Raw genomic sequence first — 144,179 nt, 5'->3', positions numbered from 1 at the left:
CCCAGCATAATGGATTTGGCAGAACACAAAATGCTTTTGCCAAACTCTTTTTTCCTCATTATTTAAAGCCACATGTTCTATGAAAGGGATTTAATGCATATGTTGCAAATGTTTTTTAAAATATATTTTACTAGTAGAGATTACTGAGCTAAGGTAACCAAGCCCGTTATAACACAAGCCATGGGATTGTTTTAATTAATCAGTCACTTTCCTAAGGTATGATGGAATGGAATGTACCTACAGAGGAAATGGATTTTAGTTAAACCAGGAGGAATTGAGGTTGAATATATTTATCACCAGTGAGATTTATTAAACCTTGTAATATATGGAGGGCTTAGGAATGTAGCATAGGTTGACTAGACAAATAAAAATTCAGAGTTGGAAGGGGATTTTGGCAAGTTGCAACCTCATTTGGCCTCAGTTTCTGCTTCTGTAAAATTTAAGGGTTGGTGTATGTTGTCAAATCCCAATCTATTCATATTAAGGAACACTTTTATGATTCACTCACTCACCATGGGCCCTGTATTCCAAAACTTTTGCTAACCAAACTGCATCTAATGACTAATAAATCCTTTCTCAGATTTTTATTAATGAAACACATTAATCACCGCCTCTGATCAGTGTAAGACACCGGGTGAATATACTGTTGGCCAAAGCCAAAGAAATTTGATATTTTAGTTAACCTGTGCAGGTTGACTGTGGTTAAATTTATTATTTCCATCAGGCATTTTAAAACATAAGCAGTGCCAATTATATGAGAATAATTGTTTCCAGAAAAGGGTCATTTAAAGTGAGCTCATGTAAAATAGTGGTCACCACTTGAAAGCTCAAATTTTAAATTATGAAAATAATTTTATTTTCCATTATACTTACAGCTAAGGGTATATCTGTACCTAAAAGTGCCATAGAACAATAGTGAGAACAACCCAATGTTGTCTTGTTTTATTCTGGTGTGATTGTTTCCACAAATCTTCACCTTGCATTTAACTTTCTCAGCAAGTTCACAGAGGAGAGTCACTTGGGCTTTGGGGATAGGGCTTGAAATAGTCAAGTCTCAAAGATCTCCTTAATCCTTTGATACTCAAGTCTTTCTTTTATGTAGGACCATCAGCCTTGCCCAGGATCTTTGACTTCAATTTACAGTTGATTTTTGTGCTGTGTTTTCATTATGTGGCCGAAAGATTACAAGCATCAGGTGACTGTCAGAACAAAGATGTTGAAGCCAAAGGCAAGGCTGGATCTGGTGCTAACCTGGAAATACAGTGGAGCTTTTTTTGGTAAGTGGCCAGTTTATGAGTGATTTTTTTTTTTCTTCCATGTTACAATTGCTTTTTTTCCTCAGTAGCATTGTAATCTGGTATCCTTTGTGGGGCGGGGTTACTGGAGAAACTCCTTTAAGGAAAATAGTTCATTGTCTGTTATCCACTGAAAAAGCATTATTAACCTGGCTGGCCCAGGAACTCCAGGTTGGGAACCAATAGGTCTTTATTAGAGTCCTTCTGTCTCTAATATTCTATCCATTTGGTCACACATTCTTTTTTTTCTGATGTGGATATTGACAGCCTGAAGAGTTGTTATTTGCTGGAGGTCACGTGGCCAATTATCGGCTAAAGCAGGTCTAGAATCTGGATCCTTGATGTTTTTTATTTTTGGATACTTTTATATTTTGTAGTTGCATCTGTTTATGATTTTATTAATCCAATTCATGCTTTGTCTTTAAGCTTCAAGATATAATAATTTGATTAAATAGAAATGCTACATATTAAAAACAACAACTACTTCCTCAGGAAAACTAATGGGTTACCTTTTAAAAAGATACTATATCTTGTTAATTCTAATAAAATATTTTTAGTCTGGAGATCCAGATTAAACAGAAACTTCAGACACTGGCACTCTGAACAGCACAAGTTAATACCAACCAGCAAGGGAATTTCATTTGTTAAATGTTGGGAAGACTTGGTGGCAGGTGGCCTCAGTCACAAGAAGGCCCTGTACATTGAACTGTCAAGATGGGTTCCTGGGGTGTGGGGGAGGGAGACAGTCTTCAGGCTCTCACACTGGAGCCAGGGGAGAAGAGATAAGTTTGAGTATTCAAATTTGGAGCAAACTGTAGTATTACTGGTCTTCAAACATTTTAACTTACACAATTTGGATTCATCTTAGATTAAATTATGGGACATACTCTCTGTAAATTGATTTATTCTATTTTATAATTAGAGAGACAGAGAAATCACCAATAATATGTAAAAAACAAGGCTAATCTGTAGCTTTGCATCAGTAGAATCTATATACACATATATATGCATAACCACAAATTTCTTTAAATGTGTGAAGAGAATAAGTACCAAATGTTAAAAAGGTGGAGTTCAAGTTGGCAGAGAAAGTCTAGAGTTAATTTGATTAGGAGTTAAGAAATGAGTATATCACAATAATCTAGAAAGATTTCACAAAATGTAACCCCTTCCTTAATAGTCCGATGGGAGAAAGCAGTGGCTCTCAACACTAGACCCAACAGCACCAGCATTACCTGGGAACTAGTTAGAAATGAAGACTCTCAGGCCTCACTCTAGACTTACTGTATCAAAAACTCTGGCTGGGTCCAAAAATGTCTGTTTTTATAAACCCTCCACACTAAATTTTGTGAACGCTGGAATACATGGAGACTGAAAAATCTCCCCATCTGATTCTAATTCTGACAGATATTCACATTCATCACACCAAAAGTTTAAGAACCACTGCATAGCTGAAATTAGACTCTAAAGAAAAACAAAATAAGTTTTGGAAGAAAAAAATTATCAAGAAGGGAGGGAAGAGTTTTACATTATTTATTTATTTCTGAACAAAATAAATCAAATATGAATTCAAATCCACATAGGCCTTCCTTAAAAGAAACCAAAATGGTTTAGAAATCAAGCATTGTTCCCTGAAGGGCTTTTATGTCTCTATAGTTCTACTTTCTGAGTTAAGTAAAAGTATTTTTCTTTCTGTCTTTCCTACTAGCAAGCTCCAATGTAGTTTCCGTGTCTTGGGCATCTTTTTATTTTTGATGCTGTACTAATGTAAGCGTTGATAAATGCTTTTCAAATTAACTTATTAATTAAGCCAAGTGCTTGTTACTTTGGAATAATTAGTCACTAAATTAATAAAGAGATGGTAGAACTAACATTTTAATTTCCTTGTACAATTTAAAAAGTAATTTTATGAAGCCACAAAAGGAATTATGTTTTTCAGCAGGCACATTCTTTTGAAATAAGTATGAAAAATAAAGTGTGGTGATTAAAGCAATACGATGATATCAGATTTCTGTGTTTAAAATGACAGTTGAAATTAGCTGTTTTCCAAGTATATGTTATTGTAATTCGTAGCAGAATTTATTAATACCTCCATGATGTGACATAAGGAAAAAATATATTTCACCTTCAATCTAGTGGTGAGACAAACTGAAAATATTTACTCTAATTAAAAGGATATTTTATTGGTGAATGTGAATGGTTGTTTTAAAGGCTAGGAGAATGAGGGTTCTGGGAGGAAAAAAACAACTTTAGACTCACTTGAGTCACTGGGCTAGAATCCTGGAGAAATGCTAAGCTCACAGCCTTCCAGGGAGCAAAGATTGACATTCCCATGCGTGGGTTCTTAGAAGTGCACAGCTGATGGCCAGATGGTGACAGTTTGGGAAGAAGCAGGGCTGTCAGCACTAGGAACATTCAGGTTGCATACAGATGTTCTGTGTGGGCTGGGGCACAGGGAAGCCTTGCCTTAACCATGAGAGAACCTTAGTGAAGGAATTACTTAGGTGCAATTCACCTGAATAATGGAGAAAAACAAAAAAATGTTTCATTCCATGTAAGGTATTAGTGACTATAAAATACAGCAAAACATGCCTGAGATCTTTGAGTTCATACTCCTTGAAATTCTAGTAAAATCTAATAAGGAAAATGGTGCTTTACTTAGCTCTAGAATATAGCAAAGTACCTTGGGAATCTTACAGGTTAAAAAAGAACAGATCTAAATGCGGTGTTCCCAGCTTCCCTGGATTCCAGCCTACAACACCACCGGCTGATGGGCTCTTGAAGCCCCAGGTAGTGATATAATCTCTATGAGAGACAGGTACACTTGGTGCAGTGCTAATTTTCAGAGTCAACAGTATCCCTCTACTTGGTGCTACATAGTTAATTTTGCTGTTGTGCTTAAACCTTGCTCTTTTCACAGAGGCTGAAAAATTCTACTATTAAAGTGGAAGTGAGTGTACTGAAGAAAGGAGGGGAGATGGGAGAGAGAAAGGGTGGTGAGAGCCAGCAGGAGAGGGTAGTGGTAAGTGAATCATAGAAATATAAAGCTAGAGGGAACCAACAGCTGGAAGAAAATCTGAGGAAAATCCCTATTCATTCTGGCTTGTCTTCAGTCAAAGCCTCCTTTGAATAATGCTCTCTTCAAATGGTTATATTAGTAGAAATCTGCAGGCCTAAAGTGGTCATCAATTACATGATGATGTGTAAGTGTAGATGTCAACTTTAGCTGAATTGCCTGGCAGAACAGTGTCTTGGGCTGTCCAGACTATGCTGAGGACCATGACTACATGTATTGAGTTTCAAAAAGGAGGGTGGCTTTCAGTTTTCCTTGAGGTAGCGTCGGGGTTCTACCGTGCGAAATTCTATGGCCATTGGCAAAATGACTTCATTCTTCTACAGGGCCCGGTGTGAAAGTGCACGTGTCTCTCTCTCTCTCTTTCCCTCTCTCTGATTCACGGAAATATGAGATTGGGCAGATTGTTGGGTATACTCTCTGGCTAGGAATCCCCCTGCTACTTTGTTTTGTTGTTGTTGTTGTTTTTTTTTTTGGAGACAGAGTCTCACTCTGTTGCCCTGGCTAGAGTGCTGTGGTGTCAGCCTAGCTCACAGCAACCTCAAACTCCTGGGCTCAAGCAATCCTCCTGCCTCAGCCTCCCAAGTAGCTGGGATTACAGGCATGTGCCACTATGCCCAGCTAATTTTTTCTATATATTTTTAGTTGTCCAGATAATTTCTTTCTATTTTTTAGTGGAGACAGGGTCTCGCTCTTGCTTAGGCTGGTCTCGAACTTCTGACCTAGAGTGATCCTCCTGCCTTGGCCTCCCAGAGTGCTAGGATTACAGGTGTGAGCCACCACGCCCGGCCCCCCTTGCTACTTTGTGACATGCCTGAGGATGGAGAGAAGAAGTGAGAAAAACAATGTGTCTGTGTGTCCCTTGTTTTGGGGCACAACCTATAGGTGAAAAATCTTTGATCTATAATTGTGTTGACTCCTAGCCATGCATAAATAAGAAAGAAAGGTGGAAGAGTACTACTACAGGTGAGAAAACTGAGGCCAAGTAGCTGTTTTCTGACCGACTTCAGGAGGAAAAGCAAAGGCTTCTAATTTACTGTGTATAATGTAATATTTTCAATGATTCAGCATTCCCAGGACTTGGGAAGTTTGGAAGGTGTATAGGGATTTCATTTTAGCTGTCCACTCACCTTACTTTTGATCCAGAACCAGTGTACAACTAGTTTTCAGTATTCTCATCCTTGGAGGCAGGAATGGGGCTATTACCACCCAACCCACAGAAACTGAGAGTAGGGGAAAGGTAATGAAGGCATTCTTATCTAAAGACGGGAGATCAGGTGCTAAGCAAACAGCAAGACACTGCAGATGTTGGATGATTTCCTTTAATGCAGTTTTGGATCTAAAAGCCTTAATAATTATACTTTTTACTTTTGTATGTTTAAACTTTTCAAAACTCTTTCCCATATATTAGCTAACTTAAACCTCACTCTTAGCACTATTTGAAGGGGCTGTATTGGGTACTGATTACAAGCACAGATGCTATAGCCAGTGTTCAAAGCTTGTTGAGAGTATGTTCTTTGGTGAATTTCACCTATCTGTGCCACAGTTTCCTCATCTGTAAAATGAGAATAATATAATATTAACAACCTCTTTATAGGTTGGTTGTGAGCACTGTATATGTTAACACACATAAAATACATAATAATACACATAATGGTACCTATGTCATAATACACTATCAAAAAGTGTTAGCTATTATAAGCAACCTGAGGCTCTGAGAGGTTAAATCATTTAGAGAGGGTAAATTTTGTCAAAATTCTACAGTCACAAGACCAATAAGTGATGGAGTCAGGAATTGAATTCTAGTTTAATTTTGTCGACTTTAGAATTTATTTGCAGCAGTAGAACACTGTATGCATATCTAAATACATACACACCTATGTATATCTATTTACCTACCTATCTAGAGAGAGAATCTGAGAGAGAAGAGAGGCCCATTGCATTTGTATAAATTTATAATACATTGCATGGTGTTGTAATTACATATGAATATTTTTGTCTGTGATCTAATGATTGCTTTTTGGGGACAGTGACTCTGTAATTTGCTGTTGTTGTTAGAACCAGGTATATAAAATCCCTGCCCATACTATATATATGGATTTTGTGGCAAGAAAGAATAGAAGAACAATTGAATGAATGAATGAATGAATGAATGAACATGCATGGTTAGCTGTTAAGGAAACAATCTAAATCTCACAAATTAAAACAAATAGTTTGGAGAGATAAGTGTAATAATTAACCCCACACCATGTCACCATGCTACTATAATAGAAAAGTATTTGATGCAAGAAATTTCTACTATAAACATAACTTCCAGAGGCCTAAGAGCACTTACTCTTGGAAAATGATAATTAAAGAGACTAAAATGATTAGGCGTCTTATAGCTTTGGAATTCAATGTTTCTTCAGTGTAAACTACCCCACCCCCATAGTTTTAAAGGGCTAGGCTTCCTTTTCTCTGATAAGATTTTCCTTCTTACCTGAAATCTTCACTGGCAGAATGAAGAGTTGTGAAAGGTATGTATGCTCTAGTAATCATATAACTTTTGCATCCTGATTTCTGACTCCCCGATTATCCACATCCCTTGTTTCTGCCGGCTAACAGACAATAAAGGCTTTTATGACTCTACCCTACTGCCCGGTATCAAATAAAACCACTGTTTCCTATTATTCTATGACTGGCTACTGGATGAGCTAATCACTAGAAGCAAAAAAAGATTTGAGCTGTATGCAAATGAACAATCTAAAAATAAAAGTCTGCATGCACCCTACAGAATTCCCTAAGCCATTCATCCTTTTAATTTGAGTTTTCTTAAAATTATACCCTAACCTAAACGACATTTCAATACCAAAGAGATGGCATGAAGCCCTGCAGCATCTCACTTATTATGTGTGATGTTTTACTATGACCTGTAGATCTACTGGATTTCTCCTAATTTTAGGTTTCCAAATTAATTTTATTAGTTGTTCCCCTAAAATAATAATAACTAAATTTCTGCAACAATCTGCCTCAGGATACATAATCCATTTCTCTCCCCTTCCCTCCTCCTGCCCTGACAACTCTAGGCTTAATTTTTGCCATTTGCTTCAGTACTTAACACTTGAAAAAGTCAGATTTTAAATTATTATTAGGACCTTCATTTTCACTAGCATATTTAAAAAGCTTAGACTACAGCATACATTTCCAAGACTTATGATAACGATTATGTGAGCCTGCTTTTTAATATTAAATTTAAAAAGCTGAATGAAAATTTACAGCCAACAGTCTGGAGTACCAGCTATTTATTATACTTACAACTCTAGCATTGACCTATTGAAGATGTTAGGATTTCCTCTGCTTTACAATCACAATTCCATCTCCTTTTCCTATTGCTAATTATTATTTAGGAGGCTGCTTGAATTAGTCTTAATGGTAAAATCTCAGAATAAAAAATTAGGAGACATAAATTTAATTTCTGGTCTTATTGTTGATTCATGTTTAAAGCAACAAAGCCACTCATATTCATTAAGAGAAAATGGACATTTAGCAAGTATAATATTGGGTGGTAATATTATCCTCACACAGTGCTTCAGGGTCCGGTGTTTTATTATTAAAGCTTAATTTATTTGTATTTCTTTCTCTTTTGGAGAGCAAAAGAAAGTAATGCATTAAGACCTAATATTAATAACACACTATGACTTAATATCCAATATACTATATTACTGGGCTGTTAGCTATATGACAGCAATGTTTACATATGTGTGTATAGAGGGGATGATGGTTAGAGGTATAAGTGAGTCAGACAAGGTGAGAAGGCAAAAAAGCAGAAAGGGACACTGAGCACAAATTGCTCTTTTTCGATTTCTTAAACTATGAAATAGGAGAAAAGCCTTGAATCTATAAAGTTATTTGAAGACACATCAGCTAATGGTTGGTAGTGTGCTTAGAAAAGAATGCTAGACGAATAGGCCAGGCACAGTGGCCCACGCCTCTAATCCTAGCACTCTGGGAGGCCAAGGTGGGAGGATCGCTTGAGGTCAGGAGTTTGAGACCAGCTTGAGCAAGAGCGACACCATGTCTCTACTAAAAATAGAAAAATTAACTGGGCATCATGGCATGTGCCTGAAGCAAGAGGATCCCTTAAGTCCAGGAGTTTGAGGTTGCAGTGAGCTATGATGATGCCACTGCACTCTACCTAGGGTGATAGAGCAAAACTCTGTCTTGCAAAAAAAAAGAAAAAGAAAAGTTAGACAAATAAATGGTATCATTCATCTAACTGAGAACATCAGACATCCCCTCAGTGGTATGGTATTCTTAACCTTTCATATCTGACAGTGAATAAAGCTGTTAGGAAATACACACGTGCACGCGCGTGCACACACACACACACACACACCACACAATTCCGTTATGTAATACCTTCTAAGTTACCAAGTAACCATGGCAGTAAACATAGTTTTTTTAAAAAAAACAACCCAGAAGTCGTTTCTCCTCCTTAGGTTTTATGCTTTTGATAAAGTGCTACTCTATTTTTTGGTTCTTCCAGTACAATTTGTAGAAGACAATCACAGGTTGAAATTTTAAATCCACTTAGCTTTCTTTCCTCTGAATAATCCTATTTGACAGGCTCCCTTCCACCCTTTTTTCTTATCAGTAAGAACAGCTTCAGTTTGGTCTGAGCAAAAAGTAGATTAATTGTATAGTTCTAGGAACACAACGGCTGTGTTTTGAGAGGTAAAGGAAGGGAATTTTAAAAATGAATTTGTTTTAATCAGGAATAAATAGACTTGAGAACACCTCTGAGCTGTAAGGTATAGTCACCTATCAATATTGAATTAGTAGACTATTACATTTTATGACTTCATTTGTAGTTGGAAATACAGAGAGAGATTGTTTAAATCTTTTGGTCAGGATCTCAGAAGTTTTCCCAGAATTCTATTTTGCTTTATCTTTTGGGAAGCTACAAGAACAGTAAATATTTATCATTTTGAAAAGCTGTCCTTTTTAATGAAGTATTTAATTTAGAACTGATAAATATTTTTAAATTTTACACAGTTGTGCTATGTTCATTCTAAACAGATACCATAGAAAACTATTTCTCAGAGGAAAGATTTCGTCCATTTCAAGAGGAAAGTTACAAAATAATTTTGAGATGAATTAGTTGATTACAAGAGGTGTGTACATTTTTACTATTTCCTCCAAAAAGCTCCAATCAAGTTCATCCAGCATTTCAGGGAGCTAGGAAGAGGCATGCATCACTTCTAGGAAAAAAAACTGTTATGGCATCTAGAGGTTAAGTGGCCTGCCAGATTTACTAACTCAAGCAGTGGGATTGAGGATAAAGCTATAGGTTTCCTGCCTTCCAGATGGCAGCAGAGTGGGATGAGACCTACGCATCAGGTGTTTCCAAACAGAAGGAGGGTAGAAGCAATCCTTCCAGAGCACATCTCTTCCTTCCACAGTGTGGCAGAAGCTTGGAAAACTGGTCTGTGTCCAAGAATGTACAGGAAGGTTTTCTGAATTAAAAAATGACTCTCTGTGGGAAGTTGCCTGTGATTTGTATCAGGTGCTGCTATCTGCAAAGCTTTAGTGGTCAGGCAACAGGACAGGTGGAGAAACGATATCCCCTTTTTGCTGCTCTTCCCCTCTTTGAGGATTGAATGCTAACACACTTGAACCTCCCACCAAACTCCTTTCCTTTTAGGATACTGGTGCTCTATATGTGTTGTGATAGAGTTGATCACAAATGCTCAGAAAAAGTCACTTTCCCATAGGCAGTGCTGAAGAGGCAGGGGAAAGTGAGCTCCATTTCACAACACAGTGATCCACTCTCTAAGGCCCAGTGAAGCCCAAGGGTCAATTGAGGGTGGTCTCCCTGAAGCTTGTGGTAAACAACCACCTGGAGCAAATGTTTGTTCAGCAAGAGAAAGACAATAGAGGAGGGTGGGGAGGGACGGGGCATGCCAATTATGTAGGTAATCCCGTTTTCCCACTTTACAAATTGCATGTCTAAATGGAATTACAATGATTAGAATCTGTTTGACCACACTATGGTTTCCAAAGATTATAGAGATAATTTTTGAGATGTGAGATGTCTCCCCAGGGTTTGGGGGAAAATACAATTCTGGTTATGCAATTTTCATTCAGTGACTTCCTCTTACTCACATTGTAAGACATTGTCTATAGGAGGATGCCATCCCGAGAAAGTTTAAAAAATTAAAATTTAAAAATGTATAAAAATTAAAATTCAGCTTTAAAAAGTCCATCTTTCTCCTTCTTGATGTATTTTTCTAATCACCTCTATGCCCTTCACCATCCCCACCCCTCACCCCTTGCACACTCCAACACTCTCCACACCAAATTATTCGCAGTGTCCCAATACCTCCTGGCCCCCTTATCCATATCTTCCCAGGAAGTGAGAGGTTCCTGGGGTTACCTTCCCTAATCCCTCCTGTCTGTCTGAAAATATCAACCAGTTCATCTTTCAAGATTCAGCTCAAGCTTTACCTCCTGTACAAAGCCTAAGCTGCTACTACCCCATCCCTAGTAATTAAATTGACCATTTTGCTTTTATACCCCCTTACAGCCCTCTAGATTATTATAAGTCTGCCTTACCTGGCTAGACTATAAACCCCCTGGGGTGGAACCTGTATCTTATCTTTCAGTCTCCTGAAACTAACAGTGTCCTAACATTTAAATATATTTACCGAATGAATAATGATCAATGTTCTCCACTCTGTTCTATTTATCTTCTGACAAAACAACTCACAATTGCAGTTTTTTAAGCAGTGAGGAATTTGGAAGAATGGAATGAAAAGATTCTAAAAACCCTAAGTCAAACTTATTTAAGTCCTGGCTGTGCTGAATATTAACTCTCGGGAGACAATTTATCAATTTATTCCTTTTTTTTTTTTTTTTGTTACTTCAATTCCCAGTTCAGTATAATCCAGGAAAAAAAAGTTTTTTTTTTTTGAGATAGAGCCTCACTCTTTCACCCTGGGTAGGGTGCAATGTTGTCATCATAGCTCACTGCAACCTCAAACTCCTGGGCTCAAGTGATCCTCCTGCCTCAGCCTCCTGAGTAGCTGGGACTACAGGTGCATGACACTGTGCCTGGCTAATTTTTCTATTTTTAATAGAGATGGGGTCTTGCTCTCACTCAGGCTGGTCTCCAACTCTTGAGCTCAAGCAGTCCTTCCGCCTTGGCCTCCCAGAGTGCTAGGACTATAGGCTTGAGCCACTGTGCCTGGCCTAAGAAAATTTTTAAACAATACTGATATCTAGGTAAACATCCTAGAGATTCTAATTAAATTGGCCTAGAGTAGGGCCTGGCTTTGGGAACTTTAAACACATCAGATGATTTTAATATGCAACCAAAGTTGAGAACCACTGCTTTAAGTGAGACCCACTGCTTTAAGAATCGGGGCTTACATATCCTTTGTATATTGAAAACTACCAACTTTACAGGTCCAACTGTAACCTAATGCCTTACCTCTAGACTCCAAAACATAAATGTCTCATCAAGAATGTCTAACAGGCATCTCTAGTTTAAAATCTTCAAAAGCAAGTTTATCCCGGGCACCAAGTAAACTCCACCCTTTCAGTGGTCCCCACCAAAATCCTTAGTAGTCATTTGCATCTGAGGAGATAGAAGAGCAAATTGAATGGTGGAGGAGGAAGTCAGATAAAGTAGGTTGAGAAGTAAATAAGAGATAAGGAAGCAGAGACTTTCTCTGCAAAAGAGGGAACATAGGAAGCCAGCTATAAGTGAAATTAAAATAAAGAGACTTGTTTACAGGTTGTTTTATGACTTTGGAGATTGACTTTGTTTAAAAGGTAATGAGAAGGACCCAGTAAAGAAGTACATTGAGCTTATTGCCTACTTTCTCTGAGTCTTCATTTCATCATATGTTGCTCAAGAGCACATAGGTGATATGGCTTACGAGACAAGATAGATGAATTGGAGGGATATTTAGAAGATAAACTTAAGAATTTGTATTTGGACGTGGGCTGAGATAAGGGGAGGAATCAAGAATGGCACTGAGAGTTGCTGGTTCATGGGAGGCTGAGGGTGCCCTTCACTGAGCTAGAGAAGAGGAGAGAAGGAAGAGGAGATTTCAGGGAGCAAAAGAGAAGCTCAGTTTTACACGTGGTATATTGTAGGTGGTATTTATTATTCAACATTACAAATCTTTACTGAAGCATTTAATCCCTGCTAAAGGCTACAGGGATATATTGCTAATGAATAAATCCTAGTTCTTTTCTCCAAGAAGCTTGCAAAGTTTTAATAAGTACACGAAAATAACCATAATAAAAGAAGAGTAAGGCAAGTGCCATAACAATTATGCAAAGATCTAAAGGTGTTCAAAAAAGCATGAGATTCTTTTCATGTTCGGGAGGTTACTGGAGGTTAAGATTCAGGAAAGACTTCAAGGAGAAGGTGATGTTTGAGATTAGTCCTGAAAAACTGATGACATTTCTATAAGCAGTAGGGTTAGGGAGAATATGCCCAGTAGAAAAACTGTGTCCACAGGAACTGTGATGGAGCTAGGAATGTTTACAAGACTAACACTGTATATTCAAGGTAATGTGGGGTATATATGCCCTGGTGATGAAAAGTAAATCTAGAAAGACAGGCTGAACTCTGGAGTTGGGCAGGCCTGGATTGGGACACAATTTCATCACTTGCTAAATATCAACATAGGGAAAGTTATTTAATCTCTCTCAGCCGGTTTTCTCATTTCTATTAATAAAATTGGCCTAATCATACATTTCCTTGGAATGTTTTGTGATATGTGGTTTATAATGATTGTTTAATAAATGGTAGGTATCATTATTTTGCAGAAGCCTTGAATTCCAGGATGAAGAATTTATATTTTTTTAGTCAGTTTATGGAAGGTTTTGCACAAGGTAATTATGTTGGAATACTCTGCCGGGAATATATAGGATGGAGGAAGGAGGGAGAGAGAGGAGGCAAGAAGACAAATTAGAGGTTATTTTGCAGTCAAGTAGTAGGCAATAACTAGTCCTCAGGCTGATGCTATTTGATGGCCGATCAATAAGTTCTATTTCTGAGTTTTCAGAATATAGAAATCTTTTTTATTTTCTTCTGTTTTCATCCTACTGTTCTACCACTGGCTTTTTCTGCCAGTGAGAAAAAGGAAAATTAATGAAACTTCAATCAACCAACATTACCATTAAAAAAAAAAAAAAGAAGGGACTTAAATATTTCTGATTATTTATTTTATTTTATTTTTTATTTTTGAGACAGAGTCTCACTCTGTTGCCCGGGCTAGAGTGCCATGATGTCACTAGCTCACAGCAACCTCAAATGCCTGGGCTCAAGCAATCCTCCTGCCTCAGCCTCCTGAGTAGCTGGGACTATAGGCATGTACCACCAAGCCTGGCTAATTTTTTTTTCTATATATTTTTAGTTGTCCAGCTAATTTCTTTATATTTTTTTTTTAGTAGAGACGGGGTGTGGCTCTTGCTCAGGCTGGTCTCGAACTCCTGAGCTCAAAGGGTCCACCCACCTCGGCCTCCCATTGTGCTAGGATTACAGGCGTGACCCACCTCGCCTGGCCCTAAATTTCTTTTAAAATGAAAGACCTTATTTTCCATATAATGAAAAGTTCAAGGTAGGACATAATCTCTGATTAATATGTGAAAGTAAGTATCTTTGAAAGATTTAGATGAAGCAGGCTGAAATTAACCGCTTGAATTTAATCTTTTATGTAGAGTGTTTATAAGGTCCCTTTGTTCAAACAATACAGTTGAGTCACTATAGCATTCTAGGAATTTCTACATATATAATTATTTATTTATTTATTATTAACCAGGGAGACACAGCCTCTGGTGTAAAACGAAGGTGCATTCCCTATCAGTTACTTTTTAAAAGGCAGTAACAGGGCAAAGCTCATTCAGAGTCAGGAAACTTGCCACTAACCAGCCACATGGGACCTTGGACAAGTCAGTTAACACTCCTGAACCTCAGATTCCACATCTGTAATTGTCAGAGGTAACTTATTCCCTGTCTCATGCTCAGGCTGTCGTGAGGATCAAATGAGGTATCAGATATAAAAATGCTTATGTTTCATAAGCCACAAATGCAAAGGATTATTATTTAGACAAATCTACATCCACATAAATAAGGTACAATCATCACAGCTGTATTTGAAACTCTCCCATGTATTAATACTTTGTTTTCTCTCCTGTCCTCCAGAGGCCTGCATGTTTTGTCCTTTTTTTCAGTTGGCAAGCATTTTATACCCATTTGTAGAACACAGTTAACCTCCCATTTTTGGTGATATTTCCAAAGTGTAATTTTCAGCTAGTAGTAATTTTGTCACTCTGAATTTCTGTTTGCCCTCCTTTATGTTTTGGGATAAGTATGGGGGGGGTTGGTCTCAGATTTAAATTATTTTACTAAGGACAATTTTGTGGAAGGAAAAGTTATTTTTCACTCATTTAATAAAACAACTTTTTTTGGTACAGCAAACTCTCTCATTAAGGGCTGTGCTACAGACTCCAGAGATGATTTAAGAGACTGAGTCAGCATGTTTGTCTTGTGATGCATTGGAAGATGTGTTAGTTCCCCTAGAGAAAGAAGAGAAATTGAAAATAAAATCTTATTGCCCCCTCCTTTTTTAAAATTTTTTATTATTGCCGACAAAATGAAGCAGTTTTTTTCTGAAATATAGATGCATGGATGAGAAAGTGTGTATAATTACTAAATAAGGGAAGGACTTGCATAATTAAATTGAAATTCAATGCATTTTATGGAAAGGAAAACCATTCCAACTAAGTTTCTGGCAGATAATAATGAAGAAAAAAATTGAAAACATTTGAGGCTCCAAAGTCACACTTCTGTTGATACATATGGCGTTAATGGATTTTGTGCTCCTTTGCCTCCTGGTAAGCAGATGGTTTATATTTGTGCTTAAACTAGAGGTTAGATGGCTTGGTGGAAGAAAAAGCAATGACTTTTCATCTCAAGTTTAGTTTTGGGCCTAATGATTTGTGGATTTAGCTCTGCCAAAGGATGAAGACAACAAACTTTTCACACACGTATTGTCATGCTTAATACTCTTTAAGATACTCGATGACGATGACTGGTCTTGGTAAATAAATCACAGCTGATCTTCAGAGTGATTTTGATTTTTTTCACAGAAGCCAAGAGGGGTTCAACAGATTTTATAACAGTTACTTCTCTGATCTAGAGCAAAAAGTTAAACCAGGGAGCTGATATCTGTCATTGGATTGCCTGCTCAAGTATAAGAAATCCAAATGATAATAACACATTAAAAATATACACTAGCTTTTGATAGGTTAACTAGAAAGTTATATTCCTGTAAATAATTATGCTGCTGTGGAACTACAGTAAAGAACTCCCCTCCTCATGTCCCACATCCCACCCCCACATTTTATTAGGAAAATACTGGACCTATTCCAAATCCTAACAATTTAAAACTGTATGTTCTATACAGTGATTACATATTTTTTTAGTTAGCCGAGCATCATGGCATGATCCTGTAGTCCCAGCTACTCAGGAAGCTGAGGGCCGAGGATCACTTGAGCCCAGGAGTTTGAGGTTGCAGTGAGCTATGATGTAATTTTGGGAGGGCCTTGTGACTGGAGGTCACGTGACTGGAGGGTAAAGAGGGCTTCTGGAGTTTTGGGGATGTTCTGTTTCTTGGTCTCAGGCTGATACATGGTGATGGGATGTTCACTTTGTGAATGTTCACCAGCTTATACGCTTTGTGAATGGAAATAGTGTTTCTAATTGATAAATGTGGCAAGCACACTCATAAATGAAATTTAAACAAATGTGATACTTGGGAAACAAATGCAGCCACAGGACTGCTTCTCAGAAGTAGCTTGTTTAGAAAATGATGAAAGAATATTGCAAACCTCTCGGTATAAGATTCCTGGCTGGAAACTGCGCATGAAAGTCAAGAAGGAGGAGTTGATGATTTCCTTTTGGTAGGGTGGAGATGCTAGGAGCAAAATAAGGGAAGGGGATGGGCTAGAACTATGAGAATTAGATCAATAAACATATTCTCACCTGGGCTCCCTGAGCCCCTGGATGCCACACCTCTGTTAACACTAACCATAATTGTTGTGAGCTAATTCTATAAGAAAGAACTCTTACCTTCTTTACAGTTTGGTGTGCATTAAAAAAAACCCCACAAACAAAAAACCACTCTGGAGAGAATGTTTGTAAGTAATTAAATACACTAATTGATTAATGTTATTTCGCTCAAGAGATGATTGGATGGAAAACTGTGACATGTTAACAGAAAAAAAAAATAGCATGTGCAGTGCAATTTATTTATTTTTTGTATATGAAAAATAGCTATATAAATGTACATCAGAAAGACTACAATGTGACAGCAAAATCTCCCAAACAGTGATTTTATGTGGAGGGGATATAGATGATTTTCATTTTCTTCTTATTTATCTGTATTTTCAAACAATCATGTGTTACTTTTAGAATAAGAAAAAGTTCTTAAAAAAGACTGTGGGAAGAAAACATTTAAGTTATGGAAACATGGGGTAATAATTATTACTTATACTGTAAATCTATAGACTTCAGGGAATAGAAAGTGATTGAAATATAGTCATAAAGAACGTAGTATTTATATTTCCTTTCAGACCTTGGCGAGTAAATATTTTAGAAGTAAAGTATTTAGCTAAGTCAGGTTGTATTTACTGAATGAATCCTGTATCATGATGTCTGTTATCATTTAAGAAGAGTTATTAACTGTTGAGTAACACACTAAACAAAATCCAGTGCATACGACTTTCATATTTATATAAAAATAAACTTAGCTTTACAAATTAACAACTTATCCTTGTCTTTCTGAAATAATTCAAGATTTGAACTGAGTACTATTACCATTAATAGCTATTCCATGTTCTGACTAGAAACCATCAGAATCCATAAGGAGTAAGGGAAATTATAATATGTAGTGATGTAGAAGACACTGGGAAACAGGCACTCACATGCTACATATATTTTCACCACTCTAAAGGCAACCTGGTAATACTCATCAAAAGCCTTAACATTGTGAGTGTCTTTACAACCAGCATTTCCATTTCTAGGAACTTACCCTACATAATATACAAGAAGGTGAACACAACAATAAGGATGTTCATAGCATAGTTTCTGACAATGAGAAAATAGAAATAGCTTAAATGTCCTGTAGAAGAGGATCATTTGCTTTCAGCCTTGATTAAATTATAGTAATCATTCAATAGTGTACTATGCAGTCATTAATAAGAATTTGTGGCCCAGTGCAGTGGCTCATGCCTGTAATCCTAGCACTCTGGGAAGCTGAGGCAGGAGGATCCCTTGAGCTCAGGAGTTTGAGGTTGCAGTGAGCTATTGCACTCTAGCTTGGGAGACAGAGTGAGACCCCGTCTCAAAAAAAAAATTAGAAAAAAGAATTTGTGCATGAATGAACCTAATAAACACAGTGTTGAACAAAAGAAGCCAGACACAAAAGAATATATGCTATAATATAAGTCATTTGTATGGAGTTCAAAACCAGGCAAAAGACCAGCCTGAGCAAGAGTGAGACCCTGTCTCTACTAAAAATCGAAAAATTAGTTGAGCGTCATGGCATGATCCTGTAGTCCCAGCTACTAGGGAAGCTGAGGGCCGAGGATCATTGAGCCCAGGAGTTTGAGGTTGCAGTGAGCTACGATGTAATTTTGGGAGGGCCTCATGACTGGAGGTGGAGGGTAAAGAGGGGTTCTGGAGTTTTGGGGATGTTCTGTTTCTTGGTCTCAGGCTGATACATGGTGATGGGATGTTCACTTTGTGAATGTTCATCAAGCTGTTCACTAGTAACTGCTTACTTTTCTATATGTCTGCTATACTTCAATAACATTTACCAGAAGATTGTAAGGCATATTAATAACCTAGAAAGGTGTTTAGCATATATTGCTAAAGTAAAAAACATAAAACAGTATAATCCTATTTTCTGACTTAAAGTATTTTGTAGAAAAATAAATGGAGGAGGCATGTTCACAAAATGGCATTGGTAGACATCTCTGAGTGATGGGATAATAGGTGATTTTTATTTTAATATTTTTAAAAAATATTACAATAAATATATACATTACTTTTTAAAGAGAAAAATCATTATAATATTATTGTGATAATAAAATAGACAGTAGAGTCAATTAAAATATGCTAATAGTGAGGAACTAGAGAAATAGCTGGCTAAAATCAAGATTAAACAACCTGACATTTTACAAAGTCCTTGGTTCAAAATAGAATACTTTTTATTCTAGAGGTACATGACATGTGGCTTCAAAATGAAGGAAGAATGTGAAAATTCTAAAGCAAGTGTATACTGACTGATCGCACCGCACTAGTTCACTAGTGATATGAAGCAGTCTGGACCTCAATTGTCCTATCTGTAGAATGGGCTTAATAATACCTTGTCTGCATCCTCCCAGAGGAAATTTGAGGATAAAGATGTAATGATATGGGAATAGCTTTGAAGTTTTCAAAGACCCTGGTTCAAAGTATTATTACAAGGACAGTTTATGAGAAAAATATGGGATTGCAAGCTACTTGAAAATTTTGTGAGTTTTGTGAAACTATACTTTACCATTAGGAAGCACCTATACATTAAGAAGATTTTAGGATAAGACTGCTTATTTTTCTAACCTTTGTAAAAGAACATTTTTATCAAGAAAAAATGAACAGAAAATAACCTTCTATTATCAGTTCGAGAAAAATGGAACAATTTTACAGCTCTAAATTATTTTTAAAAATTGGATGATAGCACTAATTCTATAATTCTTGTGATCAGCTGAATGTTTCCAACTGGAAAGAGAAAGATGAGTCCTTGACTTCAGAGAACTCATTTGCTTCAGCTGGTGTTGCAATTACGCCTATCTTCTTATTATCAACTGTCTTTAATTTGAGACTTACAGTCTTCAGAATTAGATAAATGCTAAAGAGCTGATAGTTAAAAGTCTTAAACCTAGAACTTTTACTTTCTACTCCCCACCCCCACTCCACCTACATTCTCTAGTTTTGTTTTTTTTTTTCCCCCTTAGGGGCATGATATTGACATATATTTAATATTTTACAATGAATTCTATTTTGAACTACTACATTTACTTTGTCCTATAGTGTATCTGAGGATTGTATGTCCAAAATTTAACTTACTAGTTAGTTTCATATAAAAGTTTTGATGCACTAGAGGCTCCCTGCCCCCTAATATGTTCAGTTTGATTATCTACATCTTATTTAAATAGAACTGTGTAAAGGGAGGCCTACCAAAAGAATTAATCAACTGCTATGACTTTGCAAACTATTTGTGAACAGGATTGCTGTCTTGACTCTGAGATGAGAGTAGAAATGGTGATTGTTTTCCTGACAAAAATATACATAGATAATAGTTATAAATTTTCAATAGTAAACTAATTCCAGAAAGATATAAATATAATAGAAAGGCTTTGGGAAAGTCATTTAAGTGCTCTGAGCCTCAGTTTTCTCTTCTGTAAAGTAGGAATAACAGCATGGTTGTAAGGATGAATGAATTAATTCACATCAATTGTTTACAACAATGCCCAATACTTAGTAAGTACTCAATAAAATGTTAGCTACTACTGTTATTTTTATAAGTGTAAATGTCATTCTACTTTCAGAAGAAATTAACTGCAGAATGCCAAAGTCAATACAAACAGACAAAGTAAGATTGAACAGTTTAATAGAAACATTTTCGTGAAAATGGATATTGTTGCCTTATCCAAAGTACTACCATTTACCAAGTAATTCAAATAATAAATTGCATCATCTCTTAATCATCATGTTTGGAAAACACTCAACCTGGCTAAATTTATGATATATTGTATCTTACTGGAATTTGGCTTACCTATTATAAAAACAAACTAACACACACACACACACACACACACACACACACACTTTTCTTTGTCTTAGGCCTTTATTCACAATACTGCATTTTTAAATTTACAGACATATATATGTCACATTTAAAACAGCAAAGTTGTGGAAAGATTACCATGTAAGGTATATAGGCATTTATTGAGTTGGCCTCTGATATAAAGAACTCTTCTTTCGTCTGGGAGACATACAGCAGGGGACAATGTTCCCAGGGCAGAGAAGTGTAAAAATCATTTTTTTCTAGGTCAGTATAATTCTGTAATAAGGTCCTTGTTACCAAAACAATGCAGAGGTACATTTCAATTTGTACACCAAAAAAGAAAACAAAAGGAAGGGAAGAAGCCCTTTTTTATAGGTTATCTGAGTTATTTCTCACAGTAATATTGAAATGTATTACATGGATATGTAATTTTATAAATGAGAAACTGGGTCTCCTAGTCTGTAGAGGCAGGTAAGGGGAAGACACCATTCTGGGAACTCAGGGTGTCACTAAAAGTCTTGAAATCATAATCAGGGCTTTTAGAATGCAAGGTGACTGGTGCTTAGAACAGTTTCACATTTCACAGGCAATGAAGAGCTCTTCCTCCATCCCTCGCTCCCTCCCTCCCTTCCTTCCTCCCTCCTTTCCTTCCCTCTTTCTTTCTTTCTTTCTCTTAAACAGATAATATATAAAACTTTTTTTTTTTTAATGTTTTTATTTTTTGAGAGAGAGTCTCGCTGTGTTGCCCAGGCTAGAGTGAGTGCATGGCATCAGCCTAGCTCACAGCAACCTCAAACTCCTGGGCTTAAGCGATCCTACTGCCTCAGCCTCCCGAGTAGCTGGGACTACAGGCATGCACCACCATGCCCGGCTAATTTTTTCTACATATATTTTTAGCTGTCCAGATAATTTCTTTCTATTTTTAGTAGAGACGGGGGTCTCGCTCTTGCTCAGGCTGGTCTCGAACTCCTGAGCTCAAATGATCCGCCCGCCTCTGCCTCCCAGAGTGCTAGGATTACAGGCGTGAGCCACCACACCCGGCCTATGTAAAACTTTAAAACCTGATACTCAGAGGTCCCTGCCAGCATATCATACATAAGTTGATGCCACAAGTTGATCTTCAGGCGTAACTTCATTGACATTCAATTCTAGAAAGGCATTGTACAATTCTGAGTTTGAAGACCAAGGATAAACAACTTGGCCTAGGCTTATTCTAATTTGGCACTTGGAGACCATGTTAATGGCTCCAAGTCTTGGCTTTCTCTTTTCCTGAATGGGCACTGAAATGTTTGTGCCTATCCCAGTGGGAGTGGAGAAGGAACAAAGGAATCTGTAACTGGTTGTGATCAGTTAGTTGTAAGCACCGCTGCGCTTGGACCAGCCGAGACGCAAATAATTAGATGGAGATGAAAACACTCTGAATTAGAAAGTACTGCACAAATATTAATTTTTGTTGTTAAATTTTGCAATCTGGAATTCTTAGTAAGTAATCCCAGTTAATTTCCTAAACAGGCACCTTGAAAAGATCCTACCATATAGACCTTTGGTACATCAGATATTACACAATTTTAGTTATCTCTATTTATCAAACAGTATACATTGGATAAAAACACCACATGACTGTTTTACTCCTACAGTGTAATTACCAAGCAAATATGTATTCAGCCTGTCAGAAGCCTAATAAGAGAGTCTTAGCCTTAGTTATACACTAAAAGTAATGGTAGTAACTATAAAACACTGACAGATTGGATGGCAATCCCTATACAGTCTCAATTTGCAATTTTGTTTTTGGCAGAACTCATTGTTTTTATGACCAACAATATATTGCAGTCCAAGGAAAAAATGGAACCGTCATGAGCTATTTTCAAAGGCTGCTCCCCAAAATGCACACTGTAATCACTAAACTAGACAGAACAATTCCTTCCTGATGTGACATGGTGGGGGTTATTGTTTATATTGTTGCTATGTTCATTTTAAAGACAGTGAATATGTATAATACTTCATCTTCCAAAAGGTACCAGCATGAAAGCTGCATGTTTGTATGAAGCCAAAAGTTTGCCTTCAAAAGAAATAATGGAAAATGCCTAAAAGAAATTCAATTTCAGGGAGTGGTCCAAGTGTCAAATGTTTAACAAAGGTGCAGTTGGGATTCATAAAAATGGGTTGGTAAAACACTGATGTAAAACAACTGAAGATAAAATCATGGAGATCTTTATTTTAATTGAACTATGGAAATGTACAAATTTACTCTTCTACATTTTAATCATATAAGCGGGCCTGGGCGCAGTGGCTCACGCCTGTAATCCTGGCACTCTGGGAGGCCGAGGCAGGAGGATCGCTTGAGGTCAGGAGTTTGAGACCAGCCTGAGCAAGAGCGAGACCCCATCTCTACTAAAATTAGAAAAAAACTTAGCTAGTCAACTAAAGATAGAAACAAAAAATTAGCCAGGCGTGGTGGCTCGAGCCTGTAGTCCCAGCTATTCGGGAGGCTGAGGCAGGAGGATCACTTGAGCCCAGGAATTTGCAGTTGCTGTGAGCTAGGCTGATGCCACGGCACTCATTCTAGCCCAGGCAACAAAGTGAAACTCTGTCTCTAAAAAGAAAAAAAAAAAAAAAATTATATAAGCCGTTGGTTCATGAGTTATTTTAAAAATAAAACATTACTCGTTTTATTTTTATTTTCTGTTTTTCTGGTAAGTTTGCAATGATATTCAAAGGTTAGTGAAGAAAAGACCTATAAATTGAAGTAATTTCTACACAAAGATACCCATTCTCTTGTTTTGCTTCCACTGATTTTTGGATCTCCAGTTAGACTGAGAAAATTTAGAATACTACTATTCAGAAGCATTTCCATGAAAAATTCACAGACTCATAGAAACATCTCAGAGATAAAATTTACTTCATTTTGAGGAAAAAAAAGTTAGTCTGATTGACTTTTTTTTTTTTTTTTTTTTGAGACAGAGTCTTGCTCTGTTGCCCTGGCTAGAGTGCCGTGGCATTAGCCTAGCTCACTGCATCCTCAAACTCCTAGGCTCAAGCAATCCTTCTGCCTCAGCCTCCCTAGCAGCTGGGATTACAGGCGTGCACCACAACACGTGGCTAATTTTTACTATTTTTAGTAGAGACAGGGTCTCGCTCTTGCTCAGTCTGGTCTTGAACTCCTGACCTCAAGCAATCCTCCCTCCTCAGCCTCCCAGAGTGCTAGAATTACAGGCATGAGCCATCACACCCAGCCAACATTCTTATTTAAAAGTATAGAATATGAAAAGCAAAAAGAATTTTAAAGTCCTATGAAAAAGTTAGTTTCATATAAAACTTAAAGACAGTACAGAAAGTGAGATATATTTTCTTTTGTAACTAACACCTTTAAATAATCTCAACTTCAAATGAGGCATGTTGTATCTTACTTTTTTCCCACTTAGTATTAACAAATCTGAAGTAGCCCTGTTATCTAGTTACTCTTTACCAAAACACCTGGTTTTATTTTCTTCGTGGCACTTATTAATATCTGAAATGATCTCTGTGATATCTTTACTTGTTCATTAGCAATTGACTTTAGCCATATTCACAAATAGATCCCTAGCACTTAAACTGGTTGTAGGGTCTCAAAAATATTATAATATTAAAATTATAATTAAAAAAAAACATTAGTGGGGATTCTGTTTAGAGCTCTGTTCTCCAAGAGTTTCATAGATTCCATTCTTAGCCATTTTTTGTTTGTTTTAAACTTCTGTCTTTCGTTCTTTTGCTGTCTCTCTCTACTTGGGAAGGAGATGAAATATTTTGCTTTGTCATAAATGGAAAATGAAATGTGTTCCCTGATCTGAAAATTTAATATAAGGCCACAGAAGCATGGGCTTTTATTTACAGGTTTTATAGTCTATGAAAAGATACATATTGACACATTGTCTCTAGAAAATAAACAGTACCCAACCCTGTATTTAGCCAAGCCACAGAGGAAAAAAGTTTGATTTCTTCTTCATAAATTTGAATTATACCTGCAATTTAATTACAGGTATAATTAAATATATATTTTATAAAACAATATTGTAAACTCACTGCCATCTTTTGAAAGACAGTCCAGTAGAGTGACTAAAAACAGGCTCTGGAGCCAGGCTGCCGGAGTTTGACCCTGGCTTTTCTATTTAAAATAGCTAGATAACTTTGGGGAAGTTATACTACCTCTTTGTGCTTAAATTTCCTCATCTGTAAAATAGGAATAATGATAGAATCTTGTTTTTAGTGTTGTGAAAAATAAGTCAATAAATACATTGCAAGTCTTTGGAACAATATGTGGCATATAGAAGGTGCTCAGTAAAAGTTCTCCATTATTATTTATTTCAAGATAAAAATGTTCAAAGTGATATCATTAGTATAAAATTACCTACCCTAACAAATACCAAATTGTCTTTTTAAAGAGACTTCAGACTAAAGGTAGTAGGAATGTGCTATTAACACACTTTACATATTCAGAACTCTGGGCCTGTGGGCCCAAGTCTCATAGACTGATACAGAATCCGTTCACTCATTCAGTCACTTAAATAACGAATTTTTATTGGGCAACAGACTATAGCATTTTTAACTTTCTGTAGATGTTAGCAAAAAGTAATAGCATCTTCCAAAATCAAGTCAAAAGGGAAGAATTTGAACACCAAGCCAGACTTTGATTAATTTCCTTCTCCAGCTATATGCTACTACCTTCCTAGAAAAGCCTGATCAAACAGAAAATTTCCCATCTACCTGTCAAGTTTCCATATCAATGTATCATGATCCTTCTAAGAAAAGAATCCAACATTGAACTCTGGTGTAATCTGAAAATACTGACGTGAAACCTGAATCATTTCTTATTCAACAAAAGCTTATTAAGTGACTCCTTAATGTGCTAGTTTAGTGCCAGGCTTGGTTCTGGAACTGAAAAACAAAAACTACAGACCCTCCCTACTGCTTTTAAACTGCTTAGAATCCATTCAAATATTCATAGAGATGAGCAGAAGGTACACATTAGGGAAAACCAATCCAGCTCTGGGCAACATAGGGGATTTTGATTTCAGACTAACAGAGATGTGAAGTTAGCCTACCTGGCAGAGGGGTGGAAGGGAAAAGTGATGCAAGCAGAGGGAGGAATACATGCAAAAGCCCAAAGGCCAGGTACAGCAAGACAAGTTTGGGAAAGTAGCTAAGTACTGGCTCAAGTAGAGGCTCCAGACTTTCATTATGCAAATAAACCTCCTGAGGAGGTAAGGAAAAAAAAATACTAGAACCTTCTTTTGATATCCTCCCACTTACCTCCACAGAGTCTAATGTAATTAGTAAAGGGGTGTTGTCCATGTATTCGTACTGATGTTGCCTGACTTACAATGGGGCCACATCCTGATAAACCCATCATAAATCCAAAGTGTCATAAGTCAAAAATGCACTAGGTACCCCAATAAAAACATCCTAAAATCAAAAAATCTGAAGCTGAATCAATCCTAAATACAGATGCTCCTCGATTTATGATGGGATTATGTCCTGACAAACCCCTCATAAAGTTGAAAAATCACAAGTCTAAACACTGTAAGTTGGGGGTGGGGTCTGTATTTTTAAAAACTTCCTAGGTGATGCTAACCTGCAGGGCAGTGATAAAAATTGAGGCTAGAACCAAGCGGAGACTTTGGCCTGAATGCAGCGATGGGGTGGCCTTGAAGGGTTTTACGTGTAGGTGAGATATAGTTGAGGTTCACTTTGGACTGGAGAGACCACTTAGGAGGCTAATGGAATAATCTGGACTACTGCCTATAGCTTTCCTGGTTGTTTCTTATACCTGGTTAATTCTAGTAACTTCCTTTCAAAAAAATACATTAGCTAAAAACAAAAACAAAAAACGCATTAGCTACCTTTAGGTGCTAACCCTTCAGGGGAAGTTGCTGAACTATAAACTTTTACAAACCACAAGGGTAATCATTCAAATTGGGGTTTTCCTCCCTAGATGGATTTCAGCAATTTGTGGCCATCTTAAAATGGTACACAAAACTTTTATTTGTGCTTGTATATTTTTCCAGAGTGAAGGTCCACAGTATTTATCAGATGACCCCCAAAAGTCAACAGCACTATATGAGTAAGAAGCAGACAGTGCTTCACTGTGGATGAAATGGGTATATTGAGAAACTTGCTTATTTTGAATATAGTTCTAATATAATGTGTGGGTATTTTTTTAAAAAACTGTCCCTTAACTTGATTTCTCCAGTGGTTTCTAATCCTGACAAATCATCACAATCACCTAAGGATATTTAAAAGGGACTTGGTTTCAAATCTCACCCCAGAATTATCGAATTAGGAGCTATAAGAGAGGACCAAAGTTATTTAACTGCAGGTCAGGTTTGAGAACCACTGAGATATTCCTTTACCTATAAATGTTTAGAGTAAAACTATTTACTTAGAGGCTCTATTAACTTGCTTTTATTATTTAAATCTTCATTATTTATGCAGAAAAACTGAACCTGGTGCTTTCTTTTAAAATAGTATTATACAACATCATTAATTTGACAGCTCTCCAAGTGTGAAAGCGTCTTCATAATCCAGTCTGTAATTCCAGAGAACTTTCTGAGTTGGGAGTTTGGTTTTTTTCTTCTCTGTTTTGTTCCCCTTTTTCTCTACCAAGAATTGCCATTCAATCCTCTTCTAATAGTGCTGTTTCTACTTAAGATTTCTGGGCCAAGGTGAAAATCATTCTAAATTGCCTTATCTCAGCACTTAAATGGATACAGTTTTTTAAAAAAGAAGCTTCCTGGTTTGAGGAAATTATTTTCACTCTTATATGAATCTGGCCCTCCTATGAATAGCCTTCTTATTTTCCTCTCCTTATGTTATCTGCTCCACATCTGGTATCCAATATGAAGCAGAAACAGCGTGTTATCAACCACACGAAGAAAGAAACATAAGGCTCTTAGAAATCTTGGATCTCATTTATTGTGCTATTGAAGGCATACTCTGGAGTATCTGAAAAGCTTTAGATGATTAAAAATGAAATATAAGAATGTGTTGTCCTAGACAATTATGAAAAAAGACAGGAAACCCTTTGTATATTGCTGGGCTGCAGCTATCTCCAAGGACAGCTTGAAATAGCAGCAGGAACATTATAATATTCAGAAGGACTGATTATGTAGGATTGATACAGTATTTGGTATTATTTCTTGGTTCTAACAGATTTAATAATGTAAATTTGACATAGTCAAGTATTCTGAACAACAGAAACACAATTGCTGTTTTAATGAAAATCTTCGAAAGGAAAAAAATTTTAAATAAGTTTCACCAAAATAATCCATGCCAATTAAATCTAATTTTTAAAAAATGTTTTTTCCAGGATTGGGGCTAGAATTCTCTAACAAGTTTTACTTTACACCTACCTCTTTCTCCTTGTTTGTACTTTTTTCTCTTGCTTCCTCTTGTGTTTCTCTTTTTCATATTTCTACATCCTGTGGTTGTCCTCTCTGTCAGAAATCTCAGCTTCTTCCTCCGAACTGTGCACCCATAGCATCTCAGAGCTTGGCAGGGACTCAGAAGTGAAAATGTTGTGTGCTCCTTCAGTAAGGATGTCCAAGAAAAAGCAGTGACCAGGAATTTGAAGCGTGTATAGTTAGCTTGTGCAGTCTCGGATCTCTTACTGTCCATGGACTTCCTATTGTCATTCTCTTGTATTATTGGGGTTGCCTTCTCATTTTAAAAGTTTTTTTTCCCTGCATTTAATGTATAGTTTCTTATTGCTATGGTAGTTAACAAAGTATCAGACCCTTTTAGGTACAGTCTTTGTTATCAACCTAGAATACTATCAGGTAAAGAAAGTCTACCTGCTTTTCTGAACATACTTAGGAGTTTTTTTTTTTTATTTTTTTGAGACAGAGTCTCACTCTGTTGCCCAGGCTAAAGTGCCATGGCATCAGCCTAGCTCACAGCAACCTCAAACTCCTGGGCTCAAGCAATCCTACTGCCTCAGCCTCCCAAGTAGCTGGGACTACAGGCATGCGCCACCATGCCCGGCTAATTTTTTTCTATACATTTTTAGTTGTCCAGATAATTTCTTTCTATTTTTTTTAGTAGAGATGGGGTCTCGCTTTTGCTCAGGCTGGTCGTGAACTCCTGAGCTCAAATGATCCGCCTGCCTCGGCCTCCCAGAGTGCTAGGATTACAGGCGTGAGCCACCATGCCTGGCCATACTTAGAAGTTTAAACAAAATAAAACAATGAAAGTAAGATTCTTATGCACAGGAAGAATTTACTGATGGAAACTGAAAATATTGGAGCTAAATAAAAGAAAAATGTAGTGCAGAAGGCTGACAATTTCTTTTTTTTCTAAATTTTTATATTTATGTCTTCCTACTTACTGTACAACCAGGGATAATGATATATCTTCTTCTTCTTCTTCTTCTTTTTTTTTTTTTTTTTTAGAAACAGGGTCTTGCTCTGTCACCCAGGCTGGAGTCCAGGTGCAGTCACAGCTCACTGCAGCCTCCAACTCCTGAGCTCAGGCAATACTCCTTGCCTCAGCCTCCCGAGTAGCTAGGACTACAGGTGCATGCCACCACACCCAGCTAATTTTTTTTTTTTTTTTTAGAAATGGGGCCCTGCTATGTTTCCCAGGCTAGTCTTGAATTCCTGGCCTCAAGTGATCCTCCCATCTTGGCCTCCCAAAATACTGGGATTACATGTGTTAGCCACTGAGGCTAGCAGCAACAATCTTTTAATTTGCCTGAAAAAATGTATCCTAAATCCCAAGCATACTTCACATCTTATGCCCTATTGTTCCTTTCCCTGTGTTTAGGACAGCACTGTAGGAAGAAGAAAACAGTTTAAGGACTGCCCATTGCAAAAAGGCTTTTCTCTAAAGCAGAGGTTCCTGAAGGGTTTGTTTTATCCTCCTTTCGCTGGGCACTTGACAATATCTCTAGACATTTTTAGTAGTCAGAACTGGAGAGGTGCTGCTGGTATCTAGTGGGTCGAGGCTAGAGATGCTGCTAAACATCTTAGTAGTATGAGAACCCCCTCTTCTCCTCCCTTTGTCATCTGCTGTTAAACAGAGTTATCTCACCAAAATGTCAGGAGTGCTGAGGTTGTAAAACCCTGCTGTAGACATCGGCTGTGCCCTGTTTCGTGACTTGCTGAGTCCCTGTGCGGCAATAGGGAAATGTGTCCAAGAGGCCTGATGCTGACTCACAGATGACAATTATGCTACCTTTGGGAAAACTAGCTATGCTTGTTAGACTTGATGGGTGTTTCTGTGTCTGTCAGACACTTGGTTTGTGATGGAAAGTGGGATGCAGTCGCTGAAGCAGAGGCTGGGCTGAAGCACAATCTATTTAAAGAACCCTAGACTGTGAGTCAGCAGCCCCAGCTCTGCCTTAGCCGGCTGCGGGGTTTGAGCAAGTCGCCTCACCACTCTAGACCTCAGTTCACGTCTCTGTCAGGTAAGGGTCTGAATGGGCTCCTGTTCCAAAATTGTATTAACCAAATGAAAAAATTACCTCACAGTTAAACAGAACTTTTATCATAGTTTAGAGTGGACATCTTCTTGATCTGTAATTCTCTAAAATTTTTCTTGTCAAAAACAAGAATCATCTTCAAATATCTGCACTCAAGATTGATTGTCTTGCATGGAAAATAGAATGTCTGTTGGTGTTTAAATGTTGCCCCTCTGCAATGTGCTTCTTAGAAATATCTAGTTAGTCTAGTCACACGCTTTACCACTGACTGTGAAGAGCTGTCCGTGTTTTCCTACCAGGCACACACCAACATGGCTGAGGGCTAAAGCCCCCCGCAAAGGCAGTCAGGCCGAGTCAGGATCATGGAGAGCCATTGGGAATTGTGGCCTTTTAAGTCATGACCTCAGTCCTTGTCCTACACCACTCCCTTCTCTGAAAATTCCCTTGACAGATGGAGAATCAGTCTGACTCATCATTACCCAGAAGTTTGTTAGAGGACATGAGGAAAAGAAAAGGAAACAGGATTAAATAGTTGCTGAATGCTGAGTACATACTATGTGCTTTACAAATGTTGTCTGATTTAATCATTGCAAATACCCAGTTAAGTGGGTAATATTAACATCCCTTTACTGATGAGAAATGAAAGACCAGGAAAGTTGAGTTATTCATAAGTGATAGGAAACCTGAATGATGGTGGCTTAAATATTAATATAAAATGGATTTATTGGGTCATGTAACTGAGAAGTCCAGAGGTAGACACAGAAGTAGAGGTTGGTCCAAGACCTTAAGGAATATCACCATTGTTCCAATTTCTCTCTATTTCTTTTTTGTGTTTTCTGAAGTGTTGGGTTTATCTTTAGACCACATGGTACCTCCCAGAAGCTCTAGGCCCTCCCCCTCAGGAACTCATACCTCACTGCTTTTGAGTAGACTGTGGTTCTCACATAAGCTCTGGGATTCACTCTCTCTCTCACTGGCTCTTTTTGAGTGACATGCTTATCCCTGAACTGATCTGTCTGTGTTGAGGAGGGTGAGTTGGTGCTGGGGAATGTTAATCAAGTGGGGCCCATTCCAGGTGCTGTGGGGCCAAAGGTGCCAATTAGAAGTGGATTGAATTCATCGGGGTGCCATTAGCAAGAAAAATTTGAAGGACTAGAAAGATGTCGACTAGATGTAGGTTAGGAAATGACCAACAGCCTGGAGTTTCTAGTACAAAAGTATATTTTAAATAAATTGAGAATAAACTTTATATTCAAACATCAAATAAACAGAAAGATGATTGCCGGATTCTGAGGTATTGATTCTTAATTCCCATTCAAGTTCCAGAAACTCTAGAGATTTTAGATTAATAATTTAGAGTTTATTATTTAGTGATATTTTGAATTTGGTCTAGATGAAGAATGGAGACTAAACAATAGTTTCTCTAAGTATGTTTTTGTCACTGCTTGTTATTCCTGGGCATGTTTTCCTCATTGATTGGTGGAAGTCCTCATGAAAACATAACCAGGGAAGACTGGTTCCCCACATCCAACCCTTCTGATCACCTTGAAACGAGATAGTAAGAAAGAGTCTAAAAGATCTTGGAATGGATAATGGTATTTTTCCCTTCAATATCTCACTGATTTCCAAAAATTACTCTATTTGTGTTCAGCTATGAAATATTTCTTCATGATTAGTAATATGACAATTTTTAAAGCAATTTGAGTCAATTACATGTGATTTTAAAATAATGAAGCTAAAACTTTAAGAAGGAGGACTACATTATTATGTATGAAGAGTTTTTTTATATAATATAAAATATAAACATCTTTATTAAGAGAATTCACATGGGCTGAAAGATATTGCCTGAGCAGCAATTTACCACTTAAAAATAAAAGCTATGGAATGTGGACATTAAATGTATTTGTCCTCAAGAACTAAAAGGAACTCAATACAATTTAACATGAAATGGTAGGATTTATATTAGTTGGATATTCTGGCATTTTTCTGTAGAGATCGATATCAGGTGAGAGTAAAAACAGGCTTCTGATCTATCACATAATTACCAATATACCAAATTATTCACCATCAGCAGCCTATCTGGATGGAAAATGTATCCCCTTTTTGAAAAATTACTTGTTTTTTTGGCCAGGTGCAGTGGCTCACGCCTGTAATCCTAGCACTCTGGGAGGCAGAGGTGGGCAGATCGTTTGAGCTGAGGAGTTTGAGACCAGCCTGAGCAAGAGCTAGACCTTGTCTCTACCAAAAAAAAAAAAGAAAAAAAAGAAGAATAAAGAAATTAGCTAGACAACTAAAAATATATAGGAAAAAAAATTAGCCAGGCATGATGGTGCATGCCTGTAGTCCCAGCTACTTAGGAGGCTGAGGCAGGAGGATCGCTTGAGCCCAGGAGTTGGAGGTTGCTGTGAGCTAGGCTGACGCCATGGCACTCTAGCTTGGGCAACAGAGTAAGACTCTGTCTCAAAAAAATAAAATAAAATAAATAAAAAATTACTTCTTTTGCTAGTCAAAAGCCTAAGTTTTAACAAAATATGGCTTGTGAAGAAATTGGCACAAAAATTTCAGATCTTAATTTTGATTTATCTCATGCTACATTTAGACCACAAAGGTAGAAATAATTAAAATCAAAACAAAGCAAAGCAACTTCTTTATAATGTTACCTTTTAAAATAGAAAACAGACCACAGCACTAAAAGAATGAATCCTCTTTGTCAATCTATTTAGGAACATCCTTGCCTGTGGGCTGGAGTCATACCCAGCCTCTTACAGCTCAGTCTAATCTTGGGCAGTCTGGTACAATTCAGGAGGTCACACGTTGAGTGACCAAGACATCTAGAAGAATGACCTCAGTAGTGGAAGGCCTCAGAATGGGCCATGTAAGGAATGGCCACCGCTGACAGGGGACACAACCAGCGGATCTGGATTTGTTGAAGGAACATGGATGTTTAACCTAGAAATGATAAGACTTCATTTCTTTTCCCAAATATCCCAAAAGTTAACTTGACATGGAGAACTCAGTTTCTATTTTGTAGCACCTTAAGGAAAACTGGAAGGAGTGGATGATGGCTACAGGACTATGGGCTTTGGGTCACTGTTAGGAAGACTTTTCAAACAATGAGAAGGCAGCTCAAGAGAGTGGTTCAACATACAAATTACAGAGTAAGAAAACTGTGGGTTTAAATACCTGCTCCCCCAAGTACTAATTGTGTAATCTTGGCAAGATGTTTAACCACTCAGCCTCAATTTCCCTGTCTGATAAGTAGGGAAAATAATATCTAACTTGCAGTGTTATTATAATGATCAAATGAGTCAATGTATGCTAAGTGTTAAGTGTAGCAACTGGCATTTACAAGGACTCAGCAAATGGTGGCTCAATAGTTGTTTCGTAAATCGCTATCATACTGTCGTTATTATTTGTCAGAAGTATCCAATGATAAAAATTCCTGGCTTTGAAAATAGTAATTTTAGCCATCACCTGACATATTCAAGTAGCTTTTTAAGGTGTAAAGAGTATGGGCTGGAAGTCATCTGGTCTGGATTTAAATGTTAGTGCTAAGTCTTACAAGCTGTATTATAGTGAATTAAATATTTGATTTGTATGAGTTTCAGTTTTCTTATCTTAAATTAGGATAATATCTTTCAAAAAAACAAAAATCAGTTTGTTTTTTCCTAAGTAACAAATAGCATGATAAATAAAACAAGAATAAAATTTCTTGAGGATGTGCCCAGACCCAGGTACTATTCTAAGAGCTTTATATGCATTAACTTAATGACCTTATGATGATAACACTAGGAGGTAGGTATTACTATTAAACCCATTTACAAATAAGGAAACTGAGGCTAATAAAAAATATTTTTATGCCAAGGTCATGTAACAGAGGGAATAGCTTGAAAAAGAGAAAAATGTTTTATGAGTTGTCTTTTTAACTGCCACCCTGCCCCCAACACTCTTTTTGGGAATTAAAACATATATCCCTGCCTGAGGCCGGTGACCACGAGAGATAGGGCAGTGTTCTTTGTTTTTTTGTACCACAGGAGGTGGCTCAATGGAACTATCTGGGCAGAACTCATGAGATTGTCTTTGTTGGAGATGGGGTCGATCAGAACCATCAGCTGTAGTTAAACAACAATACCCTGAAGCTGAAAACCTTCCCTTTAAAGCTCTGTACTTCTGATTATAGTAGGATGTTGGTACTTTAAAAGGCAAAAGATTTATTACATCTGAAGAGAAACCAGAGTATATGGATGTTGGTACTTGAAGATGGGAATCTACCAGCCTCCTCATTTGCCAGCAAATTAATAAACCTCCCTTTCCTTCTCCTCAAACTACTTGTCCTCATTATTCTGATGTGGTCTTGGGGACAGTCACGTAGTTCGTCAAGGACAGAGTGGGATCACAAGCATAAGAGCTGTGGCTCCCGGAAACCCGCTCCGGAGCTTTCCCAGCACAGTGCTTGACACTGAACACACATTTGCTCATCCCTCCCCCCCAGGCACTGGAAGACCACTTACCCAAGATATGGTGACAATTAAACGAAGATTCAAACTTGCCATGGGTGGTCATTTAAGAGTCCAGAATTGCTTTTCTCAAATGCCAATCCCTGAATGAGGGTCAGATTACCTCCTGTTAAATGAAAGATTGCTTTGAAAAGTACAGATTTCTGGGCCCACCTTTGGAATTTAAGAGTTACTAATCTGGGATGATTATACGTATATGTAACACATGTATACATACATATCTATGCAAGCTTTCTCTTTGTCACCTCTACCCTATGTTGCTGCCACTCAACTTAAGGAACAGAGCTTAGAAATTTGTAACTCCCCAGGGATCCTGTTGGATAGGTAGGGTTGATAACCAATGCTATATATTACTCTGTATGTCTTCCAATTAGGAGTTTCTACAATTTTAGGGAATTTTCTAAATAAAAATAGGCCCTTGATTGACCTTAAGTTTTCCAGTTTATAGTTATAGAGACATCCTGCCTCTAATTGATTAGGGAAAGAGACAGAAGATCAGTGGAATCTATTGTTGCATTTGCTTTTTAGAAAAGCTTCAGACACCCTTTCTACAGAGTGTGTCTTAATTAACCATTGCAGTCACCTCCCTAGTCAACTAATATCTTCTCTAATAAATGGAAGAGGGAGATGAAGAAACTAAGTGAGTAAGTTCAAAACCTGAGTGCAAGCCAATCTCTCAGCCTCTAGGAGATACAATAGATAATGTAAATAAATAAAAAGGAAGAAAACTGTCAGGTATATTGAGTTTGTCAAATAAACGGGCGTGGAAGCTCTACCTCCACCGCAGACATGAGAGGCTATGCTGTGGAGAAGGAGCAGGCAGAGCAACATCTAGGTCCAAGGGAGATTTTGTCTGTGAGAAACATCCTTAATTACAGTCCATATACAATAGGAAAAGGATGAACTTTCAACTCAGGATGTAATCCTTAGGAAAGAAAAACAGCTCCTTAGGAAAATGGATCAAAGACACTGATTCAAGTTCTGTAAAGCCAGGTACCATAAAGAGCTCTGTGCCCAAAGTTGAGTGGCAGTGACATAAAGTGTGTTGACACAGAGAAAGGTTACCTATCTATGTATGTGTATGTGTTATGTGTGTGTACGCACATTTAAATACACATGTACTCTCTCTCACACACATATTTATAAATACACATATTTCAAGGTTATACCTACCGAAATAATTATAATAAATCAACAGTCCATTATTCCTTGACTGATTATATGGACAGAGTGGTTTTCCTAAGTTTTGGTACAGAATATGGAGGGTGAAATAGGTTTCATAATTATTAAATTAGAATTTGACTCATAGCCAAAATAATTTCCAGTGTCTTCCCCTCTCCCCTCCCCACCCTTTTTCCAAAACAGAGCTTGGGAAATGACAAATTCTTTTTCATGAGAGTAAACAGCATATTTTGGTTCCTTAGATTTTATCATGGTGTAAACACCTAGAGGAGATATGAACGTTGTGAAACTCCAAAATAGCTGGAAGGCAGAAGTACAATGGAGAATTTTTCAGGATGTACTTTGATAGCAAGTTGTGGAGAATGTTGAGCAGGGAGTGCAAAAATGACATTTGGTAACTAATTCTCAAGAAAAGGGAATGAGTCAAGTGTTTGGAAAGAAGCAGAGCAGAGTATGTATGAGAGTAAGAAAAGGGCAAGATAAATAACTGTTGCTGTATAAGATAAAGGAAGAGAAAACTGACGTATTGTGAAGGAAAAGCCTTTTACAAAATTGTAGTGAACTTTAAAAGACTATTTTAAAAATGTACTGCGAGTGCCAAGTGATAATGAAAAATATCTGTGCATCTTGGGCCAAATAACAGATAAATAAAATAGAAATTTAACAGAGAACAGAGACCTTGGACCTATTATGCTATGAAGAGTGGCTGTTTTATCTGTACTTTTTCTCCAGTCAATAGGAGGGAAATAGATTCTTTGGTGCCATCTAGTGCTTACGTGGAGAAAGGCAACTAAAAGAGTGAATTTTCTTAAGAGTTTTGGTATTTCCTACGCAGGAAAAATTAGTATAATGAAACTGTTGAATTTCAGGGGGATAAGGCAGTAGTTTGAAACTTAGTAAGGAAACCAGTATTCATTAGTATAAAAAAAGTGACTTGGAGAAGGCAGAGACTTTTGTCTCAGTTTTGGCTTAATCTCCAGCATCTATAATGGTAACTAGTATATTACATAAACTTTATGTGAAGCAGTTTGAAACAAAATGAATAAATGGAGAAAAAAATTACAGGATTTCAGAGATTATATAGACTTTGTTCTACATATATATTGCATCTACCTACATTTTTAAAAGGATGACACAACTTTTACAAATCATTTTAAATAACAAATTTAGAGTTATTATACTAAAGCATTGTCATTGCTGTAGATTCCTCAAAATCATGTTAGGGGTTCTTTGCAGAGTTTGAAACAGAATATGAGAAAATCTAGGAGTTTCTCATCCTGGGTGCAAAGAAATGTAAGGAAGAAATACCTCCTTTCTTATCTCTTGACATTGGTTTCATGTGATGCCTGAAAATGTGATGCCTGGAACTGCTGCAGTTATCTTGTGACTAGGAGGTGAATGAATTCACCCACCAAGGATGACAATGAGAACAGATGGAGAGATGGGCATTTATGACATTGTTGAGACATTAAATTAACCAACCAGAGGCTGTCCTACCTTGAACTTTTTATTATATGGAAAATAAAGTCTTTAATTTTAAAAGTAATTTAGAGATAATTTTTTCTGTTACTTGCAACTTAAATCATCTTAACTTAAACATGTAAGTGGAATATAAAAATAAATAATCAGAAATATTAGTTTAAACATTCTTGAAAAAGAGAATTAATATGAAAATTAGCATTTTTGTAAAAAAAGGAAATAAGAGACATAATCTTGCATTTTATGAAATCAACACATGGCATATTGAAGAAAAGTCTAACAAAACATATTTGGAGAACTTTAATTTGAGACAAGGAGGTGCTAAATATCATAGAAAGAACAATAAAAATGGTAAGAAAATTGAAGCTTTGCTTACCATTTCATGGGTGCTATAATATAACAGACTCTTAAAAACTAAGCTATAATAACTTTCTCAAATGCTCTTTCATACAATAAAAAAAAACGTGAGCCAAACTTCAGCACATAGGATCTATGTTGTACTTAGCTTGCTGACTACTAAAAGTGGTTCTCATGTGTTTTCATACATTGGTATAAGATGCTAATTTAAATGCACTATGTTTGACCTGCCTCAAGGTAGGGTAGTTCCTGCCAAAGGTGAATTTTCCATACTGAGTTGCAAATTACAATTACAAAGTATGTTTCCCCCATAAAATATAGGATTCTACTTTTTATCACTCTACCTTAACTTTCTGGAAACCAAATCAGAGTAAGTAAAAAAATAAACTCCAAATTGAAGTGAAAATTTAAAATGAAGATAGTTTATTTTTAAAAATTCAAAGAAAACATGAAAATAATGAAAACATTTCAAAGTTAATTGGGGTATAGATTTGGGTATGTATAAAATCATTTGGATTATACCACACACGTGCACGCACACACAAAACCAAACCAAATAAACAGAAATGACAGCTTCTTTCAGGATAAGATTTTGATCACTATCATTTCCTTTAAAATGATTTTTTGATAGAAGATTTAAAAAGTAACCATTTTATTCTTTTTTTCACCTTGCTTTGATGGTAGGGAGGAGTTCATCAACTGATAACATCATCAGTCATCTTGCCACCTTTTATAGCTTCCATTGCATCATTAGAGCTATCGTATTTCCCATTCAATCAACTTTCAGTAAAATTGAACTTCTCCATGCCTTGGGTTCATTATGAAAGTATGCTTTACGTTTTGGTATAACTTTGGAGAGGAAAAAGCTCTGTTACTTTCCTATCATTCCAAAACTATAGTTATTTCTGCCACTATTTCACTGTGATCAATAATGTAATAAATTTCAAGCCTGAAAGGATTTATGTGTAAACTGTCTTTGTATCAAAGCTAACAGATGTTCCCAGAATCTTTTTCTTATGTGGACATTGTCGTAGTGTGATAATAAAACATGCAGGGTTTTTCACTAACCTCTTTTTACCTCTTTACAATTATGTCATAAATAATAAATCAAACAATAATTTTTATTATACTTTTACAGCATTCCTGTGAGATAGATGTATTATCATTCCCATGCTACTGATAGAGAAACTGAGGTTTGAGTTGATGAATAATTTATCAAAGGTCACATAACTATCAGATGGTAGATTGGGATTTGAACCAAGACTGACTGAACATAACAAACTCTGGCAAATAAGCGAATAATTTAATCTATTACTCTGGTGATACAACAGTTATTTTAATTTGCTTGTTAAAAATTATGTCAGAAAGGATCACTTACACATTACTGGTGGGAACGTAAATGGTACAGACAACTCTGACAAACAATTTGGCAATTTCTTATAAAACTAAACTTGCAGTTCCCATATGGCCAGACAACTGCACCCAGAGAAACAAAACTTGTGTTTATGCAAAAGCCTACACTCAGATGTTCATAGTGGCTTTATTTATAATAGCCCCAAATTGGAAAAAACCCAGATGTGCTTCAGCAGATGAATGGTTAAACAAATTGTGATACAATCATACCACGGAAAACTATTCAGCAATGAAAACAAATGAACTGTTTATACACACAGCAACTCAAGGAGATCTCAAAGGAGTTATGCTGAGTGGGAGAAAACATTCCCAAAAGGATAGATTCTGCTTTCAGTTGTATTACATTTTCAAAATGAGAAAAATTACAGAAATGGAGAACAGATTAGTGGATATCAAGGGTTAGGGATGGTGTGACTGGACAGGAAGGCAGTAGATGTGGTTATAAAAGGGCAATCCCAGGGACTCCTGTGGTAATAGAATTGTTCTGTGTTATTATTGTAGTGGAAGATACACAAACTTACACATGTGATAAATAACATAGAACTGAATACACACATGCAACTACTTATAGTAAAACTGAGGACATCTGGATAAAATCCAGGGATTGCATCAGTGTCAATATCCTTTTGGTGATATCGTAATATATTTTTGCAAGATGTTATCATTGGAGGAAAACTGCATAAAGGGTACATGGGTTCTCTCTGTATTATTTCTTACATCTGCATGCAAATCTATAAGTATCTCAAAATAAAAAGTTTAATTAAAATTATTGTAGATAATCCTGGTATCCTGGTTAATCATAATTAGAATTATTTTTCCACACATCTAGGAAAAGTAAACTAAAATTTCTATACATACTTTAGCCACAAAGTGAAATATAAAAATAGTTTCATTCACCGAAAAAAGTGATTCACCATCCATTGGTGCATTGTTTTTGTTGTTAGTAGTACACCTGTTAACAAGTGACTCAGAAATACTGTGTCTTTGTGCTATATGGATGTGCATTATACAGTGTGTTTTGAAGTGTGAAAAGAAATCCCTTAACAGTATAGCTTTCCTCCTGCTCTAATTCATTATCTGAGCCTCTGCGTGTATGGTCTGGTTTTCATCTTCTTTATATGGCTCTTTTCAAAGACATTGATTTTTAAAATATGCCCTTATTTGTCAAAGCCCATTGATTTTTAAAATATACCCAATGCAAGACATTTTCTTTTATTTTCTTTTTTAAAAAAAGGCAACATAGTTTGCTCCACCTGTGATTTAAACAGCGTGGAGGAGAAGTATCTCTGAAAAAAAAAATAGGTTTGAAACTCTGATTTCTTCAAATGCAGCACTAATGAATCAAGGCATAACTTATACAGCTTCTGGTTTGGGCTGTCATTTTCTTCACTTGCTCTCTCTCCAAATCCCCCCATCTTTTTCTCCCCAGCCATTTTTGTTCAACCTGTCCCAGCCGTTGGTGTTGATATAATACACACAAAGCAAGATCTGCCTTTATGGTTACCATGGAGACACTGCTTATTTTAAAAAAACAGTCTCTTCTGAAAAGAATGATCACGTTATGCATTCACCCAGGTCTGTAGGCAAGTTTTCAATGTTCTGAACTTACACATTTAATAAAGAAGTGGTGCTGCCAAATTAACCTCTGACATTTCCTGTCCACTCCAGTGACCTTGCAATGTTTCCCAAGACACACACTATTTCTTCCAAAGTTGTGACCACATCCTTCTGGCCAGAGAGATCTAAATATAATAAATGGAATAGCTAATAATTCTCCCTTCTCTATATTACCCTTTCCCAATTTAAAAATCTGTAGCAATTATTTATATTGTTCTCTGCTCTTTCCTTTATTCAAACTTATGGCTGGATGTACTTTGTAAATCTGTCAAATACTTGCACTTGTAGTTGGCATGATCCAGTTGAGAAACTTATTACACATTGTCTTATACTGTGCATTGTGTCATGTATGTTAGCATTGTCATTTCAACTAGACTGAATGAATCAAAGGAATCATTACACTGTTCTGTGCTAATTTTGTATCTCTCTCTTCCTTCCCTCTTTCTTGTCCCACTAACTCAGGGATGAACAGAAAATCAGTCAGTTAACAAACGTTTGTAAACTCCTACTGTACTGTGCACTCAGTACATTCTAAGAGCTGGAGATACAGCAGGGAATAAGAAAAGTCTCTGGATTTTAATTATTTAATATATTTGAAGAAAAGTTAATTTAGTTCATATATAGATAATCTTCTACTTTTTGATTAAAAACAAGTGCCCCCAAAACTGTTGTGTTGATATTATTCATCATTGAGACCCTTTTCTTCTTATATTCCTAATACACAAAATGGCAGTTATAAAGAGAAAAGTAAAAAATATATAATATTGTTCAAAAACAGTGTCAATGACCTGCTGCATTCTGTGTCCAGAAGCTGGGAGAGGTGGAGATAAGTTTAGCTCCTACGCTTCAGGGAGAACAGGGGATCAGAACCCAGACTACTGCTTGAGATAAAGGCCTAGAAAAGGGGCTCCCCAGACTGTTAAAAGAAGAAAAAAAAGCTTTGACTAACAACTGAAGTTAAAGCTTGTATAGAGTTCCTTAATTAGGACGAGGGGGAAAGAAAAAATGCCCTGCGGCAACCTATCCACTGATGCAGTGCCTGGACCTGCATTCGTCCCCAGTATCATCCCTGGGTCAGCTCAAAGTCATCTGTACATGACCTGGTTCTGGATTGGGATTCCCAGTGGTCCAGGTGATGCAGCACTGGGAGAGAGAAGTATAAAGAAAGAGCATTAAAACAACAAACAAAGAACATGGAAGGAAAAAATTCCCTTCAAAATGAGCTTGAAAATCAAAATCCCAAAATATGTCAGAAATATTATACCTGAAAAGATAACCAAGAAAATTAAAGATTGGGAAATATAATCACTGATGAAATGAAAATAATAGAACTATCTAAAAAAAATGTGTTCAAGATTTTAACCAGATTTTCCAAAGACATAAAGAATAACAACTTTAAGAATATAAAACATATTAATAAAAACAAAAGCACTAGCATATGAAAAAGAATTATGTAAAAACTTTGGAAATAAAAATATTATTGTAGAAAAATAACTTAATAAACAGGATTAACTCAAGATTAAATGCCGTTGAACAGAAAATTCAAAAATATTAGGAAAAAGGTACTGAGAAATACACAGAGTCTGACACAAGGAGATAAGAGATTGAAGAATCTGTATGAAATAGCAGTCAAGAGACATGGATATGCTATAGAGAGGCTCTAAAATTTCCTTACTATGAATTTTTGAAAAAGAGATTATAATAGCTGAGAAGTAATAGTTAAAGATCTAATGGTTTAAAATTATGCAGAATAGGAAAGAATAAAATTTAATATTGAAATACCCCACTTAATACACAGCAGGATATATTTAAAAATAAACTTATTGCTTATTCCAGTGAGAAGATTCCCCTGAATAAGCTTTTGTCTATTGCAAAAAATGTAAATTTCAAAGGTATAGATGAAATAGCCAGTGAATTGTCTACTTATAGAATTTAATTTATTGCTTTAGTCATATACATATTTAATTACATATTATCTAAATATAGTAATCTAGACAGACTGCTTTTTTCCCCAACCACACTGAAAAAAATTATTCAGCTTCTTCAAATGTATCTTTGACATCAGTGTCTTTGTCATCATCAGAGCTATTTTTAAATCATCATAGCAGCATCACTTGTATCTCAGCAAGACAAAGCATTTTGTGATTGTATAGATGATGTTAACACTGGAGGTTCTTATTCACATATACAAGTACAGTTTTATTTTTATTTCTCCTCTAGGTTTATATTCCTTATCCTCATAATGAAATAACCATTATTACTTTTTAAGGTGATCTTTTGTTACAGTGGCCTCTAATACTTGCAAATGTGATATGAAAATCCAGGAATAAATGCTGAACTCTTATATGGAAATTAAACAACCTGCTGCTGAATGATCTTTCGGTCAAAGACAAAATCAAAACATTTTTTGAATTGAATGATAATGATAACACAAGTTACCAAAATCTCTGGGATACAGAAAAAGCAGTGCTAACAGGAAAGTTTATAGCACTAATTACCTACATCGAAAAGATAGAAAATCACAAATTAACAACCTAATGTCACATCTCAAGGTAGTAAAAAAACAAGAACAAATCAAACCCAGAGCTAGCAGAAAGCAAGAAATAACAAAGATCAAAGCAGAACCAAACAAAATCAAAACAAAATAAATACAAAGGATAACTGAAATAAAAAGTTTGTTCTTTGAAAAGATAAACAAAATTGATAGATCACTAGCTAGATTAACTAAAAAGAATTTATTTATTTAGATAGAGTCTTGCTCTGTTGCCTGGGCTAGAATGCTGTGGCGTCAGCTTAGCTCACAGCAACCTTAAACTCCCGAGCTTAAGTGGTCCTCCTGCCTCAGCCTCCCAAATAGCTGGGACTACAGAAGCTTGCCACCACACCCAGCTAATTTTTTCTATTTTTAGTAGAGACGGCGTCTCACTCTTACTTAGGCTGGTCTCGAATTCCTTAGCTCAAGTGATCCTCCCACCTCCCAGAGTGCTAAGAATACAGGTATAAGCCACTGCACTGACTAGAAAATTTTAAAAGAAGAGGGAGGATTCAAACAAGCTCAATCAGAAATAAAAAAGGAGACATTACAACTGAAACTACAGAAATACAAAAGATCATTCAAGACTACTATGAACACCTCTATGCTCACAAACTAGAAAATCTAGAAGAAATGAATAAATTTTTGGAAGCATATAACCTCCCAATCTTGAATCAGGAAGGAATAGAAACCTTGAAGAGATTAATAGCAAGTAGCAAGATTGAATCAGTAATAAAAAATCTCCCAAGAAATACAAGCCCAGGACCAGATGGATTCATGGCTAAATGCTATGAAATCTACAAAGAAGAACTGGCATCTATGCTACTGAAACTATTCCATAACATGGAGAAGGAGGGAGTCCTCTATAACTCATTTTACAAAGCTAGTATCACCCTGATACCAAAGCCAGCAAAGGACACAACAAAAAAAGAAAACTACAGACCAATATCCCTGGTGAAACATAGATGCAAAATTCTCAACAAAATACCAGCAAATTGAATCCAAAATTACATCAAAAAGATAATTCACCACAATCAAGTGTGTTGCTTCCTAGGGATGCAAGAATAGTTCACGGCCGGGCGCGGTGGCTCACGCCTATAATCCTAGCACTCCGGGAGGCCAAGGCGGGTGGATCGCTCGAGGTCAGGAGTTCAAGACCAGCCTGAGCAAGAGTGAGACCCCGTCTCTACCACAAAAAAAAAAAAAAAAAAGAAAGAAAGAAATGATTTGGACAGCTAAAAATCTATATAGAAAAAATTAGCTGGGCATGGTGGCACATGCCTGTAGTCCCAGCTACTTGGGAGGCTGAGGCAGTAGGATCGCTTAAGCCCAGGAGTTTGAGGTTTGCTGTGAGCTAGGCTGACGCCACGGCACTCACTCTAGCCCGGGCAACAAAGCAAGACTCTGTCTCAATAAAAAAAAAAAAAAAAAAAAAAAAAGAATAGTTCAATATATGCAAATCAATAAATGTGATTTACTGCATGAACAGAAGTAAAAACAAAGACCATATGATCATCTCAATAAATGCAGAAAAAGCATTCGATGAAATCCAGCATCACTTCATGATAAAAATTTTCAACAACCTAGGCATAGAAGGAACATACCTCAAAATAATAAAAACCATACATGACAAACTCACAGCCGACATCATACTGAATGGGAAAAAGTTGAAAGCATTCCCCTTAAGAACTGGAACAAAACAAGGATGCCCACTTTCACCACTTCTGTTTAACATAATACTGGGAGACCTAGCCAGAGAAATCAGGCAAGAGAAAGAAAGGACACCTAAACCAGAAAAGAGGAAGTCAAACTATCCCTGTTTGCTGTTAATATTATACAATCTTATATTTAGAAAACCCTACACATGCTTACAAAAGACTCCTAGAATTGATAAATGAATTTAGTAAAGTCTCAGTTTACAAAATCAATGTATACAGATCCATAGCATTTCTATATATTAATAACACCCAAGCTGAGAATCAAATCAAGAACTCAATCCCATTTATTAATATAATAGCTGTGAAAAAAAATACCTAGGAAAATACTCAACCAAAGAAGTGAAAGATCTCTGCAAGTAAAACTACAAAACACTGATGAAAGAAATTGTATATGTCACAAACAAATAAAAATCTCATGCTTACGGATCGAAAGAATCAATATTATTAAAATGTTCACACTACCCAAAGTAATTTACAGATTCAATGCAATTCCCATCAAAATAACATCATTTTTCACAGAATTAGAAAATACAATCCTAAATTACATATGGAATCAAAAGAGAGCCCAAATAGCCAAAGCAATCCTAAGCAAAAACACAAACTGAAGTCATCCTATTACCTGTCATTTATAATTATACTACAAGGCTACAGTAACCAAAGCAGCATGATGCTGGTATAAAAGTAGACACATAGATCAATGGAATGGAATAGAAAACCCAGAAATAAAACCATATACATACAATCAACTGATTTTCAACAAAGCAGACAAAAGCATACACTGAGGAAAGAACATCCTATTGAATACATAGTGCTAGGAACATTGGACAGCCACATGCAGAAAAATGAAACTGGATCCCTATCTTTCACCATATACAAAAATTAACTCAAGAGGATTAAAGACTTAAATGTAAGACCTGAAACCACAAAAATTACAGAAGAAAACCTAGGAAAACTCTTCTGTACATTAGTCTAAACAAAGAATTTATGACTTAAGACCCTAAAAGAAAATACAGCAAAAACAAAAATAAATTTATGGGGTCGGGGGCAGTGACTCACACCTGTAATCCTAGCACTCTGGGAGGCTGAAGTTGGACATCATTATCCTAAGTGAAGTATCTCAAGAATGGAAAAACAACTACCATAATATGTTCTCACATGTAAGTGGGAGCTAAGTAATGGATATTCATTGTCAGTTCCAGCCTCTTCATGGACTGTTGTCCTGGTTCTTTGGCTCCTTGCTTGGAAAATTCACAAGCAGGGCTGGTATGACGGAGTGACCACAGACAGGAAGCAATTCCAAACAGCTTTAATTGCAGAAAAGAAGGGAGCTATACAAAGCAAGAGTGCGTTCCAGAGAGGAATGGGCCAGTCTCCATGAGTGGAGAAAGACGTTAAAGACACCCAGGTGGTTTCCTTTTATTGGCCTGGTCCAGGGGAAGACTTACAGGAGGTGTGGGATGTGGCCAGATGATTGATATACATGATTGACAGGTGTTCTTATAACAAAGTTACAGCTCCACAGGTGTACATGCCTCCAAACCTCAAGTTCTTGCTCTTTGTGGTTGTTCGCTGCATTTTCCTGCAGTCCCTTCCCTGGCTTCTCCACCCCTAGGAAACACCCTCCTGGCTTGTATCTGCCACCAGCAGATTTGGTCCCTGCCTAACATTCATGGTCACGCAGAGTGTTAGAATGGACGTTGGAGATCAGAAGGAAGAGGTGAGTAAGGGATGAAAAATTATCTATTGGGTACAATGTACACTATTTGGGTGATGAATACACTAAAAGCCAAGATCACCACTATGCAATTCATCCATGTAACAAAAAACCATTTGTATCCCCTATATCTATTGAGATAAAATTTAGAGATAACATACAATCAATGTAGAAAATACTGAAATTATTAATTTTCTTTGGCTTAATTTATACTAACTTTAACAGATGATTTTTGTAAGCACCAAAATTAGCATTAATAGTAGAACAAAAGATTGTGGGGTACTTTCTGGCTAACGTTATCCTAGGCAGTATTTTATGGCTTATGCAAGTGATCCATAACCTGAGAGTTTCAAGTATATGTAACTATTTTTTTCTAGGAATTTGGGAAAAAATTCAGCTTATATTTAGATTATATTAGGCTTCTGTAGTAAGAGGGCTTTTATTAACCTCTTACTGCATATCAGGTGTTGGTCCTGGGTATGTCTCAGTGAACAAGACACATAATGGTCCCACTCCAGGAATCCCAACTCAAGGTGTCTACATCCTAGCTGGGTGATATAGACAATAAGCAAATAAAGAAGAAAATATCAGGTAGTGGTGAATGATATATAGAACAATAAAAATAGTTCAAGAAATTGGATGAAGGAATCTAGAGAGTTTCCAAGGAAACTGAGTATCAGACAGAAGGGTCTGTGAGACTGGGCCTCATTCACAGACCAACCCAAGTCTAGAATTGCCATACCCTGAGACTAATTCCAGTAGTTTATCTTTATCTTATTCACTTTTTTGTTTAAACAATTTTTGACCACACATAGAAACTATGATGTAGAAAGACATTACAAATGCAAAAGAAGTAGGTAGGAGAAGAAAATCACAGAACATCAAAAGTAAAACAAAAAACTGTCTGACTTACAGATAGGAAGAAAGGCATAATTATTCATACATGGATAGGCGTGAGTCTTAGTCACCGTTTAGAATGTTTAGACTCCTTCAAACTCGTGCAGTGGGGATATGTGCATATGTGTATAGACATGTTTGCTTGCCTGCTTTCCCCTCTCTCTCCAGCTCTCTCTCTCCTCTCTCCCTCTCTTTTTCTTTTTTTCTCTCTCCTTCCTTCCTTTCTTAATTTCTATATTTTCTAAATAAGCATGTATTGCTTACACAATCTGGAACAAAACTCATATACTTTAAGTTTGAACCATTAGCTTTCACTCAATATTTCAGACATTTTTTCCCCTACCATTTGAAATGATCGAAGGAATAATTTTAAACCTTAAATCTGAAACTTCTTCTTTTTTTTTCTTAGAGACAGAGTCTTGCTCTTTTGCCCTGACTAGAGTGCCGTGGCATCAGCCTAGCTCACAGCAACCTCAAACTCCTGGGCTTAAGCAATCCTTCTGCCTCAGCCTCCCAAGTAGCTGGGACTACAGGCATGCACCACCATGCCCTGCTAATTTTTTCTATATATTTTTAGCTGTCCCCATAATTTCTTTCTGTTTTTTAGTAGAGATGGGGTGTCGCTCTTGCTCAAGCTGGTCTGGAACTCCTGACCTCGAGTGATCCTCCCGGCTCGGCCTCCAAGAGTGCTAGTATTACAGGTGTGAGCCACCATGCCCGGCCCTGAAACTTCTTATATACACATTCTAATAGGTATGTTGCTTTGTTGATTTTATCTCAATTAATATGTAAAATATGAGAATATATTGAATATAACTTTAAAATACTGATTTTAAATGGCCTAATAGTTTTCTGAGAGGAAGTTTTATCTATGTGCGAAATTCATAAGAAGGTAAAGTATATTCTACTCATTGCTCATTACTTTCAATTGAGTGAAACCCTGAACATTTACCACCTGGAAAGAATACTCACTCTTTCCCAGAACTTATTTAATGTAGAATACATATATTATCCTCCTAACTTTATTGCCTTTGAGCATCTGAAAGAATTCAGTTAAAAATACTGTTAGATAATAGCTTCATAATCATCCCAGATAAAAATCTTTGCTTTATTTCCCTGTGCTTCCATTATCTTGTTTTAGATAATAGAGACACTCATAGTAATTTCTGTTCATTATGGGGTCAGAGTGTTTTTGTTTTTGCAAATTTTCTGACTTAACTGATATCAATTCGTTAGTTTCTCAATTTCTCCCTTACAGTCAAATCACATTAAGTCTTAGAATTGTCTTTTTTCTCCCTACACTATGATCCTGAAAAGACACACCTATATCCCTTAACTCTAGTTGCATTTGTCTTGGTTCCAAGTAGACTTTTTTATACATTTACATTTAAAAATTTCTCACAACACTTCTGACAAAATTTTATTTTGCAATCAAATACATTTTCTAAAAGAATATAAAATTAAAAAGATGAAATAAAAATTTGCCAAGTTTTTTTCAGTTCTCAAAGTACATAATTCAGTAAAAATAATCTTTTTAGCTCTTTAAAAAAATATTTTTAAGGCTGGTCTATCAGACTGCATCAACATCAAACAACTGGTAGATTTTCTTAATTGCTTTTGAAAAGTATAAGCATTACATCATCCAAGTATGCCAAGAAGGATGCATTATACAGAGATTTTATGGAAAAATGTCTAAAGATCAGCTTCAGTCATGCCAAGTTTTGAAGGCATTTCTGTAGTGCACACACACACACACACACACACACTCACTCCTGTTGTGTACTGCTTGGAGCATGTCCAAGCAGCTGCTGGGGTGGGTGGAATAAGACAGCTGAAGTGGCCTTTTTGTCTTACTGAACAGTTGGTGGTGGAAGAAGACATGTTGGCAATGATGCAGGTAAGGAATCCAGTTTCTCCTGCCAGCCTTTCTCCTGAAAATAGTGGCAATAACACCAACTATGTCCCTCTTGAACTTTGTGAAAATGGCAAATACAAGGGGAGAACCCACAAAGCTTGGACCAGGTCTAAGCTAATGTAAAATTTAAGGTGGCAATTACTATGAGGTGCTGATCCTGCACTTGCATAACCTTGAGAGTGAGTGCCATCTTAAGTTTTGTGCCTTGGTTATCTGACCCTAGTCCCCCATGACTTCCCTCTGCACTTTTCAATGTCCCTATATTATAAGCCACCTATGAACAGGTATAAATCAAGTGACAAGAAAATCCAATTGAGGTAGCAAGTGTAGTGATCTTCCATTTGGTGCATCTGGGAGATATTTGATAAGGGACTTAGTACAGATAGAGTTGAGAGTTCTGAATATTAGAAGTCTTCTAGGTTAATTAACCTAGCATGCTTTAAAATACATTTTATTTGCACACGAGCTTGTCCCCATGAACAAAAGAGAAATGTCTAACCTGATGAAACTGTATATTCTACCTCTTATTTGTTCTTTGTCCTGGATTTATGTCCTCAACTTATCCCAAAGAGGCTACTTTTTTATGTAATTAACTTAATCACTAGTTGAAGAGAATTCTCTCTATCTGCAACTACTCAGAGATTATGTTCTAAGTAATGTATATGTTTATAGTTACTTGTGTTCAGAATCACATGAAGATTAATGAAGTTTTCTCTGCTCCTAGTAATCTTAAAAAAAAAATACTTACCTTTGCTATTTATTCTCCTGAAATGATGTCTCTATGTTTGTGCAGTATTCCAGGATCCTCCCTGTGAATGTCTTATTTTGCTCTGGATTTTGGCAGAACAACTTCCAGATTATTTGTAACCTGAGCAACTCCTCCACTGCATAAAAATAATTATACTCCCTCTTCCTTCCTGCTTTGGACTACAGAAAGCCCTTGCTACTTGCCCTTTAATTGGGTTCTTAGCATTTAGCCATTTCATGTTCATTATTACGTAAACTTTCCATTCTGTATGCACCTCTTCTTGGTCAAAAATAAAAGATGGAAGAATCTTTTCTCTCACTTATGTTTCTGACCATGGGATTCTAAATCCTGTTCAATGTCCTTAGAGCTAAGTTAGCTCCCAACCTATGGATTAATTATTTATTTAGACGACAAACTTGTTCCTGTCTCCCTTTTCCCCCTTGTGCACTTGCATTGCCGGCCCTGATTCAGAACCTCTCAGGTAGGGGCCACAACCTCAAATGCTTTGAGTCCAGTCAGAATGTATAAATTAATAAAGCTGAAAGGTGAAAGAGGGTAGACCCATGGTAAACTGGGAGTGTGGATCCTCCCTAGAGGTTTTGCATGAACCCCAAGTTCAAATCCAGATAGATAAGGGAGCAAACATAATTCATAGATATAAAATAAAAATGCTGTATAAATAGTGCATGCATACATGTTTGTATGTACGCATGTGTGTTTTGACTGTTCTACTTGGAAGGAGGCTTTGTTTATGTGAAAGTATTATACTTTACAAAATTTTCATGTATAACATAAATCTCTCAATAAAAGCAAGTAAAAATGAAAATTTGGGGCCAGAAAGAAACATTTTGCAGTTGATCTAGACGTCCATGCTGGAGGTAAGCTAAATATAAGCTAGCAGCGTTCCCAGGGAGAGAGAAGCGGCAGAACTCCCAATTTCTAGGAGAAACAAAATGCTAAAAATAAACTTCCAGCAGTAAGCCTGGGAGGAGGATTTAACAGCAGTGTAAGAGTCTTGCTCCCGTTTTCAGGGGAGATTAATGAGCAAACATCTTCTCCCGCTATTAATGGTTGTAGCATTTCAAACTGGAAAAAAATTCCAGAGTAAACAAAAGCAACACTGAGGTAGTACTAAGACCAAATAAACCGATGATTCTGCTGTACCTGTACCTTTCCACATTAATTCTTAAATAAGTTTATCAGAATCAATTGGAATCTTAAACTATGAAAACAAACACCATAAAAGGATTGTTGAAAGCCCCATACATTTCATTTATTTTAAAAAGTAAAATTCAAATCTGAAGTGTCTTGAAATCAATCTTCTAAATGAAAATAAAATCAGTCCTTCATTCTATTATTTCCCAATATGATATTTTCTGGTATTATTTATAAAAATACTAGGTAGTATACAAACTTAAATGAACAATGACCAAAAGTATAATTTCAGATATTTATATCAATATAGCAAAAAGATATGATTGACTGAATATCAACCACAATTAAATTATCTTTAGGGCTTTGTCTGAATATATATTCTTCAATTAAAATTGTACCTACCTTTAACATGGACATAGGAAGAAAAATAGAAAACGATGCAGAAGAATTTGTTGTATAGTGCCATATATCTTTGTAAAACAAACAAACATAGTTGTTCTCACGATGGTGCTTGAAAAACAACTCTTTTTCCCAAAGGTGATTTAATTCTTGGTAAATAATTGAAATGGTCTGGAGCCACCTTGTGGTAGTCACTTGTAATTAGCTGTAATTTTTAAAGCAATGATCTAACTATATTTAAGAATAAATAAAAGGTGTTTTATAGCTGTGAAATTATCTAATTTCTTCCAGAAAGTTAACTTTCCAAGTACAAACAACATATTTATGTGGCAGAAGTGCTAAACAAAAATATATTTGTAATGGAAAGTAATGATAGTGATAATAATTTATTCAGGGCTTCCTGTGTGCCAGGCACTGGGCTGTAAGTCTTGGGTGCATTCACTTACCGGATGTGGATGGGGGGGTACTCCTGAGGAAACTGAGATTGAATAATTCAATTTATTCCTCAAGGCCACACAGATTTAGTAAGGAGTTGGGTGGCATTTGAATGTCACATCTAAATCCAGAACCTTAGTCACTACTATACTTTTAAAAATGCTTACTATATACCAGGCATCATGTTAAGTACTTTATATTTGTTATCTAGTCATGATAACACTCTTATGAGATAAATGTTATTACATCGATTATACAAATGCAAATATACAGAATGAATATACAACCTGCACAAAGTTACTCAGCTACAACTGACAAAGCTGGGATTTGAACTTAGGAATACCCCACACACGCCCAGAAAGGGTCCGGAGAGAAGGAGGGAGATATTAAGAGAGTTTGTTGAATCTGAGGCTCAAGAGTCCATCTGATGGGGTCTAGGAAGAATTTGTTTTCTTTAAGACTGGCAAATCTGTTTGATATGGCTTTAAACTAATTATGAGGGAAGACTGAGAAAAAAACTCCATATATATATAAATCTGGTTATTATGGAGGGTACTCTAAGTCTTAGCTTCACTTATACACACACACACACACACACACACACACACACACACACACACACACCCTGTGGGTCTTAGTGAATATTTTGCTTTAGCTAGAATATGCGCTCTTCTTACCTCAATTAATTCTATTCCTTTCTGAGAATCAACCTAGACATTAGTTTACTGAGAAGCTTCCCTGGCCTCCGTCCTTAATCCAAGTGCCTCCTGTGGCTTCCACAACACCCTGCATGCTGCCTTTCCTAGTACGTGGCACACTTCATTGTGATTGTACTTTCCAAGCTCCAAGGGTCTCCATGCTGGTTCCTCTGTCAGTGGACCTCTAGCATTCAATAAATCTTGTCGTCAAATGAATTAAGATCCCCACAGAAATCACAATCTAGGTCATGAAAATAAAAGCAATAAGTACCATAGGTGCAAGGTAGAAGTCTGAATAGGGTAAAGTGGATGTACAAAAGGGGCCAGAGGCAATTTTATCTGGGGAAGAAGAGGGTTAAAAAGGTTTTTCTCCAAGAGGTGATATTTGATTCACGGAGGGGCAGATGGAAAGGACAGATGGATCATCCTAAGGAATGAGATATGGCCCTCAAATATTAATGTACAGGAAAATAAATCTCCTGGGGAATTTGTGAAAATGCAGATTCCTGGGCCAAATGCCCAGGCATTAAATTTCAGTAGAACCCTGGAGTCAACATTTCCAAGAAGCTTCTCTGCTGCTTCCAGTGCAGATGGTTTTCATGTCACGTTTTAAAGAAACTGGAAGGCATGAGAAAGCATGGTGTGTTTGAGGCCAGGCAAGAAGTTTGCTGGGGCTGTAGATTTGTGATTCAGGGGAAGAGTGTTGAAAGGTATGGCTTGGGAGTCAGTTGAGACCATATACTGAAGAGCACTGTGGGTCATGCCAAGGAATTTAAATTTTATTCTCTAGTACTATGGAACTGTTAATGATTTATAAGTGGGAAAGTGCTATGATCAGATATTATTTGGTTTCACTACAGAGTATGGAATTCATGAGAGGCTGAAGATGGTGTGCCCACAAAACCTCTCCCCCACGCATTGCCTCAATGGACATGAGCGAGGTTTTTCAACTTTTTCCAAGTTCCCAGACCTATTCTTGCCTCCATAAATTTTCTATGACAATCTCTTCAGCTTGTGTTTTCATTTCAGTGATAATTTTGATGAATGTAATCTTTCCTCAATTCATTTCATGGACTGCTTTATAACCAATACTACTACAAGATTCTAGTGGCTCTTCTCATTCGTGCTTCTCTCTGCACCTTGCCTGGTGGACCAGCAAGGCCTGATGGGCCCCAGTTCCAAGCTGTATAAATTTAAATCCCAATTGTCACTAACTAGCTGTGAGACTTTTGGCAAATCATATTCCTCTTGTGCCTCAGTTTCCTCTTCTATAAAATGGGAAAATAGAAGTGCCTAACCTTTAGGGGTGTTGTATTAGATGTGTCAACACTGCAAATGTAAAGTGTTGGAACAGTGCATGATACAGAGTAAGAACTATATAGGTGCTTTTTTAAATTTCAATAGATTTAGGGGGTACAAGTATTTTTTGCTTTAACTCTTTTTATTGTTGCTTTATGTTAGAAGCCTCTCCTAAGCTGTGGAGCTTTGTTTTACTGCCATAGTTGCACTTACCTCAGCAACTGCTTGACATAGCCACCAGCCACTTCCAAAATATGAGAAATATGTTGTACTGGCCTCCTGACATGGGTTTACTTGAGAAATTACTTTATTACTACATCCCTGCTATAGGAGGAAGCCTTAAAGTCATACCAGACTTTGTAGCTTGGATTCACAGGAGAAAGCGTGTATGTTTCCATTTTGATCTTCCTTAAATGACTAATTCCCCAGTGTCAATGCTCTAAGCTGCAAAGAGCAGGGAGCTTGTTAGGGAACCAAATTTTATTAATTTTATTTTTTCTTTCCTATATCTGAAGATTCCACATGACCATAAGTATCCTTTATTGCCTCTCCTACTGTATCTGGGAATGGTGGATGTTTGTAGGAATAAGGCGTTTGGGAATCTGGGACTTAGTGAGGCTGAGCATGTCAGGGTTTAAGTATCATGGACCCGAGACTCCTTCCTAAAAGCATTCCTTATCTCTCATGCCCACTCTGTCTAGCCCAACCCCTTAATGGTCATGGGCTAATTAGAAGGGAACAGAAGCAGATGTGTTATGTGTAACTCTTATACCAATATGGAAGGATAAGAAAAAGTTATCATCATTAGCAAGTCACATACACACATAAAACCCTGGAAAATGTTCTACTAGTGTGTCACTTCAGGATCAAGAGATATGTAATAACTCATCCAGAGTTCTCCTGTTGGCAAAGAGTCAAGACTGGCTTCATTCTATTCAGCTTGCCCTGGGCACAGGGAGTTAGCTCTGGATTCCTAGAGCGTCCCTCATGGACTTCTCTATACCTTCAGGTCAGCAAGCATCTCTTCTAGACTCTTAACCTCAGGATTTCTTTGCTTTTCTTCACACTCATCTGCCTCCTCTCAGACCTTGGTTTCATTAACTAATTCCCCCCATATCCAGAGTTGTATCTCCTGATTCTGCTGGTAGGGCAGGGCTCACGGGGGCCATACCTGCAGAGCTGCTTGTTTTCTTGCCTCTGTGTATGGGTCAGTGGTCCAGGGTGGAGTACACCCTCTTCACACAAGCAATGCTCATTTCCAGTCACCTTTATAAACGGGCTGAAATCTTCTCCAATCTACCACCAAACACTGGGTTCCCATCACAATTCTCTTATGACTTTATACAATGCCAACATTCTATAGCAAGACCTGGTGGCTGGTTTACAGATCTTCATCCCATGTGCATAGTCCATCACTGTTTTCCTGCCTCAAGGCATTATGCCAACAGCATACAACAGCAAGAGGGGAAAACCACTCTATTTTTTTCAACTTAGTTTTATATGAAGCAATGAGGCTTTTTTTGCCCCATTGTAAACAAAACAAAGAAGAGCAGCTGAGGCTCTCATCTCAATGTCAAGAAATAGGAGTGAGAAAGGGGTTATTGACTGAGAGGTCTAGGAAATCTGTCTGCTCTTTTAGCTGCACTGTCTTTTCATCTCTAGGAGTAGAGTTCCTAGCAAATTCTACTAAATCTCTTTGATATAAGGTTTCCCTAGGAATGATAGGATATTTTGTTCCCTAACTGAAACACAGTTCAGAGAAACTAGGTCCCAAGATTCTTCCCTTGATGGGAATGGGCTCAAGCTGGGAACCCCAGGTGCCCTGGTCCACGTGGAACAGACTTTGAAGTAGCACCTTGAAGCATCACCACACACAGGCTGTTTAGGTCCAGGCTACCTGGTTCTATTCTAAATCTAGAGGTTTGCTGGTTTTTATCAACTTCTGTCAGGCCACCACTACAGGAAAGTTTTCCCCCTGAACATCCTAATTATAGATATATAAGGTGGAAAGGTTGAGGGTAGCAATTTGGGAAATTCCCACTCCTTAAATATGACCATAAACCTACCGACTTCTCCTTAGCAGCTTAAGGTATCCTGTCTTGACTTTGAATCACACTGCTTGTTCAATGTGTAATAGTTTACGTAGCTCCTGTTTTTCTACATTTATTTTCTACTACCGTGATAGGTCATGTGAAACACAAATATATTGCCAATGATAAAAAAATCTATTGTAGGCTTTTGAATCATTATGTTCTTTGAAAGAGCCATCCCTCTAAAATGTTCTATAAAGTTTAGTGTTCTGGAAATCCCATTCATTGCTATTTTTCTTCTGTCCAGCCCTTGCCCCTTTTTTTGGAAGCAAGAAAAAAAAAAAAAAACACCTTCTTCTAGCCAGCAGCATTTGGTTTTATTTTTTCTTCCACCCTCCACATGATTCAGTTGAGGTGAATCAGCCACCACCTTGCTTCCATTCTTCATTCTGGCTGATGGAGACCACCTGCCATAGGACCTGCTCTGGGAGCCTGTAATGGATAAGAGCAGCAAATGCTTGGAAGAGACTTAGAGGACACTAATTCATATCACTGCTCCAGTTGGGTACTCGGGTGATGAACTGACCCCCACATCAGTGTCCACAACCTCTCTCCTCCACAGCCTCCTCCAGAAATTCTAGATGTATGATGCACTGCACCTGCAGGTGCCCTCAGTAATTGAGACCAAGGGTCCTGAGCTCTCAGGCTGAAGGAGGGCACATGGCCAGATGCTTTTCAGAGACTTGAAGAATGTGGTCCTCCTGGCATGGGTCCCCATCTATCTGTACTCACATCTCTGCCAGTGGAACCAACATCTTCAGAGGAGGTGGCCTCTGGAGGACCCTGGAGGTGTCAAGCAGGGCTGAGCTTAACAACAAACAAGGCTGTGCTGGCCCAGGCCTATGGCCCAGAGGACTTTTTGCCTCTGGCATTCAGTCAGTGCATTTTGTCCTACAATAAAAATATTAATAGCTTACACGTTTATTGCTTATCCTGCCCCAGGTCCTATTCTAAGTTCTTCACATACATAAACTCAATCTTCTTACAAAAGGTCACACTCAAGGATCCAGAAGGCCACATGTGGCCCCAAGGTTAAACCTAGTCCTTAGCACATTCAGCTGTGTTTGGCCACTAGAATAGAACATCCATTACCTCCGATCTGTGTGGTGATGCAATTCAGATAAAGCAAAGTAACTTATTGAAAACAGCTCTGCAATCCCAGACAGTAACTTTTCAAAATATGTCTACAGTATGTATCTCTTATACTTCACTGCTAAAAAAAATCTGTGTCCTTTCCCATCCTTGGATGATATTACAAAAGCCCTCTTCTATTGCTTTAGAACTCCTTAAAGCCCTTCATTCAATTCACATAAGGACATGACAATATACTCCAGGAAGTCATCTGTCTCATATAGGTAGCAGGCTAGATGCCATTTTAAACTCATCTGGTATTCTCCATCTATGGAAATATTTAGCATTTGGCTGAATAAAGGTAGTGATACATTTCAGAAATGAAACATCCATTTCCTTCCTCTAATCGGGTAGCCTATAGCTTACTTACAACACATCACATCTGTTCTATCCCCCTTTGTCCTTACCAACATGAGCTGCTTCTTTGTGTGCTTTTTCATGCATTCATCTTAGATTTGTGGATTTCTACACATGCAGATATATTCCTCTTGGTCAACAATACTTATTTGTCTCTGTTTCTTTCTTTTTTTTTTTTTTGAGTTGTCTCTCTCTTTTGAAAGAGACTATTCCATCATTGTATCAGTTAGGATGCTTTTGATACCAACTAACAGAAAATCTAACTCAAACTAGGTTAAGCAATAAAAATGATATATTGTTTCATATAAAATAAAATTAAGAATTAGCCTGAGCCCTAGATAAGGCTTGATCCAGTGGTTCAGGAATGTAACCCGCAATTTGGCTACTTCTTTATCCTAACGTGTTACAAATGCTCTCGACTGTTTCCAGTGGCCATATTCATAACTGGTAGTACGACAGAAACCCTCTGGGCATTTATGGTAAAAGGAAAGAAGTTATTTCCCCAAAAGCCTCAAGACACATTTTCCTGTGTCACAATGTCCAACTAGGTCACACGTCCGTCTTTAGGCAATCAGTTTTGGCTGGTAGATGGTATATGCTGGTTTGCTTTGTCAAAAGACAAAATTACCACACATTTAGTTTAAAGATCTAATTGGCTGTTTTTGCAATTCTAGAATCAGGCAACACCTCATTCTGTAAAATAGAATAAGTGTCCTGATGAACTGAGCAGAGAGGGTTGCCATTGTAGGAGGAAAAGGGTTGAAGAAAACAGAAACAGAACAAAAAGCAGATTGGTTATTTCAAAGTTATTTTCCTCATAGGGTGAAAACAGAAGGATTTTCCTTGTCATGTGCAGGCAAACTGGGCCACTTCTGATTGGTTGTTGTAAATCTCCTGTTTTTGGAAAACTGGCCCGTTTCAGGGTTCAGTTTCATTACATTGAACTTAGCGCTAGTGACTCCATTCTGGTTTGGGCTAGTCTTGTTGAGGCCTAGTGCAAGAACTCAGCCCCCAAAATGGCCTCCCATAAACTGTTTAACAGCTTAAATTAATCAGGGCCCACATCTGCAGATGGGGATAGGATCAGCTTTTTCCAGCCACAAAGGCTCTATTGAGGAAGGTACTTTTACCAGGGGGAAGGAAGGCTTGGATTCATCATACTATCCTACAATTACCACATTTCCATCATAAATCTAATCCCACTAATACTCAAGGAAGCCTGTGATGTATTATTTATCAAATTTTGGTAGCTCCTTTTCCAGTTGCACTTTGCATATTTCCTGTGTTCTTTGCATTGCTATGCACAGATATCTGAGGCCTTACATACTCTTACTGGATCCTTTCCCAACTATTTTCTTATGTGAATGACTGGGTCCTGAACCAAGTGCTTAATGTGTTTGCACATTAGAATTTTACAAAAGCCCTAGGTGCCATCAGCTTCTCTTTGCAGAAGAGGAAAACAAAGGTTAACCAATTTTCCCAGTGTTGTACAATTAATAAGTAATGAACCCAGAATTTAAACTGAAGCAGTTTCTCCCTAAAACTTGCAGTGTTAAGAACCATGTCTTCTCAGTTATCATCTTTCCAATGAGCCAAGGATTACCAAAAGTGCTACGACATTAACATGTACTATTTTAGTTATACTTAAAAAAAAAAAAAAACAAGAGAATAAGGAAATTATAACTTATTTTTTGGGACTAGTCATTTGTTGTCAGGAAATGACAAAGTACAAATGGAACTCTTTTTTATTCATACATTGCTTTTCATCTTTTCTGTCAAGGAGGGTGATCTTTGGCCTGAAAATGTAGCTCACGTGCTGGAAACAGGGAATCGATTTTGAAAATGGGTGAAGACATTATGGGAGAACACCTAGCCACTTCCATGAGCTTATGCCCTCTTGCCCAGACAAATTCAGTGTTGAGAACTGAGAGGAACTGTGACTGATTTAGTCTGCTGAAACAAAGACAGTGATCTATGACAATGGGAATTACTCCTGCAGGCTAGGGACTGGCAAATGCAGTTAAAAAAGAAAGTAGTTCCAAAAATAAATAAGTAAGTATACCAAAGGCCAAAGAACTGAAAAGGTTGCTGTTGATTGTGGGCAAGCTTCAAAACAAGCTCCAAAGTTTACCAAAGCATATTTATTAGTACTTAGAAAAAGAAGCAGGACTTTCAAGTAAAAATGGCAAGGTAGATGCTTATTTTCACTTCTTTCTTAAAATTTAAAACATCACAACAAAGCATATAAAATGCGTAAACCTGAGTACATATAGTAGCAAATTAGAAGGGTCCACATTTTTGTAGCTAAAAAGGCAACACATATGTGGTTACTGATCTATAAGTTTGTAGAAAGTGAAACCTAAGCCTGTAATAAAGCAGGGCAGTCAACGAGAAGTTTGTCCATCATAAACCTGTAGAGTCTTGGGAAGAGGGAGCCGGGTGGAGGGTAGTTACCATGCATAAAGCAAGGATAGGTACAAGTTATGAGGACGTGTTTTCCCTGCTTGGATCATATAATCTGGTATCCAATCATATAGCGCCCTAACCTCTACCATGCATGAGATTGGAGTATTCTTCTGTGGTCAAAATGACCTATGCAAGAGAAAAGCCCACTGATATTGACAATCAGAGGTTTCAAAATAAAACAGCTGGCTTGCTGGCTAATCATCTTATAGAAAATTAAATAGAAAGTCTGCTAGTTGAACAGGTGCTTCACCTCCGATTCAAACACTGATCTTCCAAATAGTTTTTTTTTTTGTCAGAGAAATAATCAAACTCTTGTAATTTTATTTCAACATATCATACCATTAAAATGACATAGGTCATCTTTGCGCCATAGGGATTATTAGTAGTTTGTGAGCTTTTTTTTTATATTTATTTTTATTTATGTATTTATTTATTTATTTTTTTATTAGTGCCTATCTTTTCAGCCAAACCAAGCTCCCATGTGATGTCCTTTCTGGGGTCACTCCCCCTAGATGGAATGCCTTTACCTTTCTTGACTTTTTGGTGGACTCTTCTTCATCCTTCAGGACTCAGCTCAAATGCCAACTCTCTCCTGGTTTCTTTTGTTGTCATTTTTACAAAAAGGTAGCATTCTACCTTTTTTGTTGTTGTTGTTGGTTTGTTTATTGTTATAATAATATATCTTGGATATATTTCCCTGTAGTATGTAGAGTGTCTTCATTTTTTTTTCAAGCTACCTATAATTCCACTGTGTGGATATACATAATTTATTTAATTAATTCCCTATTGACTGATACTTGTGTATACTCTCGTTTTTACAAACCGAGCCATAATGAATACCTTTGCAAGTATGTGATTTTACAAATATTCAAGTATTTCTTTAGAAATACTTAGAAGTTATACTTTAGAAGTATAACTTTCCAGAAATGGTAGGATGTGTAAAAAACATATATTTGTAATTTTAAAAGTTAATGCCAAATAAATTTCCGTAGAAGAGGTTCTAATTTCTAATCTCATTAGCAATGGATGAAAGTGCCTATGTACTCAGATCCTTACCAACATAGAATCTTACCAAACTATGGAACTTTTGACGAACTATGAATAGTTTCCTGCTTATGAGACTTATACTTTTCTTATCAAGTTTATTCCTAGGTATTTTATTATTTTTGTTGCTATTTAAGTAGGATTTTTCCTTTCATTACATCCTTTAAGTGGTAATTGTTTATATATTCTTGGGATTTCCAAGAATTCAATCATATCATCAATAAATAGTGATAATTTCCTCTCCTCTCCAATCTCTACACCTGTAATTTTTTTTCCTTGTCTAATTGCATTGAGTAGAACTTCCAGAAAAATGGAGAATAATAGAATAATAGTGGTGATTGAGAACAATCTAACTTGAGTGGGAAGACTTGGGGTGATGTCCCTTTAAGAGTGGTGATAGATTTAAGAGTGAAGATAGATTTATTTTATCTGTTCATATTTATTCCCATCTACTCATATTATCCTATTAATATTCCATTATCTTTTTCATCAAGAATGAATGTGAAATTTTGTAAAAATGTCTTTTTAATGACTGGAGATATTTATATGACTTTTGTCCTTAGATCTAATAATGTGAAGAATTATATTAATAAATTTCATAATATTAAAATATTTCTATGATAAACTTCTTTTAGAGACTATTTTTCTTTGATTAGGTGGTAGATTCTAATTTGTAACATTTTATTTCAGATTTTTACATTAGTATTCATTAGTGGGATGAATTTGTAGTCCTTCCCTCTCTCCTGCCCTCTCTCTTTTCCTCCATTCCATTCTTCCTTCCTTGTTTGCTTTTAAAATCTTTTTCTAGGTTTGATTTCAATTTTGCTTTCTCAAAAATAATTGTAAAGTTTCCCTTTTTTTCTAGGCAACATCATGAATTTATCCACTCTTTAAAATTTTGGTGAAACCACTAAGACTTGTGGTTTTGGGAGAAGACTTAGTTGGTTTTTTTTTTAACTTTATTTATTTCTGAAATCATTTTTACTTTCTGAAATTTACTGATATTTTTTGAAGCCAATATGTAGTCAATTTTCCTGAAAGCTTCATGAACATTGAAAAGGAAAATGTATTCTCTATTTTCAGCAGGGTTCAAATATAATATTTATATCTACCTTATAATTATGTTGTTTAGATCTTCTATGTATTTGTTTGTCTATTTGATCTCTCATGCACTGAGAGAGTAGAATTGAAGTCTCCTACAAGTATTTATGTTTCTCCTGTATTTTCTATGCTTTTTGTATACAGTGATACCATGTTATTTGGTTCATATTGATTTTTAAATTTTAAAATTCAAGAATTTTTTTTTTTTTGAGACAGAATCTCACTCTGTTGCCCAGGCTAGAGTGCCTTGGTGTTGGCCCAGCTCACAGCAACCTCAAATTCCTGGGCTCAAGCAATCCTACTGCCTCAGCCTCCTGAGTAGCTGGGACTACAGGCATGCGCCACCATGACCAGCTAAATTTTTATATGTATATTTTTAGTTGTCCAGCTAATTTCTTTCTATTTTTTTAGTAGAGACGGGGTCTTGCTCTTGCTCAGGCTGGTCTCAAACTCCTGAGCTCAAACGATCCTCCTGCCTCGGCCTCCCAGAGTGCTAGGATTACAGGTGTGAGCCACTACGCCCGGCCTAAAGTTCAAGAATTTTTATACATACACACAAACAGAAAAGTGCACTAATCACATGTATACAGTTTGATGAATTATTTCAAAATGCACACACCTAAGTACCACCAAAATAAATAATAGAATATTTATTCTAGACAATGCCTGGCTTCCCATATTACTATTAATATTTTTTAAAACTGACATTTAGTAACTTTACTAGGTAGGGTATGTATCAGTGTTGATCATTTTAGGTCAGTATTTTCTGGCACATGGTGTACTCTTAACATGTTGCATCAGGGAAGTTGGCTTGAAATATATCTTTATCTTGGCTCTATTTTATTATTCTGTTCTTCTACTTTGGAAAATAGTTAGGTGTGTGTTGGATCTCTTCATGTCCTATATTATTTTCTTTCTAATTCTTTTTAGTTCTTTGTTTCCATCTTATTCTGTTCACCTTTTCCCATTTCTATCTTTTTCTCTCTTTGCTGTGTTTTCTGAACATTCTCTAACATCTACTTTTGTTTTAATTTTTCCTTCATTATGTTGTAATTTTTTTCTTCTACTTCTTTCCTGAAGTCCGTCAGATTATATATTTTTCCTACTGTAGTTTTTTTCATTTCTTTTCTGAATTCTTTCATTTTTTGCTTAAGACCTTCTTTCATTAAGGAATTGATTCATTAAGCTTTTAATACAATTCATAGTAAAATATATTACAATTTTTATCTGCTTTATTGATTTTTTTGTTCTTATTAATGCTTTCTTTGTTTTAACTTTTGCTGCTATTTTTTCTTCTCTATCTTTCAGTATCTTTGCATCAATCCTTTGCTGGTTTCTTTTTATTTTATTTTATTTTTATTTATTTATTTATTTATTTTTGAGACAGAGTCTCGCTCTGTTGTCCAGGCTAGAGTGCCATGGCATCAGCCTAGCTCACAGCAACCTCAAACTCCTGACCTCAAGCAATCCTCCTGCCTCAGTCTCCCGAGTAGCTGGGACTACAGGCATGCGCCACCATGCCCGGCTAATTTTTTTTTCTATATATATTTTAGTTATCCATATAATTTCTGTCTATTTTAGTAGAGATGAGGTCTCGCTCTTGCTCAGGCTGGTCTCAAACTCCTGAGCTCAAACTATCCACCCGCCTCGGCCTCCCAGAGTGCTAGCATTACAGGTGTGAGCCACTGCACCCAGCCCTGGTTTCTTTTTAATTCACCCATTATTGAATTAAGGGGTTTTCCCTAGATCTTCTGTGTATTTTGGGTATGCAAAGAGGGGCATGCATAGTGTTCCAGGCAAGCCAGTGATCACAGCCCAGAGGTTCTGTGGTGTACTATTGCCATGATTTTTGTTAACAACTGAACTTTAGAACTCAATGCTAGCACAGGAAATTATGTTACATATTGGAAAAGACAGAAAATTGTAAATTCTTTTGTTCTTCTTTCCTCTGCTTTCTTAGTATAGGTATGTTTTGAAGTATGGGAAAACATGTTTAGTCTCTGTGCATTGCATGTGTTTGTGCACATGCATTTTGTCATATAATGGCAGGATAGAATATGTAAAGGAACTATGCCAACATTTGGTTGGTTAATTCCTTTTTACCATTTAGAAAGAAGGTGATAGGTTATTGGTTGTTGTTGAAAGATCATGGAGGCAAAGGCAATAGCAGACAAATCTTTATCTCCCTCCCCACCCATAGTTTGTGCCTCAATGATTTTAACTTCTAAGATATGTACACTGAGCTTTGAAGTATTTGAAATAACATAAAGTAGTTGAAATATGTGAAATATTCAAGTAACATACAGTACTCACAAGTGAATATATGTGGGGGGAAGTGAATAGAGAATAGATGACCTTGTTTATTTCTGACCTAAGTACTTAGTGATGTGATAAAATGACTATATTTGAATTTTATGGAATAGACTATTTGAATGATCAGATTTAAAAGTATCACTGCCTTTAATTATGATGTATTACATGCTATAATTATGGGATCTAAGGATTCCAATTCAATTTTTTCTCATTAGGTTTCACAAGGAAGCCAAAACAAGATTATTTACTTACTTAAATAATAGCTTTTCAAATTTAATAAATATTTTGGAGTAATGCATTATATAAGTCAAATTATAGTCAACTAATATATCTGAAAATGTATTAATCGTAAAACATTGTACTAAGTGGCTTACGACCACAAACAAAAATGTAGTGTCCTTTCTTCCTGAGCTCATATTAATAATTTACTAGGGATGATAAATATATCTAAAAATAATTGGGATAAAGTGTAGATATGAGTAATTGAGAAATTAATCCTGACTAGGGAGTCAGAGAATACTTTCATTGGGGAAAATGTAGGTGGGGAAGGGCAGGTATTGCAAAGCAGACTTAAGGGGAAAGGTCCCTTAAGGACATTTGAGTATGTGATCTGCTGGAGGTCTGGTGAGCACATGGTATAGCTAGAGAGCAAGACATGAAGGGAGATCGGTAGCAAGGGAGACCTTTTCATAAGTAGACTCAGAATTTTCTAATTTTATTTATTTATTTATTTATTTATTTATTTATTTATTTATTTATTTATTGAGACAGAGTCTCACTCTGTTGCCCAGGCTAGAGTGCCATGGCGTCAGCCTAGCTCACAGCAACCTCAAACTCCTGGGCTCAAGCAATCCTACTGCCTCAGCCTCCCCAGTAGCTGGGACTACAAGTATTGCACCACCGTGCCTGGCTAATTTTTTTTCCTATATATTTTAAGTTGTCCAGCTAATTTCTATTTTTTTTAGTAGAGATGGGGTCTCACTCTTGCTCAGGCTGGTCTTGAACTCCTGAGCTCAAAGGATCCACCCCCCTCCACCTCCCAGAGTGCTAGGATTATAGGCATGAGCCACTGCACCTGGCCAGAATTTTCAAATTTTAAAGGATCGTAATATTCATTAAGATCATTATGCAAATGAAGAAACTGTAAGTAAGGAAAATTAATTGACTCCCTAAATGTCTCAGAGTTCTTGAAGACTATGCTGGGACTCAAAGCCTGGACTCCTGGCTCTTGGTTTAGTGTTTTCCCCAGTCCCTGCACTCCTTCTAAAAGATAATGGTAAAAGCGAAGAAGACTTTGAACAAGAGAGAAGAAATATGGAAACTGTCTAGGAAGATTAGATCTAAAATTTAAATATATTAGAGGAAAGAGGAGAGAGAAGTAAGGAGATCAGTTAGGCAAAAGTTGGATTATCGTAAGAAAAGTCTACCCCAATTCCATTTTGAGGTCTCGCAATGCCCTGGGGTAGATAGAGTGTTGGCTAGAATGCTTATTCAACCATTTAGTTTAAGGAAATATATGGACATGCAGGAAAATAGAAGTATTTATGTATATGTTTGCTCTGTGGGGGAATTGACATGAATAACAGAATCAAGACCTGCATATGTAATGTGAAGGTCTAGCTTTGCCATCTTGAGTCACCTTGGCCATGTCACATATATTGCCTCCATTCTTTGGACACTTGTCCAAAAGGTCACTCCTCTCAAGATCACTCCTTAGAGAGGAAATAATAATCTAAAGCAAATGAGTACTTTATTCAGGTATAAAACCAACACATGTAATTTAATAATCAGATTGAAACTCATTGCTGTGGGCTTCATTCAAAATCAGTACATAAGTACAGCCTTTCATATTTTATCTCTTTTTTTCTCCCCCTTCAAGAGCTGAATATGTTTCAAGTTCATCTTTTGTCTAAGCAATCAATTCTCAGGAAAATTGGCTGTCAAGCCTACAGCTTGAAGAAAATAAAAAGAAGAATATCAATAAGCTTCCCGCTGTTTTGTCCTTTATAAATGGCCAGATTTATGCTTTGTATACCTGCTACCTATTTTCTGAAGCTAAGCAGTTGGCCTCCAGAGGCGAAAAAAGCCCATGTACCATCCACTTTAAAGATCTTGGCATTTACCTCTGAGACTACTTAATTAGCTTTTTTAGTTTTCTCATTTGAATTAAAGAGAAATTAGAATAAAGAAGAATTATTACATTCAGTGGCATTATATTTCTGATTTTATTATTGCTGAAGTCTTGCTTGATGTGGTCAGCTTCAAGTCTAACAGCCAGAAAGCAGGACACATAGTTGAGATGATAAAGCGATTATGAGAAGTATAATTACTTCATAAATGGGTTTTTATATTCACTACTAATTATCATGTGCCACAATGGTTACAGTTCAAAAGTAATGAAAATAATGTCCACAATTATGAGCTTTTTGATTAAATGCATATAGAATTTTCTACTGGTTGTAGCTCTGTGGTGATTCCAGCCACAGTGCATTTAGCAGTAATTAAAACAACTCTGCATTGCAGTCAAACAATTACCTTTGGGAACTGATGCAAGCCCATAATCCACTTGATTTTTGTCGTGCTCTAAGTAAAAGCTTTTTTAGTGTTTTAAAACCTAGAAATTTACTTTTACTGAGAGATCAAAATTTTGAGGCTTCAGAGAGCATATAGTTTTGTCAACACCTAATGTCAAAGTAAATGAAAGTCTTTTGAATTCCGAAGTTTGATAAGCCTGAAAACATGAATTCCACTAAGTGATTGATTTCCTAGTAAATTTAATAAAAGAAAATAGACGTTGTGCCTGCATTACCTTCATCAAGACATTCAGTATGTAAATCAGATTGTTCCACAGCAGTAGCCTTCTGTAGTGTATCAATCATTAAATAAATTTATGGAAATGTGCATAATAATAAATTGAAAGAGTTCAAGAAAGTGTCATCTTTATTTTTTTCCATTTTTAAAACTTTGTTTATATTCATAAGGTACAAGTGAAATTTTGCTACATTGACATATTGCATTGTGGTGAAGTCAGGGCCTCCAGTGCATCCACCACTGGAGCAATGCTCACTGTACCTACCAAGCAACCTTCCGTCATCCACACCCTCCCACCCGCAACCCCACTGAGTTTCCATTGTCCACCATTCAACACTCTGCTTCCATGTGTACACATTATTTAGCTCCCATTTATGAGTGAGAACATGTAATATTTGTCTGGAGTAGTTTCACTTAAGATAATGGCCTTCAGTTTCATCCACATTGTTGCAACAGATATATTTCATTCTTTTTTATTTTTTATGGCTGAATAGTAGTCCATTGCATATATATTATATATATAATATATATGTGTGTGTGTGTGTGTCTCACATTTTCTTTATCCAATCCTCTGTTGATGGACACTGAGGTTGATTCTATATCTTTGCTATTGTGAATAGAGCTATAATAAATATACAAGTGTAGGTATGTTTTTTATATATTGATTTATTTTTCTTTGGGTAGATACCTAGTAGTAGGATTGCTGGATTGTATGGTAGTTCTACTTTTAGTTCTTTGAGAAATCTTTATGGTGTTTTTCCACAGAGGTTGCACTAATTTGCATTGTCACCAATGGTGTATGAGTCCCCTTTTCTCTGCATCTTTGACAATATCTATTATTTGTCCTTTTAATAATAGCTATTCTGACTGGTGTAAGATGTTATCTAATTGTGGTTTTACTTTGCCTGTATCTGATGATTATTGATGAACATTTTTGCATATGCTTGTTGGACATTTGTCTTCTGTTGAGAAATGTCTATTCATGTCCTTAGCCTACTTTTTAACAAGATTATTTGTTGTTGTTGTTGAGTTGTTTGAGTTCCTTGTAAATTCTGGATATTAGTCCCCTTTCAGATGTATAGTTTGCAATTATTTTCTTACATTCTGCAGGTCGTGGCTACATCTGCTTTATTTTGATTTTCATTTGCATGGAATATTTTTTTCCATCCCTTCACCTTGAGTCTGAATGAGTCCTTATGGGTTAGATGTGTTTCCTGGAGATAGCAAATACTTGGCTTGTTTTTTTTTTTTCTTTTATCCATTCAGCTAGCCTATGTCTCTTGAGTGGGGAACTCAAGATATTCACATTTATTTAAAGGCTTGATAAATGGAATGAATTTCTGTTCATCCTGTTGGGTAGAACCTTATTGCTTTGTTTTCACTCTTGAACCATTACTTTATATGGGTTCTGAGCTTTAGCTTTTGGATGATTTTATACTGGTAAGTTTCCATTGTGCTGATCTATGTTTACTATAGATCCGAGTACTTCCTGCAGGTCTAGTCGTGACAAATTCCCTCAGTGTTTGCTTGCCTGAAAAAGTCTTTATTTCTCCCTCGTATAAGAAACTTAGTTTTGCAGAATACAAAATTCTAGGCTGGCCATTCTCATATCAGATAACATAGACTTCAAATCAACAATAGTAAAGAAAGACAAAGATGGTCATCGTATAATGGTAAAGGGAGCAATTCATCATTAAGAAGATATAACAATCCTAAATATTTATGCACCTAACACATGTGTGCCCAGCTTCATAAAGCAAACCCTACTGGATCTAAACAAAGTGATAAACAGCAACATCATAATTGCTGGGGACTTCAACACACCACTGACAGAATGGACAGATCCTCCAAGCAGAAAATAAATAAAGGAAAGCTGGACTTAACAGGACTTTAGAGCAAATGGCCCTAATAGATATTTAGAGAACATTCTACCCCAAAACTACTGAATATACATTCTTCTCATCAGCACATGGAATGTTCTCTAAGAATGATCACATCTTAGGCCATAAAACATGTCTCAACAAATTAAAAAAAATAAAACTTATACCATGTATTTTCTCAGGCTATAGTGGAATAAAATTAGAAATCAACTCCAACAGAAACACTGAATTCTACACAAAGTCATGGAAATTAAACAACCCACTGCTAAAGGATTATTGAGTCAAGGAGGAAATTAGGGTGGAAATCAAAAGATTCCTCAAACTAAATGACAAAGGGGATGCAAGTTATCAAAATCTGTGGGATTCAGCAAAAAGAGTCCTAAGGGGAAAATTCATAGTCTTAAATGCCTATATCAAAAAGACAGAATGATCACATGTCAATAAACTAATGAATCATCTTCAGGAAATAGAAAAGGAAGAGTAAGCCAAACCCAAACCCAGCAGAAGAAAAAAATGATGAAGGCAAGAGCAGAACTCAATTAAAATAAAAAACAAACAAAAAATACAGAAGGTTAATGAAACAAAAACTTGGTTCTTTGAAAATACAAACACAACTGATAGACCTCTTGTTAGATTAACCAAAAATAGAAGAAAAAGGACCAAAATAAGCTCAATCAGAAGTGAAAAAGGAGATATTACAACTGATACCACAGAAATGTGAAATATCATCTATAAATAATATGAAAACTTCTATATACATAAACTGGAAAATGTTGAGGAAATGAACAAATTCCTGTAAATACACAACCTCACAAGGCTCACTCAGGAAGAAATAGAACTCCTGAACAGACCAAATATGAGCAACAAAATTGAAGCACGAATAAAAAAAAAAATCTTCCAAGTGAAAAAGTTCTGGACCAAATAGTTTCACAGCTAAATTTTATCAGACCTACCAGAAGAGTTGGTGCTCATACTGCAGAAATTATTTCATAACATAGAGAAGAAAGCAATCCTCCCCATCTCATTCTACAAAGCCCTTATCACAGTGACATCAAAGCCATGAAAGAACACAACAAAAAAAGGAAACTATAGACTAATATCCCTTATGAATATAGATGCAAATATCCTCAATAAAATACTAGCAAACTGAATTCCATAGCACATCAAAAATATAATCCACTAGGACCAAGTGAACTTCATCCCAGGGATGCAAGGATTGTTCGATATATGTATATTCATAAATGTGATTCGCCACATAAAGAGACACAAAAACAAAGACCATAAGATCATCTCAATAGATGCAGAAAAAGCATTTGTCAAAATTCAGCACTCTTTTATGATAAAAACTGTTAACAAAATAGGCATATATGAAATATAACTCAAAATTATAAAAGCCACATACAAAATTCAGCTCAAAATTCAGCACTCTTTTATGATAAAAACTGTTAACAAAATAGGCATATATGAAATATAACTCAAAATTATAAAAGCCACATACAACAAACCCACAGCCAGCATCATACTGAATAGGGAAAAGTTGAAAGCATTCCCATTTAGAACGGATGTCCACTGTCACCACTTCCATTCAACACAGTGCTGGAAGTCCTAGCCAGAGCAATCAGACAGGAGAAGGAAATTAAATCTATACAAATCAGGAAAGAGGAGGTCAAACTATTGCTCTTTGCTGATGATATTATCTTATATTTAGAAAATATAAGATCAAATATCTTCCAAAGTTTCTGCCAAGAGATCCCTGGAATTGATAAATAAATTCAGCAAAGTCTCAGGCTACAAAATCAATGTTCACCAATCAGTAGCATTCCTATACACCACTAGCAGTCAAGCTGGGAATCAAATCAAAGACTTGATACCTTTAACAATAGCTACAAAAAAAAAATAAAACACCTAGGAATACATTTAACCAAGGAGATGAAAAATCTCTACAAAGACAGCTATGAGTCACTGAGGAAGGAAATTGCCGATGAGGTAAACAAATGGAAAAACATACCATGCTCATAGATTAGGAGAATCAACATTGTTAAAATGTCCAAACTACTCAAAGTGATTTACAGATTCAATGCAATCCTTATCAAAATATCAGTGTCATTTTTCACAGATCTAGACACAATAACCAGAAACGAGCCTGAATAGCCAAAACAACCTTAAGCAAAAAGAACAAGTCTGAAGGCATCACTTTACCAGACTTATAAGCTATACTATAAGGCTATAGTAACCAAAACAGCATGGTACTGTCAAACAAATAGAGACATATACCAAGGAACAACACAGAGAACCCAAATATAAAACCATCCACATATTGCCATCTGATCTTTGATAAAGCAGACAATATACACTGGGGAAAAGAATCCCTAATCAATAAATGGTGCTGGGAAAACTGGATAGCCACATGTAGAGGATTGAAAAAGAATCCTTCTCTCACTTTTGCTAATTAATTAACAAAAATTAATTCAAGATGGATAACAGACTTAAATCCAAGACATGAAACCATAAGAATTTTAGAAGAAAATTTTGGAAAAACTCTTCTGGATATTTGCCTAGGCAAGGAACTTATGAAGAAGATTCCAAGGGCAATTATAGCAACAACAAAAATAAATAAATGGGACTTGATTAAATTGAAAAGATTCTTCACAGCCAAGGAAACAATCAACAGAGAAAACAGACAACCTACAGAATGGGAGAAAATATTTGCATGCTATGCATCCCATAAAGGGCTAATAACCACAATACACAAAGAACTCAGGCAAATCAGCAAGAAAAACATCAAACAACCCCATTAAAAAGTGAGTAACAGACATGAACAGAAGCTTTTCAAAAGAAAATAGATTAATGGCCAATAAACATATGAAAAAATGCTCAACGTTACTAATCATCAGAGAAATGCAAATTAAAACCACAATGTGGTATCATCTAACCCCAGTGAGAATGGCTTTTATCAAAAACTCCCAAAACAACAGATGTTGGCATAGTTGCAGAGAGAAAGGGACACTTATACACTGTTGGTGGGACTGCAAACTAATGCAACCTTTATGGAAAATAGTATGGAGATACCTCAAAGAACTAAAAGTAGCCTTACCATTTGATCCAGCAATCTCACTACTGGTTATTTGCCCAAAGAAATAAAAGTCGTTTTATCTAAAGGATACTTGCACTAGAATGTTTCTTGCAGCAAAATTCACAATTGCAAAGAAATGGAATCAACCTAAGTGCACATAAATTCATGAGTGAATTAATAAAATGTGATATATATATGCATATATATATATATATATATACTATGTAGGATTACTCAGCCACAAAAAATGTATTAATACTTTTGCAACAATCTGGATGGAACTAGAGACCATCCTCCTAAGTGAAGTATGGCAAGAATGAAAAAACAAACACCACATGTACTCACTATTGAATTGGAACTAACTGATCTGCACTCATGTACACAGATGGAAGTAAAACTCAAAAAAAAAAAAAAATCATGTAGGTTGGGGGGAGGAGGGGATGGGTGAAATCATATCCAGCAGGTACAACGTACACTATCTGGGTGATGGGCAAACTTATAAATTTGACCCAAGTAGTACTAAAGCAATATATGTAACCAAAACTTTTGTACCCCTGTAATAGTCTATAATAAAAATAATAAATAAATAAAATTAAAGAATAATAAAAAAAGAAAATCCAGTATACTTTTCACAAACATTCACATTTACTGAGAAAATGATACACTAGTCTCACATGGTAGGTTCTGAGTAGAAAGAATAATAAAAGCCACATGGTTATTTCCCTTTACTTCTCTATTATGCCCTGCATTTGCTTAAAATCTATGTCACCTCCAATAAGTCATTTAATTTTTTAGGTCTGACTCTATATTTAATAGGAGAATAATACTGCCATGTATAGGAGTATACCCAGGGAATAGTAGACAGTACAGAAGAAGACTGCTGTGTTTGCAGTAGGACATAAATGATGGGTTTCCGTATTCGGCCCCTGGCAATGCAGAAGCAAGTGATCTCTTACTGCCCTGGATGCCAATCTTACGGTGCATAGTTTAACTTTACAACTTTGGGGTTATACCATGAGCATTAACTTTCTTCTCCACCTTTTCACCTAGACCAATATGTTTGGCTTTTATAATTGCTTTTAATGCAAGAATAATTACTTCTTCATGTAGGAACTGGCAAAATATAAAGGTCATATCTGTCCTGAGCCATTTTTAAAGGATTTCAAAGAAAGAAAGAAAGAAAGAAAGAAAATAAAAAATGTGCAGCCAAGACTGTGCAGGCCTGTAAACTCTAAAATACTTACTGTCTGGCCCTTCCTTTATAAATAAAGTTTGCAGCCTGGTGTGGTGGCTCACGCCTGTAATCCTAGCACTCTGGGAGGCCAAGGCTGGAGGACTGCTTGAGCTCAGGAGTTTGAGGTTGCTGTGAGCCAGGCTGATGCCACAGCGCTCTAGAATGTATTAAACAGTAAAGAATGGATTCATTTCTTTTTCTATTTGGGTTAATCATTACTATTTTTCTTATATCATTTTTATTGACTATATTTTTACACATGACAAATTTTATGACTTATATATGGTTGTCTATATTCTTTACCAGGAGAATCTTTACCTTAAAAATGTTAATTATTATGTAAATGAGATTTCTTATGGGGCACATTATTTTTAACTGAGAAAATACTTTATGAGGTGAATATTTAAGTGAACATATCAGTGAATATTTGTACAAATACAATGTGTGATTCAGAGTTACTGAGTGTCTCCAGAAGAATCTATTTCTTTCTAGATTTCTTTTTTTTAAACGTGGCTTCATTTGGAAACATGTGCAATAGCCCTGTAGCAGTAATTGCTAGTGGCTTCCCAGTATCAACTGTCACTCTTTCTCTTTAGTAACAGACATTTTATTTTTACCTTGGCATGCTGATACCTAGGAAAAGAGTACAGTTCCCCACTTCGGTTGCAGCTAGATATGGTTGTGTGACTAAGTTCTAATCAGTAAAATGGTTGCAGAAATGTGTGGAGATTTCTGAATAATCTCCTATAAAAGAATGACGATGTTCTTTCTTTTTTTCGTCTTGCTATTTAAAATGAATAGCATCTGTATAGATGGCTGGAGCTCTAGCAGTCACATGGAAACGTGAGGATAAGGGTCACACACACCACGGAGAAACGAAGTCAGAGAACTGCAGGGAGCCTGGGTTTCTGAAGTTTTGAAAAGTTTCCATGAAACCTGTACTACCTTCCTCTAGGTTTACCTTATATGAGATGGAAATTAGCTTATATCTTGCTTTAGTTACTATTAATTTTTCTACTAATTTTCTGCCATAGATGGTAGAATCCAATTCTATTGGTACAGATATCAACAAATAAATTCATTCATAGTAAAAGGGAAACATTAATTTATTAAAAATATATTAAAATTTATTTAAAGCATGGAAGCATATTGATTCTGCAGCAAGGATCATGAAAACATGTCTCAATTTGCATTTTGGAATTGTCTTCAAATATATCATGCATAACACCAAATATATTATTGTTATATATAACACTGAATAAATTATTGTTCTATCAATTTATCTACATAACTAGGACACAAAAATGTCTCTAGACCATTGTATTGAGTAACTTGAATTTCTGGTGTTGTGTCTGGTCTTAGACAGAATTGATTAGCCAACCAGAGATCTTAAGTATGGGAAGCAAAAATAAACATCATCCAGCTAACATTTCTTTAGCACAAATCAAATTTATCATTGAAAGAGTCGAGAATTTCTGCCCCCAAAATGTGTGGACTATATTATTTTGAAAGAAAATTTGTATTTTCTACTCCATTTGCGTCTTGTTCCTTCATTTACAATAGCACTTGGCAGGGTAGTATTAATTCCATAGTTGCTACCAATGAATAAAATTGCTATTTAACAACCAGAGTATGTTTTCTACAAGTTATATAGTACAGTTGTGCCTTTGCAAATAAAACACTTTAACTGACCAATTTTAAATATTTGTTACCTGAGAATTTTCACAACCTGGCTGGGTGGAAAGATGTGAGAGCCATATGTAAAATAAGAAAAAAAATACACTAGTATAATATGCCCAGCAAAATTTATATTTTTCATTTTTGTAAGGAATAATGAATTCAAAAATGAAATACAAATTTATTATAAAAACAAAGTAACTAATTACTCACAATTAACTCAGAGGATAAGCATTAGTCTCATCAAAATAGTAAACAACTCTTCTTTAAATATCGGGAAACTGAAGCACAGAAAATTTAAAAGTCACATTAAGTAAATGCTAGAGGGAGAATGGGAATCCATATTTCTTCATTTCCAAACTGGTGTTCCCTTGGATATGCTCTAAGCATTTTTAGAAATGATGAATTATTGATGGATGTCACACTGTTGTTGACTCTTCTGATCAAGAGATTTAAAATTCAATTCCAGCTTGTACAAAAGCTTTGGAATTAATTGTAGACACCTGCCAATTTCTTTGCTCTGTCCCTTACCCAAGGAGATTATCACTAAACCTCTGTCATTCGTTTTGCTATCACATTCTGCCCCCGACTGGGTCCTGGTGCTCATTCATCAGAGCAAACCTATAATCCTCCTACAGCCCAGCAAATGAAAATGTTATGGAACCAAATCACACTCAGGAAATAAGAACTCTGAAGTTTTAATGATAAAACTGGTTTTGGAATTTCAAATTCCCTAATTCATTAATAAAAATCCTATACTTGCTGCTACTATCCTAAAGCCTATAAACATTCGAAAAGATCAAACACTTCTCAGAAATATCAATATTGTCTACTAAGTAAATTATTTATAAACTAATCCATGATATAAGCCACATAAAATGAAAAGACAGAGAGGCTACTAAACAAAAACAAGTCACTGTGGAAATATTTTTGTCAGTTGATTTGGGGAAAACTCAGAGAAAAACACTTAGTAGGTAATTCTATAAAGAGGACGAATGATCTGGACAATTCCTGGATGTTTGTTTCTACCAATAAAACCTTCTAGAATAAAGTCACATGATCATGGGTGTCCAGTGGGAAGTTGTAACTACAGAGTGGGAGGAGCAGAAGGCCAAGTTTTGGTTCTCTTACAGCATTCACCTCCTTTCTCCCTTTTGACTTACTAACAGCCTTCAGCCCCTTCTTGACTGTTTCATTGTCACTGTTTCTGTGTCTCTAGGCAATATATTTTATTTTCTCAATGAGAAATAAAACTGCACTAGCTACTTTGGTAACAGATGGCCAATGTTGTTGGCCATTTGTTTCTTTTTCTTTTTCTTTTTTAGAAACTGGGTCTCCCAGGCTGGAGTGCAGTGGCGTGATCTAGCTTATTGCAGCCTTGAACTCCTGGGCTTAAGGGATCTTCTCACCTCAGCCTCCCGAATAGCTGGGACTACAGGCAACCCCATACCTGGGTAATTTTTTTCCCATTTTTCTTAGAGACAGGGTTTCACTGTGTTGGCCAGGCTGGTCTCTTGAACTCCTGGTCTCAAGTAATCCTCCAGCCTCAGCCTCCAAAGTGGCTGGGAATACAGGCATGTGAGCCACTACGCCAGGCAAACATTTGTTTCTGTATACCGAGCGCTTAAGGTAAAGAGGTTGTGTGGGTTATTGATTAGTGAAAGAGAAAGATAAAATGAACTAATTGAATGATATTTGGGAAATCTCCCAGGATCTGACATTATGGAGTGGCATAAAAAGCCAAAGTCTGGGAAAAGTTCATAAGTAAACAGAAGTCCAAGAATAACAATTTGACATACATGTCGTCAGTAGTTGGGAAAACCCGCCCCCCCAAAAGACTGATCTAAAAGGAAAAGCAATTTTACTATTATGTATTTATCATGTACACATACTTCATTCAGGAAGAACTACACCATAGAACACTATGTATCCATGGTTATTATGATTGTGTCTTTGTGAATTCATATTAGTCTTAGAAAGACATAATAAGCCAGTTGCCAGTAGAGGACTATGACCCAAATTTTGTAACAAAATTCCAGGGAGGGGAACTTACTAATGCCTTTGGGAAGATCGAGAGTGTTCAGAATGGAAGAGGAGAGTTCAGAAAGGAATGAGGTGGTAACTCTACCTCCATGATCTATAGAAATTACTTGTAGCTGATCTCTGAGTAGCAGAAGTTTCTGGTTTTCCGTGTCATTCATATGATTAATGCTCAGTCTAGATTCCTTTGATTAAGTGTTCTTACATGTAGATGTAGCTACTGCCCCACTATGACATCTCTTTGGAGATTGTCTGGCAGGGCCCAAATTCAGTGAAGCACCAAATTTAGCACCAACTCAGACTCTTGAGTAACATCAGCAAAATGGTTACTATCGCAGACTATAAACTCAGGTGTATAAGAAGAGTAATACTCTCTCTTTTCTATAGCTCCACTTAATTTCTGATTTAAATTACCCCTTTTGTGTGGCTGGCAGTGGGGGAAAAGGGACAAAAATTAAACAATAACCTCAATGCTACAAGGGAGCCCCATAATTTACCTACACATATATGTTATTTGCAATGCTTAGGTGCACTGGGCTCAGGGAGTCCATCTGGCCCTTGGTTATCTGTGGTTCTTGGTTACCTGGCCCCATTGTTGCTACCCATCCCATCCTTGGTCACCCTGCTTCATTGTTGGTTGACTAGTTCACACACACCTCCAGGTCCTTCAGTCCTTTGCTGTTTCTGTGCTATTCTTGGGGCATGCACATCTTTGCTAAGGCTACCTGTGGTCCTGTCTTAGCACATTCACAACTCTCTCAAATCATGTTACTTTCTGTCAGCACTGCACCAATGGCACTGGTATGTTAGTTCTGAAGAGCCATCAAACTCATATATGTTATCCCTCTTTCTTGTCCATCCCAACTCTACCATATTTTTTCAGATAACTGCTAATTCTCTTAAATGTTGTCCTAGAGAGCAAATAGTATAATCTCCTGAATGGGTTTTGGCTTTGCTCCAGGTGCAAAGAAGATAGAAGTTGACAAACTGCTTGAAATGGGGGTAGGAGGAATATAGGAAAAAAAAAGAAGTTTATATCATGAAATATTATTTAGCTTTATATTTATTATTTGCATATCAGATAGTCCAATAAGAAGCATGATTAATGTTGGCCTAAATTATTATTACTTAAGCACTGCTATGCTGACAGCTCAATGACTTACTTCTCTATCAGATACCAATGCTAAAGATACATTAAAACACTTGAGTAGGTAGTTGCTACTGATCACGGTAAGTATTGCTTTAAAACTGTTGTAGATTGAAATATGTAGTATGAAATTTAAAAGAGAAGAAAGTATAAAATTTTTCTTGGGTTTCTCTGGGATTTAGTGTTTGAAAAGCAGTAAATCCTGGAAGAACCCAAGATTTACTTGGGTAGGGATGGATTTAAACTACTGGTCCACATTACATACTTTTAAATAAATTGGAGCTCCCCAAATACATCTTCTGTCAGTTATACAGTAGTCAAAAATTTCAAAATCTTTTTGTTGTGTTTACATCTTGTGCTTCAAGGTGTTTTGGCTGGGTGAATTGGGATTTGAGGAATTTTTTCAGCAAAACAGCCAGTTTTACTTTAAAGTGAGAATATAAATAAAGAATGCCACTCTTGCTCACTTAGAATGTACCAGAATAGAACTTAATTCATTTTCTTTATTAATATTAAATTATTTCTTGGAATAGTCTTTTTGGTGAAAGCTCTACTCCAGTTAAGAGCTTCATATCTTTTGAGAATGTAAAATCTTACTCAGATATGCAAAGAGATATGTTCAAGGATGTTCACCAAGATTATTTACAATAATAAAGAATTGAAAATGACTTAAATGTCTATCAACTGAAGAGATAAGTAAAATGTTATATCAAATGGTAGAATACAACAGTTTACATAATTAGCAAAATCCACATAGCATCAAAGACAAACCTCAAAAAGGTAAGTTTGAGTTCTAAGTTAAGCAAAATGAGATATAGCATAATACCATTTAAATTAAAATACCATTATAGTACCATTTAAGTTAAAAACACCATACTATTCATGGAAATATATGTATATATGTATGTATGTGTACACACATATGTATATGTATGTTTGTATTAATATATTTATAAAATGTATATATTTATATATGCATACATACAAGTGTGTGTATTAAGAAGAACACACATTAAATACATAGGAGTATTTACCTGTGGGAAGAAAGGATAGAAATTGGCTTAGGCACACAGGGCTAAGGGAAAATTAATAAAATAACAAATTAAATTAAATAGATGGAATGTATGGACTCCTTCAAGTCTGTGTTCAAATGTTCCCTTTTTCAATGAGGCTCACTCTGGCCATTCCAACTTCTGCTCCCCTTGTCTTGCATTCATTATTCTTTTTCCCATGGATATAATATAATGATTACTTAGAATCTTGGCAGAAAACAAAATATATCACATTAAAAAACAAAGTATAAGGCTGGGCGTGGTGGCTCACGCCTGTAATCCTAGCACTCTGGGAGGCTGAGGCGGGTGGATCACTCAAGGTCAGGAGTTCGAGACCAGCCTGAGCAAGAGTGAGACCCCGTCTCTACTAAAAATAGAAATAAATTATCTGACCAACTAAAAATATATATACAAAAAATTAGCCGGGCATGGTGGTGCATGCCTGTAGTCCCAGCTACTTGGGAGGCTGAGGCAGTAGGATCGCTTAAGCCCAGGAGTTTGAGGTTGCTGTGACCTAGGCTGACGCCACGGCACTCACTCTAGCCCGGGCAAGAGTGAGACTATGTCTCAAAAAAAAAAAAAAAACAGAGTATAACTCAAGAGGGTTTAATGAAGGGACCAGTTGTAGAGTTATGGTCAAGGTTAAGGGAACTGACAGGAACATCGAGACACCCAGAGACCTGCCGAAGCGCAAAGGGAAGAAATAGTGTTACTGCAGCCCAGAGAGAGCTGAAGCCTTGGAAGAGGAAGGCAGCCAACAGTGGCTGTGGCTGGGCAGGGACACGGCCTCTGTCAGATATGTAGCCCAAAGCAAGAAGGAAGTGAGAAAGAAGTAACCTAAGTTTTATCTGACATAGTTCCAACTTGATGAGAGCCCAAATAGCAAGGTAGCTCAGGTATAGGACACAGAACAGAGCAGAGAATGGATTTGGGGAGAGGGATGTGATGACTAATTTTGTATGTCAATTTGAGTGCATTAAGGGACATCCAGATATCCAGCAAAAAAATTATTTCTGGATTTGTCGTCAGTGAGGGTGATTCTGAAAGAGATTAGCATATGAATCAATAAACTAAGTAAAGAAGATCTGCCCTTATCAACGTAGGAGGGAGTTGTCCAATCTGTTCAGGGCCTGGATATAATAAGAATGCAAAGGAATAACTGTCTTCTGAAGCTGTGGCATTTTCTCCTGCCTTCTGACCTCAGAATTCCAGGTTCTCAGGCCTTCCAACTCTGGGACTTACACCAGTGGTTGCCCAGGTTCTCAGGCCTTGGGTCTCTGGGGGGAGTTACACCATCAGCTCTCCTGGTTCTGAGGCCTTTGGACTCAGACTGAGTTACACCACTGGCTCTCCTGGTTCTCCAGCTTGCAGACAGCATATCATGGAACTTCTTGTCTTCCATAATTGTGTGAACCAATTCCTAGAATAAATCCCCTTTTATATATCTATATATATCCTATTGATTGTGTTTCTCTGGAGAACCCTAATACAGAGAATAACCAGAATACATTGTATATAAGTATTTTAATAGCATAAACAATATATTTATAATAAAAATATAAGTTTATATTATACATCTATTATTTATTATGTCTTCCATTGCTAGAAGATAAGTTCCAAGAGGCCAAGATTTTTGTCTTGTTCACATGTTTTCCAAGTGCCTAGAAGAGTTCTAAGGATAAAGTAGATTATCAATAAATAATTATTTACTGAGTGTTTTGCCACTAGTCAAAGCTTATGGTCAATATAATTCTTTGAACCTGAGATACAAGGAAAAAAGATGATTAGCTTTGGGTCAACTAGGATATAAGAGTATCCTGTGACATCAGAAAATAGTCATTTTTATAATTATGAGGAGAATTTTCTGGGTTGAATCAATTTTTACCTTTTCTAGTCAGATACAGTATGAATAGAATTAACTAAGTAGTTTAAGATACCAGATTAATTCATCATTACCTAAATCTTACTAATACAGATATGTGAATGGCTGAACATCCCACATACCTAATTCTTGTTTCTGGCAGACAGTCCTATGTAAAGAAGACACAGAAATCCCTTGCCAATGACTTCAGTGATCACAGGGACTAAATCCAAATTATTCTCTGCCTCCTCGGAAAGTATACATACAGAGGATAGAGCTACAGGAAAACACTTCACAGTTCTTCTTTCGTATCTTGAGATCAGCTAATGATATCCCAACAGCTCACTGGTCACCCCTCAGTTTTCTTCCTTTTTATAGCTAGTCAGCATGCATCCCTAATAATTTCCCAAATTATGGGGAAATGAGTCCCAACAAGAATTATTTCAGGATATAGTGTTTTATGAAATATGCCTGTGATGGGAATTTCCATCCCAAGGATAGATATGCCCAACACTTTACAATTTGACCTTTTTGGTTAGTATTCTAAATGCTCAGATATCATGATAATCAGAATACGCTACTTGACCCAATTATTAATATTACAGTGAATCATTTCACCTAGAACCTTAATAAATTGAACTGTGTGAGGCCCCAACAAGGTGAAGTGTGCCCAATGACTTCCAACTCTGGTCTTGAAATCATTTAAGCATTAAAATAATTTGCATCTTGTTTCATCAGCCCACATCTGAACGATTTATTGAGTTACCTTGGGGGATAATTTTAGATCCTTCAAGAAAAATTTCCCTTTGGGAAAATGCCCAGTAATGGGATTGCTAGATCAAAGGGTAGTTCTACTTGTATCTCTTTGAGGTATCTCCATATTACTTTCCACAGAGGTTGTACTAGTTTGCAGTCCCACCAACAGTGTATGAATGTTCCTATCTCTCTGCATCCATGCCAACATTTATTATTTTGACTGACTTAACTGACCAACACTTAAGTGCACATATAGTAGTAACATTCATCAGGTGTTGGGCAGGTGGGAGGGGGCAGGAGGGGATGGGTATATACACACCCAATGGGTGTGGTGCACACTGTCTGGGGAATGGACATGCTTGAAGCTCTGACTTGGGTGGAGCAAGGGCAATATACATAACCTAAATATTTGTATCCCCATAATATGCCGAAATTAAAAAAAATTAAAAAATAAATAAAATAAAATAATAATAATAATAAAAGTATGACTTTAACAGAAAAATTTTCTGATCCACTAATCACCACCAACTCCTCCCTCCCATGAAATTTTTCCAATTTGTCATTCTTTATTCCTACTTGCTGCCCAGGAAACCACCTGCCAAATTAGGTCTTTATTGTGGAAAAATTTATGAATCATTTTACACTATTCTTCAACATCCCATAGTAAAATAAACATGACAAACATTTAGAATCAATTGGAAAAGTTTATTTTATTTTATAATTGCATACTTTGTAATCCATAGATCAACTGTCGTCTCTGGAACTGTAATTGAATTTTGCCTCTTTTCTAATGTAAACGTCAACAGAATGAAATTTTCGAATCTATTTTGCAGTAAATGTGAGAATATTTTAAAATATAAATTATGCCTTTATATTTATTATCTTAAATTGTGCAACTAATTTATTTCAAAGAAATGGGCACTGGTATTTCACATATGATAAACTGGGGTCTAAAAACTTGATCAAATCTTCCACATATATACGTTAAAACGCAGAAATAGCAGGACCCAGGGCTTCACTGTTTCCCCAAGTCATGGCCGAGCTGGCAGCCAAGTGGAAGGCACCACTGAAGAATTCAGGTAGCTGCCTTGTAAATAACTTTGCTCCCATTCTGTCTGCTGTAATTAAACGCTCCTTGTTATTCACAGAGTAAGACCTGTCTCCTATTGAACTCTTTTTCCAAAGAGATAAGAGACAAATTGAAGGAAAACCTGAATTCACATTTTGTCACAAATAGCTTTTGCTGTAATTTAACCCATGAGCTTATATTTCAGGATTTCTCTTAGTTAATGTAAAAAATAAGAACACATTACCAGAATGACATTTTTAGCACAACTGAAACTTGATGTGATGTGTCATAATCTTATCAGATATTGGAGCACCTCTTAAGGGAGCAATGGCCTGATTTCTAAGGAAGAGCATATGCCAACTCACAAGGGAAAACACTTAACTACAATGTATTGTGCTTGTTCTTCGGCAAACTTTATGGAGTGCCTGTTACGAGCCACTGTTACAGACACTGAGGTACAGCAAAGAACAAACTCAATCTCATCTCAGCTCTCAGGGAGCTTATCCCCTAGTGAAGAGAAGTAGAGAGAAGACGACCATATCCACAAACTTAATCATTATGGATAGTGAGATAATTGTGGATATAAATAAATATGGATAGTCAACCAGTAGGGTGATGAAACAGGGAGGGGGACTTGGATGTGGATCCATTAGAGAAGGCTTCTCTAGAGGTGACAGCACAACAATGTCCTGGAGAAGGGCAAGACCCCAGCCCTAAAGCGAGCAATGTGGGAGCACTAGGGCAGAGCTAATCCACATCTGACCCTGGGTGCACGTATGTTCCAGCATCATCAGTGTCCACAGTCCTATAAGTTAATGCATTGTTCTCTATTTTTCACAAATCAATTACCAACTATCTCATTTTCTGTCAGTGATCTTATAATTCACTCATAGTTAGCAGAAAAGGGTTGATCAGTAAAACGATAGCAGTTAAGCTGACTGCTCTTGCTGGTTGACTCAGGGGTAAATTTGGTTACTGAGCATTAACTTTCCTTAGTAAAAAAGTGGAAAGGAACCACAGAGAAAATTGATAGCAGGATAGACTTTCTGGTCACTGTTATAGAGGGAACTAATCAGGTTGGGACTCAAGAGAAAGAAAATCCCAATCAGAGACAGAACTATTGTAAAATGTCACAAGAAGATTATCCAGATTATTAACTGATGAATGGCAGGTAACAAAGAGCTTTCAAATAAACTTAGACCCATAATACAAGTTAAACTATCATATACCCTATAGCTAGTTGTGTTTAGATTCATCATATGAAATAAATGTGTTGAGTTAATATACAAATGAAATTGTCTGTGGAGAAGCCTTTATGTAGTTCATCATGGAGTTGGTTTAATTTCTTTTTCCCCTTCTTTTCACAAATAATATCTTTCACTGTCTCTCCCTAGAGTTAAGGAGCAGTCTCCTCTTCTCCAGAAAGACCTCATAGACCACAGGGTTGGGCTAAGTGTCCCATATCTGAACTCTCACAGCTCTTTGCACAAGTCCTTTTCTAATCACTTACCAAATAATAGCAAGGTTAGGCTGTAAGCACTTGAAAAAAGGAGGCCAGAGTTTTATAATTTATTGTGCGTACACCATTTCTGACAGCTTGTAGGTGCTCAGTACATGTTGAATTAAAATGAACTACTTTTACTTCAGTGCCATTGTAGTCACTGTTTCTATGCTTTTGATATAATTTATGTTCATTGAGGTTTTCTATTCCCTTAAAATCATGGAATGAGGAAGGGGGGAAGGCCTGTCTCATTATAGCTTAAAATTCAGAAGTCACAAAAGAAAAGATTGATGAACTTGACAACATATGCATGCACCCACACACTCACAAACACACACATGCATACATGCGCACACACACACACACACTTTTACATTGTAATAAAACATCATAAGCAAAAACAAAATCCACATTAAAATCCTGGGGAAAATATCTGTATCTCATACTATAGACAAGAAAACTAAATGTACTAGTTTGTGAAGAAGTCCTAGAAATTAAGAAGAAAAAGACCAACAAATACAATAGAAAATAAGCAGAAGACACGGACAGATAGTTCACAAAATGTGAAATACAAATGGCCCTTAATCTTATGAAAAGATATGCAAACAGGAGCACTCACTTATAAAAAAAGGAATATGAAATCCACATTAAAATCCCATGAGATTTTTAAAAAATCCAAAAGTTTGAGAACATACTCTGTCAGTGGAGCTGTGGAAAAAGGGGCCTTCTCATATGTTACTGGTAGAAATGCAAAATGATACAACCTCTATAGAAGAGAAATGGACAATATATAGTAGATTTGAAGATGTGTTTACTTTTGACCCAGTCATCTTCTTGAAATTTATTCCACAAATATAGCTTCTTATGTATGAAATTATATTAGTGTAAGACTCTTTATTATGACATTTTCAATAGCAAAAGATCAGAACAGGCTGGGTGCAGTGGCTGACACCTGTAATCCTAGCACTCTGGGAGGCCAAGGTGGGAAGATCACTTGAGGTCAAGAATTTGAGACCAGCCTGAGCAAGAGTGAGACCCCGTCTTGACTAAAAACAGAAAAGATTAGAGGGCCATGGTGGTACATGCCTGTAGTCCCAGCTACTCGGGAGGCTGAGGCAGGAGGATCACTTGAGCCCAGGAGTTTGAGGTTGCTGTGAGCTAGGCTGATGCCATGGCACCCTAGCCCTGGTGACAGAGAAAGACTGTCTCTCTTTAAAAAAAAAAAATCAGAACAAAACTCATTTTTTTATCAATAGAACACCAGTTAAATTAATTATGGCACATCCACACAATGGAATATTATGTAACTGTAAGGAAGAATGAGGAAGACATCTCCTGACTGATACAGAATGATCTCCAGGATAGACCTCTAATAAAAAAAGCAAAGTGCAGATCAGTGTATATAGTATAAGAGAGATGGAAGGACTACATATTCATATTTGCTTGTGTTAAAGAATCATGGAAGGACCAAAAGGAAACTAATAAAATTGTTACCTAGAATAAGCAGAGGAAAAATTTGGGAACAAAGGGCAGAGGTGGGGGCAAGACTTCTCTGTGTGTACTTTATTGTTTTGACTTGTAAATAATGTAAATGAAACTAATAAAAATTATTTATTAAAAAACACTGCTTTTCCAAAACAACAGGACCATGAATATTAGCTACATGTATACCCCTTATGCTTATTTTTATTCAGATAAGATCAAAGTGGATATATGCAGAAATAAATGTCACAATATCTTGAAGAAAACTTGATACAGTGGAAAAGCACAATTTTAGAACCAGAGAAATCTGGTTCAAATTAAAACCCTTCCATGTAATTAGGGATTTGACTTTGGTGTCTTTCATTTTTTATTTTATTTGTCTATAAAATGAGGCTAGTTAGCCTCAACATCAGCCTTCTGAGATTCCTGTTAAGGTCAAATAAAAAAAGATATTTAAGACTCCTAATACATGGTCTGGTTCATTAGACACACAGCTAACAGATGCAGAATCTGGAATTTGATTCACATCACCTGCTTTCTGGAAGCTCTCTCTCTCTCTCTCTCTCTTTTTTTTTTTTTTTGACAGAGTCTTGCTCTGTTGCCCAGGCTAGAGTGTCATGGCATCAGCCTAGCTCACAGCAACCTCAAACTCCTGGGCTCAAGTGATCCTCCTGCCTCAGCCTCCCGAGTAGCTGAAACTACAGGTGTGTGCCACCACACCCACTTAATTTTTTCTATTTTTAGGTGTCTGGCTAATTTCTTTTTATTTTTAGTAGAGACGGGGTCTCACTCTTGCTCAAGCTGGTCTCAAACTCCTGAGCTCAAGTGATCCTCCTGCCTCAGCCTCCCAGAGTGCTAGGATTACAGGTGTGAGCCACTGCACCCAGCCTAGAAGTTCTCTTCTTTGTATATGCACATAAATTGTGACAATTCTGCCATCAATAATAGTCATTCTCCTTCCTCTCTTCTGGTCATCCTATTAATACAACTCCTTGGAAATTTAGCCAAGATCTTATTTCTTTCATGAAGACCTTTTTTCTAGGGATCCTATTTCAGTTATGGATATCACTACAAAGTTCATGAGTTTTATATTTTATATATTAATTTTTGTCTCCTAAGAACCACAATATCCTTTTTGTCACTTTCTGTATTCTAAAACAGTAACTAAGCACATCATAAATGCTCATTTTATTTTTGTTTCTCCCTATGATAGATATCTTAAATATTAAGTAGCAAAGCCTAGTCTAAGTCTAGAGTACCAATTATTATATTTTTGATACATACACCCTTTCATTAATACTCTTTTGCCATCTGCTAAATGTAACTGTTTCTTTCTAACTATCTAATTCTTACAATTACCAAAATTATTATTATTTTTTTTATTTTTGCCATTTTTTCAGGCCATTGCCTCTGTAACAATACTCTTTTTCCCTTAATAACAAAATAGGATGGACACGTTTGAAGCTCTGACCTGGGGGGCTGGGGGGACAAGGGCAATATATGTAACCTAAACTTTTGTACCGCCATAATATGCTGAAATAATAATAATAATAAATAACACCTATATACATAAAAAAAACAATGTAACTCCATGTGCAACAACGAAACTCCACATGCAACATCAAAACTCCACATAAAAAAATAACAAAATAACAACAAAAAACACATTCTTGTACCTTTTAGCTTAAATTACCCAAAACATGCCCTTCATAGCATACAATTTCCCTTATTATATTTATATATTTTTTAATTTCAGTATATTATAGGGGTACAAACGTTTAGGTTACATATATTGCCTTTGCCCCACCCGAGTCAGAGCTTCAAGTGTGTCCATCCCCCAGACGGTGCACACTGTACCCATTAGGTGTGTATATTCCCATCCCCTCCTCCCCCCTCCCATCTGCCTGACACTGATGAATGTTATTACTATATGTGCACTTAAGTGTTGGACAAAACTATTTTTAATAAAAAATAGTATTCTAGGTACAATATTATTTAAATATTTTTCATTCTGGTGTTCTCTAATGTCACAAGCCAGGTGATATTACCATCAAAACTGACATTTAATTATAAAAATGGCAATCTGTCACAATTTTTTAGTTGTTTACACTTTAAAGATGCATTTATTATATTTTAGCATTTGTCATTCTAATTTACCTGAAGAAATACTCAGCCATTCTGCTGAAAATAGCATATTATAAAAACCATGAAAATTCCATCTCCTACATGTAGTTCCCAGTCTCACTGTTCCATCTTTTTTTAATTTTCATCTTGTATTTTTAAATGGGATGTTCCATTTTTTTGACTGGCAATTTAATACTATCATAACTTTTTCCTTGGCAAAATTGGATTTTTTTTTGTTCCTTGCAGCATAAAATTACAGTGCAATTGAAAGAACACCTACGAAACAATTTAAAATATAAAATTAATACTTATTTTGTATAGAAGCTAATTAACTTAGTTTTGCTTGATCAATGGAGCCCCAGAGCAGAGTGAAAACTGGCAAATGACTCTGGGACCCAGAATTAACGTTACACCTCAAGACTCCTTTATTTTCCCCTTTGTAATCACCCATACACATACCACAAAGGTATAGATGTTTTGCATCTCTAAACACAGAAAGTTGACCATATCTAATTTGTCTTGTATACTAGCAGCTACTTTTTTGTTAAAATAAAATTTCCAGTTATTTTAGCCTATTAACAAAATTAATAGTTATATGTATTAAGTGTTTACTATGTGTAAGATTCTGTGCTTTGTCCCAGATGACCTCAATTAAATTTTATAACAACCCAATCTTCAATGACATAAGTGCTACGATTATCTCCATTTTAGAGGTGAGAAAACTAAGGTGTAGAGGGGTTAGAAAACTTGCCCAAGGTCTCCCACATTGAACAAGTGATGGAGATAAACTTGTCACACTGGCTCTGGGGCCTGTAATGCAGCCAGTTAACTACACTGTCTAAGAGGAAGTTGCACATATTTTGAGGTTATCAAGATCCTTTTTTGTGCTTTCAATGTAGATGATATGATTATGATTAACTTATGAAATTTCTTCTTCCTGAATTTGGTACTTCATAGTAGTCATTTTTCTGTGAAATAAACCAAAAAGTGTAGCTGATCAAAAAGAAAGTCATTGGTACCAATCATTAATAGAAAATTCATATATAGCATTTTCACTAAAAATGTTTTTTGTTGATGATATAGTTAGTATAACAACATTAAAGAAAAATCATTAAATTTCACTTAACAAAAGATTAAATAGGGCTCTCAATCTATTAAATAAATTAATATTACTTCCAATTATAAGGATCATTGTTTTTCTTTTTTTTTTTTTTTGAGACAGAGTCAGGCTAGAGTGAGTGCCATGGCGTCAGCCTAGCTCACAGCAACCTCAAACTCCTGGGCTTAAGCGCTCCTCCTGCCTCAGCCTCCCGAGTAGCTGGGACTACAGGCATGCGCCACCATGCCCAGCTAATTTTTTCTATATATATTTTTTAGTTGGCCAGATAATTTCTTTCTATTTTTAGTAGAGACGGGGTCTCGCTGTTGCTCAGGCTGGTCTCGAACACCTGACCTCGAGCAATCCACCCTCCTCGGCCTCCCAGAGTGCTAGGATTACAGGCGTGAGCCACCATGCCCGGCCTGTTTTTCTTCCTTTAAATCACACAAATTTATACAAAATATTGATAAAAGTAAAATGGGAACTATTTTTAACATAAAATTTGAATATGAACTTTGACATGAGCTAATTTTACTCTAGTAAAATGTAATCTGTCTCCCCCCTTTTTCCCAAGTCAGTAATATTTCTAGGAGTAATTTGAACCTAAATGCCTCTTAAGGCGTACATATTAGAAAACTATAAGGAATGTGAAACTTAAGACTATATTTTAAATTTTAAATAATCTTATTTTCTTATACATATTTTTAAAAAGAGTTTGTGGGTGGGGAGTAAATGAACAAGCAATCAGCTTTACTGGGGTCAAAGCTCTTCCAAAGGAATATTTATATTAATAAATAAATTAATGAATTGCAAGTTAGTTCTCGATTTGAAATAAGTTATACCCAATAAAGGCAAAGTTTCTGTTTTTATGGAATATATTTTCTATCTGAAGTAAGTGTGTATAGGGGCATTTATTTATAAGCAAATAAATAAGTAAAGGTTATGGGCTGAATTATGTTTCCCCCAAATTTATATGTTGAAGTGGAAACCCCCAGTACTTCAGAATATGATTATATTTGCAGTTAGGGTCTTTTAAAATGTAATTAAATTAAAATGAGGTCCTTAGGGTGGGCCCTAATCCAACATGACTGGTGTCCTGCTAACAGATTAGGGCATAGCTACATACAGGGGAAGGCCGTGTGAAGACACAGGGAAAATATCATTATTCACAAGCCAAGAGGAGAGGTATGTAGCAGAAGCCAACCCTGCTGACACCTTGATCTGGGACATCTAGTTTTCAGAACTGTGAGAAAATAAATTTCTGTTATGCATGCCACCCAGTCTGTAATACTCTTATGGCAGCCCTAGCAAACTAATACTAAATAAGTACTGTCAGATCACATTAAATGTGATGGGCTAGAGAGTGATGGAGGGGTTACCTTAGATTGGCTGCCCAGAGAATGCTTCTCTAAGCAGGCTATATTTAAGCTGAGATCTAAATGATAGGAAGGAGTCAGCTCTATGATCTCAGAGAGGAGAGCATGCAGGCAGAGGGAATAGGTAAAGCAAAGTTTCTAAGTTTCAATATACTAAAAGAAAGCAGGTGTGAATTAAATTAGATGGAAGATGATTGGAAATGAGATTCCTAGGTCAAGTTCAGAAGATATGGAGTTTAGAAATCAAGGAGAGGACTTTGATTTTAAGTGCAGTGGATGGTCACTGGAGGGTGTGATTATAGAAGTAATTCTACAATTGAATACACTTTTTAAAAGGTAACGCTGGCTGCTAGGTGAGGGATGAATTTAGGGGTCAAGAAGGTAAAAAAATAAACCAGTTAGGAGATTACCACAGTTGTTCAGGCAAAAGATGTGTTGGCTTAAGCAGGCTGATTGCTGTGTAGAAGGAAAGGACTGGTTAGATCAAAACTGTGTTTTCAAGGGAGAGACCACAGTTCTTACTGCCAGATTGTTACTGTGTTGGGGAGGAGAAAAGGATCAATAAATTTGGGGTTGAGTAACTAGGTGAGATTGGGAAATCTCAGGAAGGAACAGGTTTAGGGGAAAATCCAGAGTTCTGCTTTGGCTGTGTTATTTTGGAAATCTTAGACAGCTGGAAGTATGAACCTGAATTTCTGGAGTGCATCAGGGCTGGGATATGAACTTGGAAGTCACTGGTATAGAGATAGTACATGTAGCCTGGAGACTGGATGAACTCACCCAGAAAGAGATGTAATAGAGAAGAGAATATGTCACATCTCATCAGGTGGCAGTTACCCAGAATGGTCACTATGGATATGACTCAGCATAGGCCTCAATGTGTTTTTCAAAATAAATGGTGTTTTTGAAGCTTGTGGCTGATATTAAGTCTGATCTAGGTAGAAGGGAAGTGTCTTGTGCGTGATGATCTATTCCCAGACTCTAAATGAAATGCAGCAAAACATCCACTTTAAAAAGCAAAACACCTAGGATAGTTCTCTTTTTCCCTTCATATGTATTTTTTCCCAAGCCCTCTCAGTACACTAGAACTCTCTAATGCTCTCTTTAACGCTTCTTGTGCCCATCATTCATATGAAATTTTATGAGACTTTGAGAAAAATAAAAATCAGACCTAGTAAGTTAAAAAATTACATACTTCCTCCTCTTAATATCTGGCTCCCCCTTCTGGGGGAGGATAAAGAGGGACTGAAATAACATGGAGTGAGTTATAATGCATTACCCACGGTACTGAGGATGGGAAAAAAATGATCTATGACTCACTTTAGTCCAGTGAAGATGTCAGAAAACCAAATGAAATTCAGAATATGGTTTTGACATATAGAAGTGGCTCAAGCAAAAGATATTTTATGACTACAAACCCCAAAACTTCATTCATTTATTCATTCAACATTTATTGAGAATCAACCATGTTTTAAGCACTTCCTTGCCAGCCAAAGTAGTATGAGAATATGACAAAGCCTCCATTAATTGGATGCTTCTACCTGAAACATTGAATCTGGAGCAAATGAAACTGGTGGCTTTTTGTTCTAGCAGTTCCTGAAAAAAAAAAAAAATACCACCAAAAAACAGTTATTTTACTTGCTCTTCTTGATTTTATGCTACTATCCTGATTCTTATTCTATTTCCAAATCTTGTTTTCTAGCCTTCCATTGACTATGAGCCTTTTCTATACTTCTTATAAATTCCTTTTCTGCTACAGAAAGCCAGGGTCAATATGCAGACAAGAGCTCTGGTTGCTATATATTGTAATTGGAGGACTACAAAAATTTACGTCAGACTTTCAAAGACTAAATGTATTTATATCTCAAATAGCTATATATCAAAAATTTCTATCCAAGTCTCACGCATTGTAGAATGAAGGCCAGTTTTCTCCTTGAAAGTGTACTGATTCAGGAACAGGTGGAAGACAAACTCTGCTTAGTATCCAGTTATTTCTTAGGTGAGATCTATTTTGCTGAATCCTAAAGTAGCAAATTATTTCTTGCTGTCCATCTTGCCACAGTTGAAGAAAGGAAATTTGGGTTAAGGGATGGGGACAAGCAAAAGTAATTGCTAGGTCAAGCAAAATAAATTAGATACAATGTCTAGGTCTTTTAATAGAAACTGTCCCCAAAAGCCTTGAGGTTATAGAGCTAAGTGCCAAAGAGAATATAACATTGAATTGGTCCAATCATTTCCAATTTGATGACCAAAAAATGAAAACACTTGGGGGAGTCTATTCCCAAGCTCAGAATTTTTCTAGTTCTCTTTCTTTGTCAGATCTTCAGGGTAGACTTTGAACTTACAAAGCCAGAAGTGATAGCAAGTCATTCTAAAGTGTACAGAAATGGAAGCATGATGAAGCATCCGGTTTTCTCATTAGCCTTCTGGGTGGAAAAGATAAAGAAAACCAGTAAAAAAAATGGCAGTATCTTTTTTCCGGCAGACATAGGCACCTTAGCTTTTTGTTCTTAAAAGAAATGCCACCAGAAGTCATTTGTTTAAGAGGGGAAAAGAAGTGTGCTTTGTAACTTTCACTGGAAGTTAGAAATTAAAGAAAAGAGGTCTGCTTTGCCACTTGCCCTGCCTGTTAGAAATAACCCTGACTATTGCATACATTCAGAACAATGGAAGCCACGTATTTATTTATCATTTTAATACATTTTAACAGCTTTTGCTACTCTTTTACATCTGCAATCAAATCTGAAATAGGAGGTAACTCAGGGGATTCAGTAAAGTTAACATCTTCATTTTGCAGATGAAGATTCTCAACTCAGAAAAATCAATGTGACCTTCATGATTCTGGAGCCCAGATCAGAAGCTGAATCTTTATGATCATAATGCTTTCATAAAATAATGATCCTTTTAGTTTACATTATCAGAGATAAAATATTTTGATTAAATATAGAAATATATGATAATAACTCCACAAGAGAATGAATGCAGCAGCATTAAGTCCCCATTTCTGGCCTAAATGACTTTATGGGTTAATAACTGTGTATGACATTGAGCCATGGTAAAAGTGATGTTGCAGTGAAAATCGTGCTGGTGAGCACAAGAACAATTCCTCAAAGTCCTATTGTTTGCAGATAATTATAGTTAGATGGAAATTATAGAAAGAGAGATTTGAGGAAAATGGTTGGTAGCCTTACTGGGCTACCACTATTCATTTGTTTTCAAAATTATCAGGTTGTTGAAATTTCTTTTTTAAGGGGAAAATGATTTAAAAAATGATTAAATTTTTAAAATGAGTTTACATTACTTTATTGAATTATACATTATAGATTAATGCACATCCATTAAAATAGCAATAGACTCTAAGTGCTTCACACTGTGATGGGCCTGGAGTTACCAAGAAAAGCCTATATTGAGTGTTAAATTTTAAAGAAAGTTTATAGGAGAGATGCTACCAGCTATTGTAATAATAATGACAAAAACAGCTAGTATTTATTGTTTAATATGGATCACATAATTTAATCCCTAAAGCAACTTATTAGGATGGTGCTATTATTATTTCCATTTTATAGCTGAGATAAAATATGTACCATCATGTGCTCTGGTAGTGAATAATTTCATGTTCTCATCTCAGAAGGCTTGAACTTGATTTCTCAACTCTCCACGTGGGTGGGTGGCCAAAGGCAAGTTACACAAGTTGCTGCTGTGTAAAATAGATATAGTAATTAATAATAGTCATCATCCCTTTTTCTTAAGAGATAAAATATGAGAAAATATCTTAAAAACTATAAAGTACTATATTATAATTTTTAAATTACTATTTAATTATTATTGTTAAGAAAACAAAGTCCAAGAAAGAGGTGAAAACAATATGACTAAATAAGAGTAACATATTCTTAAGATTTTTTTTTCAAAGATTTCAACCTTCCTCTTGACAATGTTATATTTTCACTGTCAGTAAGATTTACAAGAGTTATTTACAGTAGAAATGTCATTCATTGAACCATTTGTTATCTGTGCCCTGAAGTCAGCCAAAAAATGACAGCTGGGCATGGTAGTTCTGCTTATGGTCTGGTCAGCAATGTCTTTAAAGAATGGTTTCCCAATTGCAATATTCAGGTGATTCATGTCTCCAAGAGAATGAACTGCCATTTTCATCTTTAATATTTATGTATTGATAAAAAGAATTGGAGGTAAAGGCAGAAGAGATGGAAAAGATGAGAAGTTATTTTATGGAAATCAGAAGTAGGGAGACTAAGAAAAGGGTTGACAAAACAGATAGAAAAAGAAGCTCTATGTTGCCGAGAAACAGAAATGGGTAGATAGATAGCAGTTCAAGAAAAGCAGGAAGATGAAATTGACATATAAATCTGAAAACTTAAATGGAAATTGTAGGATTATTAAAGAGCCTGGAAGTAATATATCATTACAAATGATATGAGTGGTGCTTCATCTAGAAAAGACTTTCCATATAGCTGAGTGGTTATTGTGCTGGGGTGAATGTCAGCTCTAAGGTTTGAGAGATTTGAGAAAATGGAATGTTCAGGGGGAAAATAATGACTCAATAACTTTTTTGTTAACACCATAATCCCCTAAGGGAATATTTTCTGCATGTGAGGAATTTACAACCCATTTCTCCCCTCCCACTTTAACTTAAAATTTACTTTAGTTCAGCTTCAAAAAGTGTACAATATATGTATATAACTCATATATGCACATATAAATAAGTACATATCCATATATGTACATATCCATATATGGATATACCTTTACATGCATACATATACACATGTGTATGTGTATACACACATTCATCTAAGGTTTCAGATAGCTTATTTGGTTACATGTTTTTAAATTTTAAAATATTAAGGTGATACAAATGTTTTTGTTAAATAAATACCTTTTATAATACTTAAGTCAGGACTTTTAGTGTGCCCATCACCAGAACAGTGTTCATTGTACCTGATAGGTGAGCTTTTACCTCTCCCTTTCCCATTCTCCCTCCTTCTTGATTTCTAATGACCTTTACATCTCCTTGTGCCCATGTGTGCCCATCAGTTAGCTCCCAATTATCACAGAGTACATATGGTGTTTGTTTTTTCCATTCCTGAGATACTTCACTAAGGATAATGGTCTCTAGTTCTATCCAAGTTGCTGCAAAAAACAGTATTTCATGCATTTTTATGGCTGAGTAGTACTCCATGGTATATGTATACCACATTTTCTTAATCCATTCATGAATTGATGAGCACTTAGGTTGATTCCATATCTTTGTAATTGTGAACTGTGCTGTTATAAACATTTGAGTGCAGGTGTCTCTTTGATAAAATGGCTTCTTTTCTTTGGATAGATACCCAGTAATGGGATTGCTAGGTCAAATGATACATCTACATTTATTTCTTTGAGGAATCTCCATATTGTTTACCATAGTGGTTGTACTAATTTGCAGTCCCACCAGCAGTGTAAAAGCATTCCTTTCTCTCTGCATCCATGTCAACATCTATAGTTTGTTGACTTTTTAATAATGACCATTCTGACAGGGGTAAGGTAGTATCTCATTGTGGTTTTAATTTGCATTTCTCTGATGATTAGTGATCTTGAACACTTTTTCATATGTTTGTCAGCCATTTGTCTATATTCTTTGGAAAACTCTTCATGTCTTTTGCCCACTTTTTAATGAGATTGTTCATTTTTTTCTGGCTGATTTGTTTGAGTTCTTTGTAGATTCTGGATATTAGTCATTTATCAGATGTATACTTAGTGAATATTTTCTCCCATTCTGTAGATTGTGTGTTTACTCTGTTGATTATTTCCTTTGTTGTGTAGAAGCTTTTTAATTTAATCAAGTCCTATTTGTTTATTTTTGTTGTTACCATATTTGTCTTTAGGATTTTAGTTTTAAATTCTTAGCTTAGACTTATGTCCATAAGATGTTTTCCTATGTTTTTTTCTAGAATTTTTATGATTTCATGCCTCACATTTAAGTGTTTTATCAATCTTGAATCAATTTTTGTTTATGGTGGGAGATATGGGTCTTGTTCTTCTGCATGTGGCTAATCAGTTTTCCCAGCACCATTTATTGAAAAGTGCTTCCTTTCCCACCTTATGTTATTTTCTGCTTTGTTAAAGATCAGTTGGTTGTTAGGTAGATGGTTATATTTCTGGGTTCTGTATTCTGTTACATTGGTCTTAGTCTATACTTTTATACCAGTACCATGCTATTTTCCTTACTGTAGCCCTGTAGTATAATTTGAAGTCTGGTAATGTGATGCCTCCAGATTTGTTCTTTTTGCTTAAGATTGCCTTGGCTATTTGAGCTCTTTTTTTGGTTCAAAATGAAGTGTAGAATTAATTTTTCTAGATCTGTGAAATATGATGTTGGTATTTGATGGGGATTGCCTTGAATCTGTAAATCACTTTGAGCAGTATGGACATCTTAACAATGTTGATTCTACCAATCCCTGAGTATTAGATGTTTTTCTATTTGTTTTTATCATCTGTAATTTCTTTCCTCAGTGTTTTGTAGTCATCCTTGTAGAGATCTTTCACTTCCTTGGTTAAGTATATCCCTAGGTATTTTATGTTCTTTGTAGCTATTGTGAATGGTATTGAGTCTTTGATTTGACTCTTGGCTTGACTGTTATGGATGTATAGAAATGCTACTGACTTGTGTGCATCGATTTTGTAACCTGAGACTTTGCTGAATTTATTTATCAATTCTAGGAGTCTTTTGGTAGACTATTTAGGATTTTCTAGATACAAGATCATATAATCAGCAAAAAGGTACAGTTTGACCTTCTCTTTCCTGATTTGGATATTCTTTATTTCTTTCTCTTGCCTCATTGCTTTGGCTATAACTTCCAGTATTATGTTGAATAGAAGTGATGACAATGGAGACCCTTGTTTTGTTCCAGTTCTTATGGGGAATGATTTCAATGTTTACCCATTCAGTATGATGTTGGCTGTGGGTTTGTCATACATGACATTTATTATTTTGAGGTATGTTCCTTTTATGCCTAGTTTGTTGAGGGTTTTTAATATGAAAAGGTGCTGGATTTTATTGAATGCTCTTTTTGAATCTATTGAGATGATCTTATGGTCTTTGTTTTTGCTTCTGTTTATGTGGGGAATTACATTTATTGATTTGTGTGTGTTGGACCATCCTTACATCCCTGGGATGAATCTCACTTGATCTTGGTGAATTATCTTTTTGATATGCTGTTGGAGTCAATTTACTAGTATTTTGTTGAGGATTTTTGCATTTATATTCATGAGGAATATTGGACTATAGTTTTCTTTTTTTTGTTGTGTCCTTTTCTGGTATCAAGGTGATACTGGCTTCATAGAATGTGTTAGGGAGGATTCTCTCCTAGATTTTATGGAATAGTTTCTGTAGGATAGGTGCCAATTTTTCTTTGTTGGCCTAGTAGAATTCAGCTGTGAACACATCTAGTTTGGAGCTTTTATTTGTTTGGAGATTTTTTATTACTGTTTCAATCGTGCTACTCATTTTTGGTCTGTCCAGGATTTCTATTTCTTCCTGATTCAGGCTTGGGAGGTTTTATGTTTCCAGGAATTTATTCATTTCCTCTGTGTTTTCTAGTTTGTGAATGTAGAGGTTTTTGTAATATTCAGAGATCATGCTTTGTATTTCTGTGGTATCAGTTGTAATGTCTCCTTTTTCATTTCTGATTGAAATTATTTGAGTCCTTTCTCTTCTATTTCTTGTTAATCTAGCAAGTTGTCTATCAATTCTGTTTATCTTTTCAAAGAAACAACTTTTTGTGTTGTTGATTCTTTGTAATTTTTGTTTATTTACATTTCATTTAATTGTATTCTGAACTTTGTTCTTTCTTTTCTTCTGCTGGCTTTGGGTTTGTTTTGCTTTTCCTTTTCCAGTTTCTTGAGATGTAACATTAGGTTGTTAATTTGTGAACTTTCTGTCTTTGTGATGCAGGCATTTAGGGCTATGAACTTTCCCCTTAGGACCGCTTTTTCTGTATCCCATAGATTTTGATAGATTGTGCTCTTTTTTCATTCAGTTTGAGGAATCATTTGATTTCCATCTTAATTTCATCATTGACCCAAGGATCATTCAGCAGCAGGTTGTTCTATTTCCATGACTTTGTGTAGAACTGAGTGTTTATCTTGCAGTTGACTTCTAGTTTTATTCCACTGTGGTCTGAGAAGATACATGGTATGATTTTAATCTTTTTGAATTTACTATGACATGTTTTGTAGCCCAAGATATGCTTAATCTTGGAGAATGTCACATATGCTGATAAGAAGAATATATATTCTATAATATAATTTAGGGGTAGATTATTCTATAAATATCTGTTAGGTCTATTTGTTCTAGAGTCTTGTTTAAGTCCAGTCTTTCTTTGTTGATTTTCTACTTCAACGATTTGTCCATCTCTCTCAGTGGAGTGTTGAAGTTCCTGGCATGATGCTACTGAGTATTTTTTTTGGTTACAGCTAGTGGAATATACTTTACGAATCTGTGGTGCATATATATTTAGGATTTTTACATCTTGTTGTTGAATTACTCCCTTTACCATTATGTAATGACCATCTTCATCTTTTTCTTACATTGTTGATTTAAAGTCTATTTTATCTGATATGAAAGTGGCAACATCTGCTCACTTTTGGTTTCTATTTGCATGGAATATTTTTTTCTATCCCTTTACCTTGAGTCTGTGTGAATCCTTGTGAGTTAGATGTGTTTCTTGGAGACAGCATATACTTGAGGTATGTTTTTTCACCCATTCAGCCAGTCTATGTCTTTTAAGTGGCGCATTAAGGCCATTCACATTCAGTTTAGTATTGATATGTGAGATAGTGTTCTGTTCATTATGTTGGATGATACCTTGTTTTTTTGTTTTCCCTCTTGTGATATTGTTTTATAAGTGCCATGAGCTTTAACTTTCAGGTATTTTTTACACTGGTGGGTATCTATTGTGCTATTCTATGCATAGTGAAGTTCTGAGCATTTCCTGTAGGGCAGGAGTAGTAATGACAAATTCCCTTAGTGTTTGCTCATCTGGAGAAATCTTTATTTCTCCATAATTTATGAAATTTAGTTTTTCAGGATACAAAATTCTTGGCTGGCAGTTGTTCTGTTTAAGAAGATTAAAAATGGGGTCCCAATCCCTTCTGGCATGTAAGATTTTTGCTGAGAATCTGCTGTTACCCTGAGGGATTTGCCTTTGTAGGTTAGTTGTTGTTTTCATCTTGCTGCTTGTGGAATTTTCTCCTTCATTTTGATTTTGGCCAAGTTGATGACTATGTGACTTGGAGATGTCCTATTTGCCATGGATCTTCCCAATGTCTGATGATCATCTTATATTTGGATAGCTGAACCTCTGGCAATACCAGGAAAATTTTCCTCAATAATTTCCTTGAATAAATTTTCCATGCTTTTTTCTTTTTCTTCTTCTCCCTCAGGGTTACCTATAATTCTTATATTGGTTTGCTTCATATAGTCCCATATTTCTCTGAGTGATTGTTCATTCTTCTTAATTCTTTTTTCTGCATCTCTGACTGATGGGGTTAGTTCAAGAGCCTTGTCTTCAAACTCTGAGGTTCTTTCTTCTGGTTGGTTTATCCTGTCATTGAACCTTTCTGCTGTACTTTGAAATTCCCTAAATGACTCATTTTTTAAATTCTATTATATCCTTTCTTACATTGCCTAGCTCTTTAGCAACTTTTTCATTTTTTTAATTGATGTCCTAAAATATTTTTTTGGCTCCTTTTTGTTGGTTTTCAACTTTCTCTTCAATTCCACTTATCTTATTTGCTATCCACATTCTGAATTTCATTTCTGACATTTGGACAATTTCCTTTTGGCTGGGATCCATTATTGTAGCTCCATTGTGATCCCTTACAAATGTCGAACTGGCTTGTTTTCATGTTCCAGAATTCTTTTGCTGGTTTCTTTTCATCTGAAACTTCTTTAAGCTCAGGGCTGATAGCTTTGCAGAGCACCTGTTCTCCTTTGCTGGGAACTCTCCTACTTAGAAGGAGAAAGGTGCTTAGATGGCACTTTTGTGTCCTACTCTGGAAGACTGACCCAGCAGAGGAGGGGTGGGTGCACTGAGAGTCTGTAATGAAGCTGTTCTGTTTTGTCCTATTCTCCTCTGATTGTCACAGTTTGAGCTGGTGCTGGATGATATTCTTGAGGAGTGGTGGGTTGTTTCCCAGGCTGCTATTGGAAATTGGATGCAGGCTGGGTGAGACCCTTTCCATGGAGGCTCTCTAGGGGGACTGCTCTGCCTGGATCTCCCCATGGAGGTGACAGTGGTAGCTGGGTGAGGCTATCTAGGTAGTGGTTGTCAGTTTCCAGGCTGTTGGCATTTGCTCCAACCAGGTTCAGGTGTGATTGCACCTCAAGGCTGGCAGGTCCTTGGTGGAGCATTGGACCATGAGGGCAGTTTCCTCCAGGTAGCCAGTGGGAGCCTTGGGGGCAGGGATGTGGGGTCCAATGGCAACAGGGAGCCTTGCAGCTGGGTCCAGGGGCCTGGTGTCAGCACTGGAGCCTTAGGGGCAGAGCTGAGGGGCCCGCTGGCATCAGTGGAGTCACAGGAGAAGAGCCACAGGGCCCTGCAGCAGTAATGGAGCCTCGGGGGCAAAGTCACAGTCCCAGCCACAGTGGGAACCTTGGAGCTGGCGCTATGGCCTGGAGGCAAGGTGGGAGCTGCACAGGGAAGGCCACAGGGTGGCACAGCAGCACAGGAACCACAGAGGTGGAACCATACAGGGTCTGGTGGCAGCATGGGGATTACAGGGTCGGAGCTGTGGGGCTAGGACACTGGGTAGCTGGAGCTCTCCTCCTGACCAGGTCCCATGGAGGCAGTCACCTCAAGGCCTCTCAAGTAATGTCTGTGTTGCAAGTTCTGCTCAAGTCCTCTGTAGGTGGGGAGGCACACTCAGCTCCCAGTCACAGGGAATGGTGTGGGAGAGTGTCTGCTCTGTCTGCTCCCTCCCTAGCTTGGCAGGGTGGATATGAAAGGAACTGCAGCAAAGCTGAGCCACTTGTAGACCTGATACACCAGATCTGAGGGCTCAGAATTGTGTCATTTGCTGCAACCTGGGAACGGAAGCCACCAGTTTCCTGCTATTCCCCTCTCCAGTACAGTATTGCTGCACAGACTCCAAACCTCTCCCCAGTCAGTCCAAAGGTCCATGGTGGTGGCTACAGTGTCCATGGAGGAGGTGTGGAGCCCCAGATCTCTCTCCTCCTCTCCTTCCCCACGTGTGGATGCCTCCCCCAGTACCTTCTAACCTTGCAGAATGGATCACTCCATCTCCTTCTCCTTCACTCTGAATGTCCCCTGTTACTTCTCCAGTGATTCATAATGCCCTTAAGAAGGCCCATCCATAGGTGGGCATCCACCTGCAGCTTTCAATCCTCTGCTTGAGAGCAGTGTGCAGGCTCCTTCTAGTCTGCCATCTTACCCTCTTCCTCTTATTTGGTTACATCTTTATCTAGGATTATATTTGGTACAATGGAAAATGAGAGATCTGTGAAAAGTGAAATTAATTACGTATTTTGTTCACTACTATATGCCCAATGTCAGGCAAAGAATTCTATCAATAAAAGATTCTCCATAGATATTGGCTGAGTGAGTGAATTTCATTCATTCTTCATTTCACAGAAAATTCTCTAATGTGTTGAGGTAGAAATCAAAATTCTAATTTCAGCATGGAAAGCCTAATTTTGACCTATAAACTTGTTTGAAACTAGTGAAAAGATAAATGTAAATTTTAATTTCTGAAGAGAAAAATCTCAGTAATACTCTTTACCCATATAAGTAGGTTATGGTGTTACTATGATGTATATGAAAAAATGTCTGAGCATTCAACTTTTGGGAAAATGCTTATATCTGTTAAGAATGTATAGGGATGATTGTAAATGTTCAAAGAAAAGATTACTGAATGTCACTGTCTTTTACAAATTCACAAGATCCAAAGCTCAGTTAAATAAGGATACAAATGAAAACCAACTTTTAGAAACTAATATTGAAATGTCATTGATGTCAGGTTAGCACTGGTGGAAGATATTAAAAGCTTCTCAAAAGTGACATTTTTAATCAAAGTAATATTTTTAATAATAGTTCCTCTGTGATTATGGCAATCACTCATGTTTTTCAAAATCTATTTTTTGATATATGTACATAGGTACAGCCCTACATGTAGGTGGCGTAGGCAGCACATAGACGGTGTGATGTGAAGGTCATGAAAAGATCTTTGTCCCCCAAATCAATCCATAATAGTCAATAACATGATATTAGGTTTGTAGAGGACTCTATAACGTTATTTGAATATATTATTCTGTGAGTCTTATCTCCACCACACCAAATTGGGTATATAGTAACAGATGCTTGAAGAATTTAAGTGACTTGATTAAGACCATATAGCTAATAAATAATAGAGCTGGGACTCAAGCCTAAGTCTTATTACTTATAATCTAATGCTCCTTTTCACTGTAGCAGAGTCATTTTTGATGCCTGCATACCCTGCACTAAGGACCTTCTTTTAGGTTAGAACAGCAGTGTCTCTAGATCTTCATTAAAGTTTAAGTTTACTTGAAGGATGTAATACATTAAGCCCCAAAGAAACATTAACTCTTGAACAGAAAAATCAGAAGTCTAATGAGATGGGATGCAAAACAGGTAAATTTTTTTTAAATTTTTTTATTTCAGCATATTACAGGGATGCAAATGTTTAGGTTATGTATATTGCCTTTGCCCCACCTGAGTCAGAGCTTCAAGTATGTCCATCCCCAGGCGGTGTGCACTGCACCCATTAGGTGTGAATATACCCATCCCCTCCTCCCCCCTCCTATCTGCCTGACACCTGATGAATGTTATTACTATACGTGCACCTAAGTGTTGATCAGTTAATACCAATTTGATGGTGAGTACATGTGGTGCCTGTTTGTCCATTCTTGTGATACTTCATTTAGTGGAATGGGCTCCAGCTCTATTCAGGATAATGCAAGAGGTGCTCGATCACCATTGTGAAACAGGTAAATTTTGATGATAAAAATTAACAGGTTCACTGTTGTCGAAGACATCCGGATAAGCCAGGTAACACCACAGGAGGCCCTTAATAGCTGGAACATAGGTCTAGAAAGCACGCAAGCTCTGGCAATGATGTTCACTGGGAGCTGAGGAAACTGGAGTAGGCAAGAGAATAACACTAACTTGTTTTTGATTAGAAATTACTAACATATATTTTTATCAAAAAAGTGATTTGTTTTAAAAAGCAACACTTTCTTCTTGGGCAGTAAAAAGTTTTCTAAAAGTTCTAATTTTCAGATGTTAGAAATATTTTTAAACTTAAATTATTAGGTCATTAAATTTGAAATGTTCAACTTTGAACCAAAAGTGTAGTTTATTATACCTCAAACAAGAAGCAATACAATTAATCAAAGTATGCACCTAAACTATGGACACTGTTTTGCCACCTTAACGATAGTTGGTTTATGCGAGCAGCAAAGAAGCCTGGAGAGCAAGTGGCGATGAAATCATGAAAGGTGTTTTGCACAGCTTGTTGCAAATTGAATATTTTTCCTTGAAAGAAGTGGTCCAAGGCCTGGAAGAAGTGGTAGTTAGTTGGTGCAAGGTCTGGTGAATATGGTTGATGACAGAGGGTTTCCCAGTCCAGCTTCTGTACTTTGAGCAGTGTTGTTTGTGCTCAAAGTGTTGTCTTGCAAGAAGATTTGCCTGTCTCTGTTGACCAGTCTTAGCTGCTTGACTCATGTGGAACCCATGTATCCATCTTCTTTGCCTTACCAGTTTGTATCAAATGGTCCAATATTGTTGGACTAATAATGTCAAACCTTGCTGCTAATTCACACGTAGGTTGAGATGGATTTGCTTCCACTACAGCTTTCAGTTCATTATTATCCACTTTGGTCTCAGGTTGCTCACATGGCTCGTTTTCAAGATTAAAATCACCGAAACAGAACTTCTTGTGAGTTCATCAGCCACATCCTTCCCAAACACTTTGTTGATATTTTGAGCTGTCTGCACTGCACTGGTTCCACAACAAAACTCATATTTGAAAATGACACGAATTTTTGATTTATCCATGGTTTCACAAAAATTGCTCTAAAAAATATTTGAAAGACAATCACAGCCAAAACGTGTATTTGAAAGCTGAGAATGTATCTTCACAACAAAAATAAAACAAGATAAAATAAGTGTCCCAAAGTGAAATGTCAGAGATATCAACTGTCAAATTTAGTACTTAAGGAAATCGGACATTTCTTAATTAATTACCTAATATTATAATTATTTTCTAGATATCTAGACACTTCCACCAAATCATGCAATAGGGAATAAAAAAGAAAGACCACTTTAAATATGCATTACTCCTGTCTCCCTATTCCTCAGGACACACATAGAGCTGCACATTAAAGGTAAATATGTTCCTGTGTGGAGAAAAACACAAACCTGTTTTCTTTTCATCCTTCAGGACTTCAAGTGCCCCTCTGAGGGCTCCATGCTAGAGGGATGCATTTACTGATCTGGACATTAGTGGAAAGTATTGTATCTCATGCCCAGGGGTGCCTGATAGGGTGATCTGAATCCAAAAGTAGACACTTGAAGGCTTTGGACCCAATCACCTCAGACAACGAAGTGGTTGTTCAGAAAAGCCAAATGAAGAGCTAAAATTTTAGTGTCTTTTAACTGCATGGTCATTTTACTTTCATTTTATGGCTTGATATCAAAACCTCTTTTCATTAAGATTCTAACGCTAAATAAAGAGCCCAGATTAAGTTTTGTTAAGAGAAAATCTAAGTTAATGTGATGCCCTCTTGATCCTTTGTGTCATTATTCTTAGGAAACTCTCATGAGACAAAGTGTAAGTCCATGAGTAAGCTATTCAGTAAGCAGTGCTCTATTAAATAAAATGGGTTTTATATATGTAAAGTATTTTGAAGGCTGCTTGATTAACAAAATAGAGTTTGTGTCTTAATTCCAGTAGTATGTTTTTATTTTTATTTCTTTTTTAAACCAGTTTTCAATTCAGCTCAGCAAATTTCTAGGAATAAACTTGACGTTTCATATGGTACTAAGACCAATTTGTTTGAGAACAGAGACTTTTTATCTTATTTTTCTATAAGTTTGTGCCTATTTTTTTCACATATTTTCTTGAACAACTAGTAGAGAGATAAATTCGGTTACTGAGGAAGAGGATGAGATGGAGGACTTTCTGTAAAATGAAATCATCCATTTAGCAAATATTTGTTGAACACCTGTGATACGCGAGGCATTGTCCTAAGACGTGAAGATACATCAGTGAAACAAACGAACCAACCAGAAATCTCCGCCCTTGTGGATCTTATTTTCTAGCAGGGGAAGACAGAGAGTTAAGGACCCTTAAATGCTATGGAGAAACATAAAACATGAAAGGAGAAAGGGAGTGTCAGATATGGCATAGGTGCAATAATACACAGGACCATCCAGAAAAGCCACACCAAGAAAGAGGTCTATAAACAGATTTAAAAGAGGTAAGAGAACAATTTACATGGATATCTAGAGGAGGAGATTTTCAAAGAGAAGAAATAGCAAGAGCAAAGAAATCAAGCAAGGGAATGCCTGTCTAGTTCCAAGAACAGCAAGGCAGCCTGTGCAGCTGAAGTAGAATGATCGAGGGGAGAGTGCAAGGAGCTGCTAAAAGAGGTGATGGATGGCCCAGACCACACTGGGCCATGAATGCCACTGCAAGGATTTTATGCTGAATAAAATGAGGAGCGATTATAGGGTTTTGAAAAGACAACTGATATGCTTTGACTTATAGTTTAACCACTTCACTCTGGTTACTCTGTTAAAGAATAGACTGTCTAGGGGCAAGGGTAGAAGCGGAAAGAACAATTAGAAAGTCATTACAATAATCCAGGGGAGCAATGCTGGTTTGAAAATAGTGAGAAGTGGTCAGACTCTGGATATATCTGAACAGAGAGGCAATGAGATTTGGTCAGGGATTGAGTGTGGTATCTTAAGTAAAAAGCAATCCAGAGTGATGACGAGTGTTTTCTTTTTTTAATTTTTTTTACTTCAGCATATTACGGGAGTACAAATGTTTAGGTTACATATATTACCTTTGCCCCACCAGAGTCAGAGCTTCAAATGTGTCCATCCCCCAGACAGTGTACACTGCACCCATTAGGTGTGTATATACCCATCCCCTCCTCCCCCACCTGCCTGACACCCGATAAATGTTATTACTATATGTGCATTTAAGTGTTGATCAGTTAATACCAATTTGATGGTGAGTACATGTGGTGCTTGTTTTTCCATTCTTGGGATACTTCACTTAGTAGAATGGACTCCAGCTCTATGCAGCATAATACAAGAGGTGCTAGATCACCATTATTTTTTGTGGCTGAATAGAACTCCATGGTATACATATACCACATTTTATTAATCTGAGCAACTGGAAGGATTTATTGGCCATTTACTGATGTGGGAAGAACAGTTTGAGGGAAAGATCAAGAGCTCAGTTTGGACATGTTGCGTTGCGATACCTGTGGAGCACCCAAGAGTAGATACCCAGTAGTGGGTGGTTATAGGAGTCCAAAGATCTGGGGAGATATCTATGCTAGAGATTTGAGATATACTTTGTTATTGTTGGTCTATCAGAAAGTATTTAAAACAAGACAACTGGGTGAGAGCACAGAGTGAGTGATAGAGAAGACACAAGGACCAAGTCCTGAGCCCCAAGACACTCTGATGTTAAGAAGCTGTGGCAAGAACAGAAGCCAGGACTTTAGACTGAGACAGAGCAACCAGTGACCAGTGAGGGAAGAAAAAATCCAGGTGTGGTGTGACAGAGGCCAAGTGAAGGAAGTGCTTCAGGAAGAAGGAGTGATCAGCTTTGGAAATGCCTTTGACTAGGTTAAGTAAGGTAGCACTGACCATTGGATTTAGTACTGAGAATTTACTTTTTGGGTCATAGTCAAATCTTCTTTTTCTTTGGTTTTTGCTCATTGTATTTTTTGGCATGCAGTCCAACTTTTTGAAACCAGGTCTGAGTCATCCTGGAAATAGATGCTTATAAACTCTGACCTGCTGCCTGGTCATGTGTCTATTTTTTCCTGCCTCTTTAAATTCTAAAGCAGCCAATCTCTCCGATAGGGTTAGGTCAAAACCTCTCATATGTCTATCTAGTGGGTGGTAGCAGAGAAGAGGCCAAGAAGAATTGAAACTCATTCTTCCAGCACATTTCCATTGTGGTTTACTTAGTGTGCAGGCTGTCAAAGAATATAAAGAACCTGGGTCATTATGCTTCAAGAGTAATAGAGTGGTCCTTTGATTATTTTTTCAAGAAATAAAAATTAAAAACTGAAAAAGATGGAGAAAAAACTGTCATAAACTTAGAATTTAAATCAGAAGTTTGCTTATTTTTCCATTCTTGGGATACTTCACTTAGTAGAATGGGTTCCAGCTCTATCCAGGATAATACAAGAGGTGCTATATCACCGTTGTTTTTTGTGGCTGAATGGAACTCCACGGTATACATATATCACATTTTATTAATCCACTCATGTATTGATGGGTACTTGGGTTGTTTCCACATCTTTGCAATTGTGAATTGTGCTGCTATAAATATTCAAATGAGGTATCCCAAGAATGGAAAAATAAGCACCACATGTACTCACCATCAAATTGATTTTAACTGATCAACACTTAAGTGCACACATAGCAATAACATTCACCGGGTGTCGGGCAGATGGGAGGGCGAGAAGGGGATGGGTATATACACACATAGTGAGTGCGATGCCTACCGTCTGAGGGATGGACACACTTGAAACTCTGACCCTGGTGGGACAAAGGCAAGGGCAATATGCATAACCTAAACATTTGTACTCCTATAATATGCTGAAATAAAAAAGAAAAAAATCATAACTTTGCACATCTGTTACTATGACATAGGTATTTTAAAAACCAATCTAGTCTCCTAGTTCATAAATTAGGTATTACAACACTTCATCATTCCCAAAATAATAAAAATATGTAAACTCTGGCTAAAAAACACTGTAATGATATGCAGCAATTTAGCATTTCTTTACAAATGAAATTTCCTCAGGAGAATAAAATGTTGTTTTGATCACAAGGCAAACAACAGATAACTGAAATCTAATAATAGTTTATAGGCTGATTTAGAGAAAGCTTTTATATATTTCGACTAGAAAATAAGTTCGAGAGATGGAGTTTGTAAGTTATCATATTTTTATTTTTATACTGAGTTTTCTAATTAAGAGTTTACTTTGTATAGAGTTTTAATAAGGAAAAATAAATATATATTTCAATATGGATTTTTGAATTTTACAGATCCATCCTATACTGAAAATGCAATATCAGAATATAAACTTTTTTGTTTACCTATTACTACATTATAAATCACTCAAAAACTTGAAAGCCTCAACCTACAACAATTTTATTATCTGTGAAATTCTGTTGGTTAACTGGGTTCCAGCTGGGTGATTGAATGTACGTCGCTAAGTGGCTCTTCTGTTCCATGTGACGTCGGCTAGGACTGCAGTCGTGAGGATACTCACGACACTGCAGTACAAGTTGGCTCACCCACATGGCTGGCAGCTGGTGCTGGCTCTTGCCAAGAGCTCAGTTGAGGCTTTAGAGTGTCTTGGTTCCTCTAGATGTCCATTCTATGTCTTTTGCGATTCCTGTAGCAAGGCAGCTGGGTTCTAAAAGGTTGAAAGTGGAAACCGTTAGAGCAGCTTAAGAATGTCATTTCTGCTGCATTGTATTGGTCAAAACCAGGCACCAGTTTAGCACAGATTCAAAGGAACGAGAAAAATGTAGGGAACTGCATATGCATCTAAAAAGGAAAAAAATAAAGTCCATCATTGGAGATTAGTTACTACAGTTTGTCCTCTGACCCTAATAGTTCATGACCTACCGTATGCAAAATACCCTCGCCTCTCTGTGAAACCCCCAAAGACTTATTCCATATGATAGAGTTCAAAGTCCAGGATGTTGTTGTCTAAATCAGGCCCATGTATGGATAAAGCTCCTCAGGTGCAGTTCCTTGGGTGCAGAGACCTGTAAACTGAAAGATAAATTTTCTTTCATCCCTACTCCTAACTCACAATGTTGCTGTGGGATAGTATAACTGTAATAGTTTTTAAAAAGGGAGAAAGCAGAAGGGCCACAGAAGTCACCAACCCATTGTAATTCTCAAATCCAGCCGGGCATATGTTGCCATCTACTCTAACTCCAGGGGGTGAGGAATATTTCTTGCTTAGGGAAGTTCTGCTCCCTGAGAGTGAATTTTGTGATAATTGTATGGCCTCCCGTCCTTGAACTCTTTATTCTGCCCTCTGAATTATCTTTTCTCTTCCATAAGAAATGGTCCATATTTATAATTGTGGAGCTTTCTCAGCCTGCTTCCTACCCATAGGAGTTTTGGGGTCCAGAGGCCTCTCTTAATTTTAAAACTCTCTTTGTACCATTTGTTCCAAGCTTGTATAATTTTTTTAAAATGTTGTGAGCTTTCTATATATCAAGTTACTTTCTTTCCATTAGACAAAAACAACACCTACAAATTTCTTTCAGGCAGGCTTATCTCTACTTTGGGCTATGGGACGTCGTAAATATTCTTAGAAGCTCTTTTTTGGTGTGTGTGGTGGAAAGGGTATAAAAAGTATGCATTTATGATTCATGAAGGCCCAATTTTTTAATTGAGAGGGTCTATGAGACTTGACCCTAAAATTCTTATTTGTTACTTTGTCTAGCTGAGACAGTATACAAAGTAGTTTATTATGTTTTTCTTAGGTCTCAACAAAGAGTCTTATAACCACACCCCTAAACTGATCTTGACTGTGAGGCTGTGTTTTACTGGTAGTGCTCTGGAATTGCCTCCAGTTTTTAATTTACTCTGAGTATATTTTGTGAACTGAGAGTTTGAGAATGACAAAGAGTTTCATTTTCCAAGCCAGTAATTCTTGGGTTGGAAATGTTTCCTCTATATCCTGCTTCAAAATGAAAAATTTGTTTTTTCAGTTCATCTATTTTTTTTTCTCACCACACACAGTTAAAAGAAAACATTTGGCACTTTTAAAAAATACTGCCTGGAGACATTTTTAGGTATGAGTACCATCTCATCTCTCACACTACTCCAGGCAAAAATGTTGCCAAACTGTTTGCAACTCACTATATAGCATGGCTAATGTTTTCTTCAGTCTTTAGTAGCAATGTCCTCACTGTCTGTCCAGCCTCCATTTACCATCTCTTTGAGGCTCTTCTGCCTTATGATAGCTACTGGTCCTAAAGCCAATGAGATACATTTTAGGGTTTTGTTATGGCGACACCCTACTTCCAGGTATCAATTTCAGTTTCAACTATACTGGAAAATCCCCACACTTCTGGTCACAGAAGTGTTCTGTGTTTAGTGCTTGTTTTTCTCCTCTCTGACCTCCTCACTGGTCTTCTCATTTCCAGGCCCTTGCTCTACTATTTCCCTCACCGTTCATTCAATAAAGGATGAGATGCACTATGGAGCCTACACACTATGATAGGCTGTAGACACTCATAGATGAAATAAATATGGCCCCTTCTCTTGAGGAACTCAACCTTACTGGCAAGAGAATTTTCTTTAAGGATGGATTGAATCACTTTATTCACAATTCAAAACCAATAGAAAGGAAATCAGATCCTGTTTCAGAATCCAATTCAGGATCCCACATTGAATTTATTTATATCCCTTCTTAGTCCACTCCAGTCAGTGATAGCTCTTCAGTCTTTCATTGTTTTTCACAATCTTTACACTTTTGATCAGTACTGGTCACTTATTTTACATAATTTCTCTATATAAAATTCTATAAAGACTTTTTCGTGTGTGATGTTTTCTCATGATTACATTTAGTTTTGCATTTAGGGTGTGAATAGCACGTAAGCCACATTGTGTCTTTTTCAGTGCATCATATTGGGAGTACATGATGCTGATATGTCCTAATTACTAGCGATGTTAATCTCAGTCATTTGGTTAAAGTGATATCTGCCAAGTTTCATCAATGTAAAGTTATTATTTCATTCTTTTGTAATTGAAAAAATGTCTTGGAAATATCTCTTTGGGATTATGTTAATATATTGTTTCTCCTCAAATTTTACCCACTAATTTTAATATCTTCACTTATCTTGCCTGGAAAAATTATTACTGTGATGTTTGCCCAATGGTGGTTTTGCATGTCCCTCATTCCCTCTATGCTTATTAATAAGAATTATTTGATAGGAAAGAACTATTCCTTTTGACCCATTTCTTTACTTATTCATTCAAATATATATCTATGTAAATATGGGTTTATAGATATTAATATTATGGATTACAGTCAAATACTCTATTTATTTTGTTGCTCAAATTTCAATAGTTACCTTCTTAAAGGAGCTTTCTTCTTGAAACTCTACAACTAGATGTTATCTTTCCACTGAAACTATAGATCATTTCATTTGTAGCTCTTTTATATTGCTCTCTCCTTTTTGCCTTATGCTGTAGATATTGATATTATCCTTTCTCATAATCCCTACCTTTACTTTGTGCACTGAATTACTGAGGATAGGGATTAGATATTACTAACCTTCTATTCCCTCTACAGTTGATGAACATCATAGGAAATCAGCAAATCAGTAAATATGTATTCAATTTAATTTAATTGGCTAAAGATTTTGGAGCCAGAACATAATTTAACACTCTCAGAACCTGACACTGATGTCTCACTCATTTTTTACACCTGCTTTTTGACACAAGATTTCTTTATGTTGGAATTCTGGAACATTTTATTAGTGTCCCAACTTTTCAAAGTTCTGGAATATTTATGTTTCAAAAAGAAAATTGCCTTTCCTTAAAACACTTAAAATTGAGGCCTGGCGTGGTGGCTCATGCCTGTAATCCTAGCACTCTGGGAGGCCGAGGAGGGTGGATTGCTCAAGGTCAGGAGTTCGAGACCAGCCTGAACAAGAGCAAGACCCTGTCTCTACTAAAAATAGAAAGAAATGATCTGGCCAACTAAAATATGTATATAGAAAAAATTAGCTGGGCATGGTGGCGCATGCCTGTAGTCCCAGCTACTCGAGAGGCTGAGGCAGTAGGATCGCTTAAGCCCAGGAGTTTGAGGTTGCTGTGAGCTAGGCTGACGCCACGGCACTCACTCTAGCCCGGGCAACACAGTGAGATTCTGTCTCAAAAAAAAAACAAAAAACAAAAAACACTTAAAATTGTTAATATAAGGATGAGAATACAACCAGGAACACAAAAGTTCAAAGCAATGAAGAGCAGAAACAAAAACTAACAGTAGGGCCGGGCGCGGTGGCTCACGCCTGTAATCCTAGCTCTGGGAGGCCGAGGCGGGTGGATCGTTCGAGGTCAGGAGTTCGAGACCAGCCTGAGCAAGAGTGAGACCCCGTCTCTACTAAAAATAGAAAGAAATTATCTGGCCAACTAAAAATATATATACAAAAAAAATTAGCCGGGCATGGTGGCTCATGCCTGTAGTCCCAGCTACTCGGGAGGCTGAGGCAGTAGGATCGCTTAAGCCCAGGAGTTTGAGGTTGCTGTGAGCTAGGCTGATGCCACGGCACTCACTCTAGCCCGGGTAACAAAGTGAGACTCTGTCTCAAAAAAAAAAAAAAAAAAAAAAAAAAACTAACAGTAGAGATAAAGCTCAGGGACTGGGTGGGTGGGTAAGAAACTAGGACATGGGCCATGAAAAGAGTCATACATAGTCATTAAAACAATGACTAAAGAGCTAATTGCTATGCAACTAGAACAAGTTGAGTCTGAAATAAAAGGGGAATTTGGATTTTCTCATTTTCTAATCAGCTTCTCATTCATTTATTTATCGACCATATCACATCGAGGGTGAGAATTGTGTTCAGGTCATAATTAATTTGTGTGTGCATGCATGTGTGTGTGTATGTGTGTGAGAGAAAGATGTTATATATTATATATATAATGTAGATTTATGTATAATATAGATGTATGTGAACACACAAACATATATAGTCATGTACTGCATAATGTTTTGGTCAATAGCACATCACATATGGGACATTAGTCCCATATGATTATAATACCATATTTTTACTGTACTTTTTCTATGTTTAGGTATGTTCAGATACACAAAAATTTACCACAATTGCCTACAATGTTTAGTCCAATAACATGCTGTATAGGTTTGTAGCCTAGGAGCAATAGGCTCTACCATATCGCTCAGGTATGTAGTAGGCTGTACCTTCCAGGTTTTTGTAAGCACACTCTATGATTTTCTCACAAGGATGAAATAACCTGAGGACACATTTCTCAGACCATATTCCAATCATTAAGCTATGCATGACTGTATATGTATGCAGAGATTATTCCTTATGCCATTAGTCTTATAAAACAAGACAATTTAAATTAATTTATTCAAAAATATGTATTAAATATTTATTAGGAACAGAGAGCTATTTGTATTAAGATACTATAAAGCTAAAACACACAAGCTCAAATACCTTAACTTCCATGTAGTTCTCTAATTTTAGTCATTTGAGTACCATTTTAAAAGTCATAGAACTAGTTAGTGGTAGATTTGGGATTTAAACTAATGCAGTCTGATTTCAGAACCTAACCACTGAGCCTAAGCTGACTCTTCACATGTAGTTATTAAAATTATGTGTTCTTTTTGAATTACAAAAATAATTTTGTGTAATGCTAGTGGGCACATTCCACATTTTGTGATTCCCTAGAAACAGCATGGAGAACTATATAAATGACTGCAATAATAAATAAGTGTTACATATTATGAGAATGGATGTTGCAATGAACTGTTACAGGAGATAAGAGAAGAAAAAGAATATGTCCCTCTGGGCAAAGTAGAAAGATTTTTTGGAGAAGGTGGTGTTAGAATATATTTGATTTGTATACACAGAGATGGGTATGAGAGAGGACATGCCAAGCTGGGCAGAGGTATACAGTCTATGTGTAAGAAGCAGTGAGTAGATAATTTTACTTCAGCATTCATTGTGTGAATGCGAATAATGGGAAATAAGGCTAGAATAGCGCTACAGTGAAAGCACTAAAGGTACTTCCATAGGATAATGATTTACTGTGTTAAGGAAGGTAAATGAAGCATCTGGACAGATGCCTAAAAACTTGTAAATGTGCTCCCCAAAGTGCTTTGAGTTTATCAACACGTTTTAGATTTGTAGATTGAGAGTTGTATTTATTCAAACACACAAGAAAGGATAACCTGGAATTTGGGTAAACTACCACCAGGTGGTAGCAGATATGCTGATTTCATGGTCCAGATGACTAGATTTAAGCTAGAAACTATGTGGATATGACAGCCATTCAGAATTCTAAGTTACCCAGTCTCTTATACGTGTGTAGGTTTGTTTGTATAGCATATAATTGCATCAAGGCCAAAATCTGTGTAAAATAATTTACTTAAAACAATATAGCAACATCCCTACTTAGAGAAAGAATACAGTATGTTTCTTTGTCAAAACATTTTATTACTAGGAGTAGAATGCAAAGGGATGTATACTAATCCAAGGGGTAGGTTGGACACTACTATTCCAAACAGCATTTCAAATGAATTAGAAAACATCACATGCTTCTTGGAAATCTTGTAGTTGATGAGTAAGTTTGGAAATTGAGATAAGACTGATAAAGATTGGGGAGAGGCTCAAATTTGGCTTATTCACAGGGAGTAAGTGGAATACAGGGGTTTAAGACTATAGGCAGATTTGCCTCTAAGACATTGCAAGAATCTTCTCCTTTTATCATCTAATTTAATCCTCCCAATAGCCCTATAAAATAGAAAGTGTAATCTCCATTTAAATATAAAGAGACTGTAGCTCAAAGAGCTTAAGCAATTATCTAATTTATTTGTACCAATAAGTAACAAATCTGGAATTTGAACTCACATCTGGCTTCAACTGCAGTGTCTTTGTTTTAATTTAGTTCTCAGCTGTAATTTAGCATTTCCTTCAGTTACGCATGTAGGTAACAAACCACCAATAGAATGCATAGATATTTTCATATCAAATTACAGTTGTTGCACATATATTATAATTTTATATATGACCATGACTACTTCCAAATAATCACAGTTACTAGACTCACCATTAGATCTTTTATTTTATTTTATTTTATTTTATTTTTTTTGAGACAGACTCTTACTCTGTTGCCCAGGCTAGAGTGCCGTGGTGTCAGCCTAGCTCACAGCAACCTCAAACTCCTGGGCTCAAGTGATCCTACTGCCTCAGCCTCTCAAGTAGCTGGGACTACAGGCATGTGCTACCATGCCCGGCTAATTTTTTCTGTATATATTTTTAGTTGTCCAGCTAATTTCTTTCTATTTTTAGTAGAGACGTGGTCTCACTCTTGCTCAGGCTGGTCTCGAACTCCTGAGCTCAAACGATCCACCTGCTTTGGCCTCCCAGAGTGCTAGGATTACAGGTGTGAGCCACCGTGCCTGGCCCATTAGATCTTATTATTTATGCATTTATGTTCTCAAGATACTCCTTTGCTCCATTTTTCTTTTGGAAGATTCAATATACTATAGTGACATTTCAATGAATTGAGGATCAAGAAAGTAAAGTGGTATGTATTATTTCCTTTTTTTCTTTTCCTGGACTTTAACAGTTTGGAATTGGAGAATCACAATTTTTCATTCATTGTAAACTCTATTGTCTTCATGAATCCAGCATTGCGTTGGAAGACTTGTTATCAATGTAACTCTTATTCATTTGTAAGTCTTCTGTTATTTCTCTCTCGAAATTTTTAAAAATTTTCACTGTTTTTTACATTCTGAAACTTTGCTATAAATGTTTCCTTATATAATCTCTTTGGTCCTTTTAATCTGAAAGGGGAGTGTGTGTGTGTGTGTATACCAGACCAAGACTGAGCTGACAAACTTGCTCTCAAGCCTCCCTGGGTTCAGATCCTGGCTGTGATATTGGGGGGGGGGGTGCTCTCTTGCTCCATAAGAATGCTCAGGCAGGATAAGGGCACTGTAAGCCTGGGACAAGAGGGATAGGTCCCTCTTGATGAGATTAGCAGAGGCGGGTAGCTATGGTACACACAAGACATTCACACCTCTCTCTCTTGGCAATGAATGATCTCTGTCCTTCATGACCACAAAAGCATTTAAATTCCTAGCTGCTACCCTGGTCCAGGTGCAACAGAGGTGGTGGAGGCAGCTCAACCCTCTGTGTGTTGGGCTTCCAGACTGAGCATGGGCTGTGGTTAAAATGCTTCAGTGGGAGAGATGTGTTTGTGTCAGGGACTTGCCTCTAGGGAAGGTAGGGCTATCAGTTGCCCTGGCTTAATTGTCCTATGTGGAACACTTGCGAGCCTTTCAGCCTCAGTGGCCTCTGTGGTAGTGGGTGAAAGAGGGGAGGAGAAGGAGAAGGCCCCAAATTGTGGAGAGTATCTCCACTGGGAGGGGGGTACAGTGAACTTTGGCTCACAGGCCACATATTCTCTAGTGCAAAAGAGTGTGCATTCCACCTTCCTCTGTCCCAAAAAGGGTTTGTGGTGATTCTCAGTCCCCTTGGGGCAGCCCACCCCATGGGTCAGAATTCCAGGAACACTGCTACTCTCCTGTGTCTCCCCATTCCTTTGTGGTTATCACAGTGCAAGTGGGTTCATGTGGGATCCAGTCACAGGGAGACTAAGGGGCTATGACTTCCCCAGCTGGCTGGATAGAGGCACCTGGCATTTGCATAAGCAATATGGCACCCACCATCTCAGCTTGGGTCTGTGGTGAGGGGAAGTGACTGTGTACAGGCCTGCAGTCCAGTGCTCTATTCCCAAGAAGCCCTCAGTTTGCCAATCACAGCAGCACCTGGATTTGCCAGGGCAGAAAGGGCCCTCCCACATATTGGGAGCTGGCAGTCTGCCATAGGAGTGAGGGGAGGAAAAGTAATCACTCCTACCTACCCTTTCTGCTTGGCTCCAAATCCCTTGGCAGTAGTCTCCACCAAGATTTTGCTCCTTCTTCTGCTCCATCACTCCTTCCCATGGGATTTCTGGTAAGGGCAGGTTCTGGCTCCTTTCCCTCAGTATTTCACCTGGCTATGCTTTCTCACCTTCACTTCTGCTGTTTGGGACAATCTGGCCCTCAATGTCTCCAGTCGGCCATCTGCCTGAATCTCAGTTCTAAGAATATAACTCAGTATATATATTTGGAAAAAGTACTCAGTTACTTCATTAACAAAATAAAATTTGTTAATCTAATTGCTTCACTTTGCTCAGGACTTGGGTATGCACATGTTTAATAATGCTTCCCCCACCTCTTATTTGCAGCTAACAATTCTGTAGCTGTGAGTTGACCTTTTGTTCCAATTCTAATTTTGGGATTGACTGGCTTTAAGGTCATGTTGAAAAGAATTCTGAGGTTTCCTCTGGGCTTGGTAGGAACAGGTATGGGCAACATAATGGATAAATGATGTTTGCTTTCAGTATGGAAGGAGTACATGGCCACACATGTGCCACAGGTTGGCCATTGCTGCTGCCTCTACTACCTCAGAAGCTACAGTGAGAATGATTTTTGAGGTGGAAAATTTAATTATATAAGCCAGTGGAAAATAAATTATCATTTTTTGGATACATTACATATAATATAAGTTATATTAATACTCTTTGGTCTCTCCCCTTTCCTTTCTGAAATCATGCTAGAGTGGGACAAAGGTTCATAATGATGATAACACTGTATCCACCAGTCTCGCACGTAGGACAGCCCTGAATGCATTTATTTAGTAGTGTGATTTTGTACAAAACATTTTTAGCTTGATGCAATTCAAATATTCCATTTGCTTCTTAAACAAGGCTCATGTCCCAAGGATCTCATACTTTTCTCTATACCAAAAAAAAAAAAAAACCAAATGAATGACAACAAAAAAACCCCACAAAACTTTAAAATAGCACCTAGCATTTCTTTAATGTCTCTCTAAGCACCAATTGTTCCCTTAGTGCTCCAAATGATGTTTCAGAAGCAAATTTGCCAAAATGTGCAAGTGCTAAAGTGCTGGGATTTTCACTGCTAAAGTAAAAGATCCAATTTCATAAGGTTGAGTAAATATACACCTGCTCTGAGACACAAACAAAATCTACATTTTCAGATCTCCCCTTCCCTAATTTAAAGATCTTCTTCCTTTTCTAATAGCTGAAATAGAACATATCAAAGGCCTACTTTTTCTCAAGAATGAGGAAGATTGGAAAAAAGTACTAACAAAGCACACTAACACTCAAACAAATTACAATAATAACAAAAAGCAAAATATGAGGGGATTCAACATGTCATATCTAATGGCTTACTTTGTGCTTAGTGTGGGTTATATAAAAGACTCATTACAATATCGAGGAATTTATGGTTTTATTGGATGTATAAAATGTGTGCTCTGAATTACTAGAGAGTAATTAAAGAATTTTAAACAAGTAAATGAAGAAGAAATGTCCTACAATTGATATTTTATATAGAAATCAAAGTTGCTAGGAATACTTGCAAATAACGTGGAAATAATGATGTGTTAAAAATCTAATGGTGTTTTCATGGATCTACTGATAGAGCCCTTGCCATATATGTAATGATATGGTATAGCATGGAAGTTAAAAGTTCATGTTTTGGAAATAAAACCTGTATTCAGAGTATGGCTTCACCAACTAGCTCTTCAACCTTGAGCAAGTTACTTAAGTTTCTGAGCCCATTTATTCATTTATAAAATAGGTATAATAATGGTATACAATATTCTAGAGTATATGTATATTAAATGAGATACTTACCACAACCAGAATTTACTGAGTGTCCACTGTGTGCTGGACACTGCTCTGAGAGCTATGTAAAACAACAACAATAATAAAAAGCAAAAACCTTGCCCTCGTGGAGAGAATATTCTAGTGGGAACTTCATTAACTTAATCATTCATTCAACAAACATTCATCAGATACATATCATATTTCAAGAACTATCTCCCTACTTTTGTGATGTTTACTTGGGAGGGCACATAAAACACAATAAAACACAAATACTTATAGATAATTGCTAAGAAGGAAGAGAACAGGATGTTATAGGAGGAAAGAAAAGGGGATAAGGGGCTATTTTAGTTTAAATTGTAAGGAATGGCTCTTCTAATAAGGTTACATTGAGATTGATTTATTAAAAATATCATAAAGATCAAGACATGAAAAAGTAGAAGTAAGGTATTTCCAGAGTAAGAAGAACATGAAGACTTTGGTACATTTCAGGAGCTAAAAGAAGGTCACTGTCTCGGAGATAGAGCCAGTAAGCCAGCAAGTGAGTGAGAGGGAAAACGTTTGGCAAGATAGGCAGAGGCCAGTTCTTGTTCATTCTTTCCACGCCATGGTTAGAGGTTTGGCTTTCATTCTAAGTGCTACTAAAGCCATTTAGAGATTTCAAGCAAGGGAGTAACGTGGACTAATTAACCTTTTAAAAAGACCACTCTGGCTGCTATGGATAGAGGGAGACCAACCATATTTGGTGACAGAGAATAAGAGACTATTACAGAAGTCTAGGTACATAGTTATGAGTTATATCTTTTTTTAATTTTTTTTTTATTAAAAAATAGAGACAGGGTCTCACTCTTGCTGAGGCTGGTCTCAAACTCCTGACCTCAAGCGATCCACCCGCCTCGGCCTCCCAGAGTGCTAGGATTACAGGCGTGAGCCACCAAGCCTGGCCATGAATTATATCTTGTTGGTGGTGGTAGAGTCTGAAAAAAAAAAAAAAAGGATGGGTTTGAGTGTTTTGGAAGTAGAATTAAATGGTGGCTAGTACATGAGACAATGGATGAGCTAGAGTCAGGTCTAAAAAATGGCACGAATGTTTCTGGCTTGAACAACAGATAGATAATGTTTCCATTTGAAGTGGACACAAAATGTTTGGTATAATATCTGACATATGTCAACTGCTTAATAAATGTTTTGAAAAGATAATTGATAATGTACCTCAATAAATCAATTCTTCTTACACACCTTGGTTTACCTAGCTGTGTAGCATAGTGGCTAGAAGCTTGCTATGCAAAATGAAGTCCATAGAACAGGAGCAGCAGCATCCTCTGGGAGCATGTAAGAAGTTCGGAATCCCAGGCCTCTTTCCAGATGTAATAAATTAGATTCTATACTTTTACAAGATTCCCAAGTCATTCTCATGGCATTCAAGTTTGAGATGTACTGGTCTAATGCAGGGAACAAGAAACGATAGTCTGGAGGCCAAATCTGACCCACTGCCTGTTTTTGTAAAATTTTATTAAAACACAGTCATGCCTATTCCTTTACAGATTCACTATACCTACTTTTTCCTACAATGACAGAGTTCAGTAGTCATAACAGGGGATGTATGGCCTATGGAAAAAAAATACAGAAAAAGTTTTCCAATCCATGGTCTAGTGCATGGCTTCTAAAGTAACATGGATTTTAATCTTTGCTCTTTTCTTTACTAGATGTATGGCATTGAACAAATTATGTAACTACTCTGTGCCTTAGTTTCATCTCTAAAATGAGAATAATAGTAGTATTTACCTTGTCAGATGGCTATTGTAAAGAATAAATAATATAACAAGTAAATTGCCTGGCATATAGAAAACATCCAACAAGTATCAGCTATTTTTATTTTCACTTGGTATGCAATTTAACTTATTTATAAGAATGTGTTATAATACCATGGTGAAAGAGGGCCTAATGAAACATTAAGTTGAAAAGCCAATTGATGTTTGTCATACTGATAATGCTTTTTGGTGAAATAAATGTAGCTGTTGGAGTGGGGGCAGAAAATGGAGCAAAACTTCAGCTTAAAACTTTCATGTCCTGTTGATCTCTGAACAATTTTTTCTAGACTAGGTGTTGGCAAACTATGGCCTACAAGCAAATATAAGCTTTGCTGCCTGTTTTTTGTATGCCTATGAAGATAAAAATGTCTTTTGTATTAGTAAAAGTTTGTAAACCAAAACAAAATAGCAAAGCCTAAGTAATGGAGACTGGTTATGGCTCACAAAGTCTCATATATTTACTATCTGGTCCTTTACAAGAGAAGTTTGTGAACCCCTGCTCTAGACAAAATAAAGGTTTTAAGTTTACCTTTTATATCTTTTTCTTGATAGTATCTCACTTGACAAAAACTTATCTCTGTGTCTCAAACTGTACCACGTCTTTTAATCACTACTATAAAGGTGAAATCCAGGGCTGGGAAGTCATTTATCTATAAAGCAAATTGGTAACATCTGGGTGAGGCTAGCATGGTTTTAAATAAATGGCACTCTGTTTAATTTTCATTATTTAATTGATCCCTCCTTGGAATTTACAAAGCCTAGAGAGGTAGTCAGAATTCCAAAAGCAACTTTTCAATAGACTTACAGAAAAGGGAACATAGCAGGCAGGCAAACAGGTAAGAGGAAAGGGAGGAAGAAGAAAGCAGTGGCCACTTTAAGACTGCACTATTGCTTCAGCTGTGTCTACCAAAGCCCACCTGCTTTCACACTGACCTCTTTTCCGATCTCTCAAGGTTTGGGGTTCAACTCAAGTAAGAATCACCCAAGGACAGTTTGCTTGAGTCTCAGAGGACTGGCTAAAAGCTGTTGTGACAATAAATGAATGCACAATGTTTTTCAAGATACCCACAGGCATTTCAACTATAGGTCTACAGGGATTTGCGGGCACATCAGGCATTGCCTTTTTTTTCTTAAAGCCTGTGGTTTTGTAGCTTATTTTAGGCCACTCTATCAAAAGAGATATGCATGGTTAATTTCCTAAATTAATTGCTTTTTAACAAGTATATGCAAATTTAGAAAGAATGACTTGTAAAGAAACATATTTCTTGAGATTGATTTTTGAGAAATGCCATGTAAATTATCTGGGATTCTTGAACAGTATTCCAAATATCTCAGTAACTGGCATTTGGTAAGTAGGTCTAAGATTCCTAAATGATATTCTAATCAAATATATAGCAAGCTTATTTAAAAATATTTCTTCTTTGTTCTTTACAAATTGCCTAATAATATACCTAAATTAGAGATGCAGTTTTATTCCAGAGTGTAATAGTAGAAATAGTGAGTGAAATAGAGGGGAAGGAAGATTCTGGCTTATGAGAAAAAAATTCCAGAACTGCATTGCCTAATAGGGTAGCCACTAGCCACAGGAGGTTTTTGAACACTTCAATGTGGCTGGTAAGGACTGAGGAACTAAAATTTTAATATTATTGTTCAATTCATTTAAATTTAAATGGATACTCATTAAGTATTGGGAAACTTATAAGTAGGTTTCAAACAACTTAAGTATGGGAATCTATTTTTTTAATGGTAAAATTTATGGCATCAGAATACAGATCAAATATTTTTTAAAAGATTTAGCTATATAAAATGAAATGGTCTGGAAGCTAAAATATGCACAGAGATTTGAAGGCTCAGTACAAAAAATAATGCAAAATATCTTATTAATACATTTTAATATTGACTTACATTTTGAAATGATATTATTTTGGGTATGTTTAAGTATATAAAATATATGATTATTATTATTTATTTATTTTTATTTCAGAATTTTATGGGGGTACAAATGTTTTGGTTACATGGATTGCTTTTGTACCGCCTTAGTCAAAGTTATAAGAGTGCCCATCACACAGATAGAGTACATTGTACCTGTATATATGATTTCATCCATTCTCTCCTCCCACCTCCCACCTGCATGATTTCTGTTGAGTTTTATTTCCGTCTGTTCACATGAGTGCTGATCGGTTCGTTCCAATTAAATAGAGAGTACATGCAGTGTTTGTTGTTCCATTCTTGTGATATTTCCTGAAGGAAAATGGTCACTGGTTCCATCCAGATTATTTCAAGAGGTATTAATTCATTTTTAATGGCTGAGTAGTTCTCCATGGTGTGCATATACCACATTTTATTAATCCGCTCATGAATTGATGGGCACTTGGGTTGATTTCACATCTTTGCAACTGTGAATTGTTCTGTAAGAAACATTCTAGTGCAAGTGTCTTTTTGATAAAATGACTTTTTTTTCCCGTTTGGGTAAACACCCAGTAGTGGGATTGCTGGATCAAATGGTAGGTCTACTGTTAGGACCCTGAGGAATCTCCATACTATTTTCCATAGAGGTTACACTAGTTTGCAGTCCCACCAACAGTGTATGAGTGTTCCTTTCTTGCAGCATCCATGCTAGCATCTATTATTTTGCAATCTTTTGATAAAAGCCATTCTCACTGGGGTTATGTGATATCTTATTGTGGTTTAGATTTGTATTTCTTTGACGACTAGTGACATTTAACATTTTTCATATGTTTATTGGCCATTAGTCTCTCTTCTTTTGAAAAGCTTCTGTTAATGTCTTTTGCCCACTTTTTAATGGGTTTGTTTGATTTTTTTCTTGCTGATTTTCTTGAGTTCTTTGTAGATTCTGGTTATTAGCCATTTATTGGATGTATAGCAGGTGAATATTTTCTCCCATTCAGTAGGTTGTCTATTTGCTCTGTTGATTGTTTCTTTGGCTGTGCAGAAGCTTTTTAATTCAATCAAATCCCATTTATTTATTTTTGTTGTTGCTGTGATTGCTCTTGGGGGTCTTCTTTGCCTATGCCTATATCTAGAAAAGTTTTTCCAACATCTTCTTCTAGAATTCTTATGGTTTCATGTCTTAAATTTAAGGCTGTTATCCATTTTGAATTAATTTTTGTCTCTGCATGGTGAGAGACATGGATCCTGTTTCAATCTTCTACACATGGGTATCCAATTTTCCCAGCTCTATTTATTAAATAGGGATTCTTTTCCCCAGTGAATATTGCTGTCTACTTTGTCAAAGATCAGATGGCAATATGTGGATGGTTTTATGCCTGGGTTCTCTGTTCTGTTCCATTTGTCTATGTCTCTATTTTTGTGCCAGTACCATGCTGTTTTTGTTACTACAGCCTTGTAGTATAGCTTAAAATTGGGTAAGGTGATGCCTCCAGATTTGTTCCTTTTGCTTATGGTTGCTGTAGCTATTCAAGCTTTTTCCTGGTTCCAAACAAAGCATAGAACTATTTTTTCTATATCTGTAAAAAATGACTTCGGTATTTTCATGGGGATTACAGTGAATCTGTAAATCACTTTGGGCAATATGAACATTTTAATGATATTGATTCTGCCAATCCATAATCATGATATGTGTTTTCGTTTGTTTACATCATCTGCAATTTCCTTTTTCAGTGATTTGTAGTTCTCTTTGTAGAGATCTTTCACCTCCTTGGTTAAAGATATTCCTAGGTATTTTATTTCTTTGTAGCTATTATGAAAGGTATTGAGTCTTTGATTTGATTCTCAGCTTGATTGTTGTTGGTATATAGGAATGCTACTGATTTGTGTACATTGATTTTGTAGCCTGAGACTTTGCTGAATTTATTTATCAATTCCAGGAGTCTCTTGACAGAATATTTGAGGTTTTCTAGATATAAGATCATATCATCAGAAAAAAGCAATACTTTGACTTCCTCTTTTCCCATTTGGATACCCTGAATTTCCTTCTCTTGCCTGATTATTCTGGCTAGGACCTTCAGCACTATATTGAATAGAAGTGGTGACAGTGGGCATCCTTGTCTTGTTCTAGTTGTGAGTGGGAATGCTTTCAACTTTTCCCTATTCAGTATGATGTTAGCTGTGGCTTTGTCATATATGGTTTTTATAACATTGAGGTATGTTCTATCTATTCCTATTTTGTTAAGAGTTCTTATCATAAAAAGGTGCTGAATTTTGTCCAGTGCTTTTTCTGCATCTATTGAGATGATCATATGATCTTTGTTTTTGCTTCTGTAGTGAATCCCTTTTATGGATTTTCATATGTTGAACCATCCTTGTGTTCCTGGCATGAAGCCCACTTGGTTGTGGTGGATTATCTTTTTGATGTGCTATTGAATTCAGTTTGCTAGAATTTTACTGAGGATTTTTGCATCTATATTCATAATGGATATTGGTCTATAGCTTTCTTTTTTTGTTTTGTCCTTTCCTGCCTTTAGTATCAAGGTGATACTGGCTTTGTAGAATGAGTTGGGGAGGATTCCTTCCTTCTTGGCATTATGAAATAATTTCTGCAGTGTGGGTACCAATTCTTTGTAGTTCTGATAAAATTCAGCTATGAAACCATCTGATCTGTGATTTTTTTGTTGTTGTGGTTGGAAGGTTTTTATTGCTGCTTCAATTTTGTTGCTCATAATTGGTCTTTTCAGAAGTTCTATTTCTTCCTGATTGAGCCTTGGGAGGTTGTGTGTTTCCAAGAATTTGTCATTTCCTCAACATTTCTGAATTTATGTGCATAGAGATTTTATACTATTTACAGATGATATTTTGTATTTCTGTGATATCAGTTGTAATATCTCTTTTTTCATTTCTGAATGAGCTTATTAGGGTTCTTTCTTTTCTATTTCTGGTTAATCTAGCAAGAGGTCTATCGATTTTGTTTATCTTTTCAAAGAACCAACTCTTTGTTTTATTAATGTCTATATTTTTATTTGGTTTTCTTTTGTTTTCGATTTCATTTAGTTCTGCTCTGACCTTACTTATTTCTTTTCTCCTCCTGGGTTTGGGTTTGATTTGTTCTTCCTTTTCTAGTTCCTTGAGACAATTAATTAGATTGTTGATTTGTGATCTTTCTGTCTTTTTGATGTAGGTATTTAAGGCTATGAATTTTCCCCTTAGGGCGGCTTCTGGTGAATCCCATAGATTTTGATGACTTGTGTCCTCTTAGTCATTTGGTTTTTGGAATCTTTTGATTTCCACCTTTATTTACTCCTTGACCTAATAATCATTTAGCAGTATATTGTTCCATGACTGTGTAGAATTGAGTGTTTCTGTTTGGAGTTGATTTCTAATTTTGTTCCACTATGGTCTGTGAAGATATATCATAAAATTTTTATTTCTTTAAATTTGTTCAGACATGTTTTGTGGCCTAAGATGTGATCAGTTTTAGAGAATGTTCCGTGTGCTGATGAGAAAAATGTATATTCAGTACTTTTTGGGTAGAATGTTCTGTAAATGTCTGTTAGGCCCATTTGCTCTAGTGTCCCCTTTAAGTCCAGTGTGTCTTTATTATTTTCTGCTTGGAGGATCTATGCAGTTCTGTCAGTAGGATGTTGAAGTCCTCAGCAGTTACAATGTTGCTTTTTATCAGTTTGTTTAGATTTGGTAGGGTTTGCTTTATGAATCTGGGTGTACCTATGTTGGGTGCATAAATATTTAGGATTGTCATGTCTTCTTGATGAATTGCTCTCTTTACCATTATATAATTACCATCTTTATCTTCTTTACTATTGTTGCTTTGAATTCTATCTTATCTGACATGAAAATGGCTGCATCTGCTTTCTTTTGATTTCCATTTGCATGGAATATTTTTTTCCATTCCTTCACTTTGACTCTGTATGAGTCCTTTTGGGATAGATGTGTTTCCTGGAGACAACAGATACTTGACTTGTATTTTTTTTTTCTTTTTAAAAATTTTTTATTATGATTATTTTTTATTTCAGCATATTACAGGGGTACAAATGTTTAGGTTACATATATTGCCTTTGCCCTACCCAAATCAGAGCTTCAAGCATGTCCATCCCCCAGATGGTGTGCACCGCACCCATTAGGTGTGAATATACCTATCCCCTCCTCCCACCTCCCACCTGCCCAATACCTGAAGAATCCATTTATCGAACCTATGTCTCTTGAGTGGGGAATTCAAGCCATTCAGATTTATTGAAAGAATTGATAAGTGGGATGCATTTCTGTTCCTTCTTTTAGGTAGAATCTTATTATTTTGTTTTAGCTCTTGAGCCATTATTTTATATTGGCTCTGAACTTTAGCTTTTGGGTGATTTTACACTGATAGATTTCTATTGTGCTGATCAATATATAATGCAGATTTGAGTAATTCCTACAAGTCAAGTCTGGTTTTGACAAAATCCCTTAGTGTTTTTTTGTCTGAAAAAGTCTTTATTTCTCCCTCATATAAGAAACTTAGTTTTGCAGGATACAAAATTTTAGGCTGGCCATTATTTTGTGTAAGAAGAATAAAGACGGGGCCCCAATCCCTTATGCCTTGTAAGGTGTCAGTTGAGAAGTCTGCATTTAGTCTGACAGATTTTCCTTTGTAAGTTACCTGATGTTTTTGCCTTATGGCTCATAGGAATACCTCCTTCATGTTAACTGGCTAGTATGATTACTATTTGTTATGGTGATTGCCTCTTGGCAATGAATCTCCCAGGTGTTCATTGAGATTCTTGTACCTGGATATCTAAATTTCTAGCAAGACCAGGGAAGTTTTTCCCAATTATTCCCTCATATAGGTTTTCCAACCCTTCTGTGTTTTCTTCTTCACCCTCAGGGATGTCTATTATTCTTATGTTTGGTCACTTTATATAATCCCATATTTCGTGTAGGGTTTGTTCCTTTCTCTTAATTCTCTGTTCTTTTTCTTTGAATGACTTGTTAAATTCAAAGATGCTGTCTTCAATCTATGAGATTCTTTCTTCTGCCTGTTCTAGTGTATTATTAAGACTTTGCACTGTGTTTTGTATTGCCTTGACTGAATTTTTCATTTTCAGAAGTTCTATTTGATGTTTTTTAAATAATTTGATTGCTTTAGTGAATTTTTTATTCATTTCCTGAATTATTTTTTTGTGGTTTCATTGTGTTGATTTTCCATTTTCTCTTGTATTTTATTGAGCTTACTTAGAATCCATGTTCGAAATTCTTTTTTTTTTTTTTTTTTTGGAAGTATAGCCTATTTTTATTTTATAGATATTAAAGCATTTAATTTGCTTCCTCCAGTGTATGATTTTCAACCTGTTTTGAATTACAACACTTTCTTCTCATTTGCTGCATTTCACAACATTCTCACTTCCTAAGAGAGCTGTCAGAGCTATTGAGAATACAATGCTATAAGACTCATTTTATTTAGAGACTCATGTCCTAATTTGAAATAACTGAAGACATTCTTACATACCAGAGAAAACTGCAATTCTTTATCTGTCATTTCGATGTTCTGATTTTGTTTGGTTTCCATTGCTAGAGAGCCGGTTTTCCATTTTGGGGGTGACTTTTCCTTCTGATTCTTTATACTTTCAGAGTTCTTTGCTAACTCCTTCTCATCTGAAGGTATGGCAGTTTCCTCAGTTGCTAATTGTTGGTAGGGTGTAGGAGTGGTGAGCTATGTGAGTGGGCAGATTCTCTGCCTCTCTTTGATGAGGGAGGGTGGAGATCCTTGAAATCCTTTCTCTTTCCCCAGCCCTGTGGTCTTCTTAATACATATTGTTAAAATTATTTTTACCTATCTCTTTTTTATTTTTTTAAATATGGTTACCAGAAAATTTGAAACAATTTATGTTACTTTATAAATCTATTAGACAACACTTACCTAGGATAATTCCAGATTGAAGAGTGGCATCCAATGGCAGTGAGCTTAACATTGCTGGATATATTCAAGGTTTTTACCGGGAAGGAAACCCCAGCTGAATTATCAAGTTCTTCTCAAGCCTACCTCAATCCTAGGTTTCATTCATTTATTCATTCTTTTAGCATGCATTTATTGATTATCCACTTTTTGTGATACATTTACATATGTCCTTGGCATCAAGATAGAAGTATAAACTAATTTAATATAAGATAATGAATATTATAATAGGTATATATATATGCCATACTGTTGTAAATGTCATAAAAAAAGCATCAAGATTTTCGTGAGGAGTTCTCATTTGAGTCACACTTGTAAGTTAAAAAGGAATTTTACAGGTGTAGAAAGGGAAGGAGAAAATTCTTGAAAGCAAGAAAAGCAAATGCAAAGATGACAGGAAAGGACTTGGAAATTTTGTATCTAGTGTTGTTGTTACTTAGATGACAGAAGGGCAAGAGATGAAGCCGGGCAATGAGAAAGGAATTATATCATGAAGGGTCTTATGCACATTTTAAAGGACTTTATATTTTACTTTGTAGGCAACAAAGAGTCACTGACAATTCCAAACATAGTAATTTGATTATAAGAATTATGATTCAGAAAGATCATTTTGTCGGTTCCGAGGACAATAAACAAGAAATGCTTCAGGCTAGAGGTGGAGTGTTTGGTAAATTATTGCAATGGTCCTGCTAAGAAATGATGAGGGCTTGAGCAAGGGCACAAAGAGAAGGCAGATAACTGCTAAAAGAACAAGTGTGGGATACATGAGCCCTGGGGTTCAGCGTGGGAAATTAGAAAAATGAAAGTGCCATTTTCCAGGGCACAAGAGAAAGGAAGAGATTTGGAGGAATGTTAGTTCAGTTTTAAGCATCTGAGATTGAAATACCTATGGGACATTCAGGTAGAGAAATCTGCCTGGTCATTCTCTGAATATTATTAAATAAACAAAATAAAAATGCAGGGGAGACATATTAATAACTTTTAAACTTTAACCATCAAAAGAAAAAAATCTTAGTGTGATTTTATCTTGAAATTAATGGTTTTAAAAACATATTGTGTACTTTGTCTTACTTTCTAATCAAGGAAATTTAGGTAAAGATTTAATCGAATTAATGTTCTGTACAAGCAAGTGCAGAGAAAGTTAACTATATGATAGGAAAACATTGGCAGAACCATAAGTGTGCAATATTAAGGCAATGGTTACATAAACAGCAACACATACTTACTTCGGAACATTATGTGTAGGCACTGAAAATTATATTTTGGAGAAAGTTCATCAGCAGAATAGTCATGTTATGATGATAAGTGGAAAAAAAGCAGAATACAAAACTGTATAAACAATGCAATTCCAATTTGCCAAAAATATATGTAGCTAGTTATACAGAAAAATGATCAACAATCCTCTCTTTGAGTAGGATTATAGGTAATTTTAATTTTCCCCCTTGTTTTGTTTTTATTAAATGTTTTTTTTTTCAGGTTAAAAAAAACCTAACTTTTTTTCTATTATTAAAATGTAAAGGATTTTTATTTATTTATTTTATTTTTTTTATTTCAGCTTATTGTGGGGGTACAAAGATTTAGGTTATGTATATTACCCATGCCCCTCCATGCCCCCGAGTCAAAACTTCAAGCGTGTCCATTCCCCAGACAGTGTGCATCGCACTCATTATGTAGGTATACACTCATCCCCTCCCCCATCCCCCACATCTGTCCGACCCTCAAATGGTGTTATTCCCAAATGTGCACTTAGGTGATTATCAGCCCATCAATACATGAGTAGATTAGTAAAATGTGGTATATGTATAGCATGGAGTATTACTCAGCTATTAGACATAACGGTGATATAGAATGTCTTTTGTTCTCCCAGAGAGAGTTGGAACCCATTCTACTAAGTGAAGTATCCCAAGAATGGAAAAATAAGCACCACATGTACTCACCAGCAAATTAGTTTCCCTGTTTTTATTAAATTTTTTACACTGGAAACTTATCAAGGATACCACAGAATAAGTGGTTTATATAAAAAAAAGTGTTCAATTGCACTGAATTTTTTAAATGATATCTAGTTGTAGATATTAATAAAAATAAAACTAAAATTCATTCAACAACCTCATTTTGGATGAGAAAATGGCATACTCTCACTTCCTGTCACTATGAGAAGTAAAAAAGTTCATTTCAGTATGCAAATTAATATACATGCTGTTTGTAATTAGGCTTATTACCAAAAATTAGGGTGATTTTTAAGTTTATTTTTCAACTTGGGACAATTTTGAAAATGAAAGGGCCACTAATAACAATTACTCTGGGAGAACAGGTAAAAATCTGGATTTATAGTCATATTCCTTAAAATAGAAAGACACATTCACCTGGATTAAAATTTAAGAGTTTATTCTGTGAAAAAATAGTTAACCTTTAGCATTATTGTATTTCCTTTTTTGTAAGAGTAAACATTTTGGGGCTAGCATGTATGAATGAGCTGAATCCCACAGTGAAATGCATAGGTAGCTCTTTTTGCCAATAATTTGCTTACCCACTAGATTGCAGAGTACAGGTTTGAAAATACTTCATTCATCCTTGATGGACTGAAATAATGGGAGGAGAAAGAAAAGAAAAAAATATCCATCTGTTTTAAAAGTGATCTATACTGTATAGGCTTTTCTGGAGTTTTTCAAGTTCCATTTGAAAGTGAAAGTAGGGGTGCTGTATGTTATGTTCTGACCTTCTAACACATTTTATCTTCTGGGTGTTCTCTTGAATGCTAAAATGGAACGTTTGAGAAATGATTTCAAAATGTTTATTGGTAATCACTTAATAATGTCTGATGCCCTAATGTTATCTGATGCCTAAATTACAGATAACATGAAGTTTCACAAGAACTGATGTGACTCAATAGAAATTTGAAAGTCATTTAAACAGTTAAGATTTGCAATAATTTCTGTAATTATTAAAAAAAAAGAAAATGTCTGCAAAGGGGAAAGAATTTTTATAAACGGTTGAGTATAATGAATGCTGAATAATGCAAAAAAGAGATCATGTCCCCTGTTTGTTAATGAACACTGCTATAAAGAAGTGACAAAAGAAAGGAAAATCCAACAACTTAAAACTTAAACTTGTGCACAGTACATCATTTGGTCCTTAAATAGAACCAAAATCATAAGCTTTTAGCAGCTTTTCATAGTTGCATACAGTTAGTAACATATGAGTGTATTTTGTGATTTGCTTTTGTCAAATAATCTTGAACATTATGGCAAACGTGTTTATTAAAAATTACTTTGAATTTTAGGATGAAGTTTTGGTGGTGCTGGAATTAATGGGGGAGGGAAACTATTGTTTATTCATTCACTATGCTTGTGCCATAGAAAGGGTCCAGGTACTCAAAAAATCTATTTTTTGTTAAACTTCAAAAAACCTGAGAGGCATTTTTGCCTAGAAGAAACTTGAGAATTGAAGTATTTAAGAATTATTGCCAAAAACTAAATTAAATATTTTCAAACCTAGAGGTACTTTAAAAGTCATTAGAGTATCAGTTATATTAAAGTATGACTATATACATTTGTGGAATAAATATAACTTCCCTTTTAATTATCTTATGAGTCTATGTACTTCCAAACTCTATAAAGATCAAAAGGCAGTTAAAAGTTTTAAATAATTTTGTTATTTTAACAGTAGAAATAAGAAGCTTTAAGACAGCTTTGGAAATAACAATATTCCATCCAATTTGATAATTATGTTTCAAACTGAATATCCATTGAAAAGCCCCAGTGAAGAATTAAACAGATTTAAATACCACATCAAGGCATGCAAGCCAGTTTTGCATTGGTTTTATAATTCATAATATAGTTTGAGTTTTAAAGATACACTGGAATGTTGCCAGAGAGAAAGTTCCCATGGCAGGGACAGCTTGGTGGGACAAGAAAGGAGGAGCAGCTTGGTGGACAGTGGGGAGCTGTGGGAGAGGGCACCTGCATTCAAATCCACTGTTTGTCTTAACCAGTTTTATGACTTAGAATGAAGAGCTCAACCCCGGTGTCCTCATTCCTTCTTATAGATTATTTCTACCCTTCCATCGCATCAAAGTCTAAACTTCTAAGGAAGGAACTTACAAATTAAAATGATAACCAAGTACATTGTAAAGTCCCTTAAGAAGATAATGACAGTATTATTGGTATTATAATGTTTTCTAAGGTTCACCCAAGCATTGAAAGTATATTATCCTATGGTTTGTTCTGGGATTTGTTCTCAGAAGAGAACAAATCTTATTAGCCAGTCTGTAGTCTACCCACTAGAGGACAGCAGTAGATACACACAGACACACTCAAAAACATCGTAGAGTGGCTTGCTGAAATAAAAACTCATCTTGCAGAAAGATGCCATCCAAAGAAACATGTGAATAAAATAAATTCAGGGTCAATATTCTGAATAAAACTACAGGCATTAGAGGGCTATTGAAATTTCTGATCTTATAAACATTTAAATACAGTAATGCATAAATGGCAAATGCTCTGAGACTAGCTCCATTGTAAGAAGTCAGCTGTTTTGAGATCAAAGGACCCTGAATGTTCATCAAAGGTGCAGCTCTGTCTGGGCAGTTAGGTGATACATGAACAGCACAGGGTTGCGCCAAGCCCATTCCAATCTCCTTAGGGTACATTATATATTTTTGCATGTCTCTGCAGCCTAGCAGAGCACTTGGCATGCAATAAGTGCTTAATCAAAGGTTGTTAATCGACCCTAGCTACCCTGTGGACTTCATTCCCCCAAAACACTTTTATTGATGAATCTGTAATAAAATTAAAGAGAAAAGTTCTGAGTTTTTTATTATATTTGATGGAAACGAACTCTTTATACTCAGTCACCCTGTAATTTCCTGCACATTTAAATGTTCATTGTGTTAGAATTAGCATGTATTGTCATTCTTGTTCCCAATGTGATAAGATGAAAACAACTGCAGTGTCTGAATCATTTATCCATTAGTGACAGTGAAATAAACCCATAGCTGAAATAGAATTAATAAATTAAGTGTTTCAGTTCCAACAAAGGCAAAATGACACATTGATTTTGGAATAGCTGGTTGACAAGGCATAGATAGATATAATGTCTGTGACCAATACAGACATGACATTTTGTAATTTTTTTGAATTTATAAGCAAGTGTGATATGTGAAAAACCCCATTTCTTCTTGTTCTATTCATAACAAAGAAAGACATGACTGGACAACTGGTGCTTCTTTTTCCTGCTAAGTGCCTAATTTCTGTAGGAAGAATCAAACAGTGCCAATAAGCCTGGAAGGCCCACAAAAGAGGGGACTCACTCAAAGTGCTGAAAAACAGAGGAGTTTTTCTTTTGCCCCAAAGGTGCCTTGTGTTCCTAGGCTCTCTCTCCCTTTCTCTTTTATAAATGGTTGCTTTTAAGAATATGTCTAGGAAACTTATTTCTTCTTGGACATGAATGGCTAGAAAGCTTTTTTTTCAAGGAAATGTCTTTTCGGATAAAGCAGTCACACCATATTAGGAGATATAGCCTATATCTGACTTGAGCCAAAGAAATGAGCTTCCCTAGGTCCTCCTGTGTAAGCCAGGTGGATAAACAAAGCAAATCTACAGATTTTTGAGGGACTCAAAAATGCAACCTAGTTGCTGAAAAACCAAGATATGAAAATGCTAAAATGAGGAATATCGTCTTTCCCATTTGCAGAGTTCTAGCACCAAGAACCTCTAAAACAGAAGATATGATTCCTTTCGCAACAATTCTCTGATGACTTCCAGGGCCAAATATTCTATAGCCTGGCCCACAGGCACTTCCCGAATATGCCTTACTCAGCCTTTACTGTTTCATCCCTGCCACTACTAGTGCCCTTCCATACCTGCCATTCCATTCCCACCAACCACTCACTATCCCCAACACTTCCTTCTCTGAATCTTTATTTTGCTGATTCCACTGCTCAGAATATCCTTCCTCCACTTCTGGGGAACTGTGACTCAATCCTCAAAGCCAGCACAAATGTCAATTCTGAATTGGTAGCTTTCTGGAAATCTCTTGTCTCTATCCTCAGGCAGAATTTAAGTTCTTCCCTCTCCTGGATTCCTGTAACCCTTAGTACTTGACACATGGTACTATACAAAATATATATGGCATTGCAAATGCCGTTTGTATTACACTTTCTTGCATGTGTCCATCTCCTCTACTAGCTGGTGAGTTCTTTGTTTTTCCATTCTCACAACTGAGGGCCTGGAATATAGTAGCTATTAAGTAAAAAGTATGTGTAATTGAACATTTGCAACCCATTTATTGAAACCTATACCACTCATGTGCACAAATGTCTAAATAAAATTAATAAAATGGAGATAAATAAAATAGTTTCTGCCAATCTCTAGTTCAATAAATAAAAGGAGGAAAGGCTGTATCACCTTTGCAGGTACTTGTCCTCTGAGTATTTTCTCATTTACTGAATTACTGATGAATCCTTACAGCACTTTCAGCATATCACAAGTCAGTTAATTGAACTTGACAAAATGATAAATTTGTGTATTTCCTTCTATTTCCCAAGCTAATTGTTGTGTTTTTTTAATTTTTAAACTCTTTTTAAAGAGTAGACATTTAAACACATACACAGTTTATTGACCATCAAGTATTTCTTGGATTTAGGTGCAGATACACAGCTGTGGGGAACTATTGGAGATAAACAGTACAGGCACACAAGGTCCAAGGGAAGCATATAAATTAACTCTAAAGTGGCTTGAAAGTCTTCATTTTATTGGTAGATCATGGGTTCCTATGAGTTGTGAGGAGATATAATTTAATGTTAAAAATTAATATCATTTTTGCATCTGTAATTAGAATGACTTGATAGTAGAGCAGGTTGGGGAATGAATACTCAAAAGAGAAGAGATAAGGAAGAGAGAAAGTTGAGAGAAAGTCAGCTTGGTCAGATGGTTATATGTGGGAAATAGAATCAGAAAGAAGTCCTAACCAACAAACATATAGAGACATCAGCAATGGGACCCTGGAAGTAATTTAGTATGCTAGATATTAAAAAGCATAAAAGTGGTTAAGATTTTGACTTTTTTTCTTTTCTTTTCTTTTTTTTTTGCAAAGGGGTCTCACTCTGTTGCCCAAATGGAGTGCAGTGGTGCGTGCAATCATAGCTCACTGCAGCCTGGAACTCCTGGGCTCAAGTGATCCTCCCGCCTCAGCCTCCTGAGTAGCTGGGACTAGAGTTGTGTGTCACCATGCTCAGCTAATTTTTTTTTCTTTCAGTTTTTAAGAGACAAGGTCTTGCTATGTAGCCTGGACTAGACTCAAACTCCTGGCTTCAAGCAGCCCTCCCACCTCAGCTTCTCAAGTCCCTGGGATTATAGGTGTGAGCCACTGTGCCTAACTTGATGTCAAATCTTTATATAGGAGAGTGGCTCCTTGTTTCCAATGGAAGTGCTTTCCCTGACTGCAAAGACATTCTTCTAGTCATTCATTATTTCAGGAGCAGGAGTTAACCATGTGAAGGGCTGAATTGGAGCTGTGGAGAGTGGACTTTTCAGCCAGAAGGGACAGCAGGAACAATTCACTGTTCAGGGTTGCTGGAGGGTGGTGTTAGAAGAAGGGCTTGCTTGAGCTGAGGCTGGAAAGGCAGACAGGGCCAGTCCCCAGATGCTTTTTCTGCCACATAAAAGCAAAGAGATTTAAGGGCAATACTTGCAATGATTTGGTTTTTCAACAGGGCCCATTTTAAGGAGAGATGGAATGGTTGTGGACATGTACTTTCTTTTCCAAAAAAAAAATACAATGTCATTTTCTGGCATTCTCTAGGTATCAAAAGTTCATGAGATAATTTTCTGGGAGCATTTTACCTCTGATCTCATAAAATGTTTATTAAAATGCATATAACAGTGTTTTATGTCCCCTAGTGTGAGGATCCCACAGGGAGATTTCTGGCCATTGCAAGAGGCTGTGCCACATGTGCAATGAGGAGGGAGTGGTTTGTAGGGAAAGCCGAGCTATTAAATATTTCCAAGAAATAAAATTCTGCCCAACAGGTTTAGACACAGAGTCTTGGCTTCACAAACAGCTAACTATGCTTGGTTATGACAGGTACAAAGTGCCATTCCAAGTAGGTGAAGTCTGCCAACTTCAGTACTGGAAAGGCAGTGGGTCAGCCTTACCCGTTGACAGCCATGCACATGAGGTGTGCCTCAGCCTGTGTAGAATGCTTGAGTCTCTCACTCTGATGTTAGTTAAGTACCTTGAGAAAATGTGAGATACCATTTCTCCAGTAACTTCAGTTAAGACTCTCCATAATGATAGGTTCTAATGAAATAATGAGCTTAACCACATTTACTCACCAAAGCCCGCCTTACCACAAACTTTTAAGAGTATCAAAGCCACATATATGCACACACAAAGGTGGAGAAAGTAGTCCTCACAGAAATATTTCTGATGGTGCATTAAAAAGGGAGTGCCTGTGGCTTTTAGACAAACATACCTATTCCAGATAATAGATTCTCCCCAAACTGGTTTAGACACAAAATCTCGGCCACCAACTTACTGCAGTAGGCAAAATTAGGTTTCTGAATGGATAAAATTCACTGTTATCTTGGTGTTTTAAAATTATTAACTTAGCGGGACATGGACAATGTATATGACCTAAACTTATGTACCCCCATGATGAGCTGAAATAAAAAAAATAAAAATAAAAAAAATAAAATTATTAACTTAGATGTAATTTTATTATAATTTATTTGTTAGTGTGACAGAAATTTCAATACAAAAAAAATTATGGGGAAGCACTATATAATCATAGAAAAATGCATTCTAAGAATATAGTTATTAATGAGGTGTGTTTTACACATTTAGTGTCTACACATACACAAAGACAAAAGCTTGGCATGGCCCATTATGAAATCCTAGGATAGTTCAGCCACCCTTACCTTGAGCTCTTATAAAAGTGAGTCTTTATAATCATGGAAATGCCCTTGGTTCTCCATCCAAAGTGACAGTGGGAAGATGGCTCCACTAACTATAGAGAACTTGAAAATATTGTTTTTAGATCTCAATTCAGTGGTAATGTTAACTCTCTAGCTACCATGCTCACCCTGTGCTGACAATCAGTATCATTAAGGCAGCAGCCAATACCAGACTTCTCTGCTTACTTTATTGCCCTATCCTTGCATGTAATAATAGGTGATATTGGACTGATCACTGAACAAGTGGTCCATTGACATATTGAGGAAAAAGTTACCAACTCTACAGAAATTATAAACCTGAAACAAGAAAAGAAACAGTAGCAGTTACCTAATAGAGTACTCATTCATCTCCTGTTACTGCACATTTCCTTGGGGAAAACACACTATCCTACATTTCAGGCTTTGTGCTTTGGGTGTTTTCCTTACCCTCACCTTCAGGAGGGGGTCTACATTGGTCTAAGTCAATCAGCTTGTAACATCCCTTTGACTAAAGTGATTGATTTGGGGATTTACTCGCAACTCTGTTTGGGCAATGAGCAAAATGAGTCCTTTTGTTTATGAGTTAGTAGAAAAAAGTTCTATGTGTGGACTTGAAGCTGAAGAAGTATAAATTCTGGAGCTAGAATATCCAGCTAGAAACCAAGAGTGAAAAACCTACCTGAGAATGAAGAAAATGCATAGAGCAGAGCCAAGTTCAGGGAGGTAGAGAATCAGGCTTCAGTAATATCACCAGAGCCCTTGATGTTATCTAGCCTTCCTCTTGGACTTTTAATCACAGAACTCAAAGATTTCCTCTAGGTTTATGCCAGATTGGTTGAGTTCTAAGTAACCTGCTATACAAAAAGTCTTGTCTAATATTGCATATCACCTCATCATCAAAGTACCAGCTTAGACTTTTACCATCATGGCTGCAACTCCATTATAAGGATGATAGCAAGTAATACCACAAACTGAACAGCTGTCAATGACATCAAAGACTGGATCTCATCTCTGCTGATATGTATGATTATATAATACATGTGTGTGCATGTGTGTGTACCACATTTTGAAATAAGTTTCTTTTTAATGAATTAATAAATGTCCTATTATTTAAGCAACAGGAGGATAGGGTTGCTATTTGTGCTTCCAGAAATCCATAAAACATGGAAATATAACCAAGTGGCTTGAATGGGAAAAATAAGTTATAGGAAAATCTGAATCTAATATTTTAAGGATTAAGCAGATGTTAGGAGAAGAAGGTTGTGGTGATTAATAGAGACCCCTCTAGTGGCCATAAACACGTAGACAGAGGGTATCAAAATCATATTTTCTTATCTGAATTGTTCAAGCATTTTGCTTCTTTTCATACCCTACAGCTAAAGTTGTCTTGCTGTGTCCAAATAATTTCAAATAAAGTTGGATGATGAAAAATTCCAGCCCATAGGCAAATAGCAGTCTTGTGCATTGGATTATAGTTTGGAAGCTGACAGGCCTAAAGTGGCTCATAATATACCAGAAAAGAGATGGGGTCAGCTCTTCACTGCATAATATCCAATGGCGTTATGAAAAATCTGCTAAAGGAAATGTGACATCTCGTTAAGTCCCAGCAGCAGAGACTAGGAGAAACAGTGTCAGTTATGTAATATTTTACTGCATAACTGTGAGTTTATTTCAAAGATCCTCTCAGTACCTATTAAACCATATTGAGAGTGCAAGTGTTATATGAGCTGCTCGAAGGCATTCCACATTCATATTTGTACAAAAATATTCTAACGTATCTATTAAAATGTAGCAACTAAACCTAGATAGTGAAAAGCAATAATAAAGATATTAATGTCAAATAGATGATGTATTTTAGTATCCTTCCCCTTGTCATATTTTGTGACATAAAGTGTCAGAAGTCATCTAAGAGTATTTGGTATCCCTGGAAAAGTGTTAGGAATTAATTACAATATTTTGAACTTGCTAGAAAGGAAACTGGGGTGTAATGAAAGAACAATAGAGGCAAATAGTAATAAATGTCCACACATTTATTTTAAGACAATCTTGAGTTTCTGAGAGTAAAATAAATATTAATTGATCTAAAACAAAAATAAATTTAAGGCTCACTCAAGACAATCCAAATGTAATAATTCGAAACGTTTTGTTCAATGGAAATCTTTCAAGATGAATTTGGCTCCATAATGTCACTTTGTTAACTAACACAGGTCAGCAGCCTTGACTCTTTGAGTGCCTAGGTTAATGGGTAGAAGACAAAGACACGACACGTCTGACTTACAGAATCTTCAACGGGTTTAATTCATATTTCCCACAGCCTAATGAGAGTTACCTGTAGTTTGACAAGATCAAAGAATATATTCTCTATCAATGAATGTATACTTTGCCAATGACTTACATAAATCACTCCAAATACCCTCTTCATTGAAACACTTCACCATCCTTTTACAAGATAATGCCTCACCCCCACCAAAGGTATTATGAGAGTAAGGTGTCAGCTGGCCGGTTTTAAACTCTTCTAACTTGGAAATATTTACACTTGAATGTCTTCTCCTATATTCCTGCTGTGAGCTACCAGCATCTTATGACATTTAACATCTGCCCATAAAAACTGGTGTGCCAGCTTTACTAGTCAGGTTGGTGCAAAAAATATCATTCAGGTATTTCAAATTTCAAATATTAATAGATTAAAAAATACTAGCATTGCATAATTCTGCAGACAGGTCATTGGAAATACAGACAACATTAACCAAAGGAATCCAAATTGCCCCTGGGAGTTCTTAGTAGATAAATTGATATGGCAAAGGACCACAGCATTAACTAATGATGGGGGTAATTTCAGAACAAAAACCACAGCTTAAGTGAAGAGTCTGGATGGGTCCCCTCAATTTTGATGTTTTAAACTAAGAAAATTGAAAATCAGGGGTTAAAAGAGCTGGCACAAGGCACATAGCTAAGAAACGGAGTCAGAATTCAACCCAGGGAGTCTGAATCCAGAGCTCTCTCATTTAATTACCAGTTTTTAGGATAGAAATACACATACTACAAGTATGTCTTGAGGTGACACTTTAACTTAAGAAATCACATGTAGCATAGACAAAACAGTCTATTTGGAAATTATTGACCAAAATTTTAAAATAATTAGATTTGAAGCTTCTGAACAGACTTAAAATATGAGTTTACATTTCAGAATCATTCTGTTGTCTACTGATGTCATATTCTCTTTAGAAGATTTTTATAATGTCATTTAAATCTGCTCAGCAAGAATGTGTCCATCTGTCACCATATTTTCTTCAGTATACCATTTGTTCGTTTATTCAACTAATATTTATGAAGTGCCTTTAGTGTGGCCAGGCATTATTTTAGGTTCTGCAGATATACCAGAGAACAAAGCAGTAAGAACAATATCCCTGATCTTATAAAGCTCACATTCTAGTATCAAGAGACAAATAATAAACATAAGAAATAACTATTATATAGTATATGGTATAGCTAGATGATGGTTAATAATATAAAAAATAAAGCATGGTAAGTAGAGTTGAGCTGCTGGGATAGGGGATTCATTTAAATAGGGTGGACAGTGCAGGTGTCGCACAGAATGTGACATTTCAGCAAAGACTTAAAGAAGTAAGGAAAAGAGCCATGTGGACTTCTGGAGGAAGAGCATTACATACAGAGGAAACAGTCAATGCAAAACTTCCAAAGCAGAAATATGCCCAGTGTGTTGGAAGAATAGGAAGAAGATCTACATGTCTGGGTCAGGGTAAATAATGGGCATGGTAGCAGGAGATGGGGTCAGACAGGTGTCGGACACAGTCTTTGGGGTCATTGTATGGATTTAGGTGTTCAGTGTGCATGAAATAAGCCATCAGGGGGTTTTGAGCCGAAGGGTGACATGACCTAACAGTGTTTCAACAGTGTCACTCCGCCTGTATTGAGATGAGCGTGTAGGAAGGCAAAGCTAGAAGCAGGATACTAATTATTACAATAATCCAGGTGAGAGTTGACATTGATTTGGAGCACGGTGATAACAGTTGAGGTGGTGAGATTTTGATGCATGAGGTGAAGGGTGAGAGAGAAAGATAGGAGACAAGAATTACTACAAGGTTTTTGGCCTGAGCAATGAAAGTTTGGAGTTGCCATTTCCTGAGACGTTAAGACTGTATTTGGAGTGGGTTTGGGAATAATTAGATGAGTCTGGAGTTTGGAGAAATCTTGACTGAAATGTTAATTTAGGAGACCTGAGACTGAATGCACAATGGCAAATAGATAAACACATTCGTATTTTAAGCAATTTGCTAGACTAAATACCCAGAGAAATCCCTCCTGGTGTAGAACACCTGAAATGCTGGATAAAATATAGTAAGCTTTAAATAAATAAGTCTGAGCTCTAGCAATAGAAAGAATCAGAGGCCAGGCAAAGAATGAAGAGTGATTGCACAGTGGCAAGCTAGACCTAGAGTTTGCTTTGATCTGAGGGCATCTTTCAATTCCTGATGGCTCAGGGCCTGAATTTTAACTGGACACATATGTTTGGCTCTGGAATCAAAGCTTCAAGCCCTAAAAGTATGGTGGTCAGGTCAGCAATACTTAAGTAAAGCAGAAAACTCCAAATTACAACTTTCATAGAGAGTGTATTAGGGCAAATCAACCCACCAGTATCACCAGGGAGATAGTCGTTACGGACTTCAGAGAAGCTGGAGGCACGCGCTGTTGTGGGTCAGGGAACAGGACTAACAACACTACCTGTGTGGTCTCTGAAAACCCTCGGTCTGAAAATTAAATTTCTGACATAGTGCTGGGTTGTTGGTGACATCAGGAATAAAGCAAAATAAAAAACAATTCTTCTCCAGAGATGACTTACTTACTTACATGTGTAAGATATTTCTTTCTCTCTGCCTCTATTCCCTTGTCTTACTTTTATCAAGCTGTTCTTTCCTTTGTCTCTATTGTCCTTTCTCCTATTCCATTTTGATTCCATTTGCAGCAGCTTTCCTCCACGTAGACTTCCATTTTGGAAAAGAACCCTAGTGGGCTGGTTTTCAGAATTCACAGAAACAAGACTACCTCTGTCCCTTTCGACCCACTGTAAGCTCTTGAACCTGCCACTGGAGTGGGTAAAACCCCTCACAGTTTAAGCTGCTGCCCCAAATTGGCCCACTGTGCTTCCAGGCGAATACGTGTTGGTTATGTCATAATCCTTCTCTTCTTAGATGCCGTGTTGCTTCCCATTGCCTCCTCCTGAATTGCTGCTAGCACACAGGTCTTATGGCTGTTGAGGCATTGTTCCCATCCACTTGTATTTTTGGCTTCATGGGGAAACTTTGCCTCCTAGTTATTCTAAATATTGTCTTTAGATTTTTGGTTTTGCTATCAAGTTTCTCTATCTTTTTCACATGTGGATCACAGAAACATCAGAAACTATGCCCACCATTTCTACCATCTTCTATACTGTCTGTAATACATTTTTTTTAAAAAAAGGAAATAGATTTTTAAAAAACCATCTTTCATGTTTGTGTATGAATATATATGTGTGTGTGTATATATATATATTTCTCTGTGTATGTGTACACACAATAAAAGATCAGGACAGTTCTTAGAATAATGGTACATGAAGAAAGAGCAAGCAGAAATGGTTAGATAAGATGCATTATTTGAAATAATTTTAATATGTGATAATCAGGCCAGCCTCAGGAAAAATTAGCAATAGTAAGAGACTCTCTTTGGTGCTGAGTGCCTCCTCATTCCATAGTCAATCCTCTTCTGGCTTTGATCTGGACCCGAAATGTAACTCAGAACTCTTCAAAATCTTGGTTGAAAAGTACATGCATGGTTCTTGTGAATAAGAATTATCTAGAGACCAAATTTTTTCTGAGCCCTCAACTCTGGCTGCCTGCCCGGTATCAAGTGTCTATAACAATTCCTTTGCCAGCGTGGATATGTCGCTCCAGGAGCTTGGACTAGTAACCCTGCAGAAGCCTCCTTTACCTTATGGCTTTGTCTTGGCTCCCTGGTTTCTGTCCTGAGCCTCATACTGCACATGCTCTCATTCTGCAGATTTTGTCCAGTTTCTAGTTTCCGCCTTTACCCCCAGGTTGAACCTCAGCACAGGTCCAGCATTCTTTGTTCCCACTGGCCTGGGAAGAGATATTCAACAGGGAGGGTAATGTGTGGCTTGAAACTTCTTAGAAGTTCCATTAAATGACATACCGGCATACATCCCAGATAGACATGATGTTCAAAAATTCAACATTCAGACATAGCTATAATCTTATAAAGGAAATAAAGGCTACTTAAAAATGTTAAGTTATTTTAAAAGGTTGCTCCACAATGGAAAATAAAGA

This window comes from Lemur catta, chromosome 1 (genome assembly GCF_020740605.2).
Source record: "Lemur catta isolate mLemCat1 chromosome 1, mLemCat1.pri, whole genome shotgun sequence".
In the NCBI taxonomy this organism is placed as follows: domain Eukaryota; kingdom Metazoa; phylum Chordata; class Mammalia; order Primates; family Lemuridae; genus Lemur; species Lemur catta.
This window is presented reverse-complemented; position numbering follows the sequence as displayed.